The sequence below is a fragment of the Molothrus aeneus genome, chromosome 15, assembly GCF_037042795.1.
Source record: "Molothrus aeneus isolate 106 chromosome 15, BPBGC_Maene_1.0, whole genome shotgun sequence".
NCBI lineage: Eukaryota > Metazoa > Chordata > Aves > Passeriformes > Icteridae > Molothrus > Molothrus aeneus.
In genome coordinates this window covers 3,749,632-3,883,616 of record NC_089660.1, presented here as the reverse complement: position 1 = coordinate 3,883,616, position 133,985 = coordinate 3,749,632, and the positions used below count along the sequence as shown (strand labels likewise).

The window sequence follows — 133,985 nt, the reverse complement described above, 5'->3', positions numbered from 1 at the left end:
AATTCCCACCATCAGACCTCAGGCATCCTGTCTCAGACCAGAAGAATCCCCCACACTCCTTCCCATCTCTTGGCTGAAATACCTCTCCCAGCATGCCCAATGTATCATCTCAGGAAGGAGTTGAATATAATTCTAGAAAAAGCCATGATGCTCTGCTGTGAGCTCTGCATGACCAAGGGAATGCACTTTGCTCCCAAGTGCAAAGAGCTTTTTCTGCCTGCTCTTTTCTCGGAAAGAAGCTATCATGAGAGGCAGGGGAACATTTCAGGTCTGCAAGGGCACAGCCCTCCTGTCCCTAGGAGAGAGCTAAAAGGCTTCATGTGGTGCTTCTCCTGAGCCCCCAGCCACCTCTGTCCTTTCCAGAAGTGGGAAATACTTCCCAAAGAGAGGCTGCCAAATTCAGGCACCTCCTGAGTGCTCCTCTCGAGTCGTGTCTGTTCATGGTGCCAATGTACCCGGGCTTTTAACAGGTTCAAAACAAACCTGTTATGCCAGGAGTAGAAGCACAGGAAGGGAGAACAGCCAATGCATTCCCTTCCAGACCCAGCACTGCATCCCATTAATCTTACTGCAAAAGTGCACCAAGTGCTGGAATTAATGATGTTGGAGGAAAGGATGCTGAGAGATGGGGAGGGGGAATAAAAAGGTAAAACGCAATAGAAATTTCCCATTAATAAATCACAGTCCCCTCCCCAGAGGAGATAAATGCCATTTTAAAGAGGAAAACAGCGGATCAAATGCAACATGGACTGCAACAGAGAAGAAAATATCTGTTCAGGCAAGAGAAAGCAGAAATTATTATGAGAATTGTAAAGAGGATAATGGGGAGACGATAGGATATTACAGCGGAAAGATCATTAATGCACCAGAGAAGGCTATTAACAGAGTTCCTTAAAGATCAGCCTAGAGGTAAATTTTATTTAATGGTTTTCATTAGTGATCTTGACTCAGAAAACTAGGGCTTCTTTAAAAGAAATGTACTGGTGAGAAACTTGGGAAAAGTTCTGCACTGGACAAGGGACTAAGTACTAGAGGAGAAGAACCAGAGGATCTGTAGATAAATAGAAACACATCGGGCTGGCACAAGCTCACAGGCTTAGCAAAAAGCAAAAATTGCTACTCTAAGCAGCTGAAAACACCATAGGAAAAATATCTGGCTTTTGGGAAACCCCAGGATGAGTGCAACAACAAATGCAACCTGAAAAGTCTTCACAGCAGAGATAGTGTCAATCAGAACACCAGTGCCATGGAAAAGGCATGAGAAAGATGACCCAGAAGCTGTGCCCTGCTCTGGTTCCTTCAATGTCAGGAGGGTGATTTTGAACCACAATCAGGTCCAGGCTGTGATAATGAGGATAACCAGGTAAATGTAAAAGCTGCCTGGTGAGACAGGGCTGGAAAGGTGTCATTTATTCCGGCTGTCGCTGGAAAGACTGCCATGGGAAACAGCTGCTCCACTCGTACATCCAGGAGGAAATCAACTCACTCTGCCAAAACACAACAGAAGCAGAGGACACAGGTAGTGAAGGTGGCTGTGAGTGACCTGGGCACAAAGCCAGGAGCACATGTGGAGTCACAGAGAGCTGATGCTCCAGGAGAGAGCTCTGAGCTGGATGCATGGTCTGTGTCCTGCTGGCAGCGAGCTGACAGCCCCCCAGCTGTACCAGCCCTCCAGCCTGCTCTTCCTGCAAAGCCATGTCCAGAGGCTATGCTCTCCTGGGGGAGCGTTTCCATGAGACAATTTGGATGGGGGATATGGGAAGGTGTCCCACACCTCCACCACAGTTAGGGTTGCAGCATCACACATCCCAGCTGACAGGAGGCAGATCCTGCCCCATTGCATGGAGGAACATCCCAAGGGTTTGCAGGCAGCTGAGCCCTGCAGCCCACACTGAGCCACAGAGTCCCAGCGCTACCTGAGCTCCTCTGCAGGGATGGGGACATCTCTGTCCCCTTGCAAGTGGCCATTCCTTGCCCTGAGCTAATCTGAAAAAGAAATAAAGAGCAAAACTCCTTCTGGGCACATCTTCATGGCAGGGCTGCACCAGGAGCTGCCCTGGCAGCGTGGCAGGAGCTGAATGAGTTGAAGTGCCCAGAGCTGGGTCCCACCAGCAGAGCCCATGTGAGCTGGGAGAGCCAGAGGCAGGAGCAGGTTGTTGGTGTGTGGTGAAGCAGCCACGTAGGAGGCTGCCATCCACCCACAGCATTTTCTAAGTGTGCTACTCCCCCTATAATTTAATCTGCCATTTCCACATGTTGGGAGCAATGAAAGCACATCCCTTTCACTTGGAAATACCCTTCTGTGGGAACAACCTGTTCTCACTGCCGTCAGTGGGCAGGCAGCGCTCAGCTTGTTCCACACTCCTTTTGTGAGTGAACAAAGAGCTTTCCATGGCAAGAGCCTGTGCTGCAGCTGGAGGTGAGGAACTGCTCCACACGCTGCTGCTGCCGTGACTGAAAGCATCGCATCCCTCTCCCAGCAGCCTCAATCCCAGCACCCAAACTCAGAGGGCTTCCTGTCTGCCAAGGAATTTGCTCTGCTCAGCAAAAGGCTTCCCATGGGCTGGGTCGTGGCTTGTTGTTTGCTTTCCATGCCTTTAGAAGCAGCAGGGCTGTGAGAGTCGCCTCTAATCTCAGTGATCCAGTCCCAGTCTCTCCCCTGCATGGCTCCTGGCAATCAGGGGTTGTTTACTCATGCAGTCTCCCTGGAATACTCCCTCATGTGGCCCCCATGCCTTTAGACTTCAATCAAAGACATAAATCATCTGAAGAATATTTCAACCTGCACCACAGTGTTATCTTGTTGATGCAGGGGAAGTTTAAAAATCTCACCTTTGTCCTCTGACAATGCTGGATCTTTTCCTTTCCTGGAGTTTCTTCTGATCACTCCATCTCTGCAGCCTGTTGCAGCTCTGCCTTCCTGCACAATCCTGGGCACCACCAGGGAGGCTTCCCTGCTGCTCCACGGGGTGCAGGGAGCCTGCAGAGCTGGGTCCTGCACCACTCACGGGGACCAGCACATTGAGGAGGATGGGGAGACCCCTCAGATCATCTGGGAGACCACAGCTTGGACACAGGCAGATCCATGAGGGTCAGCAAGTCAGTCCAGCTCCTCAGCCATTCCCAGCCCTCTTTCTTGTCCCTGCACTGCCTCAATTCCCCTTTAGGTATCTTCCCAACAGGGATATTGCTTCCAATCAAGAACCCAAGGAACCTTTGAGTCTAGTAGTGGCAGGGTCTTGGAGATCACCAAAACCAGCAGCTCATTGTAAGTTAGAGTGGTTTGCTCTGTTGTTTCTTCCCTGGCAACATGTGGCGTTTTGTTATTTGTATCCAGACAGAAAACAGCCAGGAAAAATCAATCTGCAAGGGAAATTCTTCTTCCCTTCCCAGGACCCAGAGCAGAGTGTGGATTTCCCATACAGGTTACAGGAGCTGCTGTGATTTGTGATATGGCAGGATGGCTCCTGCAAAGCACAGACACAAGGACAAAGTTTAATGAGATCGGCAGCCGCAGCCAAGATTCAGAAATTACGTAGTTGTGACTAATTTTGCTGAACTGCATAAGAACTGCTGTCTCAGGAAAATTGTTTCCTCATATCCTCCTCATTCTCACATTTATTGTAAGCCTATAGGAAGATGACAATTTAAAAATCCCTGCTCTTCTCTCAACATCCCTCCATGACATGGGCACCCCTAGGGCTGGGAGAGCCCAGCTGGCAGGTACAGGGGTGCCTGGCTGCCAAAGAACTTTCAGTTTGGGTTTAAATGGGCTGGAGCAGCCAGGGAGGATCAGACACCCTGCTTCTGAAAGGGTTTGAGGGGAAGCTCAGAGAGTCTTTGCCCACTGCAGCTCTGACTTGATGCTTTTATAGAATCACAGAATGGTTAGGAAGGCATCTTACAGATTTCATTCCACCTCTCTGCCAAGGACAGGGACATCTTCTGCAACACCAGGCTGCTGAGAGCCTTATCCAGCCTAGACTTGAACATTTCCAGGGATGGGGCAGCCACAGCTTCTCTGGGCAATCTGTGCCAGGACCTCACCAGACACTTTCTTTTGCAGGTTGTCCTTGGGAGGTGGCAAAGCTCTGTCCCTGCTGGAGCACTGCTGACCACTGTCACCAACCAAACATGCAGAGGGCATGAGAGCCCACAGGACCTGACCCAATGGTCACTCAGAGGAAAGGAGAAGGCAAGAAAGGAAAAGAAGCAGTTGAGATCCACCAGCAGCTGCCACAGGGCATCGGCTCCAGCACTGAGGTCCCAGAGAGGGCCAACAGGCACAAATGAGTTGCAGTGCCACATCTTTCCCAGACCATGTCATTCCCAGCACACAAGGCTGAATGTGTAAAGTGACTCTGCAATGTTCTTCAAGGTCCCTGTAGAAAAAGGATCACTTTGGGAAGAGCTCTAGGCCTGTCTGGTCCAGGCTCACTCCAAGCAGCTTTGGAGCTGATGAGAGCAGGACTGCTCCATCCTTGCAGTGACACCATGGATCCATGTTACAACCACACAAGCTCTCAAAAAAGCATGGACCCCCCCGTGCAGCTGCTGGTCGGGTTCTTTCTGGGCATCCTCATCGTGATCACTCTCTGTGGTAACATCATTGTCTGCCTGGCCGTCACCCTGGACCGGCGGCTGCGGAGCGTGACAAACCGCATCATCGTCTCCCTGGCCATCACAGACCTGCTGCTGGGGCTGCTGGTGCTGCCCTTCTCTGCTTTCTATGAGCTCACCAAGGAGTGGCCCTTTGGCAGCGTTTTGTGCAACATCTACACCAGCCTGGACGTCATGCTGTGCACGGCCTCCATCCTCAACCTCCTCATGATCAGCCTGGACCGCTACTTTGCCATCACCACCCCGCTCCGCTACGGCCAGGTGGTCACTCCCTCCCGGGTGGCCGTGGGCTTGGCCGTCATCTGGACCGTTTCACTGATGGTCTCCTTCCTACCCATCCACCTGGGCTGGAACACCAAGGGGACAGCAGTGGAAAACACAGGCCCCACCTGCAGCAAGGAGTGCACGCTGGCAGTGAACCTTGTGTATGGGTTGGTGGACAGCTTGCTCACCTTCTACATCCCTCTGGTCATCATGTGCATCACCTACTACCGGATACTCAGGATAGCCAGGGAGCAAGCCAAGAGGATAAACCACACGTGGGGCAACGCGCCCGTGCCCCCCATGGTGAAGGAGCACAAAGCCACCGTGACGCTGGCAGTGGTGCTGGGAGCCTTCATCATCTGCTGGTTCCCCTACTTCACCCTCTTCACCTACCGGGGCGTGTGGGGGGACAGCCAGGTCAAAGGCACACCCATGTCCATTGTGCTCTGGCTGGGCTATGCCAACTCAGCCCTGAACCCCATCCTCTATGGGACACTCAACAAGGATTTCCGAGTGGCCTACCAGAACTTGCTGCACTGCTGCAGGACGGGACATCCCAGGAACTCCCACCTGCCTCCCCTGCAGAAGGCCCAGCCCAGGGGCAGGCAGGGCCAGGGCAGGCAGGAGAGCAAACCCTTGAAGCTGGAGGTGAGGAACGAGAAGGGGACTCTGCTCACTGATGGAGCCCTCAAGAGGTAAGAGCCTTCCTACACTCGGGACTTTGATGGTAGGTCTGGCCCCAGAGAGGAAGGCAGAGGTGGGGACCCCACATTGTCCATGGACTTTAAGCAAAAAACTGATGCCCCAGCTGGAGATCCTTGCCCAGGCAACTCCTAAGTTCAGCCACTCAGAAATTCCTCACCACCCATAAGAACCCAGCTTGCATCCTCTCCATGCTGGCAGCACAGCTCCAGGTACTCCAGCTTCCCACATGGCTGGGCCTCCCCTGGAACTGCCACCGCTCACAGGGAGCACAAAATGTCCCCTGGCTTTGCTGGGTAATGGGGACAGTTGCCACCAGAATTTGCCGTACAGAATGGGGTGAAGCTTTTAGCTGGGGCTGCCCCCCAAAATCATCTGTGTCCCTGTGAGGAACAGACACCAAATTCTGGGCAGAGAGCAGAGCTTTGGGGGCCAGGAAAGGTGGCAGAAGGGAAGATGGGAATTAGTCCTGGGGCACAGTCAGAGCACTTGCAGCCAGGCTGGGAGTCCCTGCAGGAGCCAAGGTCTGGGTTCCCAGCTCCCTGCAGAGCAGCTCGGCCACTTCCCTCCCCGTCTGAGCCACACACCCTCAGCATTTCAGCCACCAGTTTCCATCAGCAGTGAATTCAGCCAACAGCAAGTTCCATTCCCATCTCTGGAAAGGGGCAGGAGTAGCCCAAATTAGGCTGGCAGATATTTTTAGAAATACAAATGCCCATGTAAAGTTAGAGCAAAAAAATCCCTCAGTGCCACCCCAAGCGTATTACGAGGGACAGCCCCAGCAAAGGGTGTGGGGAGGGAGCAGGATGGGAGCAAAGTGGGCAAGTTCTATGACAGGCTGCCTCCCCAGCCCCTTCCCTGGGCACCCACATCCTCACAGGGCTGTGCCACCCTCTCACTGCCTCACTCCAAGGTGTTCGCCCAGCCAAGCACAAGGAGAACGGAGAGGCAGGCTGTCAATCTGCTGCTCCTGAGATAATCTAACCTCTAAGCAGTGCCTGATAAGCAGCCCAGAAACTTTCCATCCATAGATAAGGAGTCCTTTGATTCCCTGTTCCCAGCGTGCCAGCAGAGGAGCCGCGCTCGGCTCGTGCACTCTCCCGGCACGTGCCCTTGATCCTGCCCCAGAAAGAGTCTTAAGCCACCGAAAGGAGAACTCAGGGAGGTGAACCAAAGTTCAGAGCCATCCAAAAGGCTGATCCAGCATCGTGCCTCCCCCAGGGCACCAATGTGACTGTACCCAAGGGAGGGGTGCAGAAAAGGAGATACAGAGGGATGGATTAACCGGAACAAATACAAGAATGCAGCTCCTGGGGCTGCCTTTTTCCATTTCCAAGGAATTAATGAGGAGCCCAAAGTTACAGCATTTGGCAAATTGTGTTGTGTATAAAAACATATGGAAAACGTGTCTAAGGTGGTGTGGGTGTTTCTGCAAACACACAGAGACAAAGGGAGCTCTCCTGTTTACTCACACTGAAGTGCAGCCCCTGGGCAAAGCAGGAGCTCTGTGCTGAGGCTCTGCAGCTGAACCAGGAGAGCTCAGGGGGAACAGGCTGTTGGGACTTCCCTGCACAGCCAAGAGAGAACAGAATATAAATGTCAGTGTCCTCTCAAAATGCTGACTTACCACAAAGGGACAATAATGACTTGGAGGGAGATTAAAGGGGAAGAAAAATGGGTTTCTGTTCCTCAGGCAGAGGGCAGGGTCACTGATTTCCTGGCTTTTACCCTCACAGCTTTTCTGGGTAGAAAAGATTCTTTCCCTGGTTCCCCACAGGAAACACTCAAGTAAGGGGATGTTTCCTGACCTTTCTAAATCCAGCGAGCTCCACCCCATCCTCCACAGTATCACCACTGTGGTTTCCACTCACAATCAGATAAGAGTTGCTGGAGCACCTGCTTTTACTTTCTCTCCTTCTCTTCGTAGCCCTCTCACCTCACAGCAATCATGCACCAATGATCATATGTGGCCCTTCCAGCCCTTTTTTCCATAGTCAGATGCACCAAGATCTGCTGTTGGCAGATGATCAGGATCAACTAATGCCACACAAGACAGGTGAGCACAGGATTTACCTGTTCACCAAAAACCTGGCAGCCAATTTCACCCACAGCACAAACCAAGCTGGTTCCTCTCCGCAGAGTCTTCAGAGTCATCTGCCCTGAACATGTTAACAGGAAAAGACCAACATAAATCATTCCAAAAACTCATAACCCCCCCAGACAGGAACACCCAGAGCTCAGAAGAGCTCTGCTCAGAAAAGCTCCGTGGGATCATTCAAGGGAAAACAGAATTTTGAAGTGTTGCCCTTAATAACAATGTTCTTTTCAGTTATGAGGCATAGGGAAAAGACTAACAAACAAGAGTGGAAATACTGGAGCACTGCAGCCAGTCTCAAGGGTCACTCAGAGCCTCAGTCACGAGCAGGGCAGGGAATCAAAAGCCACGGGACCTCCACAGCAGCTGGGGGCTGGAGGGCACTTCCATCAGTGAGGACCAGGTAGGGCTGAGAGTACAGGACCAAGCAGAGATGCAAGGGGAAGACAGCTGCTCCCATTTCCACATCAGACATCAGAGAGGAAGGCAACTCACACAAAACCGGTAAAGAAAACCAGAGGACCTCAGGAACCTGTTTCAGTGCAGTGGGACAGGGCTCTGAAGAGAATTGGTGCTTGGCTTGCTCTGTAGGCTCTGAGACCAGACCCTGATGTTCAGAGAGATTAAAATCCCATTAGAGGGAGCATTCAGCACTAACTGGATGTGCTGGGGAAGAAAACTCTGGAGCTGAATGAGTGTCTGTGGATCCATTCTTGCATGCCATCTGTGCTTAGAGCAGCATGGGACAGGACCATGGCCACAATATATGGGCAGAGAAGAAGCCAGTTCCCACTGGAAAGGGTCCCTGTCCTGGTCACAACACGCCTGCCCCAGCTGCCAGCCTCAGGCAGACACTTCCTGGTGCTCCACAGAGCAAAGCCAGGCTCAAGCAGGCTGGCCCTGACAGACTGGACTGTTCTTTCTCTCTCTTCATGTGCAATTTAACCTTTGCAGCACTGGAGCTTTCCTGTGAGTCCCAGCCAGCCCACTGCCCTAGGACCCACATCTCCCAGCCTTCAACTCCTGGCTGCCCTCTTCCAAAATCCTGTCTGTGTGGTTGAAAGGACAACACTCAGCTTTCCTCAGCACAAAACTCGACAGCAGAGGCGAGAGCTGCAGGGTGAGTACAAGGCCAGGGTCCCTGGTGAAAATGAGGGAGCTCTCCCTGCTGTGGCATCCACTGCAGTTTTCCTGGTGCAGGCATCCCTTCCTGGTGGTGCCTGGTGCAAAGGGTGATACCATCAGAGAGGAATCCTCACTCTTTTATCCATCACTGGTTGCTTTCCAAGCAAGTCCCAAGCCCAGGGGAGGTGCACAGAGCTGGGCCCCCCTCTGCGGCTGCCCTGGAGTTTTGGGATTATAGAATCAGCCTGAAAGATGCTGCATCCTGCCTGCTCCTCATGCACTGCAGAGGCAGCTGCATTCAGACCATGAATTTCCAGCACACTTCATTTTCATGCAAGCCTACATCCCCAGAAATTGCCAGCAGCTTTGGCGGAGATGCTGGCAGGGCTCCCGAGGTGAAGAGCTGATGCTGCACCAGGCATTGCTGCTCTCTCCAAGTGGTGCTGGGCTGGAGGCCACGACTGCCATGCATGGGGATGCCTCTCAGCTCCAGAGAGCCACTTTGTGCAGCCCTTCTCAGGAGAAGTCAGGCAAGGTCACCCTGACCTCCACAAGCTCTCCCCTCCAATGCTGCATGCTGATAACCTGGGCTCTCCATATTGACTGAGTCCTGGGGAGAAATAGAGTCACCCACGTGCTGGAAGCTGGGCACACTTTGTCCCTGCTGCACCCTGAGCACTTCCAGCCTCAGCCAAGGTCACAGCAATTACAGGAGCTGGTGCTGTGTGTCCACACACAGAGCTGGGGTGCAGGGACCTGTACCCAGGGGTGCACCATAAACCTGCCCTGCTCAGAGGTACCCCCTGTGAATCACCCTGGAAATGCCATTGCCCATCAGCAGAAGGAGAAGCAGAGGACTGGAGGCTGCAGGTGCTGTTCTTTGGGGAGAAGGCATCACTGCTGCCCTGCAGCAGGAGCAGAGTGAACCTTCCAGTCTGGAAACCACAAAGCACAAAGTGAAGGTCCCCAGGGCAGGCACAGTGCAGACACAAGGCAGAGTCATCTCTGCTGCTGTCACTGCCCAGCAGCAGGGGCAGAGGGGACACCAATTCCAGCTCTTCTGCTTCATGCTTTCTGTCCCTGTGCATATGTTCTAAGACACATGTAGTTTCTGTGAGGTAAAAGCAAAATGCCAGCCATCCCCTGAGAGGATGCTGATCTAATCAGCAGAATGAAGCAGAGGTCTGGGGGAGAGGTTTGCAGGAGATGTGAGGTCTTGGTGTGACCACAGATTTCCTCTCTGCACCATGGGGGTGGGGACAGGAAATACCACCTCATACAGGACACCCAACCAAAGAGCTCCTGACCAAAAAATTCCCTGACCCACAGCAGGGACAGGGGCCACGGGAGAGGCAGCACCCGGGAGCAGAGCACTGCCAGCTCCAGGACATCAACTTTTGTCAGGCTACAACTCTGACAGCTCAGCCCTGCTGCTGCTAGCTGGCCTGAGGGACAGGAAGAGCAGGCAGAGAAAGCCACAAAGCAGAGTGATATTGCTCAGAGGGGCGTTGGGTGACAGGTCTTGGGGTGATGCAAGCCTGCTCAGCTCTGCCCAATTGCCAGCACTCAGCATTTAGGCGAGGATGCCGAGAGCATCCTCACAGCATCACCTCACAGTCCCACCCTGGGTGCTGAGGGCAGCACCCCTTACACTGGGGAGCAGGAGAGGGGGGAAATGGACCCATCTGCATCTTGCAAAGTCACTGATCACCCTCTCTGTTCCCCTGCAGGATCCCTGCTCTGGCAGATGGCATCACTCCATCCCCAAACTCTGCTGGAGAAGCCTCTGCTGCCCAGGCTTCTTCCCAGGAAGGTGCTGGGTTAGAAGAGCCCTCAGAGGAGCTGCAGAAGAACATCTCCCCATCCTGTGGGGAGTGGCACTTTCAGCATCAAGGCCCACAGCAGCATGAAGAGAGGCCTGGGGAGCTGGGTCAGGAAGCAGTGCAAGCCTTGGCAGGGCAGGGCAGGGCTGGGAGTGCCCTCTCCAGAGCCCTGGCAGTGCCTCAGGCTGCAGGGGGAAGGAGCTGCTGTTGAGGTCGTGGTGCCAGGCAGACCAGCCAAGGGTAGAGAAAGACAACACAGACACCACCTTCCCTGGTGTCCTAGGGAAGTACCCACCCCTCAGAGGGGCCCTGGAAGATGGGGTGACATGGCAAGAGGGCTCAGCGTGGTGGATGTTGGCAGCCACGAGTGCTGGATATCTGTGCACAGGACATCCCAGGCCCTCAGCATCCACACTGGGGCAAGGCTGCTTCCCATCCCTGGGGCTGTCCCTACACCACATCCCCTGTCCCAGCCCTAGTGCCAGGCAAAGAGAAGCCCTGGAGCCTGCTGGGGAGGCACTGAGCAACCAGGGCTTGCCCCAGGCTCTGCCCTCCCGAGAAGTTCAACATGAAGGCTCCCAAAAGAGAAGATTTCTGCACGGGTTTGGGGCAGAAACAATCAGTGGTATATAAAAAAAAATCTATTTAAGACAGAAGGAAAATGAGATATTTGATTTCTGTGGGTGTGCTTTGTCCTGGGAAGAGCCTCCCTGCCCTGCTCCATCCTGCTGTCCCATCCCCATCCCTCTGCTGGGACAGAACCTGGACACACAGCACAAACACCCAAAACAGAGGCACAGCTACCCTGGGCAAGGCTGGCACCCCCCAGAGCACATCTTGGTGATCCCTCCTGGTCCCTGAGCTGATGGAGCAGGGGACACTTTGCCATCCCCCAGGGGCGAGCTCGGAGCGGCCCCGAGCTCCGGCCACACCCAGGGCATCACCCACTGCCACCACCCACGGCAGGGCCGGGCTCCCCGACCCGGCACAGCGCACCCCAGTTGTCACTGCAGGACACGGGACAACACAAGCTCACACCGCTGCTCTCAAGGGGAAGAAAAGGGAAAGTTTATTTTCTGACTCCAGTATTTATAGTTTTCCAAAAGTGACAGTGGATTAGAGGGTGAAAGTGCCACTTCTCCAATGACACTGGGCAAACCAACAGTCCATCAAATTCCTCCTCCTCCATAAAAGGATGCAAACCAATAAGTTATTTACAGAAGGTGTGTGAGAAAGTTTGCTACAAGAATGTAAACATCAGAAGGCTTAGAAAATCTTAAAAAATCAGGGTGACACCCAATCACTCCCCCCAACTCCCCAACACCTCCCGAGCCACCCCAGCACTGGGTGTCACCATCTGCCACCAGCACCTCCATGGGTTTCACCTTTCCACCACTGATTAGGGGTTACAGAGAGCAGTTGGCTCCCAAAGAGCAAGGAAAGCTGAGAGGGGGGAGCATTGCAGCCCCAGTGCCCCCAGCACAGCCAGATCCCACCAAACATCAGCAGGCAAGGAAACCTCCCCAGCACGGTGATGCCCTGGCTGGCAAGGTCCCCTCCTGTGGCCTTGGGGTGAGGAGCGATGAAACTCCTGGGCTGAGCCCCCAGAGCAGATGGAGAAATTGCCTGATCAGCAGCTTTGGAGAGCAGCAGGAGCTGGGTCCCTGCACAGGGGGAGCTTTTCCCTTTTCCTCCCCAAACAAACCCGGCAGGAGCAGGCCAGGAGCATCCACGCTTCTGCTCCAGCTCCGGGAGGAACTGGCAAACACACACCCAAACCCCTGCCACCTATGATAACAATTAGAGGCTTATCTAATTGCAAAAATAATTGCAATTGAAGTGTTTAATTACCATACTAAGCAGGAAGAGCCGTTTCCTACTGTTCCAGTAGCACTCCCGATCTATCAAACAAGGTTTGGGGCTTGTTTGGGTGCTGGGCTTTTTGGGTTTTTTTTCGGTTTTCTTTTTTTGATTATTAGATTGCAGCCCCAGGGGATGAAGAGATTTGCTAATTAGGGTCTTGGAGAACAGCTACCAATTCACAAACACTTGCTTTTAATTTCAATACTAACGAGGCTGGAAGGGGGAGAAAGCCAAAATGCAGAACATCTGTGGCAGGGCTGGCTGCAGCAGGGCTGACACTGCTCAGGGACCATCCCAGAGACCCCGGGAACGGGCTGGGGTGGGGTTGGCTCGGTACAAGCCCAGGCAGGGTGGAGCTGCTGCTCTGGGTCGCTGCTGTCACCGCAGCCACCACACGAACTAATCCCAGCATCGATCATCTGTCTAATCCCCTCAGGGACCATCGGCTTTCTCAGTGATGGGCTAATCCTGGTCCTGAGGCAACCGTTCCATCCCCGGGGGGTGCAGCGGCAGGAATTTCTCCAGGTGACATTTGGTTTTGTTCTCCTCTAAACTGACAACAAAAGGGAATTTAATTCTCTCGCCAAGCAGCAATTCTGAGAGGGAAGAGAAACTGCTTAGGAAGCGCCAAACCAACATCTGCTCTCACAGATAGGAAATATCCCCTGCTAGTGGAGGGAGCACAGGCAGGGCTGGCTGCCAAGTGCACGGGGACATCCCCATCCCCCTGTCCCTGCAGGGGACACAGGAGCTCCACTGCCCCAAATGTGCCACCAAATCCTCACCTGGCTCCAGCAGCCACCCCAGGGACCCACAGAGCCTGGCTGGGCTCCTTCCACCAAACCACCCTTCCTGTCCTTGGCACAGCTCTGGGGAGGGTCCAAAAACCTGCAAAGAGGGGGCTCTGCACAGGGAAGGAGAGAAGCACAGGGGAGGCAGGAGCAGCTGCAGGGCATCCAGGCATCCTGTCCCCCAGGAGCACAGCTGAGATGTGGTGGTTGCCACAGGCCGGAGGCAAAGGAGCGTTTTATTTCTTTTAGATAAAAGAGAAACATCAGTAGAATGAGAAAAAAACTGTGTTGGGGCTGTTTTTTTCAGGCTGTCATGTGATTAAACACAGAGGGAACAGAAAGGTAGAGAACAGCCCCGAGCAGTGGAAAATGAGAAACTTTGTGTTAGAAATCTCAAGATTGGATTTTCTGGAATAAAATACATTTTGGGGTCACTCACCCAACAGTTTTGGCTGGGGAATCACGCCTCTGGAAAGGTTATGGAACCCATTTCTTCCCCACTAATCTAAAAATCACATTTCCATGATGAAGCATCCAGAAAGCAAGGACAAGCACTCCCTTCCAGCATGAAGGAGATGCCCATGGGGAAGGCAGCATCAGGTGCCTCCCTGGCCTCAGCTAAACCCTTCCTGCCCAGCATTTCCCCACCAGCAAGAACGCCAAGGCTGGCAGTGCCAGAGGCACAGGCAGACCCCGGCCCCCGCAGGGTGGTGGCCCCGAGACCAGGAGCATGGTGGTGTCACTGGGATGGTGGCCAAGGGACCAGAAGAGAGGACAGAGCCACTAGAGGGCACAAGTATGACAGAAACACATCGGGGGACCTCCAGCTTCTGCGGCTCAACAGTCCCAGAGGTCCCCAAAACCCCTCATCACCCCCAGCTCCCAAAAGGGCACCCCCAGCTCTCCCCCAGCAGGAACAAACCTTCTCCTGGAGGCCCAGGACCCCACCAGGCACAGCTGGCCCTGGAGATCTGGGTGCCCCTGGCCAGGCAGCGAGGTGTGGGTCCTGCAAGGAGCCATCTGGTCATCGCCAAGGGACGTGTCCAACGTCCTTCTGTCCTTCTGTCCTTTCCTTCTCCTTCCTCCCCAGAGCCTCCTTCAGGCAAGCGCTCCCCTCCCTACTCCTGCAGCCACCACCACTGTCACTGAGGCTCTCCCACCAAACCAAACACTTTTGTCAGGGAAACAGCTGCAGAGGCTGCTCTGCTGGATCAGGTGCCCCCGTGTCTCCCAGCAGACAGACATTGTCACATCCTCCTTCCCGTGTGCCACACAGCTTCACCCACGTGTGTGTGCACTGCCTGTGTGGGTTAGCTGTCCTTGGTGCAGGATGGGGGTCACAGAGCCCTGTTCCCAAGGTTAGCTGTCCTTGGTGCAGGATGGGGGTCACAGAGCCCTGTTTGCAGAACTCACAGAGCCCTGTTCCCAAGGTTAGCTGTCCTTGGTGCAGGATGGGGGTCACAGAGCCCTGTTCCCAGAGCTCACAGAGCCCTGTTTCCAGGGTTAGCTGTCCTTGGTGCAGGATGGGGGTCACAGAGCCCTGTTCCCAGAGCTGTATTCCTGCTCCCGACCCCATGAGCACCCTGGGCCTTCTGTGTGGGCGTCGGAGCCGCTCTCAGCACCTGAGCTGCCCCGTCCCTCCACCCAGCCTGGGCGTAGCTGGCAGGTGCTGTCACCCCGGGGGTGTTTGCACAGCTGTCAGGGATGGGTCTGCTCTCCTTGCTCACCGTTCCCATCCCACGGGCAGCACTGATCCCCTCCCTGCCGGCAGGAGCCCGGAGCTGCTGCAGGCAGAGGCAGCAGCGCCCTCCGACCCCGGGCACACAGGGACTGATGGTGATTAAACACAGCCCCAGTGCTGATAATTAATTTCTTAGAGGATGAATTACTTGGGAAAGCTCCAGAATGAATGTTGTTCTTCCTGCTACAAAACTGCTAGGTCTGTTCAGCTTTTTAAAAAATCTAAAAGCAAAGGGGAAGAACATCCCCTGATGAAGAACTGCAGGTGTGCCCTGGGCAAGGGGGACTGCTGGGTTTGGGATCTCTGCTGGGGCTGTTCTCTGGATCCACGAGGTTGCAGGCAGGGCAGGAGGATGTGCTGGCACTGCCCATGTCCCAGCAGTCAGGAGACCCTCAGGACAGGCTGCGGGCATCAGCCACACCCTCCAGCAGCTCCTTAGACCCATCTCAGTCCACACCTTGGGCTGAGGCATCCCCATCTCCCCATGGGACCTGCCCAGGGAACCACAGGGATCTGTGTGGGGAGCACCCAGCTGCCCTCTCCCAGGCACTGCCTGCCACCCTCGGGGGTGGACGTGGCTGTCCCCGTGTCCCTCTGCCCAGCCCAGCCCCCTGTGGGAGCGAGCAGCCCCTGCAGACAGCTCTGCTATGCACGGCTCTCCATCCCTTTTGCTTAATAGGAAGCATTTTTCTGTTTCATTTCCCTTACCCTTGGAGCTGAAACCGCCTTTCTGCAGCAAAACACACCGAGCCAAGGAAATTCTTCTCCCTTTGCAGCTCACAAGCTCCCCTCCCTCCTCCTCCTCCTCCTCCAGCAGGAATGGCCACCCCACAGTGCCCCCCTTGCCTGGGGTACTTGGTACTGCTGGAGGGACAAGTGACCCCCACCCCTGTCCTCCCATGGCACCTTGGAGATGGCAGGGACAGAGATACTGAGGGGGCTGCAGGATTCTGTTCTCTCCATGCACAGATCTTGCAAATATTCCCAAATTTTGCAGAAGGCAAAGCCTGCCCTCGCCTCACCTCCTCTGACCCTCCCTGAGGGCACTTCACTCGCTTGGCCTGCTTGGAGGCTGAGCTAAGGCCACCACCGTTCGTCATTGGGTAATTAAGCTCTTAATTAACAGGCTGATTTCCCCTCAGAGCCCTGCCAGCAACTCTTGGTGCCTCTGTCAGCTGCCTCCAGCAGGGCAGAACCCGCAGGGCCTGGGGAGTGCTCCCATCCCAGGGATGGCTCCAGGCAGAACCTGAAGGGCTGGGGAGTGCTCCCATCTCAGGAATGGCTCTGGGCAGAACCCGCAGGGCCTGGGGAGTGCTCCCGTCCCAGGAATGGCTCCGGGCAGAACCTGAAGGGCTGGGGAGTGCTCCTGTCCCAGGAATGGCTCCGGGCAGAACCTGCAGGGCCTGGGGAGTGCTCCCATCCCAGGAATGGCTCCGGGCAGAACCTGAAGGGCTGGGGAGTGCTCCTGTCCCAGGAATGGCTCCGGGCAGAACCTGCAGGGCCTGGGGAGTGCTCCCGTCCCAGGGATGGCTCCAGGCTGTTTTTCCTTCCTCCCCCATGATCTGTTCCTGCCAGCCTGGCACTGGGGCGCTGTGACCCAGCCTGAAGGCGTGAGCCTGCTCCAAAAATGTGCCTGCAGCACAAGTGAGCCTGACACATGTCTGGGCTCAGAGTGACACCGAGGAGTCAGGAGCAAACAGGGGTGAGACACTGCCACCGTGAGTGATGCTTAAACCTAAAGCTCCAAGACTAGAGAACCTCCCAGCTTATAGACCTTAAGGAAAAAAATAAATACACTATTCGAGACATTCCTGCCTAAAGAAAAAAAATCCCTCAGCAACCTTTGCCACCAGCATGTCCCCTCTGTGTGCTCCTCCCTCCTTCGGGACCGAGCTGGGTAAGGAGGCAGCAGTGCCATGCCCCAGCCCCAAGCTGGCCGGACCACAGGGGATAAAATGGAGACTCTGCCCTGGGCTCCCCAGCAAACCTCAGAGAACCGCAGCAAACCAGCCGTGATGAGCCGCTGTCCTCGGTGAGACACAGGAGCTGCCCCGCAGCGCTCGGCTCTCGTGTATTCATCACTTGTCAGCTCCCCTTAGCCCTGAAAAGAGAGTTTTATCCTCCCCCCGGGGCAGAGCCGTCCCGCTCCCGGCAGGGCTGGGGACGCAGGGGCTGCCACCGAGCCGTCCCCATCCCGCTGCCGGGGTGTCTGGGTGGGAGGAGAGACCAGGGTTTGGCTAATCCAAGTGGAAACTAATTGTGTTTCATTGAGGTTTTATCTCTGCAACTGGCAACATGCTCCTGCAGGAGATTTAGTGTGAAGTTGTCTGGTCCCTGCCAAGAAGGCTGGTTTTTGTTTGTTTTTTTTTTAGAGAAAGCACATTATGCATCAAAGTTGAAATTCAAATCCCTTTTCCTTCATTCCCAGGGTATATTTATGATGTTCCAGATATTCCTCGGTGCATCACGGTTTGTGGGGAGCCCCCAGTCACTGCAGGAGCCCAGGACCAGCCCAAAGAGCTGCCTGAACTTCTCCTGCTTTATGGTTTTTCCCTTTGCTTTAAGTTGTTGCTGCGTGAGTGGGGGACTGTGGGCAGGCAGGGATGAAGCTGATGCACATGAATGGCTCCAGGTGAGCTCCCCCCAGCCCTTCCAGGGCTTCCCAACCCGGGCTTGCTCCTCTCCTGCTGTAATTTCCACAGCCCCGTGCCCCCCGTGTGCAGTCTGGTGCCTGCAGTCTCATCCTGGATGGGGTTGGCAGCAAATGGAGTGTTTTTCCCTAGAGATGCTGCACTTCTCCCTCCGTGGGGGTTGAGCAGGTTCTGAGTGCAGCCATGCCAGGAGGTGAATCAGCCCAGCCTGGAGCTGCACCGGGAAGGGGGAGGAAAGAGGGGGGCACAGGGAGTTCTGTGGGTGCACAGGGGGAAACACAGGACTGCAGCCCTCTCATCCAGACCCTCTGAGGTGTAAACCCACCTGGTTTGCTGCAGCAGGCAGGGAGGGAGGGTGGATGCCTGGGGGCTCCTTCTCCCCACCCAGCAGCTCCTCTCAAGGCGTCAGGACAGGCCCAGCATCTGCAGTCACTGGAAAATCACGCTCCATTTCCAGAAAGGAAAGCAAAGTGTAAATCTCCCTCTCAGACGCACATTTGTTCCTCTGCAGCAAGAAAAGTGGTGAAAGCTTTAATTTCCGAGCTGGGAGGGAGAGACAAATACATCAGCAGCACCCCGGGTGCAGAGGGAAAAAACATCAATTCTGGGATTACACCAGCGGCCACCGAGATCTCCCCCTCCCTGGCTGTAATCCAGAAACACCACAGGTTTCTCTGCTGGCCCTGCAGCTCCTACCTCTCACTGTGTTTGGGGGAAATCTCTCTCTCTCTGTGGCCATGAGGGTGGGTATTGCACCAATGCTTGCACACAAGTGCCAGGCTGGGGGGAGGCAGGGATTCCCCTGGCTGCATTTCCCATTCAGAGCAGGCTGGCCAGAGAGCTCGGCTCTCCCCAGACATTCCCTTCATAAGAGGGAGCAAATTCCACTCATCTGTGCAGGGGAAATTTGCATTTTAAATATCCCAACTCCAAATGGCACCCAGTTTGATCCCCTAAGCTGAGCAAATGCAGTGGAGCAGGGAGGGGGCCAGGGTGGCTCACCAGTGTGAACAGGGAGGAAGAAAGGGAATAAAAAACAAGGTTAAAAGCATGTACAGATGTTTAATCTGTGCTGAGGGTGAGGATGGGAGCAAACATGGCAGAGACCTTCCCCCTCTTCCATTCTCCATCGGGCAGGACACGGGGGAACAGGTATCCGAGGCTCCAACCATTAAGGATTAGGGATTTCGTGTTTGAGATTTTGTTTACACAATAAGACTTAAGACTGCATGGAGTGTAGGTGGATTCTCCCCAGTGCCTGCAGAGGGATTAGTGCCTATAAAGCAGCCAGAACGAGCTAAAAATTGGAGAGATCAAAGTGCAGGAAGAGGAATCACGTTCTCGGGGATGGGAGGAGAGGGGAGGAAGAGGGCAATGGTCAAGCCTGAGACAATTGCAGCTGCTGGCCCTGCAGAGCGTGGGGAAAGGCCTGGAGCATCCTCCCACTGCAGCTGCAGGGATGCCAGAAGGGATCTCAGGGAGCAGCTGGACCCCAGGTGTTTTCCATCCTCTCCTGAGGCTGCCAAATCTCCCTGACCAGCTCCAGTCTGCAGGAAAGGGACGACCCCAACCTTTCCTGAGCTCTCTGCTGCCACAGGAGCATCTCTGGGGAGCACAGCAGAGGAGGGGTGCCCAGCCTGAACCCCTCTGCAGTGCTGGGGCACAGGGGGAAGCTCAGCTGCAGGGAGGGGAGCCCGATGCTGCTGTTCCTACCAGTCCCCCATGGCCAAGGTGACGCTGCCACGAGTCAGCCCATGCCACATGAGGAGGGAACACACCCACCAGAGCCTGGGGGGCTCTGCAAAGCCCTGGACCTGCAGTGCCCAGCCTGCTCTCCCTGCCTGGCTGAGCAAATGAGCCTTCTCCTCCTCACCCATTAAAGCCATGAGCTGATTCGATTAAATCGGGGCACCAGCCCTCATCCCCAGAAGGCAAATGGGGTGAATGTTTAAGGCATGAAGTTTTCTGGCCCCCAGCACCTCGTTCCCAGTCCAACTCCCAGTGCACAGGGCACTGCCTTCCGCCAGCTCCCTGCCTGCCATGCACCTGGGGGCAGATAAACTCACCTGGGGCAGGAGTAGTGCCAGCCCTGCACTACTCTTGGCCCAGGGACCCAAGCCCAGTGGGGCCACACTCGTGGAAAAGCAGCCCAGGCACAGCAGGCTTAGAGTCACCTCCAGCACTGGCACCTGGAGGTGCCTCTGGCTGCAGCAGCCCATGGCTATGGGGCTGTGGGGCTCACAGGGGTACATTTTCCTCCTTGGCATCTGCAGTGACTGACTTTGCCCCATCACTCTGGTATTTGGGAGGCACAGGCTCCCCTGCACAGCCCCCCTGCACCCCGAGCCTCTCCCACACACAGGCACAGGACGCAAGTTTTATCCTCACCCCTGTCTCCCAACCTGCAGGCAGGCACTCCTTTGCCAGAAACGAGTCTGAAACGGTTCAGAGAACTAATTCCCTCCCTCCTTAATGCATGGAAGCTTCTTACACTAAATCTATACAGACACAATTAGCATTATTCATATTCCATATGCTCCACTCCCTTGTGATGAATATTAATCTCCTTCCCGCTCCCAGGCATTAGAGATAACAGCATTGCTGCAGTGGCAGAGAGGGTCTGAGGCAGTGATGCTGCAGGTGCAGACAGTCTCATCCCCATGTTGGGAAGGGCAGTTTTTGTGTCCTCTTGGAGCTGGTTTTACAGCTGCAGGGCTGGGCTGAACAGGGCTGTCCTTTCTGCTCCCACTCCCGGCTGAACTGGTCTCCACTGGAGCTGCTTCAGTCCCCCCAGGGCACGTGGTTGTGTTGGGCATCACGAAGCCCCAAACCTTCCTGCATTTTCCAGCTCTGCACAGGTTCTGAAGGTGAAGTAGGACCGAGCCAGACTGTCCTGTTTCTGCCAGCTCACATTTCACAGCATTTTTTTGGCTGAGAAGTGGTCACGGGCATTGCAGGAGCTAAACTGACGCCTCTTGGTGCTGCCCGGGGCAGGAGCAGCTTTGCCAGAGCATCCCAGAGCATCCCAGAGCATCCCTGCGGCTGGGACTTCATCCCCGAAGTCAGCACAGCTGGGCACTGTCCCAGAGCTGCTCCCAGCTCCCTGCCCAGCATCTCGCCCCAAACGGGGCACGGCAGCGCCGCTGGGGCTGCGAGAGGAGCACAAGGAGGCGCGGAGGCAGCGGTGCAGCTGATGCAGCTCTTGCACCGCCGCTATCACACGGGGACAGGCGGCATTCACAGGTCAAGCAGGGGCCACCCCGCAGGGCTGCACGGACCCTACACAACCCCGTGTCCGTCTGTCCGGCCATGTTTGCCCTCCGCACGTGGCTCCAGGCCAGGCCGGGGGTGCTGTGAGTGGGGGCCTGGGGGCTGCGGATGGAAACGCCATTCGTGCGGTGGGGGTGCAGAGGATGCAGGCCAGGAGGCTCCGTCTCCCTACATCCATTTGCATGCCTAATCCGCTGCCTGCCGGGGAGGGGAGCGTCAGGTCCCCCATCTGCTCCGCAGCTCACATCATTAGCTGGCTGGTTTCCGAGCAGAGGTGGGAGTGGAGCAGAGAGGGGAGCAGGGAGGCTGCTCCCATCCCCACGCACCTTCACATGTCGGCAGGCTGGGGAGCTTGGGAGGATCCTGCCCCTTTCTGGAGCTGGTGGGCAGCACACAGGGGACAGAGAGGGGCGTGGGTGGAGGAGGGGGTCGATTCCTGTGGGTTCCTGGGATGCTGCTGTGCTCCAGGCTCCCCCCTGGGCAGTGGGAGAGGCAGTGGGCATCTCCTCACCCATCACGGGTGCTGCCCACGCTTCAACTTTGCCGCGGGGCAGCAAAAGTCCCCATAGGTTGTTCCTTGCTGCAGGCAAGCCAGGAAGCACCCACAGCCACCAGCCCACTCACGGAGCTCAGCTCCACCTCGGATCCAGCCACACCAACCATCCCCACTGCCACCAACGCGGCGTGACGGCCCTGGGACACAGCCCCTGTAAATCCCCACACTCACAGGCTGGGCTGGGACACTGTAAAGGGAAAAATAAGGCAAAGAAATGATTTTCTTCTCACGAGCAAGGCTGGATTGCTGCCCGTTCCTCGGCTGCGCTGCCAGCCCGCCCACGCACGGCACAGCGAGCACTGCAGAGGCCAGCGGGGGCTGGGGGGTGCGAGGGGGGTCGGGGGGCAGCCAGGGACCCCCCCCATGCTGGACACCTCTGCTCAGTGGGATGGCACCGGGGGAAATGTCCCACCCGGCCCTTGGCTCCCTGGGATGCACAGAACATCTTTCTGCTCCATTCTCTGCCCCTTTCTCGGGGGCTGTTCCCGTCTCCAAGCTCTAAAAGGGCTCAAAATCCCTGCTGAACTCCCGAGGCTGGGGCCACGAGGACCTGCTCCAGCCAGCAGAGTTGGGTAAATGGAGGTTTCTTAGCAAGCAGAAATGAAAAGGGGGTCAGAGGGATGAAGGGGATGGGGCACAAGGGGAGCAGGGAGAAAAGAACCCCACATTCCCCCAGGGTTACTCTCCCACTCTGCTTTCACGCCTGGCTGGGTTCCTTCATTACTTACCCAAGCTGTAAATTGTCTCATTTGGAGCACACCATTTATCCCTGATGTGCACTTGAGCAGCCAGATTTTGTTTTCAGGTGTGTAATTAATTTTTTTAACGTGATTTCTCTCCTAGGAAACTGCAAACAAACAGTTCTGGCTTTCATGGCTGGGCAGCTCGGGTGAGCGTCAGGGCAGGGATTAGGCAGACAAGGACCCGAGGCCGGATCTCAGAGGATGTGAGGAGCTGGGGTTTTGCAGAAACCTACTTTCCAAATCCTTCATCCTTAGTGCAGCCCTCTGCCTCCTCCAGCACCACCACTCTCCCCATGGGCACTGGAGAAGGCTTGAAAGGGGAAGCAACAGCCACCTTCCCTGTTTCCAACTCAATCTGCTGGGAATTACCATTTTTATTAAGACCTAACATGTCCTTGGCTGCTGGGAATGTGATTTGCTCCTGGAATGAGATTACAGCAGCTCCTGAGGATCCCATATCAGCATCCACCTCACTGTGATGATGCTCCCACCCCCAGACAGAGGTGTCTCCATCAGTGGATGCTCACAGGCATCTCTACCACCAGGAGAGGTCGTGCTCAGGCACGGTACAGGGGCATCCATGGGGATCCCCTATCCTGAACTCTTTGCCCTTCTTCACATCATCCCTGGGATGTTTGCTGTCTGGCAATGATGCCGGCTATGTTTGCATCACCCCTCACCTCTCACAGGGCAGGCACAAGGGAGGATGGAGGAGAAGCAGTGCCAGGGTGGGTAATGTCTGCCCCTCTGCACGTCCCAGAGCCCCGCTGAGTGTGGGCCGGGGTCACAGGGGTTCCCTGAGCTGCTCTGCATCCCGAGCCAGAGCGATCTCCGAGCAGCACGGAGGAGAATCACCTGCTGTGAATGCGAGAGAGAAACCTCTCAACGCTCCTGCTGCCAGGGAAGTTGTTAGATGAGTTTTACCGGCGGTTTTCCAGATGAAAGGAGGTGAAAATCACCTCCATTAGTTGGCAGAGGCAGGTGGGAGGATCTGTGGAGAGAGCACTTCGGGGCTGAGTGTGCAGATCCCAACCCTCTGCCCTGACAGCCCCCCGGGCATGGGGTAGCAGTTTGGGGGCACAGGATTTGCTCTTGTGCCACCCCAATAAGGGCACTTGGGACGGTCCTGACACTGTGGGAGTTTTGGGGTGGCTGGGGGGAGCAGCCATGAGGGACAACTCCAGCTGGTGACACCCCTGGGACAGGTCCTGCCCCACCAGCACTGTGCCACCAGTGGCAGCAAAATAAATCCACAGCCCCCTCAAAATGACCCTCCAGGAGTGGATCTTGGCCACCACAAAACAGGCTGTGACCTCTTGATGGGGGATTCCACCAGCCAGACCCCCAGAACCACAGGCCAGACTTCTTGGGGGGGTTTTCTTATGAGTTTGATTATCTGTTGTGACTTTTGGAAAGAGACAGTGCAGTCTCCAGGGGCCACAGGAGGGGGCTGACTGCTCTGCTCCCCCATCCTGCTCCCCTTTGTTCTTTGAAACTGCTTTCCAAGGAGCTGCTTAGCATTCGGAGCAGGCGTCCACACCGATTCAGGGCAAAAACTCCAGTTTGCCTTCAAAAACACATCAATCTTCTGCAGCCTGCCATGAAGGGCAGCTCCTGCCCTCCAAAACAGGACACATGGCACATGCAGGCTGGCTTGGCTTTCCCAAATGCGCGTGGTGTAAAGTGTGCATGCTCCACCCTACAGCCCCTCACCCATCACCACCCAGCTCTGCAAGCCCCTGCCTTCAAAGCAAAAGGCATCAAAACCCCAATCTCTTCAATTTCCTTTTGGTCTTTTTGTTTCCCCCTTCTCCACTGAGGGAGTTCAGCTCCCAGATACTGCATGCACAGACACAGAGAAGAACATTTCCAGGAATTGCTGCTCTCTCTGGGAAATTCATCACAGGGATCCAGGCAGCTCAGTTGATGCCAGGCACTCCCTGCCCAGCGTCTGGGGCTGTGGGCAGGCTGTATCTGTGTCTGTGATGAGCTGTACCCCAGCATTCACCAGGAACCAGCACCTTTTCCCACCAAGGTTTGGTGCCACATGAGGGGTATAAGCTCATCTTCCTAAGGAGAATGGCTGATTTATCTGCATTCCCTTTGCTGATAGAGGCCTGGCTGTGGGCTCACCAGGCGGAGGAGGCAATACTGAAATAGCTTCTTTTCTTATACTTCACGTGGGGATTATTATTATTATGCCTCTCATGAGTCCCCCCTCTGCTGCCAGCACAGGAAAAACCCCCGTGGTGCCACCATCAGCAGCCCTGCCACCAGGCAGAATGGGACCGTGTCCCCTGGCACTGCAGCCTGGCCCCTGGCACCATGGGCTTCCCTGTTCCACCCACACACAGTGGGAACATCCTCCCAGGCACCTGCAGTGGCACAGGCAGAGCTGTGGAGCTGAGCATCTCCTCCTGCACTGCACCTGTGCAGCACTGCTGGCTGCCATGAGGGGTGAAATGTGTCCCTGCAGGGAGCGAATTCCCAGCACAAAACAAGCCCTCGGACCTTTGCTCCAAAACGTTTGTTTATGACTAATCACAGCTATCCCAGTGCCTGCTGGGGACCAATGTCCACTGTCCCCGTGGCCTTGGCAGCCAGCAGCTCACCAGTGCCTGGTGACAAAGCCCCAGGCTATGACAGCACCACAGCTCTCGGGGACTCTCACCCTAAGGATGCAAAGGAGGAGTGGGTCCAACTGCAGCCCACCCATGGCCATCTCCTCTTGGGAGCTCTGGGCTGGTGGCAGGGCTGGTGGCTCCCATTACTGAGGTGAAAAACGAGTATTGATCATTGCTGTGAGTCCAGCACGAGGCACGCACAGCCCACGGCCGGGTCGATAGAGCCGGGGAGGCTTCTGCTCTCACTGAGGTTTCTGTGTCCGTCTGGGGCTCCAGGAGGAAGCCTGTGCTGTGCCAGCATCCAGCACAGCCCCTGCACAGCTCCATCCTCCACAGTGCAGCCTCTGTCCAGCTCTCCAAGCCGATATTTCCACCTGGAGGAAGCTCCAGGGTAGGGATGCTCACATGTGCAGGGCAGGGGTGAGAAGGCAAAGCAGCCATCCCACAGCTGCAGCCTCTCCATCCCTCAGTTTCCACACCGGCGGCATGGAGACAGCCCCAAGGATTCTCTGCCTGGCAGGGCTTCCTCCCGTGGGCTCCCATCTCGGCAGGGATGCTCTGTGCACACAGGCTCCCCTCAGAGCTACGTTCCTGTGCTGTTCCACATCCCCAGGGCTGACTGTCCTGGTGTTCCATGGGGGTGCCCAGCCTTGGTGCAACCGGAGGAACGCTGAAAATTCGGGATTTCCGTCCCTCCAGAGGAGGATGCCGGCAGAGGATGAAGGCAGAACTACACTTCCCAGAGTGCTGCTGGCACTGCCGGGGGAAAGGCTGAGGGACCCAGACACCAGCTCCTCCCTGCTCCTATATTATTCTCCTTCTTGTTTATTTGTGGGTTTTCTGCACTTAACTGTCTGCCTCATCCACTTAATTGGGGGATTATTGCCACTACCTGCCCGCCCGCCAGAGCCCAACTCATTACTGGGGTTTATTTATTAGCAGCGAGGCAGCAGAAACGCACCCTGCAGCTCCCTCCTCTGCTCCTCGGGCACAGGCAGCTGGAGGCCATGCAGGAAAGCGAGCAGGAGCCAGTTTGGCCAGGACCAGGTCAAAGCCAGCCCCTGCCATGCACGGAGGCAGGGCAGCATCCTCCTGCAGCGCCTGGCATCTTGGCAAAGCACAGGAGGAGGACCAAAAGCCTGGCTGCTCTTTAAAAGTGTTCCCTGGGCTCGGGAAAGGCCAGCACAGCACTGTCCTTCTGCTCACAGCAAGGCACCTCTGTCCTCGGCATGGTGGCAGGTGGTGACAGCCGTGTGGCGGGGAGGTGACGAGGCCACTGCCCCCCGAGCCCAGGAGGAGCCAGCAGAGCCCCACGGCTCCTCTCCAAACCCTGCTCCGGTTTCCAGGCGGGAGAATCCGGGGGAAATGTGGGACAGCAGGAGAGAGCTGCATATCGAGCGCTTTGATAAATAAAACATGTGCAGAAGGCAATCAGAGCTGCCCACTTGGCTGCAGCAGCAGCAGCAGCTCCGTCTGCGGCGGCTGCACGGGGGGAATTCACAAGCGGTGCCACCCCGGCCGCCAGCCCCAGCGCTGCTCCTCCGCTCGCATCCAAGTTTTGCAGCCTCAGCACCGAGGGGGATTGATTTATTCATCAGCCTCTCCATCCCGCAGCAGCCCTGCAAGAAGGAGTGGTGCAGTGGCTGTTGCGTGATGTGACGAGCAGCACGGCGGGAGCAGGGAGGGACAACCGGAGGTGGCTCCCGGGTGACCCGAGTGTGACCCTGCCGGGATGCCTGGTGGAGGAGGGATTCCCCAGGGTGGGAAATGGGAGCAGCAAACTCCCCCGGGGCCGTGGTGCTGAGCTCTCCTCGGGCATTAAGGCACAGCTGTCTTGCACCCCCTTTTCAGGAGGGAGAGACAGGACACCCCTGTTCAGAGGGTGTTCAGACATCCCAATGGCCAAACAGATGGCAAAGACAAGTTACAATGCAAGGAGCCCACCCCAGAGAGCACCAACCCCAGAGCATCCCCAGGGCTTGGTGGGAGCTGTTCTGAGCATCCACAAACCCCAAACAAAATCTAGGGAGAAAAGGGCCTCAGCTGCCTGCCAGGAACACAAGGGAGCAGCCTGTGGACAGGGACTGAGCAGGGAGAGGATGAGCTCCAGCCCCTCAGGCCAGTGGGGATCTTGCAGTCCTCTTGACCATGCTCTGCACCAATCCCTGAACCAGAGTTTTGGCTTCTTAAAGCCTCTGTGGACAAGTTCTTGCTCTTCTCACACCCCCTCCTTCTGCTGTTCCCCACCCCATGCAGCAGCACGTGGCCAGCCTGGCCATGTCCCCATCCCGGAGCTCTGCAGCCCCTGCTCCAGCCTCTCCACCTCCTCTGCTCCTCCCTGGCTTTTCTGTGAGCCCTGCAGGCTCCAGCAGCTTCGTGGCTCTTCATCATCCCTATCCTTAGGACACCCTGTGAGAGAACCTGGGCAAGGGCTTTGTGCAGCAGGGATCTCTGATCTGGGGAGCACTGCTGGCACCTGAGACACCCAGGGGTGCCCTGTCTAGAGCCCCCTGCTCTGGAGGGCTTGGCAGTGCCACGGGAGAGGAATCACCAACCCAGGGGGGCAGAGAAGCACGGGGCCTGTGGGGAGACAGCAAATAATAGAAGGAATTGCTGGGTGGGGAGGAACTGGTAGGTACAGGGGGTCCAGAGGGATGGCCGGGGAGTGGGGGGAATTGCTGGGTACTGGAGAAACGGGTGGCCAAGCAATGGGGAACTGGGAGACACGGCCACGCACTGGGGGTGGCTGTCATGGCACCGGAGGCACAAGCGATACTGGGAGGGACGCTTCGTACCGGGGGTGATGCGGGGTGAGGGGGGCACAGCCGGGTTTCAGGGCCGGATGGTCGAATAGCGGGGTGAAGCCATCTCGGTACCGGAGGAGCAATTACCGGGTACCGGAGGGAACCCGCCGGGTAGCGGGGCGGAAGGCCGGGCCGGGGGCTGCCGCCCGGGGCGCGGGGCGGTCCGGAGGCGGGCACGGAGGCGGCCCCGCCCGGGAGGCCGTGCGGCGGAGGGGGAGCCAGCACCGGGCCCCCCCTGTACCGCTACGGCTCCCGCCTCCCTTCCGGCGGCGGCTCCTTCTCCGCGCCGGGGGCGGACGGGGCGCACCGGAGCCGCGCCGAGCCAGCCAGGTGGGTGCGGGACCGGGCCGGGCCGTGCCGTGTCGCAGAGCCCGGGGGGGCCGGGCACGGGCGCGGGGATCGGCCCGCCGAGCCTCCCGGGGCCGCCGGCTTATATAACGGGGCGGCGGCCGCGGAGCGGCGGGATGCGGCATGCGGGGCGGGATGCGGGGAGGATGCAGGTGGCGCGGGATGCGGGGTGCGGGGAGCCATGCAGAGCTGAGCGGCGCCCCCCGGCTGCCCACCCGCAGCTCTGGGGAGGGGGGACACGCCGGTGTGCAGGGGATGGCAGGAGAAGGGCTGTCACCCCCGCACCGGGCTTTGGATACCCCTCCGTGCCCGGCCATCCCCTGCGGGGGTCTCCGCGGAGCGGGGCTGAGGACAGGGAGAGGATGAGACCTGATCCCGCCGTCACCCCCTGTCCGCTGCTCCGTGCACCTTTCTGCCGTGGAGATCTCGGTACCTGCCGGGCTCTTCCTGTGCCTCCCCATCAGGGGCTCCCTCCTCCACCCTGCTCTCCATCCACGGCTCAGTCCAGCCACTCGTGGAGCATTCCAGCCTCACCGTTTCCAGTCCCCTGAGATTCAACCCCTGTCCCCTCTGCACTGTCCCCATAAGGCACCTCCCGAGCCCCACAGCCCAGCCCCTGTCCCCACCGTGTCCCCAGCAGCCCGGTGCAGCACAGGGGCAGGTAGCTGCTGTGATCCAGGCCTTGGCACACGCGGTGGCAGTGCCACCCGCATGGCACCAGCGTGACCGGGCAGCCGCTGCCCGGGGCTGGCAGTGCAGTGACTCAGAGCACAGAGGCAGGGCTGGCACCGTCGCTCAGAACAGGGCTCAGGGCTTCTCCCTGCAACCTGCCAGGCTCCGTGCTCAGGCTCCAGCAGCTGCTGGCCAGGGCTGCTGAAGGAACCGGGGTGATTCGAGTCAAGCTGAGGGGCTGGGTTTGGAAATTGAGGATGAGGAAGGATGGGCTGGACATTCAGAGAAATGTCCTCCCTGCCAAACCTGCCCTTGTGCCTCTGGGGCTGCAGCACCCTGAGGGTTGCCAGGACAGGCTCCAGCATGGAAACAAAGGAGCTCAGTCCCATCCAGTAGCACTGCTCATAGTGTCTGACCCTCACCCTCCTGGGGAAACTGGAGATGGCTCAGCTGAGACAAACTGGCACAGAAAAATGTCTCAAAGTCTCACTTGGCTGTGGGCCGAGTGTCTGTTTCTTCGATTGCCTTGCTTGATGACATTAGTATTGAAATGACCCCGAGCAGACAGAGCTCAGGACACCTCACTGCCCTGGAGGGTGATTGTGGTTCTCACCTGGGCTCTTCCCTGGGTTTCTGCAGAGGCTGCTGCCAGGCAAAGCCCACCAGGCCCATACCAGGAGCCAAGGGGAGCTGTGTTGAGTTGCCCAGCCTGGTTTCTGCTCTGGAGATGAGAAGTCCCTGTGGAAAACCCCTCTAGGGAAGAGGTGGTGATCACTGTCAGTGTGGCACATCTCCATTCCTACCCCTGAACACCAGCTTGCCCCTGTGGCCTGGAGCTCTGGAGCTCTGGCATGGCAGGAGAGCATGGTCACTGCAGCCCAGGCTGCATGGCACCGTGCCCAGGCCCTTGGGCATCACACACTTCCCCAGCAGCCAGGGCTGGACCCAGAGGATCTTCCCTGTGGCCAGAGGATCTCTGCTCTCACCCACAGCCTCTGTGCTCCTGGCCAGGCCTTCCCATTTGTTCTTATGCCAGCATCATCCTGGAGTTTAAATGCTCCCTCTCCCTCCCTGGTGTTTATTCTCTGGGTGTATTTATAGAGAGCAATCAGGCCTGCTCAGCCAGGGTAAACAAGCCGTGCTCCTGCTCCTGCTCCTGCTCTCGCCTGAGCGCCCTCAGCTCGTCCCAGGAGCTTTCCCCTCTGCCTCTCCTGCTCCCCCCGAGCCTTCCTGCCTGCAGAGACCCCGACCAGGGCCTTGTCCAGCTGTGGGCTCTGCAGGCTGTGCCTGGCCAGCAGCCACTGCCCCCTTTGCTGTGTTGTTCTGCACCACCCTGCTCCTCCTGCACACAGCCAGAGCAGCGGGTCCATCCGTCCCTAGCTGGTGTCACCAGCCCCTCTGGGACACTCAGAAACATTGCTCATCTCAGTCAAATCCCAGAGCCCCACAGCAGTGTGACCCAGACCTGCCCCAGTCTAAGGGGAGAGCAATTGTGCCAGAGGAATTGAGATGTTTGTGGCTGAGGATCTTTGCCTTTTGAAGGCCAGGCAGGTCAGCTCAGGTACAGACCTCACCTGGGGAATGCCTCTGGGGGCTGCCCTCTGTGGCATGGCACCCTGAGTCCTCTGAACCCTCCTTCTCACCTGCTGCCCAGACTGGAAACTGGTGCCAGACCCAAGGCAGGCCCCAGGAGCATCTCCCTTAGGCAGGGGAAGTGCTTTGAGATGTGCCTGAGTTTCTCAGTCCGTGCACCTCAGTGCTCACCCTCCTCCTTCCCCAGCCTCCCCTCCTCTCAGAGACTTGGACAAGCTCAAGCAGGGTGCTGAGAGCTGGATGTGCCAAAGCAGAAGAGCTGTGGACTCACTGATGTCTCATCTCGAGCATTAAGTTTTCCCTGGATACTGTGTCTTGTGTCCAGACTGGATCAAAACATCCCTGCCAGCACCTGGGGGCACTGCTGTCCCTGGAGCTGGGGGTGTTCTGGCACCATCACCCTGCTCTGCTGTTCCCTGTCCTCTGCTTTGGCTGTGCTCGGTGTCTGGCTGCCTGGACAGACAGACAGACAGGCTGAGCTAGTGCAGCTGTCCAGGTGAGATGCATCTTCATGGTACTGCCAGGCTCTGCCTATTGAAAAGGAGATAAAAAAACTCTTTGGTCTGGCTGACATAAAAAATGCCCTGCAGGGATTAGAGCAGCTCCTGCAGGGATTAGAGCAGCACCCCTCAGGACTCTCTGCATTCTCTCAGGTGCCTGGGCAGGGTGTTCCTGCTCTTCCCACCCTCTGGGGTTTCAGCAGACAAATATCTGCTGGTATGCACCCCAGGCCATGGCAGCAGAGCCAAACTGCCTCTCCCAGCCCCGCTGTGTCCTTGGCACGGCGCTGTCTGGAAACCAGACGCCCCCAGGAGCACATCCCTGCAGCTCTCTGCAGCCGTCTCACCCTGCTCCAGAGCCTTCCCACATCCCAAAGGAGGCAGTGGTTGTCCCCAGCAAAGGTCACCTTCACGCTGCTGATGCTGAGCCCTTTGCAGGCTGAGCTCTCTGCCCTGCATTTCCCAGGGCACCAGGCACCCTTCTGGGGTCTCCCACTGGGGACCCGTTGCCTCTTTCCACAGCCAACCTCCCCAAACCTGTTCCCAGGGGCTGTCAGTGCCTCCTGCTCCCGGGGTTGGGATGAGGCATCCCTGCTCTGTAAAGCTTTTCAAAATGCAGGCTCCATCCATCCATGGCAGCCCCTGCTCCTCCACAGCAGTCAGTGTTTGGTGTTTGCCTGGGTTTCCCCTGGCTCCCCTGGGTCGTAGATTTATCTCCAATTTGCCAAAGCCTCCCTCCTTCCCCAGGGTGGAGGAAAAGCCTTTGCTTGAAGTCAGGATGAATTTGTAACTTCCCCAGGAACCTGCTCCTCCAGTGCAGAGGAGAAATCATGCTCGTGGCACATGCCACAGTGACATGAGCCACACCACAGGGACAGCCCACCCCAGGAACTGCCAGCGTGGCACCCAGAACTGGCACCCAGGTCCCTGCACAGCCCCTGCCCATGGCAGCACCCCCCTGCATCTCCCCAAGCCTCACACGGGGATTTCAAGGGCATTTGAGGAAGGGATGAGATCCCCAGACAGACGTTTCCTGAGGTCCAAAGCAGCATCAGGCTTCCTCCAGTTGCTGAGTCTGAGCAAAGACTTCTGTCTGGTGGCTTGTTTTAACTTGCCATTATGTTCTCCAAAGAAGAAATTCATCATGTGCAAGCTAAGGAAGGCAGAGTCAATGTGAAATTTTAAAACCTTTAAAGAGTTGAGAGCCCTCTAAATTTTTAATGAAGGCATCTGAACTGCCAGGTACCTGCAGAGATGGCCAGGAGCCCTCTGCCAGCAGCAGAGTGGGTGCCCCTGATCCAGGAGAGGATGAGCTGCCACCTCCTGCAGCCTGTCTCCCTCTGCATGCCCTGCTGGGCTCCCACCTGCAGGGAGATGGTGGCTCTGGGCAGGTTGCTCCCATCCTTGGACATGGAGATGCAGGGAGCACACAGACCCACCCAGGTGGAGGAGAGGCAGCAAGCAGTGCTCTGTCTGTCCCCCATCAAGTGGTTCCCCTTTGTGTGTCCCCCCTGGTGCTGTGGCCCCTCCAAGGCCCTCATGCTGTTGCTGTTGGTGTCTCTGCAGGCCCTGCTCTCCCTGCGATGCCCAGCCACCCCCACGAGGTCCTTGTCCCCTGCATTAGGTGCTGAAGCAGCAGGCTCCTGGTGCTGCACACACCAAGGTAGGCAGCACTGTGGCTCTTGGGGGGCTGGGGGGGCCATTTCAGTCCTCGTGGTATGGGGGACACAGCAGAGTCATGGGATGGATGGGGAGGCTCAGAGGTACCACCTGGGGCTGCCTCAGTGGAGCCAGTCAGGTCACCCAGGATGGGGGGGACTCATCTTGGTGACACTTTGATGCAGGCAAGAGGCACCTGAAGCAGCTCAGGGCCAGGCAGAGGCCAGGGGAGTGAGGACCAGCTCAGGCTCTCAGCAGGTGCTGGGCATGGTCCCACCTGGAGACCATGGCAAGTGCTGGTGACTGTGGAGGTGGCACAGAGCCAGGGTTTTCTTTTTCTTTCTTCCTCTTTTTTTTTTTTTTTTTTTTTTTTTTTTTTTTTTTCCCATTTGAAAGCCCCCAGATGGGAAAGGTACGAGCCAAACCCCTCTGAAAGCAGCCAAGAATGAATTTTCTGGCCCAAGCCCCAGCAGCTCTTGGAGCAGCACGGTGCCTGTCCGGCGTCACACCACAGCAGAAACCCCAGCACAGGCAGCTGGGGTGGGCAGCAAGCCCCACACCCAGCCCAGCCACTCCTCCCCACCTCCCCAGCCAGGGCAGTCAGGCTCATCCTGTTCCCACTGAGCTGCAGCTTGGCCCAAGCCCAGGCACCCAGATGTCCCCCCCAGGCTGCCATGGAGCCCCCACCATGCAGCCATCTGCTGCCAGCACAGTGCCCCTGGTGTTGCCTCCCTTATCCAGCTCTGTTGCCCAGGCCATGGGGTATTCTGGGCTCCCAAATTCCCCCTCTCATGGGATACAATGAGCCCTTCACCCACAGAAGGCAGGTGCTCTCCCAGAGCCAGGCTGGGAGTTTGGGTCAAGCATCTCTGCTCCTCACTTCCACTCCCCAGTACTGCTGGTACAGAGAGGGGCTAAAGCACCCCTGTCCTCAGCTCAGGTGCCCCAAAGAGCTCACAGGATCTTTACAAAAGCAGTGCTTATCAGCTTTGAGGCTGAACCTCAGGGGAGCAGTGCCAAGAGTCTCATTTTTTAGGATGTTTTGGCTGGAGAGGGGACAGGTGGGAGCTGCCATTGCTCTGCTGTGACCTGGCTGCCCAGCCTCGAGCCAGTCATGCCCTTGTCCTTCATGTCTTTTTCCTGCCAGTGAGATGAGGGTGTGTATAACACTTTGACGCTTTCTGTGGGGAGTGGGTGCCCAAATCCCATGCTGACACAGAGCCAGGAGATGATCCCTGTGCATCCACTACCCACACAGTCCTGACCACCTCAGTCACTGCTGCCTGCACAAGCCCTGTCAGTGTGGCAAGGATAAAAATCCGTGTGTGCACAGGGTGAGGGGCTGGGGAGGCAGCACAGGGGCTCAGGGGGGGTTTTGTCTGCTTCCCAAGCAGTGCCTGGCGTGCTGTGCCCAGCCCGGCTCTGCACTGGCCCTGCAGAGCTGCGGGTGTGCGTGCCTGCCATAAATATTGATGGGGTGCACTCGGCGCCAGCGTGCCCTTGGAGAGGCCATGGGGGTGGAAATGCTGTCCCTGCTGCGTGGGCAGGGCAGCACAGCCTGGGTGAGAGCACCCAGGTGAACACAGTGGCTGTTCCAGGGAGGTGGGAGCCATCCTATATGGATGGGGGGTTGGAAGTGGCCAGGTGAGTAAGGCCAGGGGCCATAAACCTGTTTGGGGAACTGGCCAGACCTGCAGTGAGCCTTAATGTGGCAGCTGAGTCTGTAGAGAGCCACCAGGGCCTGTCCCCAGCAGCCACACCAGGATAAACAGCGAGGGGCTGCAGTGCCTCTGTTTAACAATGCACAGCACAGAGGCACCGGACACACGCAGGGAGCGCAGGGATGAGGAGTCACCACTGCAGCACTCCAGTGGCAAAGTCCATCCCAGCAGGGTCCCCTGGCACCCACAGGTCCATCCCAGCAGGGTCCCCTGGCACTCCCAGGTCCATCCCAGCAGGGTCCCCCTGGCACTCCCAGGTCCATCCCAGCAGGGTCTCCCTGTCACCCACAGGTCCATCCTGGTGTGCCTCAGTGCTCACGTGGACTCCTTGGGGTTCTGGGTGGCTCTGAGACCGGGGCTGGGTGAGCAGAGGGCACAGAGCAGTGGTGGCAAAGCCAAGGTGCTCGGTCACACCATGGCTGACATCCCAGCCACTCTGGAGTCTTCTTAGCTGGAGCCTGGAGCTGAGTCCCTGTCCCCTTGGCAGGTCCCGCTGGGAGATTCAGCCCCTGCAGCACTGTGTGACACAGATGTGGGTGTAGATGGCAATTTTGGGGAGCTCTGGAGGGCTGAGCAGCACTGGGAGCACCCCTCTCTCTCTGGTACCCTCCGGGGACACTGCCATGCTGGGAACAGCTGGAATTACGGGCTCGGTCCTCTCCTCTCCCCATCCCTGGGTCAGCCGCAGCCTCCCCAGCCCACAGGCACAGCTGGGATGAGCAGGTTCGTGATGGGGCCCCGCAGGGGTGAGCTCACAGCCGGCTCCTGCGGATGGCCCCGGGCACAGCCCTGTGAGGAGCAGCCCCGTGATCCGGCCCCATCTCCCTGCACCCGCTGCTCTCCAAAGCACACTGCACCCGAGAGGGGCAGGGAGGGGCTGGGGGTGCCCCCTGCACCCCTCGTCCAGCCAGGGGAGAGTGACAGTGACAGGGCTGTGGCAGCAATGCAGATGGGCAGTAATGCAGAGGGTTGTGATGCAGGGGATGCAGCAACAGCTGCAGTGTCGGCCCAGAGCCCCTCTGGCTGCAGGGGGGCACAGGGTGGGCAGCAGGATCCCCCCCAAGCCAGCCAGCAAGGCCCAGAGCCAGGGAGAGCCCCAGGGCTTGGGGCTAGCAGAAGTTACCCCATAAGGGTGGGTTTTACCCGTTTGCTCTGTCCCTCTCTGGTGAGCTCAGGGGGCCCTGCCACGGTGCTGCTGCCACAGCTGGAGCTTCATGGTGGAGTGGGGGTCAGGCTGTGGCATGAGCCCACCTCCCTCCCCCAGCCCCAGGGCTCCTGGTGAGTGCTGAGCAAACAGAGACCACACTCACACCCTGTGCCTGACCTGGGTGTGATAAGGGCTGAGTGGGTGCTGGGGTCTGTGACTCGCTGCAGGGGCAGAGTGGCGGCCACAGCATCCCCAGGGACTGGACGTGGCTGGCTCTGGGCACCACAGAGTCTCTCGCCCTGAGCACAGCATGAGGGAGTGACGCCAGGTCCCCGCTGTCCCCAGCAGTCCGTGCTTAGCCGCTGAGCTGGAAGGGCTGTGTCCAGACTGACCCCACAGCACGGCTGGTGCCTGTCCCTGTCCCTGTCCCTGTCCCCGCCGGGTGCCAGCCCCAAGGGACCAGAGCTGCTCTTCAGAGGCTGCAGCTGCTGCATGTTTCGCGCTGCCTCTTCCTCTTCTCCCCGCTGCTGTTTTTGTTTTGTTTAAGAGGCTGGGTTACGAATTTTAAACAGGCTCCTGAAAAACCCAATTACCTCCAGAAGACAACCTGATAAAAGCTGCCTAAGTGGCACTGTGGAAATCGCCTTGTGCAGCAGCTGAGGGAAAACCAACATAACAAAGCCTTTGGAAATGGAGTTAACCACTTTTAATCCCTCGGTGCAATGAGAAGGACCAATAATTATTTTCTGCAAAGATGTTGGGGGGCGGATAAGTGAAATAACTGCCCTGGGCTAATGGGTGACAGCAGGCTGGGCTGGCAGTGCTGCAGGGATGGCTGCTGTTATTCCCTCTGCCTGGGGGCTTTGAAAGGGCCCACAGAGGCTGTGACCTTGCAGGGTCCCCATCTGGCTGTCAGGAGACAATGGGGACAATGCCAGCAGGCAGGTGCCACTCAGGCGTTGCTGACAGCGAATGCTGTGGCCGATGTGGTGGCACCAGCCAGCCCCATTCCCTCCCTAGGTGCCAGCTTGGAGAGGAGCACGGAACTGCTGGGGCCCTGGCATCTGTGCTTACTCCACAGAGGCGTTTGCAGGGTTTGGTGGTGCTCAGAGCTTCCTCCCCATTTGGCTACAGTGCTGCTACCCAGCCCCTCACACCTCTCCACATCCCTTCCCTTCCTGCCTCCCCCAGAGCTCCAGGCAGGCACCCAGCAGGTGACACTGCCCAGGATGATGCCAAGGAACAGCTGGGCCTAAAGGAGTGCCCACACTGGGCACGAGCCTCAGGAGCATCCCCCAAACACCAGCCAGAGCTGGCTCAGCTCTGGGACTGCGGGGGTCCCCTGGATCCATCTCTGTCCCACAGCAGGGGTGCGCAGGGCAGGAGGCAATGCCCAGGGCTGCTCTTCCCATGGGATCCTGGCCAGCAGGGCAGAGCAGGGTGCCCCCCAGCCCAGCAGCTGCGGTGGCACTGCCGGCACTGGCAGCTGGAGTGCTGGGGCGGGTGGCCTCAGCTCACACCAGCCTCGTGCTTCCCGCAGCAGCAGGGACAGGGGCTGCCTCACCCACCTCCCCCCGGGCACCCAAACCCACGTGGAGACAGCGCTTGGGGACAGTGCTTGGGGACAGAGCTCGGGGACAGTGCTTGGGGACAGAGCTCCAGGCCACTGACTCCCAAGAAAGGCATTCTCGATTTAGCACTGGGCACTGGCACAAGGGATGTCCCTGCCAGTTTGGCCTCAGCTGATACTGGGAGCAGTCCTCTCTGGCACACTGGGATCTACTGGAGGAGGATGTGCTTAATGAGCCGAGGCATCTCCAAAGATTGAAAGACTCAAGGACCCATCCCAGGAACAAAAGGAGGCGTTTGTCAGGCGCTGAGAGACGGGCTCGTTAATTCCTCCTGGCTGTCACACTTATCTGTAATGAATTTGTGCTCCGCTGTATTATTTTTAATACAATAGGAGCGGTGCCGCCCGCCCACCGCCCGGCTGCCGGGAGCGCTGACGTCAACGCCCGGAGCAGGGCTGCCGCAGGACGGATGGACGGACGGACGGACAGACGGACGGGCCAAGCACAGGCCTGTCTTGCCGCCCACGTGCCCGTCCCATCAGCTGCCAGCAGGCAGAGCGGGGCTGGGCACCAGGGCAGGAGGGTTTTTTACCTTGGAGGTGGAAAAAGGAGTTGTTGGTCAGTGCCAGGCTGAGGGCTCGGGGCTGGTGGAGATGAGTTGTGCCAGGGGGTGTTTTTGGGAGCAGTGAGAGCGGGTGAACAAGAGGGACAAGTCCCTGTTGTGCTGTCCCTGTGCTGAGAGTTGTCCGTGGCAGCGGCTGTGCATTGAGGCAGGAGCTGGCAGCGGGTGTGCACGCACAGATCTGCTGGTGCATCTCTCTGGAGGGGGCACTTGCAAGCCAGTTTTGTCCTCCCTGGCTGTGAGATGTCCCCCCACTCCTGCCCCACATCCTGCATCTCCCCCAGCCTTCCCCCAGCAGCCCCAGCAGCATCTCCACAGCCCACCCCAAGGGGCCTGCGGGGGCAGCTGCAGCCTGTCCCAGCTCCCTGCAGCCTCCCACGTTTAGGGGGGGACGTCCCTGAAAGGACCCCACACCCCGACCCTCTGCAGTGCCCTTCTGGGCCCCGGCAGGCTGCTAGTCCAGAGCCTCACTGTCAAACACCGGCTATCCCAAAGCCCGGCTCCAAGTACCCGTAATGTGATTCGCACAGGGCTCGTCTCTAAGAACCCGGGGCTGGATTAATGAGGAGGCACCGGCTGCCACTCTGAGGAGCACACACCGTCCCTGTGCATCGGGACAAGGGTGGGGAGCCCTGTCCCGCACTGCAGAGGATGAACACAGGAGGGGCTGCAGGAGCCCATCTGCCTTCGGGCAGCTACAGGGGGGCCAGGCAGGGTGGTGCACCCCATTTCCTACCCAGGAACCTTTCGCTGAAGGGGGTTCTGAGCTCCGTGGGCATCATATCCTCGATGCCGCCATAGATCCCCTCTGGCATCCCCTCTCTGAGCACCCCAAACCTGCCCTGGGAGCCTCGCGGGAGGAGCAGCACCAAAAATCCAAAGCTAGGGCCCCCGAGCGGCAGCTCTTGGCGGAAGGGAGAGTGATATGATTTATCAGGGACTTTAATTAAACTCCCGCAGCCGCCCCGCATCGCTGCAGAGGAGGCCGGGGAGCTGCGAGTCTGGGGGTCGAGTGAGGGAGCCGGGGGTGCGGGACCGGGGGCACCTCGGGCTGATGAAAGCCTCGTTTCCCCGTTAATTGCCGCGGCGGTGAATCATTAACCCCGCGCCGGAGGCGCTGCCCTGCGGGCTGGTGCCCGAGGGGCCCGGTCCCCGTCCCGGTGAGCGGTGCGGGGCTCCCCGGGACGTTTCCCGGGAGGGGTCCCGCATCCCGCCGCCCCCGCGGAGGCCGGTCCGCGCGGTGGCGGGGGGTGTCGCTCCGGGCGGGCCCACGCGTGCCGCCGGGGGCGGGAGGGGGCCGGGCCGCGGCGGGGCGGGGCGGGGCGGAGCGGCGGCAGCGGCGAGCGGCGGCGGAGCCGGTGAGTGCCGGTGCTGAAGGGACAGCGCCGCCGCTGCGGCACCGGGCGGCCCCGGGCGGCGGGCGGGGCCCCGCGCCGCAGACCCCGGGATGGGCTGGGGGGGAGAAGGGTCCCCGCGGCACCGCGTCCCCTGCGCGACCCTCGCCCCCCGCGCGGTTCCCGCCTTCCCCGTGTCCCCGCGTTCCCCCTCCTCCCCGGTGTCCCCTGCGCCCCCGGTGCGTGTTCCCCGACCCGGGTTCCCCCCTCGTCGTCCTTGTGCCTGCGCCCCACCTTCCCCCCGCTCCCCACGGCGGCGCGCCGCCCGCGTCCCGCACCCCGCTGCGGTCCCGGTGTCCCCCGCATGCCGGCTGTCCGCTACGTCCCGTGTCCCCGCTGTCCCCCGCCTTCCCGGCGCCCCCCCGTGTCTCCTGCGTCTCTGCAGCCCCTGTGGCCCCGGTATCCCCGTGCCTGCCGGTGTTCCGTTTGCTGTGTTCCCCCCGTTTGCTGTGTTCCCCCTGCGTCGCCCGTGCACCTCCCGATGTCCCCCACGTACCCCGCTATCGCTACGAGCCCCCCCCGCGACGCGACCCCAGTGCTCCGGTGCTCCCCGTGATCCCCTTGCACCTTGCCCACGGTCCCGGTGTCTCTGCGCTCTCTGGTGTTCCCCCATCCCCAGTGCCCCCCAAGCCCCCGCTGCAGTCCCAGGGCTCAGCACTGTACTGCCCGGAGGAGCCCCCCCAAATTGTCGCGGGGTGCCCCGGGGCTGGCAGCAGCAAACTTCCCGGGGTCACAGCTCGTGCAGCCCCTCCAGTCCCAGTGGGGTTCCGGGGAGCCGGGGTGGGGGTACCCGCTGGGCTGCAGCACCCACCGGGCACGTACACACACACACACACACACATACACACACGCTGCCAACTGCACCCCCAGGCTCCGAGCACAGCCTGCAGCACCCCACTCACACGGGGCACGTGGGGGGCACGGGCACCCCCCACACACACCCTCTGCCATAATCCCCCGCACGCACACACACACATACGGAGCACACAGGCAGCCTGCAACACCCCCACACGTACACACACGCGACACAGTCTGCAAATTTGCGTGCTCAGCCCCCCGTGCAGCCTGCAAACCCACGGACCTGCACACACAACCCCCCCACACTCGCACTCACACAGCCTGCAGCACCCCCCGAGTGTGCAAACTCACGCACACCCGCAGCACAAACACCCAGCAGGCAGACACAGCCCGCAACCCTGCGTGCACACACATCCGCAGAGCCCGCAGACCCCAAAACTCGCGCACGCACGCGCTCCAAGCCTGCAAACAGGCTGCAAACCCGCTCATCACGGGGGCACACGCAACCTGCAGCCCCACAAACTTACCCACACACGTGTGTGCATGCACCCCCCATGCAAACACACCCTGCAGGCACCCGCAAACACACCTCTTGAGCAAACACAGCCCGCACGCAGAGCTCACACGCAGCGCGCGCAGGCACAGCGCGCACCCGCTCCGTCCTGCACGGGCAGTGCCCCTGCACGGTGTCACCCACCTGCACAGGCAGTGCCCCTGCACGGTGTCACCCACCTGCTCCATCCTGCACAGGCAGTGCCCCTGCACGGTGTCACCCACCCACACAGGCAATGCCCCTGCACGGTGTCACCCACCTGCAGCACCCTCACAGATCACACACACAGTCACAGGCTGCTGCTGCTGCCTGCAACCCCTGCAGCCCCCAAGCGCTGCCGCAAGGCGCCAACAGCCTCTTCCCCATCCCTCTGCAGAGCACTCGTGCTGCTGTAGACACACACAGGCACAGACAGCACCCCAGGTCTGGCTGTGCCACACTGGCACCCCCACACAAGGTCTGTCACCCCCTCCTGCACAGCAGGGGCACGCGGTGCATGGTGGCGTGGTGGGTCACCAGCCCCCAAGCAGCACCCCAGGGTTCCTGGTGCCACACCAAGGGCACTGCTGAGGTGGAACATCTCTCTGGAGTCCCTGCCTTGGTGCCTCCACAGGTCCTCAAGGCCAGAAGGGATGTAGGGAGGGGGCTGAGGGGAGCAGGCACAGGTCACTCTCTGCCTGCAGACCCCAGAACCTCCCTCTGCCCATCCTGGAAGGCATTTGGGCTGAGGATGCAGAGGGTGCAAAGCACAGCCCCAGAGATCATTCCATCCCTCAGCCTGGGCAGCAGGGAACCTCAGCATGGTGTCCCCAACCTTGTCCTTCTCTTCCTGCACAGGTGGCCCAGGTCAGCAAGCCCAGAGAGCGGTGGATGAGCGCTGGGCACTGGCCTAGCCACACGCACACACCGGCACCATGGACTTCGTCATGAAGCAAGCACTGGGTGGTGAGTGGGAGCTGTTTCCCCTCAAGAGTCCCCACTTCGGGAGCAATGCTGACCCAGCACCCCAGTAGTGCAGTGGGAGGGACACAGCAAGGGGACAGAGTCACACAGAGAGTCACCAGCAGTGGGGAGCTGCTGCTGAAGCCCTCCAGGTTTCCTATCCCCAGTGCCGTCAGCGGCTGGCTGGGGAATCCTGGCTCTTTTGCTGTTAAGTGGGATTCCCCAGCAGGTCCCTTGGGTGCTGAAGAAGGAGCTGCTGGCATCTCCCCCAGCTGACACTGAACTAGGGCAGAACAACCAGCTCGTGATACTCCCCATCCCCACAGCCTCCCAAGCCTGTGTACAGCCCACTTCAGCACAGGTGGCCCTGGGGATGTCCCAGGTCCTCCTTGCCAGGGACCTCCTTGCCCTCCCTGCTCCTGCAGGGGCTTTGGGAGCAGCACCTTTGGGGTCCAACCAAGGGTCTTGTTATGCACAGGGGCCACCAAGGACATGGGGAAGATGCTGGGGGGTGAGGAGGAGAAGGATCCCGACGCGCAGAAGAAGGAGGAGGAGAGGCAGGAAGCCCTGCGCCAGCAGGAGGAGGAGCGGAAAGCCAAGCACGCCCGCATGGAAGCGGAGCGGGAGAAAGTCCGGCAGCAGATCCGTGACAAGGTGGGCACACACCTCCCCTGGGCCCGCCCCTGCCTGTGGCAGCCGGGCTGGGGCTGGGACAGGTAGCCGGCATGGCCGGGAGGAGGGTGGCCCAAGCTGGTGGCGATGGGCACGGGGCACAGCGCAGGCAGTGCCCACTGCCTGCCCTGCTGAGAGCCTGTGTCCTCTCAGTACGGGCTGAAGAAGAAGGAGGAGAAGGAAGCAGAGGAGAAAGCTGCTCTGGAGCAGCCGTGTGAGGGCAGCCTGACGCGCCCCAAGAAGGCGATCCCGGCAGGCTGTGGGGACGAGGAAGAGGAGGAGGAAGAGAGCATCCTGGACACCGTCCTCAAGTACCTGCCCGGCCCACTGCAGGATATGTTCAAGAAGTAACAGCACCGTCAACCCTGCCATAGGGTGCTGGGGCACGGGCGCCCTCTCTCCTACAACTCCTCCATCAGTTCCCTTGGCCCCGGAGAGGGGGTCCCCACACCCCCTCCCATCCCCTCCTGCCCTGTCCCCCAACCAGACCAAAAGCCCGCCCCGTCCCGTCCAGGCAGGGCCCCCCCACCACGCCAAAGGGGAGCAGCCCTGGCCGGACAGGGCGAACCGGGACCAAATGCACTGATGTAACCTCGCGGCAGGCTAGGGGCACCCAGGCCCTACCGGCCCCCCGGGGTGGCTCCTCGTGCCCCCTGCCCTGCCCCTTCTCTTCTCCCAGGGGACCCCAGTAGGCCTCTGCTCGCCTGCCCCCGTCCCCAACACTGCCATCCCCCTGCCCCCTCCCGCCCTGGGCCAAGCCCAAAGCACAAAGCCAGGCGCCCTGCCCGCAGCTCCCCCATCCCCGGTCGTCGGGCACGGGGGTCCCCCGGGGCTGCCCGGTGTGCTCCTACATCGGGGGGTTGGAGGGGACCCCCCTCCCCGCATCTCTGGCCCCATAGTTAAAGCCATATCAGTTAGACTGCAATACTTCAGCACCGGGAGCAGCGGGCGCCGCGCTCCGCCAACCGTGTACAAAGGCACGCGCGGGGCAGGGGCCCCCCTGCCCCGTCCCCCGTCCCCGCCGCTCGCTCGTCCGTGTCTTGGCCCCGCTGGCCCCCGTCCTCGCATTAGTGTCTCTGTGCCAGGGTGCGCCCCGTCGCTCCATGCGTCCTCGTGTCCGCTGCTCTGACTCCCGCCCCCGCGTCCCCACTGTCCCCGGGGGCCGCCCGCGGCGCCCCTCGCCGTGCTGCGGGACCCCCGCTCTGTCCCCTGCAATAAAGCCAGCGCGGGGCCGAGGGCTGCCGGGCCAGTCCCGGGCTGGGGGTACCCGGCTGCCCTCACCTGACGCTGGACACATGGGTCCCCGGGCCTGGGAAGGGATCCCTGGGCAAGCGCCCCGGGATGTCCCAGGAGCCGCTGCTTGCACCCCAGCGCGGGGAGGCAGGGGCACACCCTCATCCCGGCCCGACTCTTTTGCCACACCGTGCTCCCCGTCCCTGTGCTTCCTCAGCCACGGCCCCCAGCCGCTCACCAGGGCCCTCCCGGGAGGTGGCGGGCAGCTCGGGGCCCCACAGACATGCTGTGACCATCCTGCTCGAACTAGTCTTTGACGATCTAATAAAATAAAGGGATTTGTACATTGCTCTGGCCTCTTCTCATCCGTTGCTTTTCTGGGTCCCTATGTCAGCTCCGTCACCCCACCAACCTCAGGGCTGAAATCTGGCAGCTCATCATGCATGGGCTGGCCCCCAGCCAGGCCTCTACAGGTGCAGGAAGCAGCCACATGTGGCTCCCAGAGTCCTGCTCATTCCTGCTGCCTTCCTACTCCACAGGCATCTGTCCTCTCTGGAGTTGGGGACAAGACAAAAGGGATGTGCCACAGACACGGCATGAGGGTTTCTCCCCCTTCCCCTTGACTCCAGGACTTCCCTCACTGAATGACTGTGGATACCCAGGGGTCCAAGGGCTGTTTCTGATGGGTTACAGAATTCCACCACTCCAAGAGAGGAGCATGAGGCTGTGGGCATGGTGCACCTCATGTCCCCACACCGAGGCAGCGGCCCTGGCAGTGCCCACGCTTGGCACAGCTCAGGAGGCTTCAGCCTGGTGCCAGCCTCAGCTCTGACTGATGTGCCATCATTTACCAGCAAAGAGCTCAGCTGTCACCCAGGCGGCATCAGCAGAGCAGTCACCCAGAAAAGCTTCTGTCAGAAGGAAATATGAGGGTAGAGAAAGGCAGAGATCTCGCAGGCAAGGTCCCCACTGCAGGCAGGCTGTGCCCTGTGACCCGGCACGACACTGCAGGCAGGCAGAAATCCCCAGAGCCCTCCCTGGGCAGTGGGCACAGGGCAGGGGAAGGGCTGTGCCCGGGGCTGGCGGCCGTGGCACGGAACCTGCAGCGTCCTCCATGTCCCGATCTGAGCAGTGTCCCCGCTGTCACCCGCGTCCCACCGTGGGGACGCAGCGCCCCCTGGTGCGGTGACAGCGCAGGACAGGGGACACCGAGAGCGAGGACAGGCAGCAGGGACAAAAGCGACAATCCCCGACAGACCCCTCTTGCCAGGGCCTTGCTATGGCCAAGGGAAGAAGGCAGGGGAAGGGAGAGCAGCTCAGCACCCCCCTTTTCCCCCTTCAAATAGCCACAGGCACCTTCGTTAAGGAAGAGGATTTATCAAAATTAGAAAAAGACACCACAAATATTTTAAAAAAACCCCAGCTGGAAAACATCTACCAGTTCACATCCCCCCACCCACCCTCCCCCCGTTGCCCCAGCACAGGGAAGAGACATGGGATGTCTGGGAGGGGGAGAGGCAGGTTGTGCTCCCAGAGCTGCCCTTGCCACCAGGCTTTTAGGGACAAGGGGACAGTCACGTATCTCATCACTGCTGGGGAGCCTGGTCAAAGCAGAGCACCTCCCATGGGAGGCTCCTCAGCAGCCACCTTCAGTGACTGATTTTCTTTGGCCACTTGCCTTTGGAACAAGCCCCCCATGCCCCAGAGATGAGGCAGCAGAGGGGGGCCCTGCCAGAATCCCCCCATTCTCCCCAGCACACAGCTGCCTGTTTATAAAGCTCCCAAGAACAGGACACACCGAGGTCACAGCCCTGCCAGGCTGGCAAGGAGATGAGCCAGCTCCTTGCCCCACCTGTGCTAAGCTCCCACCCTCGAGGGCAGGCAGGTGCTGCCTCCCTGGGTGCAGCAGCTTCATCAGGAGTCGTTGGGGAGCCCGAAAAGCTTGACAGTGCCAGCCTCCCTGCTGCTGTCATATTTGCCATCTTTGTCGTCACAGGCGAAGGCCAGCAGAGGCCTCTTCGGGTGCCAGGCCACTGTGAAGGTGGGGGACTCACACTGCACCTCCCAGAGCTTCTCTCCTGCATGGAAAAGGAGCCAGGTCAGCCTGGAGAGCCTCCAGCCCCCTCTGCTGCTCACCTCCCCGAGCCAAGCACCTGCTGCTTCCCTCAGCAAAGGGGAGAGGCAGCACAAACGCTGCTCCAGCGCCTTTTAGTCACCCAGTGACAAGGTACAGACATGACAGGCATGTCTGCCACAGACTTCTGAGGCACAGGCTCCCCCTCATGGCATTCTCTGCACAGGAAAGCTCTTCCTTAGCAGACGGATTCCCCCTGTGTCCTCCCAGCTCTACCAGCACTTCTCCATCCAATTCCCTCCTTGCTGTTCCCCAAAATAAAACCATTACCTGTCTCCACCTCAGCAATGTCAATGAAGTGATCTTCTGATGCTGAGGCCAGCATCTTCCCATCATGGCTGAAGCTCAACGTCCGCACGGGCCAGTCCAGCCTGCAGCAACCCAGGGGAGCAGACAGTGAGGCACTGCCACCACCATCCCCAGAGAGGGGGAAAACGATTTTGGAACAGCTCTACCTACCTGGAGAAGCACCTCACACACACCAGCTCATCCACGTCCCAGAGGCTGACCAGTGCATCAGCACTGCCTGTGGCAAAGTACTTCCCCATGGGATCAAACTTGATGCAGATGCAGTTGGAAGGATGGGCGTTGATGGACTGGATGGGTTTCAGCTCTGGGTAGCTGTGGAGGTGAAGGGAGAGGGCAAGGAGCAGTGAGAAAAGCACAGGGATTTCCTAGAGCAGGGCAGGCATGAGGCACACCAGGACTGGAAGCAAACCCTGCCAAGGCAGGACTCACTGAGTGTCCAGTGAAGGAGGCAAAGCATCAGGGACCATTTTGGGGAGCTGAGCCCAGCCCACAGTTGTGGCAACCTGAGTTCCAGGCAAGCTTATTCCCACCAGAGGGCAGGGGATTGCTGGGATGTGGGGCTCAGCTTTCCCAAAAGCAGCAAAGGCACTTGCAAATGACTGCAGCCAGCCCAGCCCACCAGCAGCCATGGGCACCTGCCTGAGGATGTTGATGCAGCCATTCCCATTGGTGAGGAAGAACATGTTATTATCGTTGTTCCAGGAGATCTCGTTCACCTCAAACTTGAACTGTTCCTCAGCTTTGGAGCGATGTGTCTTGGCATCAATGAAGGTGACCACATCATCCTTGTTCCCCACAGCAATCGTCTGTCCATCAGGGCTCCAGCAGATGTTGATGTTCTCACCTGAAAGGACAGAAAGGTAGCAGGTCCCACTTCCACTCCAAACCATTCCCAAATGGGAAAGACTGCCAGTTCTTCAGTCTAACACACAAACCCTGCACAGCAGCTATCCAGCAAAACCAAACTTGTGACAAGTACAGCTTGAAAACAAATATGTCACAGCCCATTTCAGCCAAGATGGGACCACAGCAATCACCAAACAAGGTCATGCCAAAGATCCTCTGAATCCTGTCATCTCTGAGATACAGAAAAAGCAGAAGCCAAAAATACCTTTGAATAAAGGTAAGAACATGGCAGGTTGCTGTTATACAACTTTACAATGCCATTCCCAGCCCCAACAACTCAAAACTGGACATTTCCAAGACCATAGATGGTATTTGGGTTAAGCAGCACATGAATTCAAATAGTTTTTCTGAATCCACACAAAGTTTCATTTCCACCACACCTCTCTGTAAACATGCTTTCCCTCAGCCTCCAGCCCCACAGCCCACTGACTCCAGAGACAAGTACAAATGACATTTTAACAGCCAGCACCTTATTTCAGCAGTTCTACCAGTCCTGAACCCACGGTAAATCAGCTCTCACATGATGAGTGCAACACAAATATAAAGCAAAGGTGTCCAAACCAGAAAGAACCACAGGAAAGGTGCAAAGCTCTGTGCCACTGCAGATGGGTCCCACACAGCTGAGCTCCTGCCGGGACCCAGCTGGGAAGGTGCCCTGGGAAGGCAGGACTCACCTTTGGTGTTGACGGTGGCGATGCACTTGGTGGTGCGGACATCCCAGATGCGGATGGTTTTGTCCCCTGACGCTGTGACAAACAGGTCCGGGTTGCTGGGGTGCCAGCAGAGCTGGTCCACGCTGTCCCCGTGGCCGCGGTAGTTGTTCTCCTTCACCTGGAGGGTGCGAGCAGACGACGTGAGGCTGTGCCCAGCTCCGCTCCAGCTCCTGTCCCACATCCCATCACGGTGCATCCCAACTGGGACAGATCAGGAGGGGCCCCCCGCCACCCCAGTCCCACCATGGTCACAGCTCCCGCCCACGGCCGGCCAGGGTGGAGAACCCCGCCGGGCACCACCAGCTCCATTCCCGGCCGGCAGACCCGGCCTGCGCTGCCCCTCGCGAAGCTCCTGTTCCGGTGCACACCGGGTACCCACCCCCAGGCCCGGCACCGACCACCGGGACACTCTCCCGCTTCTGGACCCCAGCCCAGGCAGCCGCGCCCGGGCTGCCCAAGGGCTCCCGGTACCGACCCGCACCGCCCCCGCCTGCCCGATGCCGGCGGATCTCTCTCACCAGCCGGTCCTTCTCGAGCAGGAAGACGCTGGCGGTCTTGTCGAAGGAGCCGGAGGCGAGGCGGCGGCCGCAGCAGCTCCAGGCCACCGAGTGCACCTTGGCGCCGTGCGCCGGGAACTCGCGGCTCCGCGTGTTGGCGCGGAACAGCTCCTGCATGGCCTGCACGTAGGGCGACACCGCCATGGCGGGGCCGCCGCCACCGGCACCGCCACCGCCGCGCGCGCCCCGCCCCGGCACCGCGCCTGACGCCACTTCCGCCGCCCCCCCGCGCCCGGCGCGGCCCCACCGGCGGAGCGGAGCTGGCGCCCGCCGCCGAGATGGACAACAACGTGGTCCTCGTCAGCGATTCGGACTCGGAGGGCGCCCGCTCGCCGCCGCTCCAGCCCTGCCGCTCCCGCCACTCGCTGCCCGGCCCCGCCGTGAGTCCGCGGCTCCCGCCGGGCACGGCGCCGCTGCTGCCCCACACAAGATGGCGGCGCTGCCATGGCGGGCAGGGACGGGAGGCGCGCACGGACGAGCACCCTCGGGGGCAGTGGAGGGGGTGGGCGTGTGTTCCCCGGTCCCGTCCCGTCCCAGCCGCGTCCTCAGGGACTTCCCACCCTCTTCCCAGCCGGGCTCGGGTCGCCGCGGGCACCTCCCGCCAGCAGAGCCCCGTTCCACAAGCGCGCTCCCCGCAGGAGTCCCGGCCTCCTTGGCCATATACCCTCAGCAAGAGCCCGGTGCCTGCCACAGCGTGTCGCGGTGCCCTCGCTGCACCCCGAGAAGGGTCCGGCCCTGCAGAGCTCAGCACCCGGCGGGGTCGGGATGCGGTGGGGCGGCTGCCGCCCCTGCTCCCCGTGCCGCTCCTGGGCCCTGTCCCGCTCCGCCGGCGGCTGTGGGGCAGGTGAGGCCGTGCGGCGGCGGTTGCGGGCACGAGGCTCGGGCCCGGACGGGGAAACACGGTCTGTCCCCGGCCCTGCACCGCTGTCCCGGGTCCTGAGGCGGTTGGAGCCCTACACCCTCCTCCCTCCGCAGCTCCTCTTGCGTCCCGCAGCCCGCTGGGCTTTGCCCTCTCCTTGGGGAAGGCAGCAGGTTTGAGCCGGGGGAGGAAAGTGGATTTAAATTCTCTGCTAAATGTGTTCGCTGCTTTGAGGTGCTGAGGGAGATTTTTTTCCCAAGAGCAAACAGGCTCTGACCCTGCCTGGGCCTTCCAAAAGCTTGAGAAGTGCAGTGTGTGGTCTGCTGCTGGTGCAGGCACAGCTGCCTCCCCTGCTGCTCCTGCTGCCCCTCGGAGCCTGCATTGCCCAGCGAGGCCCAGATGGGAGTCCCCAAAGTGTCAGGGTTGCTGTAGCTCCGACTGGTGCCACAGATCAAAAGGCAGCTTTATTTCCTGCCACTCCTGTCCTCCAGAGCAGGTGATGTGACACAGAAGAGGCGGCAGGGTTTCGATCCTGTGCTGTTCCTGCCAGCGCCTGGGTACAGGAGAGCTCCCTGTGCTTCTGTTGCCCTCCCTGGACATGGCAGCAGGACTGGCATTTCCCTGTCATGGGAAGGAGCTGAGCAGGCAGCCAGGTCTGCTCTGAGCCAAGGCACGAGGACGTGAGCCCTGAGGGGAGTGGGGAAGAGCCTGGGTTGGGCTCAGGCTCAGCTGTGGTGCCAGAGGAGGCTGATCCCAGAGCTCAGGGCCACAGTCCCCCTTGGACAAGCAGAAGGGTCTTTGCCCCTTTTCTAGGCTGGTGCCCTTTTCCCTCTTAGACTGGGATTACAGTGCCATAGCAAGGGCTCCTGGCAGGACAGGACATTGACACTGCTGCTCTGTCCCCACAGGAGATCATTGACCTGACCTGTGAGGATGCAAACTCAGACCCAACAGCGTCGAGCAGCCTCGCCATCATCGACCTGACTGAGGACATGTGCAGCCTTCTCCAGTCCACCCTTGGTGCTGCTCAGAACTCCAGAAATGCTGCTGCAGCAGCACACAAGTCCCATCCCCAACTCTGCCCCTCTGCAGAAAAAGAAACACAGGCAGTGCCAGAGCCAAGCCCTGCACCAGCATCGCACAACACTTCTGAGAAGCTCAGTTCCACCATGGTCACAGCAGAAACCATGGAGAACTGCAACTGCCTTTCTCCTGTCTCTAGGCACCACAGCTGGAGCCCAGAGCAAGATTACAGCACTACTGCCTTTAACAGCAGCTTGGACTCACAGTCAGACTCAGACTGCCAGTCCCCATCTCCCCCCAGCCTGGACAGCAACAGCAGCATGGGAGCTGATGGCCCAGAGGAGGATCCTCCCCAGCCCTGCCTGGAAAGGAACCTCCCCCCAAGGCTGAGTCCTGCCCCAACCATTCCTATAACATCAGGAAAGCCCCAAAGGTCTTTGCCAGAAGCAAGTGACTTCCCAGCACACCAACCAATCCAGCAAGCCACCCCAGCCAGGACTGATGCTGACAGCAAGGCCTTGCTGGATAAACTGCACAACTTCAGCAGGAGTGGAGTCCAGCACCTCTTCCTCCAAGGCACAGCACCCAACAGGGACACACAGAAGGTAAACAGGGTTTGGAGCAGCCCTTGCTCCCCTTTGCCAGGCAGTTGGGGGCTCTGGTTATTGCAGTTCCCTTCACAGTGGGCCCCACATCACAGCTGGGTTTCTCTGTGTCTGGGGAACTTTCACCCATTGTCTTGCCTTGCACACAGCAGAAACCTGAGCTCATCCCCAGGGGGAAGCTGAGCATGGTGCACACCACCATGGAGGAGAACATCCTGGAGGGCACCTTGTGTTTCCTGAACGAGTTTGTCTCCTGCCAGCACCGTCCCCCCAAAGAAATCATCTGCCACCTGATCAAACAGATGCTGTTGGACACCCATGAAGGGGAGATCCTCAATGACATCTACACACTACTGATGAAGATCCAAATGTATGTGTTCCCCTGGTCCCAGGGCTGGCTAGGTGTTTCCAGGGGTCTGCCCAGCCTAAGGGTTATTCTCTGTGGGGCTCACCCACAGAACAGGGAGTGATTTCCCCTATAACCCAGGATAATCCTCCTGCCAACACAGGCACACCCTGGGCTCTCTGAGGGTGGGTCAGGGACAGCTTGTGACACAAGGGAGCCCCTGGGGACAGAAGAGTGTGCTTGCCTTGCCCTGAAGCACAGGTCTCATTTTTCACTGCTCTGACATGGCAGAAGTGCCTTCCATGGGCTGCAGCAGTGCCAGCAGTGGCTGGAGCAGCTCCCTCAGTTTCCTCAGGCTTCCCACAGGAAGCTACAATGTTTTATGAGGCCACAGACATAGGAGTCCTGGGCATCTCCCTGGAGTATAAACCCTGTCAGGTACTTCTAAAAAATTAATGTGTTATGGGCAGGAGAAGGGATGAGGGCAAAGATGGAGAGAGGAAGGCACCTGAGCAGGTGGGGCTGGGAGTGGCTGGGGAAGGGCTAAGAGGCTGCCGTGTCTCCAAGCACATGGTCAGGCAGGTCAGCACAAACAGACATGGCTGTCCTTGCAGGCTCCATCCAGCCAACATCACCACGCTGGGATGGGACTGGACACTGGTGAAATTCATCATGGAGCAGCAGGTACTTGGCACCTTGTGTGTCACATGGGGCAGGGATCATCCAGCACACGCTGCCTAAGGGAGGGTGAGTGTTCTTAAATGCTTCCTGGGGCTGTGCTCTGCTGCAGAGCTGGCCAGTCCAACAGCTGGGAATCCCACATTTATCGAGAGTGCTCCCTTACTCTGCACAGTTTTAGGCAGGTTGTCCCACTGAAGAAGGTGCAGATAAACTCTGGGTCACAGCACTAGTGAATGCCCAGCAATGCCCCTCAGGGTCTTGCCTGAGCCAGGCAGCTCCTCCTACAACTACTCCTCAGTAGGTACATCAGTACACTCCCGAGAGAGCCAGCTTCCCTGGTGTTCCTAGGCCTGTGGTCCCACCAGACTCACGTGCTCTCCCTCTGCCCCCAGGAGAAGCCCCCTGGCTGGCTCCTCTTCCTGCAGTACGTGGTACAGACCCTGGAGGATGACTTCCAGCACAATCTGAAGTCATACCAGCTGCAGAAGTCAATTGCCAAGAAAGTGCTTTCATGTGACTTGTGCTTCAACAATGTCAAGTAAGGGACACCTCCTCCTTGTTCTCTAACCAGAAGCTCAGAGGCAGGGGCTTAGGGAACATTTGTCAAGACTCCAGCCAGACTTTCAGACTTTCCAAGAAGCAGACTTGGGAGACAAAGGGAAGCATAGGGCCAGCTATAGGGACTAGAAAATATTTACAAAAGCAAATCACCACAGATGATGCAAGGCCTTTCCAGTCACAACAGAATGGGCTTTTTCCAGGGATGAGGTCAGATTTGCATTGCTCAGGACAGGACTGAGAAGGAAGCAGTCTGCAGGCAAGTGTACAAATCAAGAGAGCTCCTTTGTTGAGCTGTTCAACAGAGCTAGTTCCTAACTTGTCCAAGTGTGTGGAAGATACTCTTCATAGTCAGGGCCTTTCCTCCAGCTCTAAGTGGATCTAGAGGTCAGAACACAGCAAAACATGGCACATCCCCAATAAAATTCTTGTTCTGTTCCAGGGAAGTGGTCAATTGGTTGGTGGCAGCAGTTACAGGAATTGGGTTCTCCCAGCCCCGGGAACAGCTGCAAGAAGCCAGGGCTGAACTTGGATCATCTTCACCAAGGCTGGCCAGCCCTCAGACAGAGCAGGCCCAGACAGCTTTCTTTGCCCAAAAGTAAGCTCCAGAATTCCAAACTCCCTGCTGGCATTATCATGGACCCAAGTCAGGCAGAAGCCAGAGTCACTCTCTCACTGTCAGTTCAGGGAAGCCAGGCTGTACCTGTGACCAGCTTTGCTAGTTCTCCTTTGTGTTAAAGACTTGGTCAGCAAAAGACTCTCACCTGGTAGAAAACTGGCTCAGTGTCATCCTCTTGCATGCAGTGTAAGGCTGGAGCTTGTGGCCCACAGCCCAGGCAGCCCCATGCTGCTCCAGCACTCAGGAGAGCCACCAAGACTGCCCAAGGGTCAGTCTGGGGATGAGCTTTGCTTGCAAAAGCATCAGATTCAGAAGCCACCAGCAGACACCAAACCTGGCCCACTGCATTCCCATACCCCTCACCACACAAGGCTGAAGCAGGGACCATCCCCAAGGCTTTGCCTGGCAAGCTGAGGGGCAGAGTCCCCCTGTGCTGACTGTCCCCTCTCGGCCAGGACGATGCTCCTGCTGCAGCGGATGCTGGCCATGGCAGTGGAAGTGGACAGATCTCCCACCTGCAGCTCCCGTAAGATTGCAGACGACATCTTCCCGTTCATACTGAATATCCCCCTGAGGAGCCAAAGGTGAGACAAGCATGTGCAAGGCAGCATTTGCCTGTGTGATCAATTATCTGATTCCCAATTTACATCCAAGTCTGGATGCATAAAGTTCTACAGCATATAGAAAGGCCAGCCAGCAAGAGCGTGGCTGTCTCCCCCATGGAGATGCAGCATCACCAGCTGAGCAGATGATGTGTTGATGGAAACACACCCAAGGTGGTGTGCTGCTGAGAACAGTCAATTCTCCCACTTGGTAAAGTTGTGACCTTAAAACTGTAAGGAGGGCCTGAAAAGCAGTACTGTGCAGCACAGCCAAGCACTGGCAAAAAGACATCACTGATTCCCATAGGCAACCAGGTAGTCAGAAATATGATGCAGTTCCTGCAGCTTTGCCTTGGCATCCTTTGTTTGCTTCTTTAAGAAATTCAAATGTGAAGCCAAAGCACAAGGGAGTGAAGAGACCACTAAGCCCCCAAGCATTTCAAACCCATCTTTCAATGCCCAGCAAGCAGCCCTTCATATCCTTTCAGCAGAACTCTGTGCACACACCAGGTATAAACCAAGCCAAACTGACTCTAACCAAGGTGTCACTTTGCCCAGGACAGATGTAGATCCTTCTACTCCTGACCCCACATCACCCTTGCTTGGCTGGGCTCCCTGCAAGGCAGCAGCAATGAGCCACTGCCACACAGGCTGCTGGGCAGGGTGAAGTGAAGCAGCTCAGTTTGCTTTAGAGACTGTACTCACTTCCAGCTGCTGCAGGTCACACCTGAGGATGAAAACATGGATAACAAAGGTCTCTCACCACATCTGGTGGTCTTCCTTCCAGGCCATGGCTGGGTAGCCCCTGCAGTCACCCCACATCTGCACTAGGTCAGCAGGAGCATGCTGGAACAGTTGTCTCTGGTCAGGCTGTGGTGTCCACCAAAGTAAATTCCTTTTGTGTTGCAGGGAAGCTTTGTTAAACACCATGGAGAGCCAGCTCCTGCGCTGCAGACTGCTGGAGCTGCTATTCCAGCATAGTTGTGACGTGCCCACAACCTCATCCATGTCTCTGGACAAGATCCTGTATTTCCTGAGCCACTCCTCTGTGCTGCCACAATTCCAGGTATCCAGTCCAACCTCTCCTTTGACTTTTTTTTCCTCTGAGAAAACTTCTAAGAACCAAATACTGTCTTCTGTCCTAGGATGAAACAGCAACGTGGCAAAGGTGGGATGAGATGCTGCAGTACTTGAGTTTGCTGCTGCTGAGTTACCATAGTGTAAAACTGGGTAAGCAGTGCTTGTTCTGGCCCTAACAGTCTCATCAAGAGGCTGCAGCACAACAGCCAAATTCCTCTTCCTCCTCTCATCACTACTGGACTCATGGCCAGTGAATCTTAGAAAGACAGTGTGCCTCCATCCATGACAGGAACTATTCCCAGCGGTCAAAAAGTGATGTTGCATTAATCAGAGCACCCACCTTGCTTTGCCAAGCTGAGCCCCTACAAACTAACCTTCTTCCTAAAGGAAGGAAGCACTTCCCAGCACTGGACAGTGCACAAGAGGGTGCTTTGTACCCACTGTGGTCTAAGTTGCTGCACAGTGGGTGGAAGAATAGGGTGGTTTAGGAGGAAAAGCAGAAGGCAAAGGGATCATAGAATATCCCAGGTTTAAAGAGACACACTACTGCCCCTCCATAGACACCCCATAATCCACCCTGTGCCTGAGAGTTGTCCACATGCTCCTGGAGCTCTGGCAGCTTTGGAGCCATGACTCTCCCTGGGGAGCTTGTTCAGTGCCCAACCACTCTGTGGGGGAAGACTTTTTCCTAAAAGCCAACCTAAATCTCCCTTGGCACATCTCCAGCCATTCCCTCAGGTCCTGTCACTGTCCTACAGAGCAGAGATGGAGCTGCCCCTCCCTCCTGAGAAAGATGTAGACCCCAGTGAGGTCTGATCTGTCTCCTTGAGGCTGAACACAGCAAGTGACCTAAGCCACTCCTCATGTGGCTTCCCCTCTAGATCCCTCACTGTCTCTGAAGCCCTCCTTTGGGCAAGCCAGGACACTTTCAGCACTTGGTAAACTGTGCAGGGAACACCACCCACAGCAGCCATGGAAACAGCAGGAATTCTGACCCCAGGAGAGTGGCACAGTCACAAAACACTCTATTTTGCCAGAAGTCTCTTCCAACTTCAGGTGCTTTAGCCCAGGGTTAAGGCTGTCATGAATGAATGCAGAGGAATCCACCATCATATATGCAAAGTCTCACTCCCCCTGAACTCCTAGATAATAATGACTGTTGTTGGGCTCTTTGGAGACTCCTTTGTAGCTGCCCATTTTGCCATTCCCACAGAAGACAAGGATTATACAAGCCTTGCCCCTTCCCCATTCCTGGGCTCTCTCTGCATGCCAAATGTGCTCCAGGAGGGGCCAGTTCCTTCTTCCCAAAGTCTTGTGCAGAACCATGGAGGATAACAAGAGGATTAGTCCCATTTCCAGCACTGCCTGTGGCACCCTGGGGTCCATCCCAGCAGCTCAGGCAGCCCTTTGGGTGCTGCCTCTCCCCACCAGCATTTCCTTTTGCAGAGCACCTGTGGACCTCTGTCAGTGACCGGATGAAACTGATTGCTCAGAAAGCCAAGGCCAGGCTCCAGGACAGCGATGACATCAGCCAGCTGGACATTCAGCTGAAGATGAATGACTTCATCAGCAGAATGCAGAAGACCCTGGGGGAGCCTTTCCCCCCACAAATTCAGGAGAAATTGTTCATGCTGCAGGAGTTGTTCTTCATTGTCACTGCTGCTTGATGGAGACAACCACTGCAGCAAGGGGGACAAAACTTAATGTTCTCAATATAAACCCCCCCATCTCATACTGCAATCTCAGCATCATGAGGTTGGTTTATAACAGTTCTTTTGAAAGAGTTTTGGTTTACATTGTCTCTGAATTTCCATTCAAGTTTGCCTTGTTGTGCAGTTTTGCAAAGCACTTCGTACACTTTAAAAAATGAGGTTTTTTCATTTTTGCTAAGACACTTTTGTCTTGATGACAGCACTGCCCAAAGGCACTTATTTGCCCCAACAAGTCCAGGAGAAATTGTTCAAGCTGCAAGAGTTGTTCTTGACTGTCACTGCTGCCTGATGGAGACAACCACTGCAGCAAGGGGGACAAAACTTCATGTTCTCAATATAAAGCTCCCCCATTTCATACTGCAATCTCAGCATCATGGGGGTTGGTTTATACAGTTCTTTTAAAAGATGTTTGGTTTACATTATTTCAAAATTTCCGTTCAAGTTTACCTCATGCAATTTTACAAAGCACTTTGTAAATTTAAAAAAATAAATTGTTTTCATGTTTGCTAAGAGTCTTTAGTCTTGGTGCCAGCTCTGCCCAAAGTCCAGAGCTCTGTCAGATCACACCATAAGGCCATGCTTTAAACCTCAGCCTTCCAAATCCATGAGATTCACCTATGTAATCAGAACCACAGCAGCAGCTGTACCTCAGTACCTGAATCTGTTCCATGACTTTCAGCTCAGCTTACACTCCAGGAGCACAGGGAACGCCAGCATTCAGAGCTCAGACTTCCCCAGCCCATCAGCAGCACTTTAAAGGAGAAGTTAAAAAGACTACAACAGCACCAGAGGGGAACTGGACATCTCTAGGGAAACACCAGCCTAATTCCCACACCTGTGCCCACCTCCACAGTACACGTGGAAACAGCACACAAGCAACAAGAGACAAAAATCTCAGGAACATGAATTTGGATTGCTCAAGAAAACACAAAGATGCCATGTTTAGTTTCATCTGCACAAGCCCTAAGACAGAACTGAGCCTGGCTGTAAACCCAATCTCCCTGTGAAAGGGGAGTTTGTGGGCAAGTATTTCACCTTAGTGAGGTGCTGCCAGAGCCTGATCCACCAGAACCTTGACCCCACACTCACTGGACAGCCCCAAATTTCTCCCACAGATGCTCTGCCAGCACCAACACGCACTGTGGACCTCCATTCCACAAGGATTTTATTGTCCTGTAACAAACAAAACAAACATACACATTAGGAGACATGAATACAGTCAACAAATAAATTAATGTCAAATGAGAGCCTGATTGCCAAGGTGCAAATGAGTGGTGACAGAACTGCTGGTTTGGGTGGGGGACTTTCACACAACACATCACTGGCAGTGCTGCTGAAGCTTGAGAGAAAGCAGTGCTACAAAATGTGCTGCTTCAGAGGGGCCAGCAGCCAGCCAAGGAAACCTCCAGGGAGAGTGGTTGGTTTAAGTGAGAAACCCCAGAGCTCAACAGTTACCACCTGTTAAGTAACTTCTGTAGAATGTCCTGGCAACAGAGAAGCTTCCACTTCCAGATGCAAGGCTGCTGCTGGCTGAGGGACTCTGCAACACCATGGTGAGATCAAGAGCAGACCTGAGGAGACCCACTTGCCACAGCACAGGTGAGGATTCCAGAGCAATGGTGCCTATCATGCTTAAGGGATTAGATGGTAGGCAGGAGTTCCTTCCACTTTCCCTGAAAGCTGGTGTTAGCTGTTCCCAGGAACTGGTTCAGACTAGGTCAAGGATCACATCCAGCTGTACCTTGGCAGGGAGGAATGTTCAGCCTTGGTCTGCCCTCAGTCCTTCCCCAGCCCTGCAGAACACACTTAATGCTGATAAAACAAAATACCCTGTCTGAGAAAGTTCCCAGAATCTAATACATTCCATACAATTCTAGGGAAAAAAAAAAACAACAAAAACAAATCAAGCAGCATCCAGAGTGCCAGAACACGTGCAAATCTTCTGTCTAGGACACAGGACAGGGCTGTTTTGCAGAACAGAGAGAGGAGGATTACTTGCTTGAAAATACACCAGCTTTGATTACTTCCACCTTCTTAGAGGAACATGAAGAGTTGGAAGAAAAGGAATTCTTCCTCATTACTTCAAAGCTCCATTAGATTCTGCTCTGTGCCTTTCCAATGAGAGCATCTTAGAATAGTCACTAGTCTCTTTTCCCTTTAAAAATATTCCAAGAACAAAAAACATGGTCACACTGGCTAGTGAGAGAGTGCCACATTTATACTGACCTACCCCATATCCCATCTTCCTTCTGGCAGTTGATGGTCCAAGTTTTCAGTCCTTGCTGGTTCACATTGTTTTCTGCATGATCTCTTGACAGAACCAGTCCTCCTGTGGGTCCTTCAGCACTGAGCAGGACAAGACAATCGGGTTCCAGGCACACAAGCCAGGTGCTCACACACCACATGGAACCCTGTCCAAAAAACCATGGCTCAGGGTTTCACTGTGGTGGGGTGTACTAGGAAGCACATCCAGAGCAGCCTGGCAGCCCAAACCAGTGCAGTGCAGCAGACAGGATGGTTTACATTGGTTTAGGACAGTGTAGGAGTTTTTCCAAGACTGGCTTTAGCAGGACAATCAGGACTGTTTCTTTTTCTGAGATGAAGAGCTGGAAAAGGAGACTTTCCTACTTTACTGCAGCACACAGGACAGGGAAGCAGAGCCTAAGACACCCTGTAGCCTGCTAAAGACACTGGAAGCTTTCCTCTAGAACCCAGTGGGAGTGAGCACGTTCAGATCCCGAGGCTTGATATTGTGGGAACGTGGAGATTGTTTCCTCCCATCTGTGCCTGGAATGTCCATTTTGGGTGGCTTGAAGGTGACTGGATCCTCTGTCATCCTTGTAGCCTGAGCACGCATCAGCTCCATTGGGGATGGCTTCTGGGCACCCTTATAGGACTGAATGGTAAATCCTCCTGATGAAAAAAAAAAATCACAGTAAAAACCAGGAAAACCAGTCAAATCCCCTTCCTACTGCTGCCAGGAGTGAGCAGTGTCACTGACACTCAGCACCACAGACAGCCTATGCAAATTCCAACAGCTTTATATCATCTGAAGCCTATTCCACATCAGGGGTGGACACTTCCAGTCTTGGTTGCATCACATATCAGAGAAAGAGTAAAAAGCTGTCACCCTCACACCCTGCCACTCCCACTGAAACTCACTGCAAGTTATTTCTACTTCCAGATCCTTGGAACAGGTTTTACCCAACTGTTCTATTTTCAGGCACAGAAATTCTATGACTAACACACATTCCCAAGGTGGTCCTGGAGATTAACAAGGCAAGCAGGAAAAGATTCCAGAAACAGCCAGCAAGTGTGTTGTGTGATAGTTCCCCCCTTGGCAAGGCAGATTTTCAAGGACATACCTGCATCACTGGCTGATTTCTGGACAGCTCTGGGTCCAAAAAAGCTCCATCTTTCAGATGACAATCTGTCCCCACCACCTTCCATAGCAAAGTCTGAGCCAGTGATAGAAGTAGAGGATCCCTGACTAAACCAACCCCTAAGGAAAAAAAAATTAATTGAGATGTTTAAAACCTGAGAATAAATACTTCAAGTGACCCCACTATGCCAGGAAATTTTCATGTAGTCAAAAGGGGTAATTTAAGAAATCCATCCAGGATAAACTATGCATGCTCAAGCTCCAGAGGCTTCCAACATTTGGATCTACCAAACACAAATCCTCACCAGGCTCTGAATTTCACCCTGTGCAGTCCCTCACAGGATAAGAAGGTTGTTTGTAGCAGCTCCCACCCCAGCAGCCTGTAGGAAACCAAAGGAGGCAGAGTACCTGCTTCTGTGCCTGGGGGAGGAGTGGGGGGTGCTGCTTGGAGTGGACTGAGCAGAAGAATTCTGTTTGTCATCTTTTGTTGTGTCTCCATTCTGCATTTTTAGGTTCTGTCAGGAGAGGCAAGAGAAAGAGAAGCAACACAGCTTAAATACTGGACATGAGGAACACCCATTTTTAACCAAAACCAGACGATTGTTTCTATCACAGGTGAGAAAGAATAAGTGTCACCACACCTAAAGTTGTATCCAGTATTACAATACCTGCATACACCCCCATGAGTTTCTCTTCACATCAAATATTAGCATTTTTAAAGTTCACTTTAGGCTACAGAAAGAACACCAGCCCTCATAGGGAGGTTGTGGATGCAGCAGAGCTCACTTCAGCTACCTGGTAACTGCTCTAAATGCCACAGCATCCATTTGTTTCCAGCACTAATCAGAGCAACAAAGCTTTCAGTTCTCTAATGAGGCTGAGACCAGCTCTCAGAGAAGGTACAAGATCAGGAATACGAGACCCTGTGAAGCAATTAGTGTACACCAGCATGGAAACACTGCCCTGGAACAGAGATGAACCCCTTCAGGGCACAAAATAAACAGGAACTGGCTGTATGCAAACCATGTTATTTACAAGCTGGACAGTACAAACTGAACTTTGAAGAAGTCATTTGAAGGGCAGTTACAGTTCAAACACAAAATACACAGGGTACCTTGTAATGTTTCCTGTGGCCATTCAAGCCACACCAATGCAATTCATCGACGCAGTTACTGAGACTTTGGCCTCGTGGGAGGACACTGCAAGAGTTGACTATTAAACTCCAACTGCAATTTTTTAAGAGCTCAGCAGCCCACAGTAACATGTTCATTCAAGACTTTTGTTTTCAGTAAGACACATCTGGTAACTTCCACAATGGAAATGTACAGTTTACAAGTTCTCTTTGGACACATAGTTACAGAATTCAACTGCAGGGCACCATTCAAAAGTACAGCAAGAAATTCAATTGTGTAGGGTTGTCCCCACTTGGAAAGACAACTGTCATAGACTGATATGACAGTGAAATGTGACAGATTTGAGAATAAAAAAGCTGTTTCAAAACTACTGAGGCTAATTTTAATTTTAAAATACAATTGGGTAAACTTTACTACACAATGAGCTAAAAGCCTTCAGAGGAAACAGCTTAAGGAAAGTTTTGGCAACACACTCCAGAAAGTTATGTCACCAGGTAAATGTTAAACCAGACCCTTCCTACACAGAGAAATGCAATGGAAAACAAGCCTTACATGGACTGCCTCAGCCACTCGGTGGTACTTGGTCTCCTCAGTGGTGAGGCCTTTGTGGGGTGTGTAGCCAGCTTCCCTCAGCCCTGCCTGCTGCTCAAAGCGCTGGATGCTCTCCTGAGTCTGCTCTGGAACACACAAGAGCACAAAGTCACACAGAAGTACCACCACAAGCAGTTCTAGCAACTGAATGCAAACCCCTTTTTTCATCCTTCTCACACTGTAACAAGCTGAGGCAGAAAGATGTAGCTGGTGAGATATTCTGACATGCCAACCACCCTGAGACAGTGAGATGAGCAGTGATTTGTCCCAAATCACCAGACATACCACAAATGCAACACCTGTAATTAATCCCATCTCACCCCAATACTGCATCACTCCCACTCACAACTTCATAAATCCAGGAGAACCCAATAAGTTGGACATTTTAAGTGGCCCACTGCATTCAAGGGAGCCTTGCAGGTCATGTTTTAAAGACTCCCAGTGATTTTAGATCAGGTAAAATAAGCCATTTCAGCCAGACACAGAGCCAGCATCTAATACACTGATATCAGCTTCAGTTCTGAAAAACGTAAGCACTCCCTCCAAACCCCAGCATAAGATGTTCATTCCCTGGTGGAACAAGGAGAAAAGTCAAAAGGAATCAGGGCACAAAAAGGTTAGTGGAAAAGCCCACTGTCTTCTTTAAACCAGATAACAATTCCTGGTTTTTGTAGCTGCTGAAAGAAGAGGCAGCATGGACAGATTAACACAGAAATAATTCCTCTCATTGCAAAAGGGCACATCTTCTCTGCAAACATAACTGACCCCATTTTATTTTAAAGCACCATGGTTCATGTTTAGAAGTGTTGCAGTTAGCAAGGCAGCTGTTGCTATTAACAACATCAATGCCTGAAGTGCTCCATTAGCACAGTGTGTCAGCTCCCCTCACTGCCTGGGTTAATGGTAGAGCTCTGCCTGTCATTCAGAAATAGTTAATAATAGTTAATAATCAAACAGAGCAGCAGCAGCCTCTGCACTCCAGCAGCATGGACTGCAGTGTCCTGTCAGCAAACAACAAACTCTGCACTCCTACCCCACTCCTGGAAACATAGAAGAACCACATGTGGCCTCTTCCCCAGTTCCTTGCTTCCTTCTAGAAACATCCTCTGAAAAAAACAAACTCACACAGCACCAGAGCAGAGCCAGTCTGAACCCAAGAGTTCTCCAGGAATTACCCTGAGGCATCAGCAAGCTGGAGCCCCCTCAGTGCCCAAGCCACACATGAGAGAGTGGGAGGTGAGCTCTTACTTGTGATGAGGGAGTTCATGATGACGTGAGTGGCCTTAGCCTTCACCACAGGCACCTTGTTCACACTTTCAGTGGATGATGAAGGAGTTATGACAGGCTTCATGTTGGCATCCCCTTCCTCATCCTGTGGGGAAGCAGCAGGGGATGTTTTGAGATGGGGAAGTATCTCAGCACCTGGCAAGGAGACATCTCTAACTACACAAGTGAGACAAGGTGCTGCTCTGGCAGCCAGCCTTCATCCCATGGGAGAAATCCCTCCCCACAGTGTGCTGTGCACACTGCAGCAGGAGTGGTCAGAACCTTAGAATTCATAGCAATGAACAAGTGACTTGTATCCAACATCTGAGCACCTACCAGGCTCAGAGCAAACAAGCTGTAAGTCCAAGTACAACAAGGTCAACAGGCAAGAAACCAGAACATCTGTTCTTCTCCTAAATGCAAACTGGACTTCAAGGTCAACTGGGCAAAAGCACCAAGAGCACCTTCCCAGGCAGCTCAAGCACCAGCTGTTCACAGAATGGCAGTCACAGAGCAGAGCCTGGAGTGAACAACTTGTTTTCCCACCTCATGACTTACATGTTTCTTGCTCAGTGTGTCCAGTGGTCATAGATCAACCACTGGACCCCAGCAAAGAAACAGAAAAGAAATGCTAGAAAACAAAGTATCCTGTGAAACACTGACTTCCTCCACCCAACACAGGAGTTCCCTACTGGAGAGGGTTTTTTTGTACCAAACCACAACTTTTTGGTTGTGGTCTCCCACAAGAGATTTAAAAACCAAGGAGGTTTAAAGTAGAGGTTAAGCTCATAGAGATACAGAATTAAGTTCTTCCATCCAACAACATTTAGCTTAATTTCAAACTTAGAAAACAGCCTCTAAATTTAAAAGGGCTGGTCCTGCACTCAAAGCACAGAATCCCAGCATGGTTTGGGTTGGAAGGGATCATAAATATCATCCAGTTCTAGCCCTCTGCCATGGTGGGGGAACACTCTCCAGTACAGCAGCTTGTTCAGAGCTCCCACCAACCTGGCCTTGAACACTTCAATGGATGGGGCAGCCACAGTTTCCCTGTACAAACTGTGCCAGTGCCTCACCACCCTTACGGTAAAGGATTTACATCCAGCCTAAACCAGCCTTATGCTCTACTTTAATTACACCTGGTTGCTGGGGTTTTTTTAACCACGAACACGGACGAGACACTCAGCACACGTTTGTCCCATCCACACCTCCATGTGCCCATTGCAAGGCCAGGCAGCAGTGCCGGGCTGTGTCCCCAGCCCCTCCCGAGGTTCCTGCTGCGAGGGCAGGAGGGGTTTAACGACGGGGGGGATGCCAGGAGACGGTGCCAGAGCTGCGGGGCACCCAAGGACATGCCGGGGCCAGTCGGGCCCGTACCTTCGAGAGCTCCTGGTACTTGCGCTCAGGGATGACCGGCTGCTTCCAGAGCACGCTGGCGCACAGATCGGCGGGCGGCGGAGTCATGGGCGCCGTGTCCTCCAGGGCATCATCGTAGCTGAAGGCGCGGCGTGGAACGCCGAGGGGCAACGACATCCTGCCCGAGCGGGGCCCGCCGCCCGGCTCCAGCGCTGCGGAGAGAGCGCAGCGCTCAGCGCCCGCCGCCGCCGCCGCGCCCGACCGAGCCCGGCGGGGAGTGGGTGCGGAACCTTACCGGGAGCGTCGGGCTTCCCAGAGCTCATGGCGGGGGCTCAGCGGGGCTCGGCGAGCGGCAGCAGGAACAGGCCCGGAGCAGCCATAGCGGAATCGCCGCGAGTCGCCTCAGCCGGAGGCTGCTTACGCCTGCGGGGGCGCTTTTATAGGGGCGAGGTCTCGCGAGATGCGGTCGTTTGGAGCGGGGTACGCTGGGAGCTGTAGTTCAGGTGGGGAAGGCGGGGTTTGCCGGTTTACCGGGGCCCCAGCGCACCCACGGCCCGGTGGCGGGGCTGGGATCGTGTCCTGCCCACGTGTCCCGTCCTCCTGCAGACAGGAGGTTGCTGGGTCAGCCCACAGGGCGCTAGGTCCTGGAAAAACAATCCTGGAAGCTGGCAAGCCCATCAGGAACAAGAGTATGTGGCAGAGAGTCTCACTGTGACACCCTTTCTACAGCTGCTCCTTCCTCTATCAATGAAAGGGTGACCTCTCTGCTGCCCTCCAGTTTCTCGGCAGGAAAGAGACCCCAGTCTACTCTCCCAAGCTGCAGGCACAAGGGAAGACCACAGCACATGGCCCTGCTCCAACTTACACTGCCTACAGGACAATCAGCCAAAGTCTGAGTGCTGCCCACACCCAGCCCTGTCACCGCAGGGGGGGACACGTGTCCAAGGCCAACATCACCAGGAGCTCTCCAAAGCAGGACTGCACCAGGCAGGAGCTCACAAACAAGACACTCACAAGCAGCTAGAAAGAGTACTTTATTTTAGCAAAGCTGAAGAAATGCTGGCTGCCACACAGAAAGTGAGCAGAACAGCACAGTCAGTGCCAGTGCCAAGAGTCTTTCATGGAGAGTAAAACCCTCTCTGCCTAGTGAAGGTTCTTCCTCCAGCCCCAGAGGCTTTTTCAGTTTGGAAAATATTCATGTCAAGCCTTCACTTGCAGGTAAACCTGAGGAAAAAGAACAGTCACTGCACTTCCATTTTTTCTGGCTTGAGTGATGCAATGAAATTCTTGTACTCCTCAGGATAGAAATTCTTGTACACATTGATTTTCCTCTTTATCTGTTTGGGAGTATCCTGGTAGTAGTTCTTCTCATCCCGAGCCATTTCCTGTGACAAAGGAGAAGGTAAGTCAGGGGAGCAGCCCCAAGAGCAAACACCAACCCAGCCCACCCACAGCAGTGTGATCACTGCCTGACTCAGACAGGGAGCTGGCCACAGTTCAAAGTGGTTTTTTCCCTTAAGAATCAGCTAACTGCAAAACACGATCCAGGACAGAGAGGATTAGCAGTTCTCATGCTGTTGCTGGGAAGATCCAGGAGTGAATCCCTTGCTCTGGAATGTACCTTGTAGTTCTCCCCGTGGTTCTGGATCATGTATCTCACATAGTCAATGAGGTCCCGTGAGAGTGTGTTCGACTTCTTCTCAGGGAGGCTGGCCTCCAGTTCCATCTCTGGGCAGAGGGCAGAGGTAGCATGAGGGAGGGGAAGGAAGCAACAACACCTCAGAGATCCCCAGCCTCTCCCCAACGTTGACTCCAGCCACACAGCTTGGCTGCTGGTGCATGCAGGGACATTTCCCAGCAGGATGGTGCAAGAAAATGGCCCAGACAACATCCAGGCCTGCACTGCAGCTCTTCTCCAGCTCACACAGGAGCAGCAGACCCTTTCAGCCCAGGCTGCAGTGTGACTGCTCAGAGCTGCCCAACCCACCACTGAAACACCAGACACTGTCTCCATGGCTTCTTGTCACCCTGGAGCCAAGCACCAGCACATCTCGCAGTGATAAGAGCCCTCTCGAGGCTGCAGGGACAAATACTGTGGAAAAGACATGCTCCTCCACAAGGCTGGATAAGAAACAACATCCTTCCCTACCCCTGGCACAGCACAGGGTGACAAAATAACCCACAGGGGCTCAGGAGAAGCCCAAATGCAGCACTGACCATTCACCACGTACGGCTTCCGCACTATTTTCTTTCCTGGCTGTTGTCCATCACTTTCCACTTCCATCCCCTGAATTATAGCAGAGAAAACACAAATTAAGAAAAGCACAATTGGAAGACTGCTGTGTCCCCACACACATTGTTCTCAAAACTCCAAACTGTTTCTACATGGCTGCAAGGGGCAGGAATCCCAGATGGCTTAAGCAGAGTTTTACTTGTGCCCATAAACTGGCTTGTGGGCAAGGCTGTCAGCTGAGAAACGCTGTGTGAATGGAGACAAATGGCAAACAAGGTCATTCCTACTTCTTCCTTGAGCTTCTTGGGGCCACCTTTCACCTGAAAGTGTTGCCCTCTTACGCAGATGGGCCTGGCTGGCACTGCTGTACACAAAGAGCCCTTCTTTGTTATCAGGAACAACTTCGCTGCAGCGTTCCCAACCCCCCCTGTCTCTGGCAAGTCCCAGGACGGACGTTTTTTATATTTGTTCTAAAGTCCATTATGTTTCGGGAGCGCTGTAGCTCGTTCCCACGCCAGGATCTTGGTGAGATAAGCGCGTAGATCAAGATAAGAAACGTGTCCACTGCCAGAGACTTATCCAGAGTCACCTGCCCAGGATACCTCCCCCCACAAAGGAGCGGCCCGGACCAAACCCTCCCTTACCAGCAGCTTCTTCGGGATGGGGACAGCCTTGTTGGGATCCTCGGCCAGGCCCATGTCGGCCAGGTTCTGCGCCACCGACTTGTGCGGGTCCCAGGCATGGCGGATGTGCGAGCTGCGCGGGGACAAGCGACATCACGGCCGTGTCCCTCACCCCGCGGCCGTGCGCGTCCCCCTCCCCGCCGACACGTGCAGCGGCTCCCGGCCGCCCTGCCCCAGCCCACGCCGCTCCCCCGCGTCCGCGGCGCTCACCAGGCGATGCGGGGCGCGGCGCGGCGCCGGGCGCTGCGGTAGAGCCGCTTGCGGTTGAGGTTGTAGGAGTATTTGTGCCGCCGGCTCTTCCCCTTGGCCTTCGGCATGGCGGACACGCGCGGGCTGGCCACGGGGCTGCCGCGCCGGCCCGGGGCACCACGGGAAGTGTAGTTCCGAGACAGCAGCGCAGCGCGGTAAGTGCGCGCGCCGGACTGCAACCCCCGGCATGCACTGCTTCGGAGGCGGGGCTACGGCAGCCGGAAAGGGCCTTGCTGTCACCTTGGCCATGGCGGCCGGGCCGCCCCCGCCGCTGGAGCCCAGCCCGCTGCCCACGTTCCCTGAGGAGGGATTCGCGGACAAGTTCCTGCGCAAGACCCGCGAGAACCCCCTGGTGCCCCTCGGTGAGGGTGGGGCGGGGGGTGGCTGGACGGAGGCGGAGTGAGGGGCGCGGGCCGGCGCGATGGCCGCTGGTGAGGGCCGGTCCCTCAGCCCCGGGCCGGCTGCCCCCGGGACGCGCGGCCCGGGTTTGGGAGTGCGGGGGAAGCCGCTCCTCACGGCCCCCGTCCTTCCTCGCAGGCTGTCTGTGCACCGTCAGTGTCCTGGTCTACGGAATCATCTGCTTCAAGAAAGGCAACACTCGGCGCTCCCAGCTGATGATGCGGGCGCGTGTCATAGCCCAGGGCTGCACCTTCGCCGCCCTGCTGGGGGGCATGGCGGCCACGGCCTTCAAATCCCGACAGTGACATCGGACAAGAGCGAAGCTGCGGCCACGGGCAAGTGTCTACCAGCAGCCCTGGCTGGCAGGGTGGATCCTGGCTGGGGATGGAGTTTTCTGAGAGACTGTTGTGATGTCTCGGTACAGCCAGTTCTGGAGCACTGGGAATGGGGTGAATACACTATGTGATTAACATGTAATTTAGGCTGTGGCGCTTTTTTTTGTTTCCCCAAGAGCTCTCCTGCAGCACTGAGGCTGCACGGCACTAAGGCTCACAATCCCTGTTAGACTTGTCCCTGCTTGATGCTGTCACAGGCTGATAAAATTGTGTCTTCTTGGTCATGGTCTGAGGTGTGGTTGTAGTCAGGCAGTGACCAGCATTTGAGAAATGAGCTGCCCATGAGGAAGGAACTACTGCTTATGGCTTGGTCCTGACAGGACAAAGTCCCTAGGCAGCGGGGGAGGCAGTTTGGAAGGTTGTGTGAGCTGTGTAATTAAAATCGGTGAGTAATAAAGTGAATTGCAGCAAGATTCTGACTGATACTGGATTGCAGAGCACTGAGAAGTCATAACAGTAAACAGTGCAGGGAGAAAAAGGAGTGGGCATGGCTGTTTTGAAACTGTGGTGATGCAAGAAACAAGACATGAAACTCCCTGTGAAAACAAGCAGGGAACTCACATTTCTGAAATGAGGTCTGGCTGTGTTCTCTGAGATGTGGTGCTGCTTTGGCTGTTCTTGCTGGGGAGTCAGCAACACCTTCTCCAGGGGACCTGCCCTGCCTGTGTCCTGACCAACACAGTCTCACTGTTGGCTTTGGATCATACCAGGGGTTTGGTGATCCACAAGACTTTGTTCTCCCATGCTAGGGCCACAGAGCTGGGAGGATGTGGGGCCGGAGTCTCTGTTCATTGCACTGTGGCTGCAGCAGCTCACATCTGCAGGGGAAGGGGCACAGACACCTCTGCCTGTGCTGAAACACCTCACCCAGCAGCCTGGGCTACTTCCAGGTGCTGTTCTGTGAGTTGGTGTCTGTGCCCTGAGCCCTTGTAAGGATGGCCTGAGGGGTGATCCCTCCATCTGCAAACAAGCACGTGGATTGTCCTGTCCAGGGAATTGTGCTGGCGGGCCTTGGCAAGGAGAGAGGGAAGGCTCTTGCTCACCAGAGCTCATCTGAGTTGTGAGGGTGGGAAACAAGCCATCACCAGTGCTGAGCAGGGTGAGCTTCACCTTGGCACAGGGAGCCCAGGGCCTGTCTGCTCTAACAGCTGCCTGCACAGGACATCCTTCCCAGAGGAAACTGCTTCTGCCTGCCTCACTGGCACCTCCAGCCCAGCCAGTTTGGGGCAGGGGTGTGAGGAGCAGCAGGTGGGCAGATCCATGAGCACAAGCCCTTGGCAGCTGGAGAAAGGTGCAGTGGACAGGGAGCAGCTCAGCCTGCTTGGACAAGTCAGAGCCTGCAGTTCCTAGGGGACAGAGCCAAGCCCCGGTCCTGCTGCCACTGCTTTGGCCCCATCCGAGAACAAACCCTCCAGCCTTCCTCTCACTCCTTTTTTTCCTGTAGGATGTTCTTCCTCCAGCCCCATCCTTTCCACGCAAGGCTTCATGGCTGTAGGTTCTCCTAAACACAGCGTGCATCCCTAATGCAGAAATACAACAGTGCCCTGTAGGATTGGAGATGTTGGTTTATTGTAACAGGTAATTTGGACAGTCACAGATACCAAAGCCGAGGGGATGTAGAACAGCTGTGGGCACGGCTCCCCGAGAGCTGCCCCGGCCTGACACGGAGCACATGGCAGCTGGGGCACCCAGGGGCCCAGCTGCCTGCAGGGGCTGGAGGGACAGAGCACAGGGGGCACATTGTCCCCCACAGGTAGCCAGGGGTGCTTCCTGCTGCTCTGCAATGCAAGGCTGAGGCAGGAGCCGAGTCCCCAGGTGTCCTGCAGCACAGCAGAGCTGCCTACGCATGCTGGAGCTCAGGGGGCCGGGCAGGAATGATCAGCCCTATGGGCAGGGGGCACAGTCCCAAAACACAACAGCAAGTGATTCCTACACACCCATTTACCTTCCCAGCCCACTGGTGAGATCATGCCCCAGAGCTGTGGGTGCCCAGGCACCCCCCACAGCTGCAGCAGCAGGACTGGTGACATTCTGGCCCTGGAGCCACAGCTGCAGGGCAGGAGAGCTCTGCACACTTGATTTCCAGCTGAGCAGGGCTCTGCAGAAGGGTTCAAGTGAATGTTTTGTGGGCTCTGCTCTATGTCCTCCCAAGATGCTGCAAGCCCTTCCCAAGCCCTCAACAAGCCAGACCCAGAGCACCAGCTCAAGGCTGTCCCTCTCCTGCTACCTGGGAGTTGTGCAGGTTCCCAGGACTGGTGCCATCCCTGCCAAGCAGAGGAGGAAAAGTTTGAGCAGGGAGCAGGACTGAGGCATCTCCCCACACTGCCTTAGGTGGGCAAATCCAGGGGGCACAGCAACTGCAGACAGATGTGCAGGTTGTTCTCAGGGCCAGTACAAGCCCCAGCACCAGAACTCTGCCCAACCCTGCTCTGGGCCCCTGGGTTAGGAAGATGGAGGTTTGACCTGCCCCACAGCAGCTGGACCTTCCTACCTCCTTCCCTGCAACTACACAGCCTCCATCTCCCATTCTGGTAGCAAGGGAAGGAGCAGAGCAAAGCCCAAGGGTACCCAAAGCCTGGAATCCCACATTCCCAACTGCTGGTGTTCATGGGGGAAGGAGAGGAAACATCCTGAACACTCCCCCCACAGTCCCTTCCCAGGGGCCCACACCACTGTGCTGCCAGCACTGCAGGATGGATGGGACATGGACACTGGAGTGCACCAACTTTGTGGGGCATAGCCAGGCTGGGCAGAGTTCTGATGGGCTTGGGGCAGCCACTGGCAGTCCAGGCCCAACCTGGGCACCTGTACTCACATTCCTCAGTCCCTGCCAGTCTGGCAATGCCATGCTCTAGCCATGCTCCCTGCAGGAGCCAGCAGTGTGGAGACAAGCCAGGGCTGTTTCTCCACCCTCCCAACCCTGCTCCAGCTCTGCTCTAAATCCCATGGGAAAGGCAGACAGCAGCCCAGGATCCCATTGGGATCCCTGCCTCAGGGCTAGGACTGAAGCCTGGACATGGGGCTGCCAGGACAGCTGCAGGCAGGTTTATTCCCAGCACAGGGCTGAAGTGGGGAACACAAGATGGGATATTTTCTGCTCATTTAGCCAGGCCCTCAGACATAAAGTCCTGAAGAGCCTGGGCTGGGGCTTCCCCACTAACTCAGCTCTGCCACCCAGTGCCGCTTCCCGGGGAAATGCCACAGTGATTTATAAATAAGTGTAAAAAGAGACCAATGCACCTTTTAAGCAAAGGAAAACCATGGGGAGAGTTATACAACCAGTGACTCGAGCACAGCCAAGGCGCAGATCACGGAGCAGGGGGTGGGAGGCCCTTCCTGGGCCGGCCCCTGAAGCCACCTGGCTCAGTGAGCCCAGCCATGCCCGCTGTGCTCCTGGCTGTGCCAGGCACAGCTAACGGGACAGGGGCGTCTGTTTGAGGGAGATGAGCACCGAGCGCATCCGCGAGACATCCTTGCTCTGCTTGCTGCTCTTGGGGTTGAAGTCACACAGCTGGGCCACCTTCTCCCACTCAGAGCCTGGGGTCTCCTCCTTGGACTCCTTCAGGAATGCTTCCTCCGAGGCCCTGCAAAGATATTGAGGGTTGTCACTGGCAGAGCCCTTTCCAAGGAGATTCTTCCTTCTGTCTTAAAAACCCTCATGTTCCTGCTTCCCGTCCCTTTTCTCCAGCTGATGAGCTCAGTGTCCCCTAGGACTGAGAGACACACAATGCTCAAGTCTGCCTTTGGCTGCACTCATCCAAAACATCATTCATCCAGGGGTGCAGGAGTATCTGCCTGCTCCCAAGACTTCACCCCCACAGAGCCATCCCCAAGAAGAGGCATAAGAGCCCATGGCTTTGCATCTTCAACCAGCTCCCACAGAGACATTTCTAGGAGCTCCACTCATCTCCTAAAACTCCACAATTTGGAGACACTCAGCTGCATCATCCTCCCTTTGGTACCTCACCAGGCCAGTACCTCCCAGCTTCCCCCCTTCCCTTGGCTGGGCAGGCAGTGCTGGGGCCGGAACCCCCAGAGCCTTTGGGGCAGGATATGGTCTGTAAGAGGCACATACACGTAGCCAATGACATCGGCGTCCGGCTGCTGGTAAAAGGCTTTGTCAGCGATCCTAGCCCCGGGCACAGAGAGAGAGAGAGTGGAGCGGAGCGGAGCGACAGGCAGCCAGAGGGTTAGAAAGAGAGAACAGAGGGGGTTAGTCCTCCCAAAGAGTCACCCACACACTTCAGCACACCAGGAGAACCTGGAGCCCAACCCTGTCCCCCTTGTGAGCCCCATGCAGGGGCAGGAGGCACTGAGATCCCAGGGTGATCCCAGTGTGGTTCCAGCCAGAGTGGCTCTGCACAGCCACCAGAGCCACTCCAAGACCTGGGGACTCTCCCCTTGCTTGGCAAAGCTCTGTCCCTCCAGGGCTGGACCCCACTATGGGGAAAGAGGCCCTCAAACATCCCAGGAAGGCAGTCCTTTTGGCCATGCTGACCCTGACATACCTGTTGTTTGCTCGGTTCTTCTCCATCTGCTCATTCTGACGCAGGTTCCACTCCTCCAGGTCCTTCTTGGCCTTCTCACGCCATTCCTGCTCAGTCACCTTCGATGCCGCATCTAAGGCCCAAGTGAGACAGAGCCCATCAACCACTCTGGCACCTGCTGGGTGTGCTGAGCAGGCCCTCAGCAGGCAGGACAGCTGCAGCCCCTCACACCCATCCCCAGTCCCCACCAATACTGCCCAAGAAGCACCACTGCCCCAAGGACAGCAGATCTTTGGCAGAGGCAAGAGACATCTCTCTGGGATGCAGCAGGGTCACCAAGAGGTGAGGGACCCCAAGGGCCCTGACCGCCATGTCACAAGGTGCCACAAGCACAGGGGGCTACACATGGCCTTGGGTCTCACCCAGCTCCTCCAGGCGCTTCTTCTGCTCCTCTCTCCACTTGCGGATGCTCTCGGGTTCCTGGGTCAGCCGGTCGGCCTTGGCTATGGCTGCGTAGGCATCCGTGGGGCCGTTGGACTCCTGCAGCACATGAGCACCTCACCATCAGCACCAGTGCTTCCAAGAGCCCAGCCCAGCCACCTCCAAGGGCTGGCAGCAGTCAGGACTCCACACTCCCAGCACTGACAAGCCAAGATAGGAGGTAGGAAGGGTGACAGCTTGGGACATGTGGGACAGTGTTCCCAAAGTGCTGCTGAAGCTGCTCTCCCAGCCTCAGGCCCTGTCACCTGAAGCCTTCCCAGCAATTCCCTCCTTGACTTGCTGCTCGCTGCCACCACAGCTGTTGTATCCTCTGGGCAGCCCCACTGCAGAGGGCAGACATGGCCCTTGGAACTGCTCCCCAGGGATTCCTGGTCCTCACTGGGGCCCAGGCAGCTCCGGGACTGAGCTGCATCCCTCATGTCTGAGCTAAGGGCTCTGCCAGGCCCAGCACCTCCCTTAACACCTTCCACTGGCCACATGCCCAGTCTGACACCAAGCTCAGCAATGGGATTACAGCTTTCTTCCAAGATCCACAATCTAATTAAGTCTGTCCCATTCCTGATGCGATCATCATGCTGTAAACCAGGCCCGGGCAGCGCATATGCCCCACTGCTGGGCACCAAGTGAGGTGAAGGGCTTGTGAGAGGCTGGCACTGCTGACAGCAGAGCTGGGCTTCAGGCTCCCAAAGGGATCTGAGACCCAGGTGGGTCCCCCCAAAAACCCCCAGCCACGAGGCAAGTAGTTTTCATGGGAGATCCAAGTCCCATGGCAGCCCTATTCTGTCTCTAGCCTCTGTCAAGAGATGCTCCTGCCTGCCCCAGAGGCCTCCAGAAGCTACCCAGGCTGGAGAGAGGGGACTTCTTGGGGAATGGGCGATTTGTCACCTGCTCTTAGGGCCCAGGCACTCCTTCATGGCACAAGCCACCTGCAAACAGATGTGGGGCAGATCATGGCAGGTGGGACACATCTTCTCTTCAAAGAGAATGGAGCAGCCAGGACTCCCACGGGAGACCCAGACCTTTCCAGGAGCACCGTAGCTGTTCTGCAGCTGGATAGCAAACTCCAGTCAATGCTGGGGGCAGAACAACAGATTGCTGGCCCCACACCCACCCAATCTTCCTTAGCAGCCCTGGGCCAGCAAAAGGCTGAGCTCTCACCTGAAAGACATCTCCATTGACAGTGGCTCCTCCATTCTGGAAACCTGATCAAGAAAAAGGAAGAGAAAAGAAAAAACACAACTATGGCAGCTGCAGGTGATCCCAGAGGGGCTGGTGTTCATGAAACTACATCAGATCAGCTCCTGGGAGTTTGTCTGTGCCTTTTTCAGCCCAGCACACCCATGGCATGACATCCTCCCAGTGTACTGTCCTTGGTGGGATTCAGCAAGCACCTCTCACTCTCCCACACAAACTTCTCCAAGCATTTATGTCTTTATGGTGTCTTCACTGGTATTTAATCTTATCTGAAGATTAGGGAAACTGCTCCAGCACAAAACTGACATAGGCTGCTGCTCTGACTGTAGAAACACAACCTGACCAACCCCAGCCTGCAGATGGACACAGCTGATCCCAGAGCTGCCAGCCAAGTGCCAAGGAACCTCTCCAGGGACACAGCCCATGGAAACACTGCTTGTGCTCCACCAGGACAGGAGGACATGCCTGCAGGCCCAGGTCCTTGGAGCCCACCTGGGATGAGCTGCAGGGTCAGGGTTGGTAATGAGGCACCCATCTACCCACCCATCTACCCACACCTGGGGCACAAAGCCAGCCCAGGCAGGGGGCTCTCTGCTGCCAGGAGAGAAGAGGCTTTGAAGGAGTCACGCTCCAAGCCCTGAGCTTTCCCCGGTGACCACAGGGCTTCTCCTGGCCAGCCAGCTGCAGGCACAGACACAGCACACACAGCTCGGGCCAGCACTGTCCCCAAAGTGCTCAGCCCCATGACTGCACCCAGCTCCAGCCTGTCTAACTGCATTTATCACTGTGGCTGTCAACACCTCTCCAGGCCCAGATCTGCCTCCATGGCCCTGTGTGCAGAGCCCTGCAACCACCCCTCCACAGACAGCGTGAGGAGACCCTGTGGGGCTGGGTTAGGGGAAGGAGTCAGAGCCCTGTGGCTACAGTGCCCCCATGTCCATACAGAGAGCAGATGCCAAAGCCCCTGCAGACTGGAGACAAGAGAGCAGAATTAGCACATTCTACCTGCAGGGCCTGGGACCACAACGTTCCCAATGGCAATGTCTTCCATTTTGCATCCCAAAGGGCTCTCCTCTCTGTGGGGACAGTGACAAGGCTGTCATTGCTCCTCAGTGCCGCCTGGATGCCTTTTTACACTGCCATAGCTGGGAGCACTGAAACATGGAGTCGGGAGTCCATCCAACCCGGAAAACCCAGCACAAGGGGGAGAAACCGCCCCACGGCTGGCACATCCCAACTCAGGATTCACCCCACATCCCCGAGGTTCGAGGAGCCCTTTGGGCATAAGTACAGGCCCAGACGACCCTTGCTAGGATGCCAGCCTGGCCCACAGGGTCAGCCCGCCACCGGCCTATGAGGTGCAGCACAGACTCCATCACCCACCGGGGATGCCGTGCATCCCCCAGTGACCCCAGCCCCGCGTGGATGCGGCCCAGAGGACCCTTCCCTGCCTTCGGGGCAGAAGAGGGCACAGCCCTCCGTTACCCCACAAGGTCGGGAGCCCGCCCGCAGCCAGCGGGAGAGCGGCCGGGCGGCCCCCGCGGGCGTGCTCACCCTGTTCCGGCGGGGCCGCCTGCCCGCCCGGGGCGGCGGCCGCCTCGCCGTCGGTCGGCCCGAAGCCCTCATCGTTCTCGATGCCCGCGATCTCGCTCTCCTGCTGGGCCAGAAAGGCGGCGGCCGGGTCCTCCTCGGCGCTAGCGCCCTCAGATGAGGAAAAGAAGCCGAAGTCGTCGGCCATGACCGGCCCACCGGCGCCGCTCCCGGTCCGGCTGCGCGGCTCGGCTGGGCTGGGCCCGACTGTGCCCGGGCGGAGCTGTCGCTGTCACTGCGGCGGCGGGCGGGGCAGCCGCGCTGACATCAGCACCGGGGCGGACCCGCGGGCGCGTCCCGCCTCTCCGCCAGCCGCCGCGGGCACGGGGAGCCGGGGCTGCCCGCCTGCCTTCCCCGGGGCTCGACTGGCCGCGGTCCCGCCGCGCCGACCCCTCACGCGGGCGCTCGTAGCTGCGGGTGGGAGCGGGGGCCCCTCACAGCCTCCTCCATCTTAGCGGCCGCCGCCATCTTGGGCCCGGCAAACGGGCGGCTCAGCGGGACGAGGGGTGCCGGGCAGGACCCACCCGGCGGGACTAGAGGTAGCGGGCAGGACCCACCCCACGGGACCGGAGGTGCCCGGGCAGGACCCACTCGGTGTCCGGCAGCCCCCACGGTGACGGCAACACAGCCAGCTCCCGGGGGTCTTCGGCTCATATCCCCCCCACTCAGGGCCCGCTCCCACAGCAACAGGCTGCGCCCTCGTCCCCGGCCTGTTCCGGGAACAGCCGAGCAGCCCTTGGCACGCTTCGGAACTCCTCGTTTGTCCGCCGGGAACACCCGAGCGGTGCTCGGCACACTTCGGAACTTTACGTGCGCCCGCCGGGGACACCCGAGAGCGGCCAGCGCCGCCGATGGGATTCGGGCATCTCCGGACAGGCCCTAGAGCACTTCGGTTGTGTCCGGAATGCGGCGCGGCAGTTCCGGCCGTGGCCGATAAACAGCCATTGGCCGCGCCGCGTGGGGCTGGGGTGGAAGTGGGCGACGTCACTTCCGGAGAGTGACGGAGCGGCGGGTCAGAGGCGGCAGCAAAATGGCGGCGCCTGAGGAACGGGAGCTGACGGCGGAACAGACCGAGAAGCTGCTGCAGTTCCAGGTGCCGCGTCCCAGGGGCCCGCGCCGGCCGGTGGGAGCGGGGGAGGCGGTGCATGGACACGGAACGGGCTGAGCTGGGCCCGCCCCGCCGGCGCTGGGGGGTACGGGGCTCACGGAGCCGGATAGGCCCGTCCTGGAGTGGGGTGTCGAGCTGGGCATGAGGGGACGGTGAGAGGAGAGACACCTGTGGTCCCAGTCCTGGCCGGGGTGAATGAGATTTCCGTGCCCCTAACACTTCTTTGGGGCGATGTTCTGTCATCGCTAATTGAGAGGTGGCTGCTCAGTACACTCCTAGCAGGAAAAACTCTTTGGTAAGTCCCGGCCATTTTAATTAGTCTGAAAATTTTCCTTGTCGTAGCTGGAGAGCCTTTCCTGGTACCGAGGCAGAGTTATCCAGTGGGTTTCTGTGGAACATGGTTCCTGCCCCTCACGACTGGGTAACGCCGCTGGAGACTGTAATGATCTAATCTGTGTCTGCTACACAACACAGGCAAGGTCGCTTAACCTTTGCTTTGCGAGGCCTGGGGCTGTGTGGCAGATGAATGATCATAAATACAGTCTGAAGATGTGGTTAACTGGGGAGAAAATAGTGCTGGGCAGCTGAAATTCCTAGGGTTGCTCAGTGATGAGTAACTAAATGTGCTGAGCAATGAAAATTACCTTCAGGTGTCTTGGGTTTGTTTCTGAGCTCTAGGACATCATGTGGCATCCCTTGGATTGCAGTTCTTTTACAAATCCCGTGATTACTTTTAAGAGTGCTTTGTCTGCTTTTGTTGCTTTACATTTTTTTTTTTAAGGCTGTACATTGAAAGTTTGGTGTGATGTAACTGTAGATTTAAAGGGACTCGGAGGCATCTGGCCCTGCCTTCCCCAGGTGATCCAGTGCAGGTGTTCATCATTCCACTCATTGCCTTCCCAAGCCTTCACCTGATTCACAGCCCCCTGACTTAATTACCGTGCTGTGCTGTTTTCCCATGACTGGACCTGGGAGGAAACTTGTTTTCCAGATGTCCCCTCTAAGTCTCCTGCAGACTGAGCTCTTTGGGCAGTCAGATTGAATACAGACAAAAGGCACAGGGCAGTGACAGCCATTGCTGTCCCTGTGCTGCCTCTGAGTAGGTGAGGGTTTTGTACATGTAAATGTCCCATTCTCTTGCTGTGAGAGATCCTGGTTCTTGCTCATCTGCTTGATCTGGACAGGTAGCACTAGCTGCTCTTACCACTGCCTCTGCTGCTGTTTTCAAACCCCTGTGGGCAGCTGTGAAGTGAAATAATCCTGTTTCCCAATGCTCCCTGGTGTTGTCATGGACAGAGGGCTGCCAGGGAACCAGAAGGAGGGATTCATACTTTAGTCCAGCTTCCTGTCAAGCTCTGGTTTGAGGCACAGGGAAAAAATTCCTCAGGCTGTCAAGGGGAGACATTTTTTCACTTAGACCACTGCTGTGCAGAGCCAGATGTGAAAGCTGTGGTCCAGAAGGCTTGGATACCAGCCAGGATCCTCCCTCTTCTGGGGTGTGTTGGATCAGCTTTCTCCAGGGCTAATGACGGCCCCCACTGTGATTCCTTCTCCTCTGATGTGTCCCACCTAGCTGAGAAGGGCTCAGGTGTGAGTCCTGCTGCTTCCTCAAAAGTAAATCAGTCCATTTGGAAGAGATTTTTTTTTTCTCAGACTCCAATAGGAAGAATGAGGTGTTTGGAGAGATTAAGTAAGTGTCATTAAAATAATTTGTACATTGCTACAAGTCAGCTTGGAAAGCCTTCAGGGATCCCTGCTGACTTTGCTGGGAACAAACATTTCAGTGTTTTCAAGGATGATTTCACACTTTGTGATGTGCCATCATAAGTAGGCTGTGCAGCATTCCATGGTGACAGAGCACTGCCCTTCCACAGAAGGTTCTGTCCCCCTGCACTGTGCTGAGAGCAGCAGAGCACACCAGGAAAGAAGGCAGGATGACAAGGATGAGGTAAGGAATAGTAGAAGGCCCTCAGTGAAATAGAGAGCCAAAGGGAGGGAAGCATTGAGCAAGGACTGCTGTTCACCTAGCAAACAGCTCTTTGGGGTGAAATGCTGTTGCCCTGAGCTGTTTATCCTGCTCCTGCTGGAGAGTGCACCTTTCCAGGCAGAGGTGAATGTGCTCTCCTGTCCTGCCTGAGCTGTTGGGCACAGCTCTGTGTTAGTGCCTGCTCTGCATTAATCCCACTGCTGTTTGTGTGCTGGGTTCTGGAGTGCTCATACAAACAGCTTTGCTGGCAGAAAGCTGAAACCAGCAGCTTCCTTCTTGTGGGCAGGGCTGGGACCAGGCAGCTCTCTGCACCATGCTGGGCCAGGTTAGTAAAGGAAAAAAAACAGTAGAGAGAACTGGGATAAACTTGAACTGAAAGCAACAAAGCCTCTTGCATGCTTTCAGCCTCCCATTTACTGCCAGAGAGCTGGCTAATAATGTAAGGGAATAAAAGCATCTAAATTTTTCATCTGTCAAGACCTCGCTGTCCTGACATTTGGAGAGAGAAGTTTGCTGTGAACAGTTTGGGAAAGCTGTGGAGATGTGATTCATTTGGGAGATGGAAGAATCAGAAGAGCAGCTTTTCTAGGATCTGGTTATTGATCTGTGCCCATTACACTTGGGCTGATGTCTGATATTGTAATATGCTAATGTAAAGTAATGGAGTGTTATTTGCAAGAGAGTTGGCACTCATAATCTCTGACTTCAGCTGGGGAAAACAGAATGCTCAAGGCTGGATATGGCTCTGATTTAGGGGAAGGAGGAAATATGAAACTCCAGGCAGCTTTCCCACTCAGTGAATCAATCAAAACCCTCAGAAAGGCATTTGCTGTAATATGCAATGAGAAACTCTTGGTTCAGGTGTTTTTCCAGTTAGAACTCAGATGTTCTTTACCCTTGGAAAGTAATTCTCTGGATTTGGCAGTGGGCTGGGAAGTAAGAGCAGGGCCAGGTAGTGCTGTGGAATTGCATCTCCTGTGCTGTGTTTCAACATCAGAGCGGATCTGTAGAGGCGACGCTTTCGTAAGTCCAGTTTACAACCTTTGTCCACTCAGGGTATTCCTTCTACTTTTGAAACATGAAATTGCACTTTCCACTGCTTCAGTATTGAGAAGATTCTGAGCAGTCTCAAAGGTGAGAGATACAAATCTTACGTCCAGCAAAAGCTTCCTTATGCTTTACAATAACACTCTTGCTTTGTGTGGTGGTCGAGAAGGCACTATTGAACTTTTCTGGCATTTGTGGAATTTAATATTTTGTTTTAGAAATATTAGCCACTGTGTTGAGCTTGGATTTATTTGAAGGTTTGAGAGTGCTGGTTTAATGGGACTAATTTTAACTACTTGTTATGTCTGTAAGATCCATGCTCTTGGATGGCAGCTAATAAGAGATGAGAGCAGCAGGGTTTGAAGATGCTGGTTATTCTCTTAGCCCTGACGATTCTAAGAATGTGCTGGTTTGCCATGTGTGTAAGTTTGCAGCTGATCAAAGTTCACCAGAGATGCTGAGGCAGTGGAAATAATGTGGAGTTTCAAGTTTCTGATCTGTTTCCATGACTTGGTGAAGCAGGGGCCCTAGGAATGCCCTGGGGGTGATAATGACCAGTATCAGTGTTTGCCAGCGAGAGTTGTCTGAAGTGGCAGTTGAACTGTGGTCCTGCCATTCCTTCCATCGGGTGTGGGTCATTCTGAGCCCTGGTGTGTCTCCCAGAGCATGGTGGAGCTGTGGTGTATCCAGTGGAGCACATCAGAGCAGCAGCCAGCAAGGTGCTGAGTGTTAAAAGCCGCCTCTGCCGGCAGCTGTTCCTGCAGCGTTTAATTGTTCAGCCTCATTGATCAGACAAGTGGCAGGAGCTGTTGGAGTGGCTTTGTCACTTCTGCTTTGAGTTGAGAGCAGCTGAATTAAGATGCTAAGAAAAAAAAGTAAAAGGAAATTCACCTCCCTGGAGAGCTCGTGTAGAAGACTGAGAAGTGGCTAGAGCTGCCTGTCACTGTGGTGGTGGTCAAGAAGGGTGGAGTTGGCTGGCTCTGGTGTCTCTGTGGAGCTCAGATGGTCTTGCAAATGCTGCAGTGTTTCAGTGCTCATTAAATGCTTGTTGATAGCTCTGCTGCTTTCTGACCTAAAACTGCAGAAGAATTTTGCATAATTTAAAAAGGAGAGAATGCTTGGTGATGTTCTTAGTGCTCACAGATAATCCAGGCATTTAGAGACAAAGGTGTAAATGAGTTTTTGAATCTTGTAAACTTTGTAAACACCACCAGAATTTCCAGAATATTGGGGAGTGGTGATCAGAAGACTTTCAAGGCTCTGGAATAAACACATTGTGACTCCATTGTAAAATCAATTAATTGAGTAGATTGCAGGTGCCTTTAATGGTGTCCTTATAAAAAGACACTGAAGTGCCTGCTGTAGAAATTCAGCTTGAAAAAATAAAGTTAGAATGCAAAATAAATTTAATAAAAAAAAATAAAGTCAGGAAACAAACCCTAAATTTTACTCTGCAAAGCACATCTTCAAAGAAAGATAGCTAAATGTAAACATTAAATGGTGAAACTGATAATCAAAGGTATTCTAGCAGCAACAGCTGAGGAGTCCACTGAGCTTTATTTCTTCTATGAAATCCTGTTCTGCATTGTTCCTTTGCAAGGCTTGCTGCAGACTTACTTTTTAATAAATATTTATACACCACTGAACAGTGACTTGAAGTGCTTTTTTTTCTGAACTTCTGCAGTCACAATGCTTTCAGCAGTCTCATTGGGTCTGTACAGCAGAATGAAACAATGATTTTTGCCCAGTAGATAGGAGAGAAGGTGGTGATCTGGAGACTTCATGAGAAAGAAGCCAAGAAATGCTCAAAAGTTTGAACTGAGCCCAGAGATTGAATAGGGCATTTGTCCACAGTGTTTGTTACTCGGGTGGAAATGGCATGTGGAATGTATGAATGGGGGCAGGGGGAGGAATACATGCACCATCCTTCTCCAGTAAAAAAACCAATTCCCTGCATTCTTGACTGGTCAGCCTGTCAGGAGCCCGTCAGGGGCTTTTCAAGAAAGCAAGGAAAACATCTGCTGAGGCCTTAAAGCAAGTGCAGTGGGGAGAGATGTTTCTGTGGCACAGTGACAGGGGTGTTCTCTTCAGCAAACGTTTGTCTCTGTTCAGGAGATATTGATGTGGTTTCCTGTAATAGCAGACACAATTGTTTGATCTCCTGTGCAGAAATTCTGATTGGCACAGGGCTAAAATACACCCACTGGCTTTGAGGTTTGTCAGTGTGTTTGGGCTTTTTCTGTTTCAGGCCCTGTGTTGGACTGTTCCTGCTTTTTTTACTACACTGTTTACTCTGCTTTTTTACTTCCCCTTCGGTGCTGGGAACATCACCTTCAGTAATGCCTGGCTCGTTTTGGTTTTAGTTTCTGTTTATGCTGGCAGTGAGTGGAGTAACAGTCATCTTGACTTTTCAGAAATGCTTTGTCAGTATTTTGAGTTCAAGATGATGTTTGAGGACATTGGCCCAGCACATCTTTTCAGAGTGGAGCCTGTGGGCAGAATTGTGTTAAACCCTTGACTGTGCTGAGTGCTGTTGTAGTGACAGACCTTGGGCACACTGGGAGTTGGCTGGTGCTGGAAGAGTGCAAAGGCCTGTTTGAGGCCTCCTGTGTGTTTGCAGGTCACTCTGCTCTTCAACTCAGAGCAGGGCACTTCAAAACATTGTGATAATGTGTTGTGGTAACTGCCACCATGTGCTCGTGCCTTGTTAAGAGCAGTCAGGATGCAGCACTTCTGGCACTCATCTGCTTTTATTCTCCTTCTTTAGGACTTGACTGGCATAGAGTCCATGGACCAATGTCGCCACACACTGGAGCAGCACAACTGGAACATAGAGGTACCACTGAAAATGAGACTTGCAGCACTTTCCAAGTCCCTGGATTAAATGCAGCCCTCTGTGGGAGGAGGGGCCCTACCAGTAAAATTAATCTGTCCCCCCTGGATTTACCCAAGTAGCTCTTTAGAGCTGTATCTCCACACACCTGCAGAGCTGGTTTCAGCCAAACACAGCAGACTTGTTATGGCTGTGAACAATCCTTTGACTGGCACAGGATGTGGCCTCCCGTGGAGCCTGTGTGCTGGCTGCCATGGAGAAGGCTTTCCACATGGAAAAGAGCACTGCGGGTTCCTGTTTGTCAGGAGTTGTGCTTATCCAGTGCCCTGGGGCTGTGGACAAGTAAAAACCCCTGTCACTGTCCAAAGTATGAAAACCATAAAATGCCTGAAACCTCCCTTTGCTGTTTCTTATGTCAAAGGCAGCTGTGCAGGACCGACTGAACGAGCAAGAAGGTGTCCCAAGTGTCTTTAATCCTCCTCCACTGCGGCCGTTGCAGGTCAATACAGCTGACCACAGGATCTACAGCTATGTTGTCTCAAGGCCACAGCCAAGGGCAAGTTATCTTACAGTGGATTTTGTCCTGCTTCTTGGCTGACTCTCTGTGAATACAGAACTTGGAAGCAGCTAAAGAAATAGTTTTCTTTGCATGCTGTTATCTCCTTTCTAAATATTTTATCTTACAAAAACAAAATGTAGCGCTATTCCTTCAGTTTCTGTTACTGCTGTGGAGATTTTCTCCATGCTGTGATTCACAGTATGAGGACATTTTTTTTTTTTGTCATAGACTGTCTTGTTGTGGTGTAGTAAAGCCTTTTGATCAGTGGAATTGGAACAAAGGACTGTCCCCTCCATGTGGCAGTGATAATGTTTTTCTTAAATGTGTATTAACTAGAATACAGAATTACTTTCATTAATGCTTTACAAACAAATATGCACGAGCACCTGTAAGACTTGGTGCTGTTAGTCTTTTTGTATAGTTAAGAAAATTAATTCCTTATTTGTAATTGCAGGGCCTGTTAGGATGGGGTTACTACTTCATAATGCTTCCATTCCGATTCACCTATTACACATTACTTGATATATTTAGGTAAGTCCTTGTTTGTGCTGACTCACTTATTGACTGCATCAGGGAACACACTAGCTCGGATTTGGCTGGATCTCTGTCACTTAGATCTTTAAGCCTCATGGCAGATTTTCCATTTGTTTCCTTAACTGGCATTATCTGTGGCCTTGTAAAGTTCCTGTGCTGTTCAGGAAGAAATAAATCTTGTTGCAGAGCACCTTGCAGCTCTGTAAATGAAGTGTTTAATTGGATCTCTAACTCCACTCAGCCGTACAGTCTGAGTGCCACACAAAGGGGTAGCAAAACAGTGTCCAGCTGTTTGGTATTCTTGGACAAACATCAGAGTCATGTCCCATTGGGCTGGGCTGCAGATTAACCTGCCCTAATTCCTGGACGTTATATGGCAAAACTCAAACTGGAAACACCTCTGCTTTATTCCCTTTGGTGTCAATTGCCTCTTCTCCCTTTACTGCCCCAAAGCACTGATTCTTGTCTCCTTTACAGCATTGATAGAGGGAAAAGGGAATGGTAGTGGTGGTAAATAGCCAGCAGTCCTGCCATCTGCCTGGTTTGGCAGTTTCCCTGTTGTATTACTTTTTTTCCCCATTAAAGACATTTCCAAAGTTCAGTGCATCTTCTGTGCATCAGTAGAACTAAACAGCACTGATAGCTGCCTTGCAGTGAAGCTGTTTCAGCTTCAGAGGAATGACAGTTTCACAGGACTCATAGTGTAATGTTCTCTTTCTGTAACTCTTTATACATTGGAATTGTTAGTTCTGGATTAGCAGAAATGCAGTTTTCAAAGTTATCTGGACAAAACCGTGTGGCTTTTAACAGCCCATCTTTGACTGAGTTCTTCAAACCTCCTACTGTTGGTGTGGCTTATGCCTGATGCTTCATAGGAAGCTGAAGCTGTTTAATCACACAGAACTCGGATCCTTACTGATCCCTGCCATGAGATGAATCTTCACTGGGGGCTGGTTCTGTAGCAGTGGTATCAGTTTGGAGCGGGTGCCAGTTTAGGTTCAGATTATAAATGTTCAAGGGTCTCAGCTATGACTTTTTTCCCCTTTATGAATCCCAGTGACTTATCTGTAGAAAAGAAAACCTGTGCCTCAAGAAGTCAGTGAGCTGAATTTGCAGTGTCCTTTGCTTCCTTCCTAGGTTTGCTCTGCGTTTTATACGCCCTGATCCTCGTAGTCGGGTCACCGACCCAGTGGGTGACATTATTTCGTTTATTCATATGTTTGAGGAAAAATATGGGAGGATACACCCTGTCTTCTACCAGGGAACTTACAGCCAGGTCAGTGTCATGTCTTGGTGCCTAGGTCCTGGGGACTGGTGATTTTGCCACATGGTGTTAGGGCCTACATGGCAAAATTGCTTTTCATCTACAAGCCCAGCATTTATCCCCAAACTCTCTTAACAGGGTAATGGAGAGCTAGTGAACAAGTGTATTGGGAAACCAGTGTCTGCCAGGCTTGATGGTTTGCCAAGCCTGCAAAGTTGGAAAGCAAAGCTACTCTGGCTGTTCCTCGACCGTCTGTGTGTCTCTGTAGCCGACAGCTTTTCTTTGTAATCCTGCCTTTGTTTTTATAAACTGGTGTGCTGTGCCAGAGTCTGTCCTTCTGTTCACCAAATTGGGATTAACTGCCTGGGCTTGTATCACAATGCAACTTCACAACAGTTCAGGGCCTCAAAATTGAGAGGGAGCCCCTAAGAAATTATGGGAGGTGAGTGTGCCATAGATCAGATCTGAGGGGGCTCTCTGTAGAAGAGGGATATCCCCATGGACACTGCCTCTTGCACAGCTGCTCTCAGCCTGGCCAAGGGAAGGGTCTCCTGCAGAGCATCCCATCGGACATTGGATCAGCACTGCTTCCCAAGTGCCTGGGGAAAAACTGTCAGTGCCTGTCTGCTCCACACTGCACAGTGATGGAGCTCACCGCCTCTGCAGCTCTTTTAGGCTCCTCTGTCATTCCTGGAATCCAAACTCAAGTAATTGTGGAATGATTAGGCTACCAAAACTCAGTGCCAGTGAAACAGGGAGCATATTGTGCGCTTATCCTGTGGTCTTGTTAAAAATGCTCCTGGGTGGGTGGAATCCAGACACTAAAGATGTGGAAAGGGAGGGATTCTCTTCTCTGTTGTCTGGTTTTTGGGAGGCCTGCAGCATTATTTATTACCTGTTTTAATAGAATTTTCATTTGGTGTGATCTGAGGATTGTGTCCTGTGCAGGCTCAAGGGAAAGCTCAGCCTTGGCCACTGTGAGTCCAAGGAGTGAAGGAGGTTCTTCACTGCTAGCTGAGTCTGGTGAGGCAGCTGAGGTGTCAGTCCCTGTCATTGCCTACCCAGTTTCACTCTGAGTTCAGTGTTCCCCAAAGCCACATCCTGAGAGGATATGAGAGAACACCACTGTAGCCCTCTTAAATAAAGGCTCATTTAGAAGGTCTGGCAGGTTCATCCTCCACTGCTGCTTCACTAAATCCACTCCAGTGGCAGAGTAAAGGCCTGGGTCACCCAGGCCTTGTGGGTGCTGCATTCCCCTTGCCCAGATCCTGTGTAACTCGACCTGCTCTGCTCTTTTGCCAAGGCACTGAACGATGCCAAGCGGGAGCTGCGCTTCCTGTTGGTTTATCTGCACGGGGATGACCACCAGGACACAGACGAGTTCTGCCGGTAGGTAGCAGAATTTCCCAAATAGCTGTCCCTGTATTTGAAATGCAGCTTCCCTCACGTGGTCTCTTCTCATCCCCCAGCAATACACTGTGTGCACCTGAGGTCATCACCCTCATCAACACTAGAATGCTCTTCTGGGCTTGCTCAACCAATAAACCAGAGGGATACAGAGGTGAGTGTGTCCCTCCTGGGCTTTACCTGTCCCCTCCTGTCTCTGGAACAAGCCAGATGCTCTTTGGCAGATTTACACATGTAAAACACTCTTGTCTATTTGCACAAAATAGAACAGATTTCAGGATTGCTTGGGAAAATACATGTGTTGGTTTCCTGGGGTATCTCAAAGGTTTGGATGCCAAGGAAATACATTCTGATCTTCACCTCCACCGTTCTTTGTTTCTGGGCAGTTGTAGTTCTGTGCTCATTGCTGTGGGCATTTAGGCTGCTTTCAGTGCCTTGTCTCAGTGGGAGTTGGTGGGTGTGTGCTGGGAATAAACTGAGTGAAGAAACAAGTATCCAACTAGATCTGTCCTTAACCCTGCCTCCTGTGATGCCTGAGGCCAGGAAGGACTTGTTAGGTGCATTTTTTCCCTTTCTGAGACAGTCACCTTAATCCACAGCCAATCTCTGTGTCTCCTCAAAAGCCCGCAGTGTTTGAGAGCTGTTGATAATCTGGCCAGACAGCAGTTTGGTAAGGATTTGCTGCAAGTGGAGCCTTTTCCTAAAGTTCTGTTCATGGCTCCTGTGTTGTTTCCACCATTTCTGCTTCATGGTCAGGAAAATGCTACATCTGGGTCAGTCTTGGCTCCATAGTTCTGCTCCAAGTTATCAACAACTTGAGAGAACAGCTCTCTGAGGAGGCAATCTTTGACTAATTCCTGTTTCATTGCTGCAATGCTTTGGAGTCACAGCCTGGGAAGAAGAGCTGGAAGGGATCATGACCTTCCATGAAATCCCTGAGCTGCTCTGATTCCGTTTGGGGGGCTCCATTGGTAACAGAGGCTCCAAGTTGCATGATGTTCCATGTGTGTTTCAAGGAGGGGATCAACAGCCATATATGAACAGTAACTTAAGCACATCATCTCTTCCATTCCCTGCTTCAGACAGAGCCTGCCTCCAGCAGAGCCAGCCTAACTTTGTTCAGAAATGTTCAATGTGGACATACTGCCATCTCCCCCATGACAGTTTCTTCCAGAGTCCAACCATCCCTAATCACCTGAGCAAATGCTTGTCCCGTGTTTCTTTTCCTGCAGTTTAAACCCATGACTTTGTCCCATTTTCAGTGGGCATTCAGAGCCATTTACTTCCTTCCTGCTTGAGTTAGAAGAGCCTTTTTTGGTTATTTGAAAGCTTGGGTTTTTTCCCATCAGTCTTTGTGCTCCCAATGCCATTTCCTCCCTTTGCTAACTTACAGGGTTTAATTTTCAAAACGGAGCCTGAGGCCTTTTTTGCCTTGGAAAAGAGAACATCTGGGGAAGGTGCTTTCCTTGGCCCTCAGTGATGGGGAGCCCTTGTGCTGTACCCTTGGTGGCCCTCGTGTCAGGGGTGGTGACGTTTGTGCCCGTTCAGTGTCGCAGGCCCTGCGGGAGAACACGTACCCGTTCCTGGCCGTGATCATGCTCAAGGACCGCAGGATGACGGTGGTTGGGCGGCTGGAGGGCCTCATCCAGGCTGATGACCTCATCAACCAGCTGATGTTCATCATGGATGCCAACCAGACGTACCTGGTGTCCGAGCGCCTGGAAAGGTACGGTGGGACCAGAGCTCCAGCAGCACAAACCGTGCTGAGGCAGGCTCTGCTCTGTCCCCTGCCTCCCCCAGACACCGTGTGTAGGCACATAGCTCAGCACCTCCCGTTCTGTAACACAGCCCATGGGCTCTCCTCTTACCAGGGGCACCATCAGTCCATACATTCAGGCCATCTTATAGCCAGGGAGCCAGATGTGTTGCACACACAATCCCACCACTGAAAGGTGGATGTGAGTACTCTGTTCTCTGCAATTGGAGCACACCTTTGGCATGCTGGAGCTTTGCAGGGAAAGCTTGGAAAATAACCAGTAGGATCCAAGTGGGAGCTGGTGTCCACAGCTGTGTGCTGCTGCCTGGGCTGGCTGTGCTGAGCTCTGGCTGCTTTTCTGGTGGGGCCTCACAAGTCCCTGGTGACTCTTAGGGATGTACAGGTTGCATCCAAAACAGGATCCTACTGTTTGACTTCTGTCTGTCCCTTCTCTGCCCCATGCCCTGTGTGGGGACCCAGTAACACGTTCCAGTTTATGAAATGGGCAAGGAATTACTTGAAGGAGATGAAACCAGGAAGAGTCTCAGATACGAGGCAGGAATCTTGGGCATTGTTCTTGTGCTGTCTGTCAGCTCTGCCAAGCTGCAGAGGTTCAGAAGCCTTTTAAAGGGCTACCCACCCTTGGGAAGCAGTTTAATTGTGAGAGACTGTGGGGACCTGGCTTGGCCTTTTGGGAGCTTGTGGTACCCCAAGGCATTACCTGCTGTGTGCTTCTATGAGTTGGAGGCTGTCCCTGCACCCTTGGGCCTGCCCTCAGCCTGCCATCCCCTCCCTTCAGGGCCTGTTAGCCCTGACCACTTCCCACTCATGTTTGCAGGGAAGAGAGGAACCAAACCCAAGTGCTGAGGCAGCAGCAGGACGAGGCGTACCTGGCATCCCTGCGTGCAGACCAGGAGAAGGAGCGCAAGAAGAAGGAGGAAAGGGAGAGGAAGAAGAAGAAGGAGGAGGAAGTGCAGCAGCAAAAACTGGCAGAGGAGAGGCGGCGGCAGGTGAGAGCAGAGGGATTGCAGGAGGGGCTGCAGTGTCCTGTGGGATGCCTGGCCTGCAGTGGGAATTGCTTATCTTGCTTGGGGCTTGAGCATTCCCAAGGCTTCTGGAGCAGCTGTGCTGCAGGGGACAGGCACAAAGGTCAGCTGGGTGCACAGCCATTGCTCCTGCTCCCTCCTTGCCTTGCAGACACTGCAGGAGGAGAAGGAGAGGAGGTCAGAATGCCTTCCTCCAGAGCCACATCCCGATGACCCAGAGAGTGTCAAGATCATTTTCAAGCTGCCCAACGATTCCAGAGTGGAGCGGCGATTCCACTTCACACAGTCACTGACGGTGAGCTTGGGGCAGAGCTGAGGGGCCTTCCAGAACATGGGTGTAAAGAGACTTGCAGGTGGCTTTTTTCCCTTGGACTTGCCAAATGGTGACCTTTGCTGAGAGCCTTGACAGTCAGAGCTGCTCCTTGGTAAGGAGAGTGCTATAGGGCCTGGTTCCACCAGCTTGGAAGAGCAGAAAAAGTGGCAGAAGCTTTTTTTGCCTCCTGAAAAGCTGGAAGGTGTCTGCCCATGACAGAGCAGAGTGGGACTAGATGAACTTTTGAGTCCTTTCCAACCCTTAACATTCTATAATTATATAGAATATATACATTCTATTATAATTCCACTGCTCCCTATGAAATAAAGGTGTAGGAAGAGTCAAAAGTGTCTGGTCTTCCCAGTGCTCTGTGCCAAGCCCAGTTTCATGTGTGCCAAGGAAATGGCTGTCTCAGGTCTACAGTGCAGTGATGGTGCAAATTTGGGAGCCTTCCCCCACGAGATGCCAGGGATTCACTCTGGCTGTGTCACTGCTCCCCCAGCTGGCAATTATTTCTGTGCTTCTTTCCCAGGTGATCCACGATTTCCTGTTCTCCTTGAAAGAAAGCCCTGAGAAGTTCCAGATTGAGGCCAACTTCCCTCGCCGTGTCCTGCCCTGCCTCCCTACAGAGGAGTGGCCCAACCCCCCGACGCTGCAGGAGGCGGGACTCAGCCACACGGAAGTCCTCTTTGTGCAGGACCTCACGGACGATTGACACTTCCTTTTGGTTTTGTTTTTGTTTGTTTTGTTTTTTCGTTTGGTTTTTTTTTTGTTTGTTTTTGTTGTTTTTTTTTTTCCAGAAGACACAAAACGGAAAGAGAAATTCATATTATTATTATAATACAATATTTTTTTTAAAAGACTGTGTACAAACGAGGGATCAGAGACCACGTGGCCCGTGCCAGCCGTGCTCCGTGTGTGCGCTGGCGAGAGGACACACGGCCATCCCCTGCACCGGAGGGGCACACAGGGGGGAGCTGCTGTTGCCCCTCTGCCCTCCCTGGGGAGGAACAGGAATGGCAGCTCTTGGTAATTATTGCTTTTATTGATGACAATAATAATAAAACCCCAGCAACCCAACATCTTGTGAAGATTTGATACTCTGCTGCTCCTGAGAGACACAAGACTGAGCACCGGAATGTGCTGGGATTGGGGTGGGGGGAAAGGGCTGGACAGACTCTCTTCAGCTTCCCTCTGTGTATAAATACTGTTCTTTTAATATTTCTCTTGCTTTGTAATGACCAAAGGAGATTGGGGTTGACTATAGTATTAACTTTTTGATAAAGAGCTGGTTCGATTCTTACCCATGTGGGGCCTTGCCCAGGGTTCTTAGCCTGCGTAGTGTAATAAACTCTGCCTCTAGCATGTCTGTGCTGGTGCTTTCTGCCCCTGCCCAGGGAGGGGGGCAGCTGCTGTGGGTGCACTCAGCTGCTGGTCTTACACATGGAGCTGTTGTATGAGATGAGAGCGTGCCCAGCACGGGGGATGGCAGGGCTGGGGCTGCTGCTGTGGCATCAGCTCTGGGCTCAGGGAGGGAGGGAGCTGATGAGGCTGGGTCAGCCCTCGTGGAGCAGGTGGGAGGTGGAAAAGGTGTGGGAGGTGAGTGTAAGGCTGGTCCCTGTCAGAGGGTCAGCCTGGGCTGCCCTAAGGCAGAGGGGTAGGAGCCTGTTGCTGCAGTGACCTGTTCTGGAGCCAAGAATGGTTGGGGCTGGAAGGAATCTCAAAGCAAATCTCACTCCACCCCCTGCCATGGGCAGGAATGCAGGGTTAGCCTCTTCCCTGGCCCAGCATGGGAATGCTGGAGAGTTGGGATGGAGCAGAGGTGGAAGGTGTCCCACTGCTGTGGCTGGAGCCACCCAGGGAGCTCTGCTGTCCTGGGATAGCAGCCAGGAGGAATTTCCCATCTCTGTGCAAGCTGTGAGGGGTCGCTAGGTGAGAAGGAGGGGGTGTGTGGTGCTGCTCAAAACCAGATCCTGCTGGGGCAACGCAGCCAACCAGTCCCTGCTCCCACCCTCAGGCTCTCCTGGGCTCTCCTCCAAGCCTCTCTCCAGGCCCCTTCCAGCTGCAGCAGCTCCTTCCCATCCCTGGCCCCCACTCTTCCCCTAAGCCCCCATGGAGACAAGAGCTGGGCCCAGCGTGTTGGTATACATCATACATTTATTAGTGAATATCCCTCTCAAAATCAGCCACAACATTAAAAAAAATAATGATTGCACTACTTGGTCAAGCAGAACTAGCAACTTTCATTTTAAAAAAAGTACAAATCTGTTAAAAATTTCAATCAGTATAATACACATATATATAATACAACATACTAGTTATGTTAAATGCTACAAAACCAATATGATTCCAATGGAATGGAAAAAAACAAACACTTTTAGAGCTTTAAGAACCTTTTTTTCTATATATTAGCCTTTTTTCAAATACATACATGGGAAAAATGAGGTAACTGTAAAATGTGCAAGTAACAGAGCAAAAAAAATTATATATATATATTTATATATATATATATATATATAAAAACTTTCTAACACAGAACACACGTCCTAGCACCTTCCGGGGAGCCGCGGGGAACGCGGGGGTCCCACCGGAGGGCCCGGGGACTGGTATAATAGAACAGTAAACAGTCCACTATCCCACCACAGGAATTCATTGGTAAACAGTGGTATCTACAGCGCAGTCAGCAATCACAAACACCCTAAATAATTGTTTTTTAGTATTTTTTTTTGTCATTTTTTCTTTTTGTTATTTTTTTTTAAATGATACTTTTAGCTGCTCATTGGAATAAATTCTGCAGCACACGAGCTGTGAGCTTTCGAGTCGCCGTCAAAGGACCGTAAGGCTTTCCTGGCTCCCTGGGCACCGCGAGGGCGGGAGGGGAGGAGGGGGCGTCTCCGGGGGCGCGAAGCCGGGGACTCCTTTGGTTATCTGTCACTGAGTGAGGGACGGGGAAGGGGCCGGGGTCCTGCCCAAGGGGCACCGAGCCCAGCGGTGCCGGCACCCGTGCCACGGCGGAGCGGGTGGCGCCGGGCCGGGGCCCTCGGCCTCGATGCTCCGGCCGCCGGAGAGGTGGGAAAGGGCGGCGAGGGGGAGCCGGCCCGTAGCCCCCCACCGCTCGCCACCCCCCCGCGCCCGACCGGGCAGCGCGTCCGGGGCCGGCCCACCGGTGGCTGGCACTGCCCTCTGGCCCTCAGCGTGGGGAACACCACCGTGCCCGCCCATGTGCCGGGCGCGGCCCCCTCACCTCGCACCCGGCCGAGCCACCGCCGGGGGCCAGCCCCGCGCCTGCCCCCCGCCCCGCGGGGAGCCGCCCCCTCCCGCCCCGGTCCCTTGCACACGCCGCCGCCGCGGGCGCGGACCCCGCGGGGACGGCCCTGAAAGTCTCACGGTCCTGCTGTGGCGTTGCGGACATGTGCAGTACAGTGCATGGCAGTATCAGCTGAGCACAAAAACCCCTCTCCCCACCCCCCTCACCCCACAGCCGGCTAGACGTAGCCAAGACCACGTTCCAAGCTGGTCAGACATGCATGCATATTTGTGAACATTTACATAGGGCTGGCGTCCGCTCGGAAGCTCCCAGGCGTCAGCGACGCGCCGGGAGGGGAGGGCGGTGCTCTCACCACCACCCCTGCCACCGCCTCCCGTCACCCTCCTCGCTAATTAATCATGCAAAACAACGGCCACGCGGGATTGATGGAGCCGGGCGGCGGCGTGGCGGCTTCTCCCCCAGCGCCTGCAAGGGCAGGGGGGATACGGTGGCAAGGGGACTGCTCACAGCTTCCCCCGCACCAGCCGGGCCGAGGCCAGGGTAGCACTGAAAATATTCCACGAAGTTATGAATAAACCCCCCCCCCGCTCTGGGGGCCGCAGCCCAGCCGGCCCCTCGCTGCCCACGGCCGGGGAATCCGCGCCGTCCAGCCAGCAGGACGGGGCACGGGGCTACCTTGATTTACGTCGTCGGGACAGAGATACGAGCAGGAGCCAGGGGCCGGGCAGCACACCGGGGACACCACATGCCCAAAGCCCTAGGGACGGAGTTGGCGTCCCCTCCTCAAGCTTGGCTGCCTTGCAGGATGCCACACGGCCTGGCCCCGGGAGCTGCGCTGGCCAGGCACAGGGGAATGAACAAGGAGAGGGGCCAGGGCTGCGCCAGCACCGTCCTCCCACTGGTGAAACACCCCAAGCAGCCATAGCTCTCTGGGGCTCCCCAGGGCAGCCGAGGCAGGAGAGAGGCTGTACCAGGCTCTGCACAGGAGCGGGGACAGAAGCATTCCTGTGTTCCTGCCTTTCTGCCCCAGCCATGCCGCGGGGTTGCTGGTGTCCCACCTTGGCCACACTCCGCCAGCCTCCTTCTCCGGCTGTCCCCGGGGCCGGGGTGCTGCCGGCATCAAACCCGCAGCGCTCCCTCCTCTCTCCTCCCCGCGTCCTCCGAGATCAACGCTGAGGGGAGGAGCCGCCTGCGTGCCCCTAGGGCAAACGGCCAAGGAACCAAAAACATGACGGAAATGAAAAGGAAACAAGGGGAAAAAAAAAACTATCGTAAAAAAAAAAAAAAAATAGTGACAAAGGGAAAAACCACTAATTCCCTAGGAGAGTACAAAGACCTGGAAAGTGATGGAGCAACAACAGCGTCTTTGGAGCGCAGAGGGCACGGCCACGCACCTCCCGCCTCCAGCACAACACGATTCGGGGCCCTGGGAGCGCAGCGGGCAGGCGTCCGGCTGAGTCCGTGCCCCGGCGGGGAGGAGGAGGGCTGGCCGGGAGCCCAGACTGCTCAATGCTCACCACATCCGAGGAGAGGCTTTGGGGAGGGGGGGTAAGCACAGGGTCAGGCCCTAGCAGCGGGCAGCAGCCCCCGCCCCAGCCCGGCGTCCTTGTCCTCTAGCGAATTGTGCGGCACAGCGCCCGCCAGCCTCAGTCCGCCTCCCGCTGCACCTCCGACGCGTCCGCCCGGCAGATCGGGCACGTGCGGTTCGCCTGCGGGCAGCCAGAGATGGGGCAAGTGAGCAAGGCTGGAGCCACATCCCAGGAGTGGCTTATCCTGCACAGTGCTCAGCCCCAGCTCCCAGTGCATGCAGGACACGCAAAAGGCAGCACCACATACCCACAGCACCCCAAGAAGCCACCCCGCTCCCCAGAGCGGGCACAGGCAGTACCTTTAACCATTTGTCGACACACTTGGCGTGGAACTCGTGGTTGCAGGGCAGGACGCGGAGAAGCTGCCGGGCCTCGAAGTCGCTGAAGCACACGACGCACCTGGGGGAAGCAGCCATCAGTACAGCCCCACTGCCAGCCACGGCCCCCAATCCCCCCCAGGCCTCCCACGGGCACCCCGAGCTCACTCACAGGGTCTGCTCAGACTGGTGGCTCTCGGGGTTGAAGCGGTAGGACGGGAGGTGCTCGATGTCTGCTTTGGTGAGTCCCCGTGGCTTGGCCTCCCCCAGCCGCTCGGCCAAGTTCAGCAGTGCCTGGAGGGAGGTGCAGAGGCCGGCTCAGCTCATCTCCTGTTCTGGCACAGCACCCCTCCAGACTTCCCCCTCCCAGCAGAGAATCAGCAAACCCCCCTCGTTCTCCCATCTCATCACTGTGAGGAAGCCAAGCAGACTCACCTCATAATTCTCCATCTCCACATCATCCACGTCCAGGTCTAAGCTGATCGTGGGCCCCACGGCCGTTGGCGACACAGGAAGCATAGAACTGGGGGGAAGGACAGGGCAGTCAGCATGGGGCTGCAAACCCCAACATCCACCCTGGCACCCCCCGGCGGGCACAGCCCCCTGTGCCATCACAGTGCCACTGTGGCCCCCATCCACAGTGCCTCCCCTGCCCTATACATCCTAGAACATCCCCAGCAGTACTCACAGGAAATAGGGCAGGAAGCTCGGATAGTACGGAGGCGGCGGCGGAGGGGGTGGCGGTGGGGGCAGCGCCTGTTGCAGCCGGTACCGCTGGGTGTTCAGCCGCCGGGGCATCATGTGGGGGTATGGCTGCAGGGAGAGATGGGGCACTCAGAGTCATGCCAGCCCCACAGTGTTCCCATCCCCTCCCCAGGATGGGGACTCACCACGCCAAATGGCAGTTCTTGGTGCAGCGGGTCGTGGGGGAGGTAATGCAGCGGCATGGAGGGCGACAGTGTGGGAGCGTGGTGAGACGGAGGGTACGTGAAGCCTGCGATGGGGTGCTGCTCCCCTCGCAGGTCCACGTCATTGTCTATCCTCTGCAGAGGCTGTGGGGAAAGAGTTAGGCTGGGAGGAGCATCCCAAATTACACCTCCCTTATGCTATGAAGAGAGAGGCATCCCTGCCCACCACCCCCAGCTTAGAACCACAGGGGTTGCAGAAGGACAAGACCCCAGGGTGGTGGGTGCATCATGTCCCCAGCCTGTCCCTCCACCCCAACTCACCATACGTGGATGCTGGGCTTGGAGAGGTACGAATTGCCCCAGGGGGGCCATGTGGGGCGGCTGGTGGGGGGGCACTGGCGGTGGGGGTGGGTGCAGGATGTAATGGTCGCTGGAGATGATGGGGGGGAATGTCTGGTAGGAGACGGGAAGTTGTTGCATGGCACATGCCTGAATCAGCTGTGGTGAGAGACAGAGAGAAAAACAAGGGTCAGACACCCCTGCCCCCTCCCCAGGGCCTCCAGAGGACCCTGTGCTCCCAGAAACTTGCACTACAGTGGGCTTGGGTACCCACAGGACTCTGGGCACTCACGGCCCAGGCTGTCCCCAGGCGTCCCCCGCTGTGACTCACCGGGGGTGGGAGGCAGCAGAGCGGGTAGTGCTGTCCGCTGAACATCACTGAGCATGCTGGGAGCTGCTGGGTGCTGCACCCAGGGATGTGCTGGCCAGCGTGGATGGGGAAGCCTTGCGTCGTTACGGTGGTAACCGTGTAGGAGAGAGGGACAGGTCCCTGGTGCACCTAAGGACAAGGTGCCGAGGGCTCAGTCAGGGTACAGCCCTGTCTGAGCTGTCCCTGTCCTGACAGGGTCATAGCAGGACTCTGGGCACTCAGCTCTGGGACAAAACACCTGGCATGCCCATCCTGCTGGTGTGGCCAGAGGAACGGGCTGAGTGAGGGCTCAACTTGAGGGAGTTTTGAGCCCTTCTTTCCTCCACACAGACAGGCTGACACAGCCTCCAAACACATCACCATTACCATGGATTATGATGACAGCTGTCACATGAACAACCGTACAAGGGGACTGTGCCCAGCCCCTGGGAGCAGGGACCACCCTGGACATACTCAGAAGGCAGAGGGACCCCAAGATTTAAATCTCAGAGAATCAGAGCACCAGCAGGCTCAGGGCTGGGTGATCCCAGCAGCAAGTGGGCAGAAGGGACCCAAGGACATGTCACCACCCCAAACAACAGCCCAAGGAACACCACAGGATCACACTCAGGAGTGGGACTGGGGGCTGCAGCACCTACCTGGTCATGCAGATCCACCATGAATGGGTTCTGGTGGGGTGGGTGAGCGGCTGGGTGAAGCATTCGTGGCGGCGTGCTGGGAAGAGCGTAGGCGCGGGGCTCATCTACAGGGATGTGCGGCTGCTGGGGGAAGGCAGGGTGCACCTGGGGCTCATCCTGGCCCAGCAGGGTTGCCAGAGGTCGATCGCGTCGTCCCCACTGACGCCTGGCAGAGGGGCTGTGGGGCCACCGCAGGAGAGAAACAGAGCAGGAGTGACCCCCCAGGCCAGAGGGGCACCACAGCCCCAGGCAGGATGGCTACAGGACGATCAGCCCAGTGCCCAGGGTGAGATACTCGGGGCATTGTGCCAGGCCACGTCAGGCTGGACAGCTCCAGAACCAGCTTCTCTGCTCACCCTGCAAGTGCCCTCTCCGTGTCCGCAGCATAAAAAGGACCCCTGCTCCCCAGGGACCCCTCATTTGGGCCAGGTGGATCTGCTTCCCTGTCAATGTCCCCCCAAGCCCCACTGGGAGCCGGTGCCTTGCCCCAGCAGGACCAGAGAACCGGCCCCACAGCCCTACGTGCACAGGGGACGGGCTCCACACCGCCCTGCAGCCCGTACCTTCGCCGGAGGTGGTCGGGGCTGCTGCAGGGTCCCCCCGAGAAACGGCGCTGGGCAAAAGGGGCAGAGGGCGGCCGCCTATTCACTGCCAGTTCCCATGGTCGCATTGGTGACGTCGGGAGGCGGGTGGGCACACGGGACCTCAGGCTCCAGGCAGGGCAAGACACCAGCACCTTGAACTCTGCAAGAGGGACAGCGGGTCATGGCACTGTCCCGCCACCGCTCAGGCTGCTGCTCCATCCTCACAAGGATGGTGGTGCTGACAGCTGCAGCTCTTGCTGCTCCTCCACCCACCCCATCTCCCGGGGCTGCATATGGCCCTGAGAGGGGCTAGGAAGAGCCTGTTCCCAACTCCCTTGTTACTGTTCCTCCCCTTCATGGCCAGAGTCACCTCCCATGCACAACACAAAAAGAGAGAGAGAGAGAGAGAGAGCCTTATTTTTGCACTTATTTTTGGCACAGAGGAAAGAAAATGATGAAGAGCCCTGTGGCTGTGGCAGCATCCCAGCCTGCTCACCGGCCAACAGGGAACCTAAGCATGGCATGGGGAGGGCCAGCAGGTCCCTGATGCTGCTCTGGGGGCTGCTCTTTGTTGCTGAGCTCCTGCACATGCTGCTCTGGAGTGACACTGCTACCCCAGTGACAGGCTCAGGGGCTGGTGGTGGCAGCAGGGCTCATGGCCCTTCTCTGTCAACTCCCTGCTGCAAACAGGGTGCAGCCACACATCCCCACGGAGCAGGGGACAAGCATGAGCTGTGCTGAAGCCATGGAGGCAGCTCTGCTCCCCCAGATGCTCCCCAAGGCAGCGGGACAGTGGGAACACTGCCCTGGCCCTGCCCCATCTCCCCTCCTGCACCCAGCCTGACTGGTGTTCCTGCACCAGAGTCCCTCTCCAGGGCACAGCTCGACCCCTCAGCCCAAATCAACCCTGGCACAGCACAGAGGAGACATCTGCATTTGGGGCTGGGCTTCAGCAGGCTCTGCTTTCCCAGGTCCCAAAACGGCCTTCCTTGCCTTCATGGCTATCCAAGATCCTCCCTGAGTACCCTTCCATTGCCCAGCGTCCTTCAGCTTCCACAGCCTCAGGCCAGCACACGGCAGCAGCCGTGGCCTTGGCACCACAGCCCACACACCCCTAAATCCAGCTCGCTGCAGGCTGGTGAGGTCCCCCCCAAAGCTTCTTCAGCTCCACCTCCTCCTCAGTGCCCATGGCAAAGACACACCCGGGACAGGAAACACACTCCGGGGACCTGGAGCCTGGGGAATGCTGCTCAGCGGGGGGATCTCAGCCCAGCAGAGAGAAGCTGCAATGCCACTTTTGGGTGATGGGTATGAACAACCACGAGGACAAGTCCTGTGCCACACACAAGTCTCTTCTTAACCTCATCTTCATCTCCACACTACTGTGGAAGCTGAAAGCAAATTTCTCTCTTTGTTTTGGTAGAAAAAATGAGGAAAAGCAAAAGCCACAGGCTGAGCCCTCCAGAACCTGTCTGTGACTGTCACCAGGGAAGGAGGTGTGCCTGACCAGGAGGTTCCTTCCACAGGGAGTTTATTCTGCCCACCTGGAAGCTCTGCCCGGCTGCAATATGCCCTTGAGTGGGCTGGGAGCCAGAATGCAGCAACAATCCAGGTTCAGTCCCACTCTGAAGAAGCTTCCCTGAGGTGTTACTGCTTCCAGTTCCACATCCTCACTCTCGGAGCACACGTGGTGCCAGGGCCCTGTGTGATCCCGCGGGCACCTTCCAGACCAGGCACCACAGCAACGGGCTTGGAGATGGGCAGTACATCCACAGAGGAGCACTGAAGCCATACAGGGGCTCGCCTGTTCCTGGGACCTCCAGAGCGGAGGGCTGCCTGCGCTCCTGGAACCCCAGGACGGCATCCCGAGGCAGGACGGCACCCCCGACTTGCGGGACAGCGCTGGCCCGGCCCTCGTCCTGCCACAAGCAGCACCCGTAAGGCGCCCACCCTCCTGTCCCGGGCGGGCACACCCGGCTCCCTCCGCACCCGCGGCTGGAAGCCAGCGGCCACGCCGAGCAGGGTGACCGTGACCCCGCGGAGGCCACCGCGGCTCCGAACGAAGGGGATCGCGGTCCCGCAGCCCCTCGGAGGGGCGGGGGGAGGCGGCTCCCGAGCCCCGCCGAGAACAAAGTTAGCAGCGCGCCAGCGCTCACGCCCGGTGCCATCTGCTCGGGCAGAGCCGGGCTCCGGGGCTGCCGGGGAGCCGCCCGCCCTGGGGGTCCTGCCACCCCGCTGCCACCCACCGCCGGCTCCGTCCCGGCACCCGCGGAGCCCCTTCCCCGCCGTTCGGAGGCGGGCGCCGCCAGCTCCCCCGGGAGCGGGGTCACCGCTGGCCCCGCCGCACCGGCAGCCCCTTCGGAAGGCCGACCCCGACTCCCAGCCCGACCCCCAGACCCGACCCGAACCCGACCCTCGGTGTCCGGGACGGCGGCGCACGGCGGGGCGAGCAGCACATCCCGGAGCGCACCGACGGAGCGCCCCACCGTGCAGCACCCCGGGGAGGCACCGCGGCCACCGGCAGCCGGGAGCGCACCCCAGCCCGCGCCCCCCGCCGCGGAGCCCCGCCGGTGCCGGTGCGGATCTGTGGCTTTAAGAGCGGCCGCTCCGGGGCCATGTGCTCGGCGCCAAACAAAAGCAATAACAAAGGCGGCCGCCGGACCCCGCCGCCGCCGCCCGGGGCAGGTGCCGTCGGGGGTCCGGGGGGCGGCCCCCGCCCCCGCCCCGCTCCCGCCCCCCCCGGCCCGCACGTACCTGCACCGATGGCCTGGGCCGCCGCTCCGGTGCCGCTGCGGCGCCCCCGCCCCCTCCCTCCCGCCGCTCTTTGTTCGCCGACGCCGGGCCCGGGCCTGCCCCCCCCGCCGGCCCGCCGCCGGCCCTCCCCTCCCTCCCTCCCGCCCGCCTCCCGCCGGGCCGGCCCCCTCCCCGCCGCCGCTGTTTCCGGTGCCTCTTTGTTTTCCGCGGCGCGGGGCGGCCGCGGCGGGCCGGGGTGCGCGGCGGGTGCCTGTCCCTTTAAGAAGCAGCGGGACGCACCGGACCGAGTCACAGCGCTCGGGGGCACCGGGGGCGCGCGCGGCTGGCGCGGGGGGGGAGGAGGGGGGTGGCCGGGGGCACCGGGGGGGGGGCGGCGCGGCGCGCGCGCGTCCCACGTGACCAGGCGTGTCACGGTCCGCAGCCATCTTGGAGCGCGGGGCCGCCACGCGGGGCAGCGACCCCCGGCCGAAACCACCGGGCTGGGCCCAGAACCGGGGGCACCGGGCACACACCGCCCTTCCCAAGTGGCCTGGTGGCGCTACCGGCCACCTCGCCCCGCTGCGACAGCCCCTAAGGCTGGTGGCACCGTACCTGCGCTGTGCCCCCGCATCACTCCCGGGCCCCTGCTCACCGGGCTCGCAGCTCCGTGGGCCCGGTGAGCCGCGGGGATGGCAGTCCCGTGTGCCCGGAAGTCGCCCGTGCTTCTGTGATGGTGGGCAGAAAGCACCGGGGTGGGGAAGCACGGCCTCGGCTCCCCAGCACCTTCCGTCCGCGCTCGGACGGGACCAAGGAGGAGCTACTCCAGTCCCGCTTAGGACATCGAACCTTTTGCCCGCACCGACCGCTCTCCCAGGGCATCTGTGGCCAGTTCAAACTTTTACGCACCAGAAAAGCCCCCTTTGCTTCAGAAAAGCCTCCTATTCTCTCACATTAATTAAGCAAGAAGCAGGAACTACTCGGACCATCTGCACACCTCCAGCTCACCTGAGCGAGTCACCCGGCTGGTGGCTAACGCTGAGAGCTGCACACCGAGAGGCCGAGCCGGCGGCTCCCCGGCAGCTGCACACCGAGAGGCCGAGCCGGTGGCTTCCCCGTGTGCCCCAGCAGCACCGCTCAGGCACCCGTCAAATCCCCGTGCTCAGGACAGCACATCGCAGCAGCTTCACTGAGCGCCAGATGCTGCATCCGAGCCAGATTTCCCCCGGTTACAACGCACACTTAGAAATTCCCAGGTAGGCGAGCGAGCCAGCCGGCAGCCCTGATGTAATGCCTATAAACCAGCCCTCCCCTGACAGCTGGGCTTTAAAGTGCTAACAACCAAAAGGGAGCTAATTAATTTGTAGCATCACCCCTTTCAAAGAAAACCTCAGATTGACGATTTAACAATTCAGTAGCTCGTTGTTGCAACGAGCAGTCGGATTCATCTTTGCTCGATTCCAGCCCTGTGCCCAGGTCCCTTCAGGCCCCTCTCAAGGCTCTCACCTCTTCACCCCAAATCCAGGTGTGCAGGAGGAACTACACCAGGCTCAAGGATCCTCCAGGACACAGAGCACTCTGGGGAAAGATCCCTCTACCATGACTGTCAGTAGCACCACGGCCAACTGCTAGGGGACACAAAGGACAGGAAGGCAGCACAGCAGGGCAGACCTATGATGGTGTCAGAGCCACGCACTCAGGCAAGAACTCCAGCAGGAAGAGCCAAAGGATTGAATCAGCCCAAACCTGAACAACCACCCTCCAGGTCTGTTCCACTACAGCCTCTTTGCTTCAGGAGCTGGGGAACTACAGGGAAGAGAAGGAAAACAGCACTCTGTCCTTTGACCTTGCCATTGTTTGTGGGCAGAGGTAGCACTGCACCTTCACAAGACTGCCAGGACCTGGTCTGATCCTGGGCAGAGCAGTGGCAGCAGGCAGAGGCCTCAGATGATGGATATCTGTGCAGACACTCCCTCCAGACCCGCTCCAGCATCACCAGCTTCCCTGTGGGCAGCAGCTATCGATGTCCTCAGGAGGCATCAGGAGAAGCCATCGATGGGACACAGCTCACACGCTGCTCACGCTCCCTGCCCAGCCAGGCTGGATCATTCCCCCAGCACAGCCACACTGCACACGGCTGTGCCCAGTGAGGATGGGGCACCACACATCCAGCCACAGGATCAGAGTGTGTGGAAACAGCTCTGCCCACACTGTCTCAGAGACACAGCCATACACACAACATCACACTGTCCCAAGTGCAGAGCTCTGCCTGAAAAGCCATGTGAGGGGCCCAAAGGATGCTACAGCAAGGCTGGTAAGGTTGGTCAATGCTTCTGGGCCTGGGCAAGGGATCCCAGTCCAGCCACAGAGACCTGTGACACCTCTGGTGAGTGGGACAGCCCGTAAGCTTTAGATAGCTCTCTATGTGCAGGGGCTGCTCAGGCTGAACCTGGATGCTCTACAGCTGACAGGTGGCCCATCCTTTCCTTCAGGATAGCCAGGGGCCAGCAGGACAAAGTCTCCCTGAGCCCAGGCTCTTTAAGAGACCATCTGCTGCCACAGACATGCCACCTCCCTCGCTCCATATATAGGTCAGGTCTGACACAGGATTAGCCAGGGTGATCCAGTGGTGAGAGCACATCTCCCACTGGAGGCTTGGTCTGCCCTGTGCTCTCCCCAACACTCAGCATGCCAATGCTTCATCTCCACACTCTCCTGGGCCTCTCACACAAGTCCAGTGAGAGAAAGAGGCCCCAGATCCTACTCTTTTCTCCCCAGGGCCTAGAAAAAAAGCGTGAAGAAACTGGCACCAAGAACACGGAAGCTCTCAGACTGTAGGGAGGGAGGAGCAGTGGGAGTGTCCCTACCCTACCCAAGGCCCAACACAAGCACCAGGGGACATGGGACACCCCAACATCAGCAGGGTGAAGCGCTTCTCCACTGTGGAGATGGGGGAGCAAGGAGCTCCCTCCCTGCTCCACACACCGGGTGGAGCTGAGTTCACTGGCAGTGGAGGCAGGACGCCTCTGCCATGATCACACGCCACCCACTCCCACCCCCGGGCTGACAGCACTCCCATCAAACGCCTCCAGCCACACACACGTGGAGGATGCTGACATGAGGAGAGAGTAGCTGCACAGGCAGCGGAACTGATAACGCCCAGTTTCCTGTCGATCTCTCCCACGTGGATTCTCTGATGTCTAATAGCATGGCTGAGCTGCACTGCAGAGGGAGAACTAGCAGCACCTTCCTCCCCTGAGCCAGAGCCTGTAGCAAGCCAAGACCTCAGAGGCAGCATCCACACCTGACACCTACCCCAACTGACACCATCCAGCAAGTTCAAAGCAGAGTGAACACAGATAAACAGTAAGCTTGCAACAAGCCTTCATTTCCTTAGAACAGGGTAAATAATCTGCAGAGATCTCCACCTTCCTTCGCTTGCCCTAGAAACACCAGCACAACCTGAATGGCATGACCAGAAGGCTGCAGGTGCAGCAACTGAGTCCAGCTTGGCCACCTCTGTAGCTCAGCAGCATCAAGGAATGGGTTGTGTCCTCCTCTCTCCTGGGTGGCCTCTTCTCCCCTGAGCAGAAGCATGCTGAACTACACACACCTCTGTCTGTCCAGGCATCTTGCAGCAGCCACTTCCACAGTTCAGTTGCACATGGGTGGGAGGAAAAGAGCAAATGCCACCACGTCCATCTCCAACCTGCTGCCTGGGTAGACTCCCTGGTCCTTCCTTTCCTTCCTACTACAAGACACTCCTCTTCAGGACTCCATACTCCTCTGCCCTTCACTTTTAGTTCTCATTTCAGACAGCCCTTTCCTAAACCAGACCCAATCTCTCCTGGGACAGACACAGCACAGGGAGCAGGGATCACCCCTCTTTTCCTTCCCCACACAGCATCCCTAGAGTCCCCAGCTCATCTGTCACCTCTCCACAAGTATCTCTCTGAGTCCAGCCTGCTGTCTACATGCTGTGGACAGTGTTAATGGCATCTGCCAAGTGAGTGGCTGAGAGTAGGAGGGCCCAGGCTCCCACTACTCTCGGTCAGAGCAGCTCCTGCAAAGGGATACAGGCAGAGCCAGGAGCTGGTGGATGGCGAAGAGCAGTTACCACTCAGCAAAACGAAGTGTCTCTTGAAAGCTCTAGTGACAGTCAGGAAGTTGGGCTGGGTGGTTTGTTCTGCATTTTAAGAAGCCTGCAGGGACACGGACAACCTGCAACAATCATTTTCAGAAAGGAGCTCAGAGAAACTCAGGATTTTCAGCAACCATTTACCCTCCTTTGTCCTTGATTAAAAATTTGCCAAGAGGCTGCTTATAAGATGCACCAAAACTGGGAGTGACCACTACCCTAAGTGCAGAGGAGGTTTGCTGCAATATGTCCCCGTACATCACTCAGAGAACCCCACACCAGTGCCCGAGGTTGGTTTTAAGAGCAAAAACATTACTTTCAAGCTGACAGCCCCCGCGCACAAAGCACAACGGCGGTGACAAGAGAGCAGCCTGGGGCACAGGAGCTGCCTGACCTCTGCTACAGCTCTCAACGGCAGATTTTTATTGTTCACCACTTTCCCAAAGCACAGGCATGGAGAGAAAACCAACTAAGACACTTGTCTCAAAATGCAAATACAGCTAGGGAGCCCCACCAGCCCAGCAGAGGAAAGACAACCTGCCGGAGGGGACCGCGCCTCAGCATTTCCCCTCAGGCTCGGGGGAAGGAGGACCAGAACATGCGCCCTCCCTTCCCAGGGGCAACAGCGAGAGATGCCAGAGGCCTGGATCACCAAGACACAGGCTCACCCGAGAGAAAGCAGCTCCTAACATAGTACTGCAGGCCAGTCCTCTGCTCTGCATGGCTGAGCTAAAATCCTACTTTCCAGGGTAACCAAGGAAAACCCAGAACTACAGCTCTGCAGCCAGTGAGAGCAGGTCTCCAGGGACCAGCCTGCAGCTAGAAAATAATATTCCCAAGGCCTGCAACGAGCACTGTTTGTTGGGGACACTGCTCAACATCACTCTCTGCCATGCACAGAGCAAAGTGTGGAGTCCTCCCAAACCACCCCACTCCAGAAAACCCAGACATGCCACACTGGACATGGGACCCATGGTCTGCTTGTGCCCTCCAGGAAACAGCTCCTGCCCGAAATGCTGAGGACTTGCAGGGGCAAGGGTGGAGAAAATGATAAGCACCATGGTGCAGCTCTGCTGCCTAGAGAGTCAGCAGGCTGGCTTCTCCCAACACCCTTGTGAGCTGACAGCACAGATCCACACTGCTCCCCTCTGGAACTGACCTGTCTCAGGGAGCCACGCAACATCCTCATGTAGCTCCATGACCACAGGGCTCAGGGCTTGGCTCTCCCAAGTTCCTGCATCAATGTCGGAGGGCTCTGGGAGAGCTCCCCAGCACCAGCAGCTTCCTTGGATGTTTTAGCAGCCTCTGGACAATCAGACTGGCACCCTACAGGCTGTGCCTGCAAGGTGGGTACACAAACCCCTTGGCCAACCAATTACCCACACACAGCAGGTGACAAACCATGCTTCTCCAGACTGGTCCAAGCAGGGAGCCACGGGATCGTGGGAAAACGTTGTGCCCCAGCTTCTCAATAAAGAGGTGAAAACCCCAAAAGCATCCAGAAGCCAGGCTTTTCTGCCGAAAACCAGCGCCGTGCGCCTGCCACCAGCACTGAGCCGTGCCCCGAGGCCAGCCTCACGTGACAGTGGAGTGGATGCACACAGGAGGAGTGGCTGTAGTGACAGCGTTACAGCTTGTGTCCAACACACAGCTGAGCCCAGCAAATCCCAGCGCTCTGCAGCTCTCCTTTACAAACTCCACACACTGCGCAGGTACCCGAGCGTCAGTGAGAGCTCAGTGCCCACAGCCCCAGGAAAATGACACCTAGAGGGAGAGAGCCCAGTGAATACAGGGCTCCCAAACTCTCTGCTGTCCATTAGCACAAGGACAGGCCCACACCAAGCCCCAGGAACCAAGGACAGCTGTTCTTACACCAGCCCCAATTGCCCAGCCCCTCTGCTATTTCAGCACACGTACTCCCAGCAGGAAGCAGGGACACCCAGCAGGGTAAGCAGAACTTCACCGTGTCTAACTCTGCTCCAAGTGACTTTACATCTTTCCTTACTCTACCCTGGGTGGCAGGGCTTGGGCAGTTCTGCAGACAACCTGGGAGAAAAATGATGCAAGATGAAGCCCAGCCCTTACCTGCCAGCTGTTATTTCATTCCTCTAACAGGTCCATAAACCAAGGATAATTAAATCTCTCCTAAACTCTCTTCCATTTAAAATAAAAATCTATAGTCCCTATTTCATTAGCTGGCTCTAGGTTTTACAGCTTGATCAATTCCCCTCACAGGGCCCTGGTCCTGGGCAGGCAAATGCAAACATGCAGCTTCCATGGTGTCGGTCAATGGGATTCACAAAGTCTCCCACCCCATTCCTTGTTCCTCACTCACCAAAGGGAGCCACATAGCCAGCAGGCAGGGACAGTGTGTTTCACTGCTCAGGGGAACACCACTGCCATGCGTGGCTTCAGAGGTCGGAGTGAGCACCTGGCAAGAACAGAGGCAGCAGCGACTCTTCCTCTCCACTGAAGGGCCCCAAGAACGCAGCCGTGACCCTAAAGGCGAAGCAGCCCAGCATGCCAGCGGGGTGACATCTCCCTGTTTGCTGCACAGTGAAGAGGGACAAGGCTCAGCTCTCACAGCTGACAGCTGGAGCCAGAGCCCACCACAAGCACCAGCTGGGAACCAAGAGCAGCCGCCACCTCTGTGACCTCCCTGCACACAAAGCGGAAGAGACTCGTCACTGAGACCCAGGCACACGGGCTCAGTGCTTCCTGCCCTTCCCAGCCCTCTGCTGCTGCCCTGCCACAACACCTTCCCCCTGCCAGCCTGCCAGGCCAGTAGGCTCCAGATGGCTCTTGCCACCCCTGCAAGCCTCTCCCTCCACTGCAGGAGCTTCCAAAGCCTGGCAGCAGATGGAGGGACCACAGCAGCATCCAGCGCTGCACCGAGAGCATCCAGGCAGAGCCCACAGAGTGGACATCAAAGTGCTGGGCAGCCCTTGGCCAGCACCCAGGTGCCCCTCAGCACCTATCACATCATTTCCCTCTGTTCCAGGTGCATATCCCTCCCTCCCTCCCACCTCTGCACAGCCAGAAAGCAGCAAGTTGCCACAGTCTGAGTCCTGTCAGTGCCAGGACACACCATGGTGGCAGCCACAGAAGGAAGGTCCGGCAGCCCCAGCTCCAGTGAGCTCTGCCCTGGCCACACAATGCCAGTGATGGACAGATCACACCACCAGGGCCCAAATCCTGATCTGTAAACAAACCAGCTGGTACTCGCCAAGGGATATCAGAACAGATTTCTGTCCACCACTTGGAGAATGCCTAGTTCCAAGCAAGGCTAGGGGAACAAAGCTTTGCCATCCCACCAGGACTCCTTGCATGGCTGCATGCAGGGAGGTGGCACTGGAGCCTCCCAAACACACACAGGTGCCTCCTGCCTCACCTCCCATGCCTACACCTGCCCTGTCTCCACTGGCACAATGTCCCAATGTGGGGGGGAATGGAGGGGCCACATTTCACCTGCTAAACCTAACCCACTGCTCGAGGGGTGTGACACCACCCAGCCAGCCCCAGAGCAGACACCCAAAGGTGACAAACAAAGGCGCCCAGCAGGCACTCCGCATTAGCAGTATTTTTAGACACCACTATGGAGCCGGCCTTATTATTTTCATTGCAACGTGCATAATTACCCACCATGCACCGCAGTGACATCAGACGCAGCCGGCTCTCCTCCGACAGCTGCTCCTCCTCCTCCCGGGGCTCCTGCTGGCCCCGGGGACACACCTGCCCTGCCAGGCCCTGCCCTGCGCATCTCCCCGGGGCACAGGACCCCACCTCGAGGGGGGCCTCGAGGTCCTGGGCCATCACAGCCGACCTGGGCGCAGGTGATAGAGGGACAGAGCAGGGCACTGGCACAGGACAGACAGAGGCAAGCACAGGGACGATGTCCGGAGCTGCAGGCGCATACAGCCAGTTGTGCTGGAGCACGGGGTCGGTGCAGAGCTGGTGGACAAGCTACCAGCACAAAACAGAGCCACACTCCTGGAAAGAGGGGTTGTCCTCAGACAGAGAAATAGAACCTGCCTAGCCACAGAGCTCAACTCCTGCCCGGGAGAGCAAACCCTGGAGCGCATCCCAGCTGCCCACAACGCGATCCCACACATCCTCCGTGGGACAGGGCTGCCACGGGTCCACACACAGCCCACGGTGCCAGCACAGATCCTGCCGGGCCGGTAGCACGGCTTGTGCCACTGCCACCACCCCGGGTGCCACTGCCCCCACCCCGTCACCTCGGACTCATTTGTTTCCTACCTCCTCCCCAGGGACAACTTTCCGAAGAGTTTCACCACTTCCCCTCCCGTCCCCTGTCCCACACCAGAGCTTGCCCCGAGCTGGCACAGTTTACCGGGTCCGGGGGAACGGCGGACGGGACACCGCGAGGTGCCAAGCGGGACGAGGACACAGCCAGTCAGAAGCCCCTAACTGAAGCCAGACAACCACCTCAGCAGAAGCCCCTAACTCCCGCCCGCCCGGGGTCGCGGGAGACCCCAGGAAGGGGCTCCGGCCGGGGCAGGGTGCACAACCCCCACGGGCAGCCGCGCTCCCGTTCCCTCCCCGCTGCCCCCCCTGTCCCCGCGGGGCTCCCCCAGCAGCGGGGGCTCCTCCCACCGCCCTGCGGCTGCACCGGGCCTGGGCTGCGCTTCACGGCCGCTTCCCCGAACCCCAATGCCCCGGCAGCCGCCACCCCCGCCCGCGCCAGCCATCCGCCCCCTCCGCGCACCGGGCCCGGCCCGGCCGCCTCCGCCGCACCGGGCCGCGCTCGTTCCTCCGCCCGCCGCACCGGGGCCCGCAGCCCCGCATCCGCCCCATCGCTCCGGGCCCTGCCCGCCGCCCTTCCTGTCCCGCTGCCCCGGGGCCGCCCTCCCCCTTCCCCCAGCCCCGGGCCCTGCCCGCCGCCTCCCCCTGGTGCCCCGGCCCTGCCCCGCACAGCCCGGGCCTGCGGCCGCCGCCGCGCCCCGTACCTTCGGGAGGCGCGCCCCCGGCGCTCGGTGCCGTGCCCCGGCGCTGCCCGCCCCTCAGCCCGCTCGCATGGCGCGGCGGCCGGGCCCGCCGGGCTCCGTGTCCGTCCCGGTGCCGGTGCCAGTCCCGGTGCCGCTCCCGCTCCGGCCTCAGCCCCGCCTCATGGCGCCCCCGCGCCCGCCGCGCCGATGGAACCGGCCGCGCCGCGCTGCCCCCCCCTCCGCTCAGCGCCACCTCCCCCCCCGCGCCGCGCCGATGGGCGCGCCCGCCGCCTCCTGCCGTAATAAACCCAAGAGCGGCGCACAAAACTGCACCGGGGGATCGCGGCCGTAATGCTCCGAGCGGCAGCGCATCCACGGCACCGCCACCGAGCTGGGACCGTCACAGGAATTAGACAATCACAGAATCAGTTAGGTTGGAAAAGAGCTCTGAGATCATGCAGCCCAACCTACGACCCAGCACCACTATGCCAACTAGACCGTGGCACTAAGTGCCACATCCAGTCTTGCCTTAAACATCTCCGGGGACGGTGACTCCACCACCTCCCTGGGCAGCCCATTCCCGTGCCTCGCAAACCTTCCCATGAATAAATTCTTCCTGATGTCCAACCTAAACCTTCACTGGTTGCCAGGGGAAAGAGGTCGACTCCCACCTGGCTACAACCGCTTTTCAGGTAATTGTGGATGTCTCAGGGCAGCCCTGGGAGGTGTGGAAGTGCCCCAGGACAGCAAGGGACAGTTTGCAGAACAGTGTCCAGCACCAGCTCCAGGAGTCTCGGGGGAGGCACCCCGGGACAGCCCTGGGAGACTCTGGGGGTAACTGCAGGCAGCTCACAGGGCGTCTGTGAGGATGTCCTGGAGCAGCCTTTGCAGAAGCTCAGGAGAGCTTTGCTAAGGGATGCTCACAGTCTGTCCCCTGCAGCCCCTTCTCTGGGGGTTCTCTGACCCACGTGTAGGGTGAGATGGGAACCACAGAGCAGGCTGAGTGTCTGGAGACACTCCAGAGTTTCTCCAGTATCCAGGCCCTGAGGGTTCCCCAGGGAATAGGGCCAGGGATGCAGGGGTCCAACAGGCTGGCCATGCCCCCCCACCACCACCTCCCAGCCCTTTTCTGCCTGAGCAGAGCTGGACAATCCACCCTTGTCCCTAGCGGGTCTGAAGTAGGTCAGGGAGGCTGGGCCAGGCTCCTGGGGAGGGGAGTGGGTGGCAGGGGGTGCAGAGGGCCCCCGGCACCCGCCCCAGTGGCCACACCACAAGGCTGGTGCCCTCCCCCTGTCCTGGTAGGACCCCAGTGTCCCCAGCCCAGGGGATGCAGGGCATTTCCCTAACCCCCCTTTGGTCTCCTGGGGTGGTTTGGGATCCCTCTGCATCCCTGCAGGCTCCACACCCCTTCTGGGAGCTGGGGTCCCATGGATGCAGGTTGGGGGGTGCCTGAATCCTGAGGGACAGCACCCAGCATGAGAGCTGGGGACTTGGTTTTGGGGAGTGAGCCTGGAGCTGAGCTGGGTGGGAGCTGCAGGATGAGAACAAGGAATACAGAAGAGGGGGGAGGGATTTCTCACCCCTTAATTGCAGTTAATGATTGATGAACATGCTTACTGCAGGAGGCAAAGGTCTGGCGGTGTCAAGATGAGAGAGCAGAGGCAGCATCCCCAGGGACACAGCCACAGGTAAGGGATGTCAGCCCCTAACCCGGCCCCCACGGGCACCCTGCTGCATGGGGGGTGTGGGGGTGTCTGTCAGCTGTGGAGCTGCCCACAGGCCCTGGCACAAGCAGGGACACCCCTTGGTCATGCCATGGGTTACTCTCGGACTCCAAGCACTGCTTGGAGAGGCTCTGTTGGGCACAAGCAGCAGAGCCTCCAGCCATGCCCAGGGCAGGCTCCTGGGGTCCCCCAGGCACACCCACAGTCCCCTCTACCTGGAGGTCACCCCTGTCCTCCCATGCCCAGCAGTGCAGTGTGCAGCCTGGTGTTTGCTCACCAGCCCAGCTCAGCAGAGGGGACTGTCCCCACCAGCACCTCTCACCTCTCCTGCCCTGGTGGCTGCTCCCCAGGAGGGGTTTGGGGGGCAGGCCTCAGTCTCTCAGGTGCTTGTTCCCTGGTGTGTGCCTACAGGCATCCTGGCAGGATGGCATGGTGCTCTTGGGTGCTGCTCCCCTTCCTCCTGGCAACAGGTAAGGACTCTCTTGGCATCTGCCATGGGTGGGTGGGAGGTGTTGGAGCTGCTTTCAACCCCCAATACTCTTTCTCCATTCCCTGGGAGAAGATACAACCCCAAACCAGCTTCCTGCCCCACTGGAGACCCAGGGCAGGGCAGGGCTAGACAGCAGGGAAAGCGTGGGGGCTGCAGGTGTGGGATGGGCACAAGGGCACGAGGGCTGGGGGTTCCCCTGCCTGCCATGGAGACCCAAACCACGGCTGGGAGCTTGGGCTGGAGCTGAGGAGGTGCTGCCAGACGTGGGTGTGCCCAGCACAGCCATGGTGCTCAGCTGCTCTTGCCTGCAGTTTCAGGAAACACCGTCCCCATCATCAATTCAACCCTTTTCTATGTGCCTGAGGACCTGGAGCTGGGTGAGTAGGGGGTCTTGAGAAGGGCCTGGGGTGTCAGAGGAGTGACTGGGGGGTTCTGACACTGCCTGTGCCCCCAGGCCAGTTTGCTTTCCAGCTGGAGGCCTATGACCTGGACAACGACCCTCTCAACTACCAAATTGAAGGGACAGACGCCTTCTACTTCTCTGTGGACTCCAAATCAGGCAGAGTGACACTGAGGAACTCCCTGGACCGTGAGGTGAGGGCAGAGGATGGGGTCAGATGTCCCTGCCTGAGTGGGAATCTGGGGGTATGGATGGAGGGCAGGGCCTGTGGGTCACTCCCTGGCCCCAGAACCCAGCTCCTGGAGGGAAGGTTGTCCTCACAGAAGTTGGGGCTCAGCCTTACACAGAGATTGGGGCTCAGCCATCTGAGGATTGAGCTTCACCCTGGCCCTGACCAAGTCCTGCCTTGTGTCCCCTCAGGTCCAGGCCAGGCTCACCATCACTGTCAGAGTGTCAGATGGTATAAACTCTGAGGTGAGTGCTGGGGCAAGGGCTGGGGGACTGCAGGGGGAAGGGAGCCCTCCTGGACAAGGCTCAGTGGGTGATGCTGGCTGGCTAGCCAGGGTGAGCACAGCATGGCAGAATTGCACCCAGCTCTGCTGGCCACCATCTCCCACATCCTTGTGCCCTCTCTGACACCTGGTAGGTTTCCAAAAAAGTCACCATCATCGTGGAGGACCGCAATGACAACGTCCCCGTGTTCCAGCACCTGCCATATGAGGCCAGCATCCCCGAGGTACCTTTCTGGGCCTTCCCAGCCCCCTCGGGCAGCAGGGCAGGGGTGCTGGGTGGCTCCTGTGGCATGGGTGTGCCAGCAGTGGCACAACAACGGGCTGGGAACAGCGTGAGCCCACACCTGGGTGTGTGGTGACAGTGTGTCTGGGCGTGGGGTTGCCCGTGGTGCAGCCAGCACCTGGGAGCACTCTGTCACCAGGGCAATTCCCAGTGGCAGCCTCTGTGTCACCCTGAGACGACTGGGACTCTGCCCTTGCAATGAATTCAGGGTGTGCCCAAGCTAGCTGTCAGCCCAGGACACCGTGACACTGGATCAAGGGGTAGATGGGGTGTGGGGCTGGGTCCAACCCCATCCAGCAGCTCCAGGGCTGGGGTGGGCGTGCCCTCCCAGGGAGGGTCATGAGGGGGTCCAGTCCCTGCCCAGCCTGAGCGAGGGCAGCAGCTCATCCCTGTGTGTCCCACGGCACTGGGCAGTACCTGCAGCCCTGAGCATGCCAGGGCAGGGCTGGCAGGGCCCAGGCACAGCATCACCCCCTGTCTGTCACCACCACCCCTGTGTGCCCAGAACACGACTGTGCACAGCATCATCTACACCGTGTTTGCCAACGACAGCGACACTGGCAACGCCTCCAAAGTCAGCTACAGAATCCAGGAGGTGAGCACAGAGCACTGTGGAGGGGGTCACACCACAGCCAAACCCACCCCTGGGCCACCCCCGTGCTGCTGAGCTGCTGGGGGACATGGCCAGGGCAGACTCATATCTCTGGGGGTGCAGGGAGGTTTTGGGCACTGGGTAGAAGGTGATTTCAGTTTCAGGCTGGGGATGAGCCAGGAGGTTGGGTGTAAATGTTGGGGGTCCCCATGGGCCAAGCCTGGCAGAAGGATGGAGATAGAGCCCCCATCTCTGCTGCACCACCTCTGCTCCCTGCCTTGGTGACACAGGCTGATGTCCCCTGCTCAGGTGATCCCAGACAACATGAACAATCTCCAGCTCTTCTACATCCTGAACAATGGGAGTCTGGTGCTCAATGGTTCCCTGGACTATGCCAAGAACACTTTCTACCAGATCAAGATCCTCGCCCAGGTGAGGACCATCCAGGCTGGGGGTGCAGGACTGCCAGGTAAGGGGGCTGTGTGACTGACAGGTGCTCTGCTCTGCTCCTCAGGATGGTGGAGGATGGCTGCACAACGCTTGGATCATCCAGAATAGCTCTACTTACCTGTCCCTGACCATTACAGACGTGCCCAACCTGGACCCACGGTTCCTCAATGAGCCCTACTCAGGCTCTGTGCCTGAGAACTGTGACCTGGTCAGGAGCCTGCCTGCCCCAGTGTCATGTCCCTGTCCCTGGCCCTCCTTGGGGGCTCTTATGCCCTGAAGTGTCTGGGCCACCAGGCCTGTGGGCAGCTGGAGATGTCATAAGTTATTCCCTGATGGCCATGTCCCCACAGGGCACCATTGTGCTGACTGTCACTGCCATGGACCAAGACACAGGGGTGAATGATAACATCTCCTACATCATCACCAGTGAGTGATGGGGCAGAATGGGTCAGGCAGGGGATGACACAGTGGGATGAGCAGGAGGGGTGGTCAGGCAGCAAGGGGTACCCTGGAAACTGGTTCTGGGCATCCAGGCTCTGCCAGCCTGACCTGCTGGCAGAGGGAGGGCCAGGCCTGCCTTTCCCAGTGGCTACCACTGGTTCCTGCTGTCCCCTTGTCCCAGATGCCAGTGCTCCTTTTGCTATCAACAATACAACGGGCGCCATCACTGTGAGTGAGCCCCTGGACCGTGAGCAGCTGCCAAGTGATGAAGTGCTGCTGGAAGTCACGGTGAGTAGGACACAGCAAGGGGAACCCCATCCTCTTCCTCTCCCTGGGCCCCTCCAACCTGCTCTCTCCTCCTCCCCAGGCACGTGAGGAGCACCCAGATATCTATGGCAAGGAGGCCCAGGCCAGCACCTGGGTGACAATCTTGGTGACTGATGTCAATGACAACAAGCCCCAGTTCTACAGCTGCTCCCTGTCCAGCTGCAACTTCTCTGCCAGTGCTCAGAACAACTTCACAGGCAGCATCATAGAGCATTCCTCCACCAGACTGCCTGTGTCCAACCTCAACATTGTTGCCTATGACCCAGATAAGGTAGGAAGGAGCCTGTCCATGGTGCTGGGCTGTGGCGCTGGTGTCTGTCCTTGCTACACCACTCACCCTGGCTCTTGTCCCTCCCTGACAGGGTATCAACAGCAGTTTTGAGCTGAGCCTGCAGGGTCCAAATGCCAACGCCTTCACTGTGTTCCCCACAACGATTGTGGGCGCAGGGGAAGTCCAGATCCTGGTGCAAAACTCCTCCTTAGTGGACTACGAGATAAGCCATGTCATGGTGGTGCAGGTGGGACTTGTAGGGCTGGCCTGCTCTGTGGAGGCAGTTCCTGCTCCCTGCCTGCATTGGGGCACAGTGGGGACATGGCCTTTCTCTTGCAGAGCTCAGGAGTAAAGCACAGCAGGGCTCTGCCCTGGCAGTTTGTTTGGTGCAGGGGAGCTGGGCTGGAGTGTGACAGGTCCCTCTAATGTTTGGGGACTGGTGTGAGACACAATCCCTTTTCAATCCTGCAGATCATTGCTAATGACACAGGGAACCCTACAGACTGCTGCTCCACGGCCACCGTGACCATTGACCTCATCGACAGCAATGACCACATCCCTGAGTTCCCCCAGAGCACCTACAGCCTGTCTGTGATGGAGAACAGCCCCGATGGCACTGTCATCTCCCCAAACATCACGGTCAGGCACTGAGCAGGGAGTGGGCACACCTAATATCCCCAAGCAGGGCACTGGGCACACCTAGCACTTCTAGTACAGCTTGTGCTGAGGGCACTGATCTCTCCATACACACAGGAAGGACTCAAGACCAGTGGGTACTCAAGGGTGGGACCCCTTGCCCATGAGGGCCACATTTTTGGGGCGCTCACTGCCAACAGCCACTGCCCCAGACTCATCACTGCTCTGAGGGCTGAAACAGACTGACCAGATGGTTCCTTCTGTCTTTCAGGCCTATGATCCAGACAGCGGTGTCCTGGGCCAGATCACCTACCAGCTGCTCCCAGAGAACATGTACGTAAGGGCAGAGCCAGCCACACCCAGGGCATCACCCTGGAGAGTGGGCTCCACTGAAGGCTCTGTGTGTGTCACAGCCGTAACGTCTTCACGGTGAACGCCACAACCGGCGCCCTGCTGGTGCACAACGGGACCTTGCTGGACAGGGAGACTCGCTCCATCTACTACGCCAACCTCCAGGCCAGGGACGGGGGTGGCCTGGTGGGCACCACGGTGCTGGAGATCACCGTGCTGGATGCCAATGACATGGCACCCATCGTCATCGGCTCCTACTTCATCTCCGTGGAAGAGGGGCAGAATGTTAGCACACAGATCCAGGTATGTGCCAGCAGAGGTGAGGGGGTTGACAGGGCTCTCAGAGGGGAGGGACTGTCCCCGAGGTGCCCCACAGCCCTGTTCCAAACGCTGACCTTTTCAGGCCATCGACAATGACATGCCTGACAGCCCCAACAGCAAACTGGGCTTCATGATCTTGCCAGGACTGTTCAGCAACAACTTTACCATCAATAAAGACACAGGTGAGATGCACAGCACAGAGCCACTGGACTGTGAAGCCTTGGAAGATGAGCATGGACAGATGGTGGTGACAGTGATGGTGTATGACCACGGCGAGCCACCGCTGAACACCACAGTGAACGTCACCATCACCGTGGGGGTGAGCCCTGGGCACAAGCAGGGACATGCTGGGGCAGGCTAGGGCTTGGAACTGGGACGGATGGGCAGGGCGGGGCTGTGGAATCTGTGGCTGTGGCAGAGGTGCCGTGTCTCCAGACTTTCTGTGGGGACAGAGTGAATAGTTGATGCAGGGAGGCAGGAGAGGGCTTGTGTAGCTCCTGCCTGTGGGCAGGCAGGTGCCCACACTCCTGTCCCCAGCTGGCTGTGGGGAATCCTGTTTTCTGGAAGGGCTACAGCCATGGGCTTTGTCTTCTGCAGGACCTGAATGACAACATTCCTGTGTTCCTCAACCAGTCCTATGAGTTCTCAGTCTTTGAAGACTCTCCAGGTAGAAGTTGCATGGCCAGGTTTGTGGGACCAGCAGTGGCCCCAAGTCAGTGCCCACTGCCCACTCAGTGTCTGTCTCCACCTGCAGGGTCCTTTGTGGGTGAGGTGAAGGCCACAGATGCCGACCACACAGAGATCAATTCCCGCATTTCATTCCGGCTTGAAAGAGACATTGGCTCCAGCAACTTCTTGATCCGCTCAACCCGCCTGGGGCCAGGGAACTACAGTGGGCAGCTGTCTGTAGACCCTGAGATGTCCCTGGACTACGACACGCTGCAGCAGAAGTTCTTCATCCTGACCGTGCTGGCAGAGAACACGGCTGCAGACAATGCCGGGGACAAGGCCAACGTCTCAGTGACAGTCCACATCCTCGATGTCAATGACGTGTCCCCCACCATCCTGCCAGGCTCGCTGCAGGACGTGTCAGTGGCTGAGAACAGGACACAGCAGGGTCTGATCCACACGCTGAACGCCTTCGACCCTGACACCAACCACTCGCTGCTCTTCGAGGAGCTGGCGGTCGCCTGCTTCAAGGGGGACAGCAGTGCTGGGGACGTGTGCTGGGACTGGTTCCTGCTGGCACCCAATGGCTCAGTGCTGGTGAACAGCTCGGACATCGACTACGAGGTGTGTGACAGGGTCCTGCTCACACTGAGGGTGGAGGATCTGTACACTGAGAAAGGAAACCGCTACAGCCAGAACGGTACGGCCCCAGTGCCCCCTCCTTCCCCACCAGGGGCATGGCAGGTGCTGGGACTGCCTCTCCCACCTCCCACAAGCACCTGTGAGCTGGGTGATTTGGCTACAGAGGGAGGGTGTCCCCAGTTCTCTTGACCTGAGCTTTTTGGGAGGACAGAGCTCCCACAGGAAGCAGAGGATGGTGCTGCAGGGCTGCTCTGTTGGTGATCAGAGCTCTGCTTTTGGGATATTTGCAGAAACCCTGAGGATCATCATTATTGATGTGAATGACAACGTGCCAGTCTTCGAGGCCATCACAGAGACTTTTGGTGAGCAGCTGGGGTTGGCACATCATGTGGGCTCCTCGCTGCACCCACACATGCCCTGCCACATTCACCAGCAGCGAGGATCTTCCCCAAGCCTGGGGCAGGGCTGAGAAGTGCAGGGGCCAGGCTGGGGTTACTCAGTGCTTTCCATGGAGGCTGTGGGGGCAAGGGCAGCAGGGGGTGCTTGGAACCCTGGGGCTGTGTGGGTGTGGGGTCTGCAGCAAGTCTGGCGGCTCACCAGCATGACTGCACCATCCATCTGTCTGTTCCTGGCAGTGGTTGTCCCCGAAATCTCTCCTGTGGAACTGCAAGTGGCTACTGTGAAGGTGAGGAGCTGCCTACCTGGATCTGTCAGTCCATGGAGCTTTGTTCACTTGTCCCATGGGCAGGCAGGGGCCGTTCCCACCCATGCTCCTGCCATGCTCTATCCCTGCAGGCCACAGATGCTGACACAGGGCTGGGGGGAACCATCACCTTCTCCATCGTCAGTGTGGTGTTTGTGGAGGACAACGGGGGCAGTCGGCCCTTCGAGAACCTCTTTGGGGTGTCCACAACACCTGACAAGGGCGCCTACATCGGGAGTATCCGGTGAGGGCGTGGGGCTGGGCTGGGCTGGGAGGGGGGATGCAGCTCAGCTCCTGCCTGCTGCAGGGCCAGTGTGGGCTGCAAAGGGGACAAAGCCTTTCTAGAGTCCTGCCTAGGCATGGAGGTAGGATGGAGCTTGAGGGATGGCAGGGCACAGTGCAGTGGGATCACTGGTGTCCCTGTTCTCACAGAGTGGCCAGCAACCTTGATGAATCTCTGAAGGGGCAGTACAAGGTGACGGTGGAGGCTAAGGATGGAGAGGAACCGGTGCACAGAGCCCAGACCGTGCTGAGTGTGAGTGTCACCCCCAAGCCCTGTCCCAGGACACCACCCATGCAGGCCAGCTCTGCTCACCCCTGGTCCCCACACACAGATCTTCACGGTGGATCAGAGCTACCGCGTTCGGCTCCAGTTCTTGACAACGGTGGAAGAAGTCCAGAGTAACTCCGAAAATATTAAATTGTAAGGGGTGCTGGGCTGGGCTGGGCTGAGCTGGGGGTGCATGGATGGACCCACCAATGTGTCTCTCAGCCTCATGGACTGTGAGCAAGGTGGGCCAGGCAGGTCCCCACCAGAGGAGGGGGATTCAGGGGGTCAGTCTGCTTCCTGTGCCCATGAGCAGAACAGCAGGATGTCCAGCCCAGCTTCCTCCCCACCTCTCTTGTTCCTAGGGTCCTGACCACAGTGACCAAGGCAGCAGTCTATGTGGTGGCCATCCGAGGCATGGAGGACACCCGTGACACCCAGTGAGTGGTGGTGGGGAAGGGGACATTGGTGGTGGCATCAGGGGTGTGGGCAGGGCACCATGCCCTGCACCCCAGCACCTCACTGACCCCATCTCTGTGATTCTGCAGCGTGGATGCCAAGTCAGTGATGGAGGCCTACTTCGTGTACAGCAATGGCACTGCCCTGGATGTCAATGACCTGATCACGTGAGTGCTGGGGTTGTGCACGGGCACGGCCTCGTGCTGGCACCAGCCCAGCTGTTTACACCTCTGCTTTCCTTGGCAGACTCATCCAATCCGACCCGGTGGGCTTGGCTGAGCTGGTGAAACTGGGCCTGGCTGTCATTGTGAGTGGGGCCAGGCAAAGGGCAGGGGGAGAGGGCAGCAACCCCTCTGGGGCTGGCTGGGGGGTTCCCCTGGCTGGAACTGTGCCCTCACCCCTGCTCTGTGCCAGGGCCCCGGGGAGGTGGCAAAGCCCACCAGGGAGGTGGAGCTGATTGGCATTATCGCAGGATTGGCAGCATTCCTGTTCATCTTCATACTCATCATGACCCTGGTTTTGGTGCTCACCACCAGGAGGTACTTGACTGCCTGCACCCCCTCCTACCACCCCCCACCACCCTCATCCTCACCAGCACCCCCAGACCCATCCCCATCCTCCAACCTGCCCACCCCATCCCACAGCCCAGCTCCTCCCTGCCCCTCTCACCCACCCCATCCCTGGGCTCTGCAGCTACAAGAGGAAGCTGAATGCCATGAAGGCTCTGAAGGTGGCCACAACATTCAACCCTGCAACAGCACAGCAAGGAGCTGGCATCCCTGGGACCAACCAGTACAACGCTGAGGGGTGAGTGGGGGGCTCCCTGCAGCAGGTGGGGAGAGACCAGGCTTGTCCCCACATCCAGGGGCTGCAGTGCCCCAAGGGGCAGCACTTACCTGCCACCCATCCCTGACCAGGGCCAACCCCATGCTGAACCGCCCGCTGGATCCCTCCCACGACCTGGGCTTCCATGAGGACTCCATCTCTGTGACCAGGTGAGCTCTGTGGGCAGGTCCCAAAGGCCACAGGCTGTCACCTCATACCTCACTTCTCCAGTGCCTGGGTCCTTTTTTACCTCCCACCCTGCATTCTCCACAGCATGAATTCCCTGGATGAAAATACAGTAAATGCACCAGCAGATGACAACTTTGAGGTCGAGGTAAGTGTGCAAAGAGCTGCCAGTGCTTGGCAGCTGGGAGTCCTGGCAGCACCCTGCACCACCTTCTCTCTGCTGTGGTCTCCAGGGCCTCATGGACCCTTTGTGTCCTCTACTCTGCACCCCTCAACAGAGGGGAAAGGAAGGACGGGTGTCCCTGCCCTACACATCTGTCCCCATCCCTTCTGACCACACTCTCCTCCTGCAGCAGGTCAAAATGCAGCCAACAGACCCCACTGACAAGGAGGTGCTGGTGGCTGCCCTGAACATGAAGGAGCCCACCAGAACAGCATACCTCAACACCACCTTCACCACCACGGACTTGTGAGCGGGCTCACAGGGCACAGCAGGGCCAGAGCAGGACTCAGGCAGCTGCTTCAGTGTTGATATGTTCAGTGTCTGGCAATAAAACTGTTCCACGGGGGGTCACAGTGTCCTGTGGTCATCAGCCCATCTGCCTGGGGGGGCTCAGTCAGCTTGGAGTCGTCTCTCCCAGCATGAAGTGCTGGTTTTGGGCCAGCTGGTGCCAGAGGGGAGGTGCCACTGTGGGGCTCAGCCAGGCTCCTTGTCCCCAGGACCCTCTCTGCCCCGGGGGAGGGAGGTGCAGGCAGCCCCCAAGAGGTTTGTGCAAGGTTTTATTACCCAACATCCACACTGACAGACTGATCCTCCCGCCCCTTCCTCCCCCCGCCCCACCCCCAAAAGAAATGAAGAGGAAAAAAAGAAGAAAATCGGTGATGAAGCTGCAGCGCTGGTGTGCCACAGCTTGGCAGTTCAGGGCTGGAGGTGAGCACAGCCTGGGGCAGGGTGGCAAGTGGATGCCCCAGGGCTCCTGGTCTCCCTGGCACGGCCGTGGCACTGGTCCCACAGCCCAAGGCACTGAGCAGAGCCAGGTCCCAGCGAGTGCCATGGCACTGAGTGGGCACTTGCCACGGCCCTGGCTGCCAGCTGGCACTTCAGCAAGCCCTTTGCAGCCCCACAGGGACAAAACAAGCCCAGGATGTACAGTGTGGGTTTAGGTGGGCAAGAATTTACCTTAACGAGGGAAAACGGCTGCAGTGGTGACTCTGGCACCTTGAGCCCTCCTGCACTTCTGCCCAGAGGGGTGGTGCAGCTCTCCAAGCACCCCTCGTCTGCAGCCTCCTGCCCATCAGATGCTGGACATGGCCCTGGGCCCCCCTTGCTGTGGCACTGTGGGGCTGGTCCTTTCCATGGGGCCAGGCTGAGGGAGCCAAGATCCACATCTTGGCAGGACACTGAGGTGCTGCCAGCCACAGGGATGTCGGCCCAACCACGGGGATATTCACCCCCCCTGCAGACTGACCCTTCACTCCCAATGCTCCTCAGCCTAGCAGAGCACAGGCAACGTAGGAAGAGTGTTTGAAAAGATGGTCTCAGCCCCACAGGCCACCATGGGGGAGGTGGCTCCAGGCAGGACGTTCATGGCTGAAAGTGTCTCTTAAAAAGCTCCAAAAATGCAAACACGGTTCAATAAAAGCTCCCCTCCCCCCCATCCTGTAAAACCCCAGCTGTAAAAAGTGGCAGCGTTCTGCAGTCGTCGTGTCCCCAGCTGCCGTCAGAGAGGGGAAGCCAGCGGGCCCAGCGGGACATGTCCCGGTGTCCCCAGCACATGGGGCCTTTCCAGCACCACTGGGGCAGCTGGACAGGCCTGGAAGCAGGGCAGGCTTCATGTCCACCACCAGCCGTGGTCAGGATGTGCTGCTCCCAGGCAGGTGGAGCTGGGGGCCATGGGGACAGACTCCCCAAGCACCTCCAGCCACGGTGGCAGGCATGAGCATCTCTCCATCACACACGTGCTTGGCCTCTGTCTCTCTCAGATTTGAGATCTGTCCTGGTGCCCTGTGTGGCCGCATCCTCCCAGCTCCAGGGCACCCACAACATGGCAGTGGGGCAGAGAGAACAGGGAAGTTGGGGGATTGGTGCTTGCCATGGGTGGCTGTGGGGACCCACACATGCACAGCCACGGGCTGGTTGAAGTGTGGCCAAGCCCTGGACAGGCAAAGCAATGGCAGGGCGATGCACCAGTGTCTCTCCAGCATGGGAAGAGATGCTCCTGCTTGGGGTGCCAGAGTTCAGGGCAGCCAGCAGCAAGCACCCTGAGCCATCTTCAGACCTGTGCCATGGGCAGGAGATGCACAGGAGCAGCTGCCTCCATCTGGAAGGAGCCACGTGCTTCCTCGTGCTGAAAAAAGCCACCAAGCACAAAGACAGGGCACCAGTCTCATGTCCCAGGGCACCTCCATGGGGCTACACTCACGGGGGAACCCGAGGCTGACAGGGAGGACCCCAGCAAAGGAGATACCTTGTCCCAGTGTGCAGTGCTCCATCACCACCACAGCCCTGCACACTGGCACCGGGTGTCTCGGGACGCCAGGGCAGGGACCCATCCCCACTTTGGAGAAGCCCCGAGGCACCCCCACCCTGCCAGCACAGGCAGCAGCTCACTCCATGGCAGGGCCGGCACGGGAGCAGCACCGGGGCCGCCGGACGTTCTGCAGCAGAGCCCGAAAGACGCTGGGCTGCCTCTTGGGCTCGCCCTTGCGGGGCCCGCCCTTGACGGAGCCGGTGCGGGTGGCTTGCGGGGTCACCACCCCCTGCCGCCCGTGCTCCTCAATCTGCTTCTCCAGGTGCTTCTGGATGGCCATGCCCAGGACCTCCACCTCCATGGAGGCCCCATACACCTCCCACGTCATCCCCTTCTCATCCCAGCTCACCTCCCGGATGGGCTCCGGAGGCTCCTCCTCCACCACCTCCGGCACCGTCCCCTTCACCTGCACCTCAGGGTACGAGGTCTGCGGGGACTTGGCCACCGGTGTCATCGGCCCCGTGGCCACTGAGCGGGTCTCCACAGGCATGGACACCTGCATCTCCGCGTCCTTCATGGAGGGCTCGAGGCGTGGGGCTGCAGAGGCTGCCTCTCTCTTGGGGAAGGTGAAGGCAGCAGCCCCACACGGGGGGCTCATGGGGCTTAAGGCCACCGACACCAAGGACACACGGTTGTCCACTTGTGTCCCCATGTCTTGTGTCCCAGTGTCCTGGGGCGGGGTCACTTCAAAGGAGTAGGATTCACAGAGCTGCTTGGCTGTTTGGGGCTGCTGGCTGCTCCCAGCACCCACATCCTGGACTGAGCTTCCCTCAGCTTTGCCCTGGCCCAGAGCAGTGGAGCTTGGTCCTGCCTCACTTCGACCCCCAATCCCTGCAGTGCTGGTGCTGGGGGGGTCTGCTGTGCATCCCTGGGGGTGCTTGGGAGCCTCACTGCCCTTTGTCTGGGGAGCAGCACCCAGGGATGTCCCTTTGCTGTCCTGGGGCTGCTCCTGGCTTGGAAGCTCAGCTGTCCCGGTGCTTGCAGTGGGCTCCACGAATGCCACATGTTTGGCAAGAGCTGCCGTGCTCCCCATGTCCTTGCTGGTTGCCTGGAGGCAGGGATCAGAAACAGGGGAAGTGGGGGCTGCTGCATCCTCCTTCTGGGTGTTGGGGACCCCCATCCCTGTGGCACCACAGGCAGAGGCAGCACCACTTGATCTTCCGCAGCTCCCTGTTGCTACTGCCACACTCTGCTCTGTGCTGCTGTCCTGGAGAAATGCGCCAGGAGCTGGTCCTGCTGATGATGGCACCTTCTTCTCTGCCACTGAGTTGGCCTGGGTGCCCTGAGACTCTGCCTCAGGCACACAGCAGGTCCTCATGGCACGGGCTCCCGCAGCACAGCCGGAGCCGGGCAGGCACTCGCCCGCCACGGGGCAGCCAGGGGAGCTGGCACTGGGCTCGCAGGCGTCCTCAGCCCCAGCCTGGCAACTCAGCACCTGCAGCCCCTCGGGCTCCTTAGCGCTGCCCATGCCCAGGGAAGGCTTCTCCCATGCTAGTCCCGCCACGGGTCTGCAAGAGAGAGGATGGGGCAGTGAGGAGCGAGCAGCACACAGGCCCCCATCACACCTCAGCTGCCCACTGCTTTTCTCCATGCCACCCCTGACAACAGGTTGGGTGGCCACCTGGAGCACTCGCTGTCCCTGGCACAGCCTGTGTGGTGGCACACGGTGCCCAGGCACACGGGAAGGGAGGAGCAGTGTCGGCTGCCTACCGTAAAAGTCAGCCTCCTCCCGGCGCAGCAGGACCGGGAGCGGGATCCAGGCGCTGCTGGGGCTGCTGGAGCGGGAGACGCGGTGCAGGCACCCCTGCAGAGAGAGTGTGAGCTGGAGAATGGTCCTGGGCACCAGGCTGAGGACCGGGGGGCTCGGCAGCCCCCTCCTGTCAGTGGGAAGCTGGGGGCAGTGAGGGGTGAGAGCAAGCTGGGCCTGGGGTCCAAGGGAGGCTGCAGAGAAGGGCAGGAGCCCAAGCCCTTCCCTCTTCACGTGAGGGGAACACGGTCCAGTGTCACCTGGCTGTCCCCAAACCCTTCCCAGCCCCACGGGGCAGAAGCAGGGCAGGAAGCCCCAAACATTCCGGGAGCTCTGGCAATGCCAGGGAGTCCCTGCAGAGCTGGGAGCACACGCGTCCCGCAGGCGGGGGGCACTCCATGCCTCCGGACACGGCCACCCGTGGGTCCCGAAAAAGGCAGAACCGAGCGGACACAGCTGGAGCCGAGCGTGTTCCCCCAAAGGGAGGCGACAGGAGCGGGGACCAGGCGGTCACCGACGTCCCCCAGCAGGGCTGAGCCCGGAGGCGATGATCCCCGCCCCGTCTGTAGGTTCCCACGGAGCACCCCGATCCCCGGAGGGCCGCGCCGCCCGGCCCCCCGACCTGCCCCGACAGCATCCCAACCCCGTGGGATCAGTACCGTGCCCGGTACCGATGCTCCGCGAAGGAGCTGCGAGCCCCGGCACACGCGTGTGCACACGCACGGGCACGCACACGCCAGCACATGGCCACGGGCACACCCGCACGCACGGACACGCGTGTGCACGCCCCGGCCCCTCTTCCCCGGCCGAGCCCCGGACAAAGCCGGCACCGCGGCAGCCCCGGCCGGGAGAGGCCGACCCGCCCCCGCCGCCCGTCCCGGGGCTGCATAACACCCCCAAACCGCCCCCCCCCACCCCCCCCCACGGCGGGGTGCCCGTACGGGGCGGGCGACGGCAGCGCCCGGCCCGGTCCCGCCACGTGCGCCCCGCGGCCGCCGGTACCTGCGGCGGATCCTCCCGCCCGGTCCCGTCCTGTCCCGTCCCGTCCGGCCCCGTCCCGCTCGGCTCGGCTCGGCGCGGCGGCGGCAGCGGCGGCGAGCATGCGTAGGGCGGTGGCGGCGGGGGCGGTACCGTGCCCCGGGCCGCTCCCCACGGCTGCCGCCCGCCCCGGCACCCCCAGCAGCAGTGGGGAGGCGAGGGAGAGCCGGCTGCCGCCTGGGGAGGGGGGGTCCCGGCACACCGCAAGTCCCCCGGTGTCACTGCTGTCACCACAGCGGCCCGCCCCGGGAGCCCCCCGTGATCCCAGAGCCCCCCCGGTACCCAAAGCATCTCCGCGCCGTGTGCCCCAGGAACGAGCATCCCGGCACTCCCCGTGCACTCGGGCACAGCAGGACACACAACCGGCACCGGCAGAGTCAGGGGATCCCAAACCTTAGCGTAGGGTCCCGTGGGTGGGGGTGAGAGCACCACAGAGCCCAGTCCCCCTCCTACCTGGTGATGGAGGCGGCCGCTTCCCTCCCGGGCATTCCCGGGGCCGGGGCTGCGCCCCGGTCAGCCCGAGGGACCGGGACAGCGTGCCAGCGTGGCGGGATGGAGATGGGCTCCCGAGTACCCCTCGCCCGAGGGTGGGGGAGGACGGGGAGGGAAGAACGGCCCCGTCTAGCTCCCGGCAGCGCTTGCCTCTGCTCCCGGGCTCAGGCTTTGTCTAACTCCTTCCCACGCACTCCCGCTCGCGCTGCGGGGGGGAAGGCGGCCTGCTCGCCTCACCTGCATCCCTGCATCCCCCCCTAAAACCTCCAGCTGACCCCCAAACCGCCCCTCAGCATCCTATGGGACTAGGCTCCCCTCCCCGACCCAGAGATGTCAGCTCAGAGACAGGAGCTATAGATCTATAGGGTCCGGAGGGGTGGGTGCTAGGGTTAGGCAGGTTTCCCCAACCATCTTAGAGATAACGTTAGCACCGGCCCCCCAGCCCTATAGATCTATAGGGTAAGGCTGGTTCCATGGGAGCTGGCACACCTGGTTGCTTGGAGACAAGGGAGGTTGGAAATGCTTCTTTCAGTAAACAGCCAGCCTGGAACAAAACCCCGAAGGCTAAAAATAGGGAGGCAGGATATGGAAATTAAATAAAAATCCTTGCCCCCCTCCCTCTCTGGGGCAGAGCGAGGCACTGCAATGTCACCAACGGGCACTCCAGGAGGTGGCTGGGGAGGCTGGAGGGGGGGGATGTACCCCTGCACCCATTCATGTATCCCCTCCTCGAGGTGTTGGTCCCCACACTTGGTCCTGCCTGCTGGTCCCAGTCCTGCAGCATTGACTGGACCCAGCTGCATGCCTGCAGCGGTGGGGGAACTAACTCACTGTGGGGCACCGGTGTGGGGTTACATCCCATGGTGCCCTGTATGGAATCAGACCCAGACCCCGGCACATTCGTTTTTGGATCCAAGGGACACCATGGACTGGGGCAAGTCCTGGCAAAGGAGGGGACAAACACCCCTTGGCCTCTGGCTGGGACTTTGCAGCCGGCAGGAGGCTGCGGGGTCACATCCTGCTGCCATTTGCTTCCACTGCCCCTCTAAGCTCCGCCAGCCGCGTCTCTTCCCATCGGCATCTTGCCACCAGCGTGTCCTCGTCCCACCAGAGCTGGCTGGGGCTTGGGGGGCCGGGGGGGTGAGGAGAGGGGCCATGGGGAGCATCTTTTCCTCCCCGCAGGCAGCCTTCATCCCAGGCTGGCTGCCTTCTCCTCCTCCTCCTCTCCCCGCCCGGGCACCTCAGGGCTGGCAGGAGAACAATAGCGAGGAGGATGAGTAAGATGGTCCCCATTGCCTTGGCAACGCACTCCCGCGCTGCCGGCTCGGGAGGAGCCAGGCAGCTGCCTGAAAAGCGCCTTCTCCCTCAGCGGAGGGGGAGCTGGCGCAGGTAGCACCGCACCCCCTCCCCGGGCCCTGGCCCACCTCCCACGCCGCACGGGCAGCGCCACGTGAACGCGCACCGGGCTCCCCCGCAGCCGCCGGGCCCGCACACGCCGGAGCGGCAGCGCACGGCCCCGCGCTCGGCTCAGCCCAGCCCGGCTCCCCGGGCCCCGGCTCTCGGGGCCCGGCTGTGCCCGGGAGCGGTGGGACACAGCCGGCAGGCTCTGGGTGGGAATGTGACCCCTGCCAGGAGAGGGGGTCCCGCGGCCTCTCGGCACCTCCACGCACGGCTGCCCACGGAATCGGCGGGCAGAGGTGTCGGGTGAGGAGGTGGTGGGGCGTTTGCAGATGGCAGTGACAGGGGATGCCCAGGGGCACCGGGATCCCATCTCCAGCCGCAGCCATGTGTCCCGTGTTGTCCCCCAAGTCGTGTCACCAGCAGGAGGACCCTCAGTGTGCCCAGAGCTGTGAGTGCCTTGAGGTGACAAGGATGTTACACAGGGACCCTGTTACCCAAAAGCACCAAGCACCCTAAAAACAGTGCTGTTTTCCCAGCTGCCTTGGTGTGGATATGCTGTGGGGGTATATCTGATCCCTGCCACCACCTCATGTCCCAGGTGTCCCAAAACAGCCCCTGCCACAGCCCCATGGGATGGGAGAGCGCTGCATCCAGGACACTGCAGCCTGGAGCCTGAGAACATCATTCAGGATGTTCCTGGGTACAGACAGGGACACAGCCCCAGGGCCAGCTGGGGGCAGAGGCAGGGATGGGGGAACAGAGAGGCCCAGCTCTGCCAGCTGCTCTGTGCCACTGAGAGGGACCCAAGCATAGCATCAATCAGCCGGAGCTGGGTGGTGACACTGGGGAACAACCCAGCCACACATTTCACCTCTCAGCACAGGACGAGGGAGAGCTCTGGAAAAGAACCAACACAGAGAATCATATAAGCAATGAATGGTTTAGGTGGGAAGGGATCTTAAAAATTATTGAGTTTCAACATCCCTGCCATGAACAGGGACACCTTCCACTAGATCAGGTTGCTCAGAGTCCCATCCAACCTGACCTTGAATGCTTTTAGGGATGGGGCAGCCACAGCTTCTCTGGGAACCTCTGCCAGGGCCTCACCACCCTCACAGGGAAGGATTTCTTTTTAATATTTAACCTAAATCTATCTTTCTTCAGCTTACAGACATTCCCCCTTGTCCTATCACTCCACACACTTGTAAAAAGTCCCTCTCCAGCTCTCCTTAGGTACTGGAAGGAGCTCTGAGGTCTCCTCAGAGCCTTCTCCAGGCTGAACAGCCCCAGCTCTCCCATCTTGTCTCCACAGCTGAATGCTCCAGCCCTCTGATCATCAATACACTCATCTATCACAACCAGATGCTGCTGCTCCAGAAGAGCAAAAAACCTTTCCTACAGTGCCTCTGTGCCTTTGTGGCAGACAGGCAGGGACCCTTCACTTCTCCTCTCTCCTCTTCCAGGGGTTCATTTCAGCAGCTCAATCCGTGCCCATGAAGTGAAAGCCCTGGCTACATTAACAGCACACAAATGCACGGTAGTGGGTCAGTACAAAGGGAACACAAAACACACGGTGACTTGGGCATGGGATGGGGCCACAAGTCAGAAAAGCTCATTAGGTGCTGTGAAAAACAGCAGGGCTTTGGAAGAGCAGGATGCCCCCCTGGGCACAGATGAGTGAGGGCATGTCTTGTTACAGAATACACCCCTGGCAGCCCGGGATGTTGGTGTTGATCAGAAGTGTCCAGCATCGAGCTCCTCAGATGCAATCTCTGTGCCTGGGTTGTCATGGATTCAGCTCTGGCTGGTGGCATTTGTGGCAGGCTCAAGGTCCATATCCCATCCTGCCTCCAGCTCTGCTCTGCAGAGGATTCATGGCATTACCAGGGAGCCATGGGAGGCATGGGGGAGCCGTGGCCCCTTGCCTGGATTCACCAACACAGTCACGATTGCCAGAGTCACTTCCTCCCCCTGGGGAGCAGGTGAGCTGGCAGAGAACATCTGTCTGCCTTACCCAGCCTTTCCCAGATGTTCCTTTTTGTGTTGCCATGGTGGGTGTGAGGATGAATCCAAGGAAATGCTGGGTGAGTTCACTCCTCGTTTCCCTGCCGACAGCCCATAACTCACGCTCCATTTGCACAGCCCTCCCTCTCCGGTGCCAGTGTGCTCTGACGAGTGGGGGGAGAGGTTTGTAGTGAGTAACACTCACCCAGCACTGTGAAAAGCAGCTTGGGGTGGCACAGGGGGGTGAACTCTGGTTTATGGGTCGGTGCATCTGGCTGGAGACACGCTGAGGGAGCCCGGAATGGGGATACTCCCACCACTGCCTGCTGTGCTGGGGGAAGGGGCAAATCAGCAAGGGCTTAGAAAGGCAGTGAGCAAAGGGAGCAGGAGTTCACACATCTCTTTTTTCCATTCCTGGGTCCCCAGCTGCTGTGACTAAAATCCCTGGAGCCAGCAGGCAGGGCAGGACAGCTGCTGGATGCTGTACTGAGCTCTGTGATTTTTCCTGGGGCCTCTAGTAACAACTGTGTTTTGTTGTTCTTGCACAGGAACACGAGCCTGAGAAAATAACAAGGCCTTTTACTATAGAAAAGCCCAAGAAGGAGTTTGTAGGTGGTGGGTTTGTCCCTGCTCTGTAAGCAGCATGTGCTGGCAGTCAGGAGAGCAGGCAGCAGCTTCCTGGCCAGGCAGATACAGGAGTGTCACCCTGGTTTTTTAAGATTTTTTAAGCCTTCTGATGTTGACATTCTTGTAGTGAACTTTCTCACACACTTTCTGTAAATAACTCATTGTTTTGCATTCCTTTATAGAGGAAGAAGAGTTGATAGACTGTTGGTTTAACCAGTGGCATTGGAGAGGTGCCACTGTCACCCTCCAATCCACTGTCACTTTTGGAAAACTATAAATGTTGGAGTCAGAAAATAAACGGCCCTTTTTTCTCTTTCACCTTGAGAACGGTGTGAGCGTGTGTTCTTTTGTGTCCTATAGCAACACAGGAGCTGCCACCATCGCTGCCTGTCACTATCCTGGTGCTCCACCATCCCTTCACACCTTCCTTTGCCTGCACTGAGAATTTGGAGTAGAGGGACCCTCAGGATTGTCCTCCTACTGAGCAGGGCCTCACTTGGACATTATCCTGTACTCCCACTGGCCTGCTCAGACTCAGGGAGGAGTGAAGGTTTCTCCTGCCTCAGCATGTGAGAGAGAGTTCAGTGAGTGCTGACCACAAGGCAAAGACTTCTACACTCCCTCTTGGCAAGGGCCAAGGCAAAGACCCTGTGAAAGCCAAAGCCATTCATGCCTGAGGAAATCTGGGGTGGCCCTGGGACATGGGCAGCACCACACTTTGGCCAGGGGACTGCTTGGTGTGCCAGAGACCATGACCAGCCCGTGGAAATCACCCAGTTCTAGATACGCTTTGGTTGGAGCTCAGCAAATGAGTTGCAGGACAAGATGTGGCTGATTTTTCCACCTCCACAGGGCCTGGGATTGGTGTGCTGGCCCCTGATATCAGTACCTGGGGAGTGGGAGATGGATAGCAAACACCTACACCCACTCAGTGGGGCACTGGGTAAACTCTGATTGTACCAGTTTGGAGCCCGGAGCTCGGTGGAACCCTGAGAGCACCAGCCCTGCGTTTTCTCCTCTCCTCCCAGGAAGACCTTCCCTCTCTTCCCTGCAGACCAGGTCGAGCTCACAACTGCGGTGAGGTGCTTCCCCCTGCTGAAACGCCAGGAGCTGCTGCCCCGATCCAGCGCCCACAGCTGCCCATTCCCGAGGCCATTGACAGGGAGGAATAAACTGGAATACACACAGCTCAAGTGCTGCTGGCACCCTGTGTATCCCTCCAAGCCCTCTCTCCTCACAGCAGCTCCCTCCCCCGTGGAAAAGGCTTTGAACCAAGGCTGCACCCTGAGCTGCTACCCTCAGGAATAGCCCTGTCTGTGCTGATCCTTTTTCTCTCCACACATCCTTCTGCTTCGCTGATACAGCTGATACAGCAGAGAATGAGACAGCTGGAAACCCTGACTACCCTGTGGATAGTTCTGCTGAGTTTTGGGACTCGTTTTGCAGTGTCAGTTTTGCTTTTAGGAGCTGTACCAAGCTGGTAAGGGCTTCGGGGCAAACAGTGGAAAATCCTCTGTCCCAGTAAGGAAAGTTGATCTCCCTCATGGCCCTGCTCTGTGTTGGTGCTGTGGCAGCCAATTGCACAGGAGTGTGAGGTGCAGGATTGCTCAGATTGTGCCTGGATGCTGTGCGGTGCCCACCAAGGGATTGTTTCTCACTGGACCTGTTTTCTATCAGGATTGGCTCCTAGGAACTGAACAGCATGCTGTGCTTGGAACATCACGTCCAGGAGCTCTGGAGGTGATAAAGACAGGATGAGCTGGAAGGTGAGCAGACTCTGCTTTTCACTACCCTCCCACCAGCCAAGGATGGTGTCCTGCCAGGTCCTAGCCTCTATCCAGCCAAAACATTCACCAAGAACAGCTATGCTGAGGTTTCCATTTGTGCTTTTCAGCAAAAGCTCCTGAGAGGGAGCTGTCACCAGCACAGAGGGTCAGGTTAAATGTTTGTCCCCACAGCTTCCCTCTGCCCACACCCCCCATCTCTGCTCCATGTCACTGGAGGGCTTTGGCAAAGTGGGCTGAACACCTGCACAAATCTGGTGCCTGCTGTATCTGTGTGGGAGACGCAGACAGAGCCATTTACAATTCCAGAAGGATCAGCACCAAGGCCCTATAAGACTATGATCAGCTGAGCTGAGCCCAGTCATCCCAGTTCTTTAAGGGATGGTGGTCAGTGCCTGTCCCTGAAGTGCCCACAGAGAAGGTGGCTGTCCCTGGTGTCCTACAGACACAGCTCTGAGGGCTGTGCTTAACTCTGCCAGGCTGGGGACAACAGGACTGTCCTGCACATTCCAGAGCCACAGCACCATAGCTGGCTTCCCAAAAACAGATCCACATGCCAACAGCATCCTGGAGATGTCTCACAACACCCTCATCCCTGCCACTGTAGAGAACCAGCTCAGGAGGGAGAACACACCCCAGAGCAAGCAAATGTACAGACCACTCGTGCCACATGCTCCTGACAGACCCTGCATTGGTGTGCGAGTGGCAGCAGCACAGCTGAACTTTGGCTTTAGGAATTCAGCAGCCCAGGAAGGTGCCACAACACCACACTGACATCTTGCCTGCTGGGCCAGAGGGATGGAGGTGGAGGTAGCAGGTTACATAATTTGGGGTAAGGAAAGCCTGAGCCCCTCTGTTTGCTGGCAGGGAGCAAGGATCATTGGAATGACCTTGGCTGGCTCTTCTCCATTCTCAGTCTTCATTGTTTTATCAGATCTTCCCCAGGGCAGAGGAGAGGATGCTCTTGAAGGTACTGGGGCGTCACTGTGTTGGCACTGAAAATCATGGGCAGCAGAAAAAAGTGAGCAAATTATATTTGGACAAATACCAGCTTCCTCCCACCACGTGTGTAGGATTGTCCTACACCATGGAACAGTCAGCTGAGGTACCTGAGGGCTCTTTGCCTCACCCATCCTTGTTCTTGGGCTCTTTGCCTTGCTACAGAGACCCTTGGCTATATTTGAGGGGTTCCCACCTATGGCACCTCCTCACAGCTCCTGGCAGGTCAGCACAAGGCTCATCTTCCCACAGTGACTCCATCCATCTCAGATAAGGCCTCATGCTCAGCAGTGCTCCTTGTTGTTGCTGGGTCCCTGTCCCTCTCTCTGTTCCCACAAAGCTCTGTCCCCATTTCCAGGGTTGTGCCAGGCTTGTGCCTGGTGCTCACACCTGGCACAGCCTGCATGGGGCCCTCTGCCCCCCTCTTGCTGCCAAACCCTCCTGGCACACAGCAGCCTCACAGCTCTGCCCTCTCTAGAAAATTACAGCCATGACTGCAAGTCCAGCCCAGGTGTGGGCAGGGAACCTGGTGCAGGTGTTCACTGTGTGCAGAGAGGGCAGCTGCAGCTACAGACACAGCACCAGGGGAGCTGCCCCATGAGGGTCACAGCCCTGCTGTGCAGGGGGTGTGCACAGAGGGGACACCCTGCTTCCTATAAGGCATGGTTGGAGCAAGTTCCCTCCCTGCTCTCTGGCTTCCAGCTCTCACAGCTTTCCTGTCTCCCCCCACTCTGCCTCTGCCCCAGCCCCTTTACAGCCTCCTTGGCACTGGGGCAAGCCATGCTGCTCCTGGTTTGGATCTGCTTGTTGGTGGATAGCAGAATTGGCAAGGGAAGGAAAAAATGCCCTAGTGGAACAGCCAGCCAGCCCCCAAAGAGCTGTTTCAGTCCTTCCAATAACACACAGTGAGTGCTATGAGCACTGCTGCAACCAGAGCCAGGCTGGGATTTGCTGGCATCAGCAAACCTGTTGTGAGTCCATGCTGACTGCTGCAGCTTCACTCCTCGCTGGCAAAGCTGGAGCCAGCACAGGTGGGGGATCTAATCTGATATTCATGGCAGGGACACTCAGCCCAGCCTGTCAACCCAGCTTGTGATGCAGTCAAGGGGCTAAAGGCCAGCTGGGGGTCCAGGCTGTGTTGGTGGTCCTGTCCTAGGAGAGCTGAAGACCCAAGGATGGCACTGTGGGGTGGGCACAGGACCTCCTGCCATGGCAGACATCCCACAGAATGTGTGACACCCACCTGCCCTTTAGGTGGTCACACTGCATCTAAACAAGCTATGAGTGACGGCCACGTCCCCTGCCCCATGCCCAGGGGCCATGTAAAAAGAGGGGAATCAGTGCTTGAGCTCAGGGTTGTGTCTACCCTCACCCTGGCTTGTTGTTCTCAGCCCCACAGGGCCCCCTGCAGATGCAAAGCCCTGCAGACATCTGCAGGGTGGTGTGGGGACACTGCTTGCACCCCAAGTCTCAGCCAGAGTCTGGCTGTAGTCAGGGCACAGTGACCTGCTGTGATGCAGCAGCCAGCAGACAGAAAGGCATCTTGTCCT

General features: G+C 57.5%; 12 protein-coding genes across 20 annotated transcripts in view; 6 read left to right on the top strand and 6 right to left on the bottom strand.

The window, feature by feature from the left end:
• Window positions 1-11,296, top strand: part of HRH2 (histamine receptor H2) — a 12,525-nt gene extending 1,229 nt beyond the window's left edge. The window contains exons 2-4 of the mRNA XM_066560197.1: window positions 4,067-5,579; window positions 8,636-8,801; window positions 10,537-11,296. Coding sequence (XP_066416294.1) covers window positions 4,459-5,579; window positions 8,636-8,654 — 1,140 coding nt within the window. The 5' untranslated portion in view covers window positions 4,067-4,458 and the 3' untranslated portion in view covers window positions 8,655-8,801; window positions 10,537-11,296. The remainder of the gene's footprint in view (window positions 1-4,066; window positions 5,580-8,635; window positions 8,802-10,536) is intronic.
• Window positions 11,297-27,873: 16,577 nt separating this feature from the next.
• On the top strand, window positions 27,874-43,446 carry CPLX2 (complexin 2). 3 transcript variants are annotated; one of them, XM_066560217.1, is made up of 5 exons: window positions 27,874-28,002; window positions 32,352-32,448; window positions 41,088-41,195; window positions 41,671-41,846; window positions 42,018-43,446. In XM_066560217.1, exons 3-5 carry the CDS (start codon window positions 41,165-41,167, stop codon window positions 42,213-42,215), a joined length of 405 nt encoding a protein of 134 aa, XP_066416314.1. In that variant the 5' UTR covers window positions 27,874-28,002; window positions 32,352-32,448; window positions 41,088-41,164; the 3' UTR covers window positions 42,216-43,446. The 3 variants fall into 3 exon arrangements, with proteins under 3 accessions (XP_066416314.1, XP_066416316.1, XP_066416315.1); XM_066560219.1 differs by lacking the exon at window positions 32,352-32,448 and having other exon boundaries at window positions 27,901-28,002; XM_066560218.1 differs by lacking the exons at window positions 27,874-28,002; window positions 32,352-32,448 and adding an exon at window positions 38,818-38,863.
• Window positions 43,447-44,458: 1,012 nt separating this feature from the next.
• Window positions 44,459-47,884, bottom strand: THOC3 (THO complex subunit 3). The gene is made up of 6 exons (XM_066560165.1): window positions 47,678-47,884; window positions 47,121-47,277; window positions 46,180-46,384; window positions 45,691-45,852; window positions 45,502-45,602; window positions 44,459-45,175 (listed from the first exon to the last, which is right to left on the bottom strand). The coding sequence occupies exons 1-6, from the start codon at window positions 47,858-47,860 to the stop codon at window positions 45,012-45,014; spliced, it is 972 nt and encodes a 323-aa protein (XP_066416262.1). The 5' UTR covers window positions 47,861-47,884; the 3' UTR covers window positions 44,459-45,011.
• Window positions 47,885-47,947: 63 nt separating this feature from the next.
• Window positions 47,948-56,306, top strand: SIMC1 (SUMO interacting motifs containing 1). 5 transcript variants are annotated; one of them, XM_066559843.1, is made up of 10 exons: window positions 47,948-48,096; window positions 49,484-50,203; window positions 50,356-50,573; window positions 51,164-51,233; window positions 51,623-51,768; window positions 52,231-52,386; window positions 52,863-52,991; window positions 53,919-54,075; window positions 54,155-54,239; window positions 55,536-56,306. In XM_066559843.1, exons 1-10 carry the CDS (start codon window positions 47,995-47,997, stop codon window positions 55,754-55,756), a joined length of 2,004 nt encoding a protein of 667 aa, XP_066415940.1. In that variant the 5' UTR covers window positions 47,948-47,994; the 3' UTR covers window positions 55,757-56,306. The 5 variants fall into 5 exon arrangements, with proteins under 5 accessions (XP_066415940.1, XP_066415939.1, XP_066415936.1 ...); XM_066559842.1 differs by having other exon boundaries at window positions 50,353-50,573; XM_066559839.1 differs by having other exon boundaries at window positions 50,299-50,573.
• A 643-nt stretch (window positions 56,307-56,949) lies between these two features.
• KIAA1191 (KIAA1191 ortholog) lies at window positions 56,950-63,932 on the bottom strand. Its single transcript, XM_066559845.1, has 7 exons — window positions 63,825-63,932; window positions 63,551-63,741; window positions 62,156-62,279; window positions 60,869-60,993; window positions 59,592-59,698; window positions 59,167-59,303; window positions 56,950-58,714 (listed from the first exon to the last, which is right to left on the bottom strand). The coding sequence occupies exons 1-7, from the start codon at window positions 63,850-63,852 to the stop codon at window positions 58,506-58,508; spliced, it is 921 nt and encodes a 306-aa protein (XP_066415942.1). The 5' UTR covers window positions 63,853-63,932; the 3' UTR covers window positions 56,950-58,505.
• A 618-nt stretch (window positions 63,933-64,550) lies between these two features.
• On the bottom strand, window positions 64,551-66,801 carry NOP16 (NOP16 nucleolar protein). Its single transcript, XM_066560153.1, has 5 exons — window positions 66,656-66,801; window positions 66,407-66,518; window positions 65,747-65,816; window positions 65,151-65,257; window positions 64,551-64,914 (listed from the first exon to the last, which is right to left on the bottom strand). Exons 1-5 carry the CDS (start codon window positions 66,760-66,762, stop codon window positions 64,771-64,773), a joined length of 540 nt encoding a protein of 179 aa, XP_066416250.1. The 5' UTR covers window positions 66,763-66,801; the 3' UTR covers window positions 64,551-64,770.
• Window positions 66,802-66,903: 102 nt separating this feature from the next.
• On the top strand, window positions 66,904-67,901 carry HIGD2A (HIG1 hypoxia inducible domain family member 2A). Its single transcript, XM_066560149.1, has 2 exons — window positions 66,904-67,056; window positions 67,232-67,901. The coding sequence occupies exons 1-2, from the start codon at window positions 66,942-66,944 to the stop codon at window positions 67,396-67,398; spliced, it is 282 nt and encodes a 93-aa protein (XP_066416246.1). The 5' UTR covers window positions 66,904-66,941; the 3' UTR covers window positions 67,399-67,901.
• A 1,134-nt stretch (window positions 67,902-69,035) lies between these two features.
• CLTB (clathrin light chain B) lies at window positions 69,036-75,489 on the bottom strand. 2 transcript variants are annotated; one of them, XM_066560098.1, is made up of 6 exons: window positions 75,225-75,487; window positions 73,635-73,678; window positions 72,398-72,515; window positions 71,997-72,108; window positions 71,564-71,617; window positions 69,036-71,072 (listed from the first exon to the last, which is right to left on the bottom strand). In XM_066560098.1, the coding sequence occupies exons 1-6, from the start codon at window positions 75,406-75,408 to the stop codon at window positions 70,901-70,903; spliced, it is 684 nt and encodes a 227-aa protein (XP_066416195.1). In that variant the 5' UTR covers window positions 75,409-75,487; the 3' UTR covers window positions 69,036-70,900. The 2 variants fall into 2 exon arrangements, with proteins under 2 accessions (XP_066416195.1, XP_066416196.1); XM_066560099.1 differs by lacking the exon at window positions 71,564-71,617 and having other exon boundaries at window positions 75,225-75,489.
• A 115-nt stretch (window positions 75,490-75,604) lies between these two features.
• Window positions 75,605-90,479, top strand: FAF2 (Fas associated factor family member 2). Its single transcript, XM_066560341.1, has 11 exons — window positions 75,605-76,353; window positions 82,170-82,238; window positions 82,657-82,791; window positions 83,249-83,325; window positions 84,466-84,604; window positions 85,896-85,981; window positions 86,062-86,153; window positions 87,548-87,725; window positions 88,594-88,765; window positions 88,953-89,096; window positions 89,647-90,479. Exons 1-11 carry the CDS (start codon window positions 76,291-76,293, stop codon window positions 89,827-89,829), a joined length of 1,338 nt encoding a protein of 445 aa, XP_066416438.1. The 5' UTR covers window positions 75,605-76,290; the 3' UTR covers window positions 89,830-90,479.
• A 1,962-nt stretch (window positions 90,480-92,441) lies between these two features.
• RNF44 (ring finger protein 44) lies at window positions 92,442-100,345 on the bottom strand. Its single transcript, XM_066560007.1, is given in 15 exon segments — window positions 92,442-94,091; window positions 94,271-94,370; window positions 94,461-94,582; window positions 94,724-94,811; window positions 94,977-95,101; window positions 95,179-95,340; window positions 95,518-95,694; window positions 95,867-96,034; window positions 96,544-96,760; window positions 97,146-97,326; window positions 99,921-99,972; window positions 99,974-100,025; window positions 100,027-100,169; window positions 100,171-100,306; window positions 100,308-100,345. Coding segments are annotated over 15 exon segments (1,824 nt in total). The 3' UTR covers window positions 92,442-94,028.
• A 10,270-nt stretch (window positions 100,346-110,615) lies between these two features.
• Window positions 110,616-120,303, top strand: CDHR2 (cadherin related family member 2). Its single transcript, XM_066560164.1, has 32 exons — window positions 110,616-110,671; window positions 111,119-111,177; window positions 111,509-111,574; window positions 111,652-111,791; window positions 112,018-112,071; window positions 112,244-112,333; window positions 112,898-112,987; window positions 113,294-113,416; window positions 113,499-113,642; window positions 113,785-113,860; window positions 114,057-114,163; window positions 114,243-114,473; window positions 114,565-114,720; window positions 114,945-115,112; window positions 115,381-115,442; window positions 115,523-115,763; window positions 115,864-116,100; window positions 116,379-116,448; window positions 116,536-117,150; window positions 117,383-117,454; window positions 117,728-117,777; window positions 117,888-118,039; window positions 118,228-118,330; window positions 118,410-118,498; window positions 118,708-118,782; window positions 118,891-118,968; window positions 119,048-119,108; window positions 119,216-119,340; window positions 119,495-119,608; window positions 119,719-119,796; window positions 119,900-119,960; window positions 120,166-120,303. The coding sequence occupies exons 1-32, from the start codon at window positions 110,631-110,633 to the stop codon at window positions 120,283-120,285; spliced, it is 3,948 nt and encodes a 1,315-aa protein (XP_066416261.1). The 5' UTR covers window positions 110,616-110,630; the 3' UTR covers window positions 120,286-120,303.
• A 345-nt stretch (window positions 120,304-120,648) lies between these two features.
• Window positions 120,649-125,794, bottom strand: GPRIN1 (G protein regulated inducer of neurite outgrowth 1). 2 transcript variants are annotated; one of them, XM_066560336.1, is made up of 3 exons: window positions 125,582-125,794; window positions 124,054-124,147; window positions 120,649-123,851 (listed from the first exon to the last, which is right to left on the bottom strand). In XM_066560336.1, exon 3 carries the CDS (start codon window positions 123,809-123,811, stop codon window positions 122,420-122,422), a length of 1,392 nt encoding a protein of 463 aa, XP_066416433.1. In that variant the 5' UTR covers window positions 123,812-123,851; window positions 124,054-124,147; window positions 125,582-125,794; the 3' UTR covers window positions 120,649-122,419. The 2 variants fall into 2 exon arrangements, with proteins under 2 accessions (XP_066416433.1, XP_066416434.1); XM_066560337.1 differs by lacking the exon at window positions 125,582-125,794 and adding an exon at window positions 125,093-125,203.
• Between the last annotated feature and the right edge of the window lie 8,191 nt (window positions 125,795-133,985).

What these genes read in the sequence shown, in the direction of transcription:
- CPLX2 (XM_066560217.1), top strand. Translation starts at nt 41,165, where the DNA reads ATGGACTTCGTCATGAAGCAAGCACTGGGTG. An exon ending in CATGAAGCAAGCACTGGGTG is followed by an intron (nt 41,196 to 41,670) that starts GTGAGTGGGAGC and finishes TGTTATGCACAG; the next exon opens with GGGCCACCAAGGACATGGGG. An exon ending in GGCAGCAGATCCGTGACAAG is followed by an intron (nt 41,847 to 42,017) that starts GTGGGCACACAC and finishes GTGTCCTCTCAG; the next exon opens with TACGGGCTGAAGAAGAAGGA.
- THOC3 (XM_066560165.1), bottom strand. Translation starts at nt 47,860, where the DNA reads ATGGCGGTGTCGCCCTACGTGCAGGCCATGCAGGAGCTGTTCCGCGCC. An exon ending in TGTGTGAGGTGCTTCTCCAG is followed by an intron (nt 45,603 to 45,690) that starts GTAGGTAGAGCT and finishes GGGTTGCTGCAG; the next exon opens with GCTGGACTGGCCCGTGCGGA. An exon ending in CATTGCTGAGGTGGAGACAG is followed by an intron (nt 45,176 to 45,501) that starts GTAATGGTTTTA and finishes TTTTCCATGCAG; the next exon opens with GAGAGAAGCTCTGGGAGGTG.
- SIMC1 (XM_066559839.1), top strand. Translation starts at nt 47,995, where the DNA reads ATGGACAACAACGTGGTCCTCGTCAGCGATTCGGACTCGGAGGGCGCC. An exon ending in AATTCATCATGGAGCAGCAG is followed by an intron (nt 51,234 to 51,622) that starts GTACTTGGCACC and finishes CTCTGCCCCCAG; the next exon opens with GAGAAGCCCCCTGGCTGGCT. An exon ending in ATCCCCCTGAGGAGCCAAAG is followed by an intron (nt 52,992 to 53,918) that starts GTGAGACAAGCA and finishes TTTGTGTTGCAG; the next exon opens with GGAAGCTTTGTTAAACACCA.
- KIAA1191 (XM_066559845.1), bottom strand. Translation starts at nt 63,852, where the DNA reads ATGAGCTCTGGGAAGCCCGACGCTCCCG. An exon ending in CATGAACTCCCTCATCACAA is followed by an intron (nt 60,994 to 62,155) that starts GTAAGAGCTCAC and finishes TGTGTGTTCCAG; the next exon opens with AGCAGACTCAGGAGAGCATC. An exon ending in TCCCCCAGGCACAGAAGCAG is followed by an intron (nt 59,304 to 59,591) that starts GTACTCTGCCTC and finishes TTTTTTCCTTAG; the next exon opens with GGGTTGGTTTAGTCAGGGAT.
- NOP16 (XM_066560153.1), bottom strand. Translation starts at nt 66,762, where the DNA reads ATGCCGAAGGCCAAGGGGAAGAGCCGGCGGCACAAATACTCCTACAAC. An exon ending in CCATCCCGAAGAAGCTGCTG is followed by an intron (nt 65,817 to 66,406) that starts GTAAGGGAGGGT and finishes GCTATAATTCAG; the next exon opens with GGGATGGAAGTGGAAAGTGA. An exon ending in ACCACGGGGAGAACTACAAG is followed by an intron (nt 64,915 to 65,150) that starts GTACATTCCAGA and finishes CCTTTGTCACAG; the next exon opens with GAAATGGCTCGGGATGAGAA.
- HIGD2A (XM_066560149.1), top strand. Translation starts at nt 66,942, where the DNA reads ATGGCGGCCGGGCCGCCCCCGCCGCTGGAGCCCAGCCCGCTGCCCACG. An exon ending in GAACCCCCTGGTGCCCCTCG is followed by an intron (nt 67,057 to 67,231) that starts GTGAGGGTGGGG and finishes CCTTCCTCGCAG; the next exon opens with GCTGTCTGTGCACCGTCAGT.
- CLTB (XM_066560098.1), bottom strand. Translation starts at nt 75,408, where the DNA reads ATGGCCGACGACTTCGGCTTCTTTTCCTCATCTGAGGGCGCTAGCGCC. An exon ending in GGCGGCCCCGCCGGAACAGG is followed by an intron (nt 73,679 to 75,224) that starts GTGAGCACGCCC and finishes TTTCTTGATCAG; the next exon opens with GTTTCCAGAATGGAGGAGCC. An exon ending in GAAGCGCCTGGAGGAGCTGG is followed by an intron (nt 72,109 to 72,397) that starts GTGAGACCCAAG and finishes CTTGGGCCTTAG; the next exon opens with ATGCGGCATCGAAGGTGACT.
- FAF2 (XM_066560341.1), top strand. Translation starts at nt 76,291, where the DNA reads ATGGCGGCGCCTGAGGAACGGGAGCTGACGGCGGAACAGACCGAGAAG. An exon ending in TCTCAAGGCCACAGCCAAGG is followed by an intron (nt 82,792 to 83,248) that starts GCAAGTTATCTT and finishes TTGTAATTGCAG; the next exon opens with GGCCTGTTAGGATGGGGTTA. An exon ending in ACATTACTTGATATATTTAG is followed by an intron (nt 83,326 to 84,465) that starts GTAAGTCCTTGT and finishes CTTCCTTCCTAG; the next exon opens with GTTTGCTCTGCGTTTTATAC.
- CDHR2 (XM_066560164.1), top strand. Translation starts at nt 110,631, where the DNA reads ATGAGAGAGCAGAGGCAGCATCCCCAGGGACACAGCCACAG. An exon ending in ACGTCACCATCACCGTGGGG is followed by an intron (nt 116,101 to 116,378) that starts GTGAGCCCTGGG and finishes TGTCTTCTGCAG; the next exon opens with GACCTGAATGACAACATTCC. An exon ending in AACCAGTACAACGCTGAGGG is followed by an intron (nt 119,609 to 119,718) that starts GTGAGTGGGGGG and finishes ATCCCTGACCAG; the next exon opens with GGCCAACCCCATGCTGAACC.
- GPRIN1 (XM_066560336.1), bottom strand. Translation starts at nt 123,811, where the DNA reads ATGGGCAGCGCTAAGGAGCCCGAGGGGCTGCAGGTGCTGAGTTGCCAG.